The sequence below is a fragment of the Oryctolagus cuniculus genome, chromosome 1 (assembly GCF_051225735.1).
Source record: "Oryctolagus cuniculus isolate XC-2025 breed Fujian yellow rabbit chromosome 1, ASM5122573v1, whole genome shotgun sequence".
Taxonomy (NCBI): domain Eukaryota; kingdom Metazoa; phylum Chordata; class Mammalia; order Lagomorpha; family Leporidae; genus Oryctolagus; species Oryctolagus cuniculus.
Window position 1 is genome coordinate 21,462,501 of NC_142867.1, and position 116,979 is coordinate 21,579,479.

At 53.1% G+C, this 116,979-nt stretch overlaps 3 protein-coding genes across 26 annotated transcripts in view; all 3 read right to left on the reverse strand.

Moving 5' to 3' along the window:
* The window catches only part of EXT2 (exostosin glycosyltransferase 2), a 159,366-nt gene extending 144,841 nt beyond the window's left edge, over window positions 1-14,525 (reverse strand). For 4 of the 8 annotated variants that reach the window (XM_008270099.5, XM_089309425.1, XM_070071337.2 and 1 more), the window contains exons 1-3: window positions 14,330-14,525; window positions 1,288-1,853; window positions 1-53 (exon numbers count right to left, since the gene is read on the reverse strand). The exon at window positions 1-53 is cut by the window's left edge and continues 37 nt beyond it. In XM_008270099.5, coding sequence (XP_008268321.1) covers window positions 1-53; window positions 1,288-1,823 — 589 coding nt within the window. In that variant the 5' untranslated portion in view covers window positions 1,824-1,853; window positions 14,330-14,525. Of the gene's footprint in view, window positions 54-1,287; window positions 1,854-12,677; window positions 12,807-14,329 lie in introns of those variants that run through there. The other 4 variants (XM_070071335.1, XM_089309418.1, XM_089309410.1 and 1 more) reach the window with 1 other exon arrangement.
* Window positions 14,526-23,807: 9,282 nt separating this feature from the next.
* On the reverse strand, window positions 23,808-41,709 carry ACCS (1-aminocyclopropane-1-carboxylate synthase homolog (inactive)). The gene is made up of 15 exons (XM_008270084.4): window positions 40,987-41,709; window positions 39,718-40,008; window positions 37,624-37,683; window positions 34,637-34,707; window positions 33,568-33,637; window positions 32,767-32,833; window positions 31,767-31,864; window positions 30,831-30,908; window positions 29,983-30,083; window positions 29,398-29,487; window positions 27,775-27,820; window positions 27,550-27,691; window positions 24,647-24,789; window positions 24,368-24,521; window positions 23,808-24,271 (listed from the first exon to the last, which is right to left on the reverse strand). The coding sequence occupies exons 2-15, from the start codon at window positions 40,006-40,008 to the stop codon at window positions 24,219-24,221; spliced, it is 1,464 nt and encodes a 487-aa protein (XP_008268306.1). The 5' UTR covers window positions 40,987-41,709; the 3' UTR covers window positions 23,808-24,218.
* A 355-nt stretch (window positions 41,710-42,064) lies between these two features.
* Window positions 42,065-72,832, reverse strand: LOC100346860 (putative inactive 1-aminocyclopropane-1-carboxylate synthase-like protein 2). Of its 17 annotated transcripts, XM_089309190.1 has the most exons (19): window positions 72,726-72,813; window positions 71,826-71,947; window positions 62,806-63,359; window positions 61,152-61,211; window positions 60,309-60,379; window positions 59,836-59,905; window positions 59,485-59,551; window positions 58,414-58,511; window positions 58,091-58,165; window positions 57,318-57,418; window positions 56,257-56,346; window positions 54,915-54,960; window positions 54,682-54,823; window positions 52,629-52,771; window positions 52,389-52,542; window positions 51,447-51,617; window positions 46,541-51,302; window positions 46,045-46,178; window positions 42,065-42,560 (listed from the first exon to the last, which is right to left on the reverse strand). In XM_089309190.1, the coding sequence occupies exons 3-16, from the start codon at window positions 63,316-63,318 to the stop codon at window positions 51,454-51,456; spliced, it is 1,794 nt and encodes a 597-aa protein (XP_089165316.1). In that variant the 5' UTR covers window positions 63,319-63,359; window positions 71,826-71,947; window positions 72,726-72,813; the 3' UTR covers window positions 42,065-42,560; window positions 46,045-46,178; window positions 46,541-51,302; window positions 51,447-51,453. The 17 variants fall into 17 exon arrangements, with proteins under 17 accessions (XP_089165316.1, XP_089165308.1, XP_089165323.1 ...); XM_089309182.1 differs by lacking the exon at window positions 46,045-46,178; XM_089309197.1 differs by lacking the exons at window positions 46,045-46,178; window positions 71,826-71,947 and having other exon boundaries at window positions 72,726-72,832.
* Window positions 72,833-116,979: the final 44,147 nt, after the last annotated feature.

Genomic DNA, 116,979 nt, shown 5'->3' on the forward strand with positions numbered 1-116,979 from the left:
GGGGACCTCCAGGCAGCATGTTGAACAACAGGTGATTTGTGCCTCGGTCCCACCTGTGAAGAAATGAACCATGTAGGAGAATCCACGTGTCAACAAACAGGCGTCCCTTACTGCATAGGAAATAGCACGTATCCCCACAGATATCAAACTGGGCCACTTCACCGATTAACCAATTAACGCAAAGTTAATTACCATAATCCCAACAGTGCATCAGGCACAAGGCTGTCTCCTGGACAGACAAAAACAGAGGGTCGTATTCACAAACCTGTCTGCTATAGCACTGTTTCTAACAGTTCTGGAAACTGCCTAAATGTTTACCAATTGGTTATAGGGATAGACAAATAAATAAATTACAGAAGGTTGGCTAAACACATTATGAAACATCCACAAAGTGGAATACTATATAACCCTTAAAACTATATAGCAAAAAAGCATTACTTACTTGGAAATACATTCCTGCCATATTAAGAAGAAAACACAACCAAAGAGAAATGTACTACCTGATCTCACCCTTAATAACAAAAAGTCTACCCATGCACTTGTATATGAATATATTTTTTATACAAAAATGGCTGAAAAGTAACGTCACGACAGTAACAGTGGAGGCAGGCATTTGGCACAATGGTTCAGACAGCCCACACTGGGAGGCCTCAGTTTGATTCCCAACTCCGGCTCCCAATTCTAGGTTCTAGGTTCTAATGCAGAACCCGGGAGGCAGCAGAAATAGCACAACTGAGTTCCTGCCACCCACATGGGAGCCCGGGATTGAGGTCTCAGCTCCCAGTCCCAGCTGTTGCAGGCATTCGGGGAGTGAATCAGCAGAGGGAGGCTCTCTCTCCCTAACTCTCTGTCTCTCAAATAATAAAATGAAGTATGAATAACGGTACCTCTTAAGGGCAGGGTTATGGAAGTCCTCTCGTGGACCACGACATTTTCAGAGCTCTCACAGTGCACACGGATTATGCGAGCGGTGGGGGAGGCGCGTGTGGAAGTGTAACAGGCAAGCTGCGGGAAGCTGGGCCCTGCTTAGCTGTAGGCAGTAAGCAGCTGGGACCCCACCCCGCAGCAGCAGAACCGGAGTCAGGGACGGCTCCGCCCAGGGCCAGGCTCTCAGAGTACAGGCCGCCTGCTAGCAGCCCGCGGCTCACGCACACCCTCCCTTGACAAGTTGGACAGCATCTGGAAGCCGGTTCTTGGGGCAGAGCGTTTCTCTCCGTCCCCTTCCCTTTAGTGGCCTGAAGGACAATCAGAACGCCCCTGGGTCTCTGGCCTGCATGCGTTACGCACCTGGAGAGCTGGGCCAATGCCTGCGCCGTCTCCTTGATGCGCAGCGGGCTCTGGTTGAGCACATCGATGGAGGGAACAAACAGGCAGGCCCGGTTGATGTCGTCAGTGTAGTAGTCACTGTCCGAGATGGCGGTGAGCAGCTCATTGTACTCCCGGGAGATGGTGTCGCTCACCGGGACGCCAAAGTCGTCCACGTACTTCTTCAGGGAGTAGATGTACACCTTGATCTTGTTCTTCGGGTTGAAGCCACAGCGGTACACGTCGAAACACGTGTGCATCCTGCAGCTGAGGTCCCCCCGCTCCGGGATGGGGCTGTCGGCCGGCAGCCTGACCACCGGCACGTCCCGGATGCTGCGCTTCTCCACGCTCCAGTCGCTGGAGGACTCGATGGAGTGCGGCCAGAACTGAAACATGCCCGTGGCGATGAGGCCCAGGAGGACGATGGAGAAGAGGGTGATGTAGTAGATGCGGTGCTTGGTCTTCATTCTCGGGATGAGGGCCGGACCCCGGATGTTGTACTTGACTGACGCACACATAATGACACACACGGCCTCTTCCCCACACTCCTGGTCACCATGGGGAGAGGAAAGAAAGAGATCAGGGAGTCGGGGTGGCGAATGACATTCTAGCAGGGCGGTTCAACTTTTAATTTACCTACTTCCTTCCCTTAGCTTGGTTTGATGACAAAGTAGACAGGGATATTTGATTCTTCCAACAAATATATGTGTTTATGTATTTGTATAACCAAGTAATATGCTACAGGATAACATATACCATAGAAATATGTAATATAAACATAGATAGATACCATAAAACATAACTATATAGCATAAGCTGGTAGACACTGGGGGGCTGGGAAGCAGGGTGCTGACCAAGGAAGAAAATTCAAAAGCGGAATAGCTACAGCCAGTTACTTTGTTTCACTTTGAAGCACATGACTAAAATGAAAGGATGCCTTCTCTGGACAAGAAGCTGCCTGGCAATATAAAACGTTTCCATCCGTTACTGAGCACCTGGCAGGCACTGGAAGCACAGCCTCTGCTTGGAACTAACTAATCAGAGACAAAACTGAGCATGAAACACAGAACCCAGAAGCACCACTAGGGGGCAGGCGTAGGTCAGCAGTTACCAGGTCCTGCATAGGAATACCTGGGGTCAATGTCACCACTGGCTCCTGACTCCAGCTTCCTGCTAATTCAGAGCCTAGAAGGCAAATTCTTGGGTTCCTGCCACCCACAGGGAGACCTGGAATGAGTTCCCAGCTCTGGGCTTTGGCCAGGTCCAGTCCAGACATTGCAAGCATTTGAGTAAATAAGTGGCTGGGAGTGTGTTTCGTCTCTCCCCCTTTCTCTCACACTCTGTCTCTGCCTCTCAGACAGACATCACTAGGAAAGTATCAAGAAAGTACAAAGGGTTATCAGAGAGAAAAGATTAATCTTTAATCTCTAAATAAATACATACAGATGTTTTATGATGACAATAAGAGGAATGGGGCAGGACAAAGGGAGGGAGGCCGGGAAAGAGGAGGAGAGAAGGAGGCAGTGAGGAAAAGAAGGCAGTGGGGGCTCCATTTCCAAAGTTGGACACCAGTGGTTCTTCCACCTGTGCATGTGAGCAACACTTTTCCTATCAAAAAGGAGACTGCGTCTCTGCCCCCTGCTTCTGGGCCAGCTTGGCCATACGCTTTGACCAAGCAACATGGCAGAAATGACATCTAGGGCTTTTGAACCTGGGTGTGAACCTGCTTCTGAACTCCTGGAACTTCTCCCGGATGCCAGGAAGCTGAGTCCCTAGGGGAAGGCACCCTTAGGGAGGCCCCAGAAGAAACCACGTGGAGCAGAGAGGAGCCTTCCCCGCCAAGCTGTGCACACATTGCAATATCAGGAACGGGTGTCCCTGTTGTAAGCAACTAAGTTCTGGGGTGCTTTGCCACATAGCAGTCGGTAAATGAAACAGTCGATACATAAGCATCATTGACCGAGACACAGAGAAAAGGGTTAGTCTTCAGCTAAAAATGAAGAGTTCCCCTACAGACCACAAACTGACCGGTGCCCAGGTAGTATGTGTGGGGGCACAGCCTTCAGTGTGACTGCACCAACTGTCACAGCCCCGCCACGTGACCCCAAGCTACTGAGGCATTCCAGTGTCAAAGCCTCAGTCTACTGCTGATCTTTCAGAAATGCTATCCATAGAGAGGGAGGTAACTAAGAAGCTCAGAGACCATCTCGGGCTTTAACCACCAAGTTCACCTTGGATGAAAGGAGCCCCTCCATCCTACCCACACAATGCCGCTGCTTCTTGCCCAGCTGGCCGAGCATGGCCAAGGCTTGAATGTTGTCATTGCTCTCAGCTTTCTGAGTTAAATGCGCTGCACGGTCATGAGGGATTTCAACTCTCTAAGACCATGAACTGGAACACATCAGGGAGTTTGCTTGCCACAGACTAACGACTGGAAATTCATACAGTTCAAGCTTAGAGATGATATACCTTGGGATACGTACATCAGCCACTCAATATATGCTGATTCCATGACACAACATTCTAATGATCACCGCATGTTCCCGGTGTGTCCCCACGCCCTCTGTCCTCCCCGCCCCCCCCCACAGGCCCACCTTGTGGCATGGATGGCTTCCTTGCCACTCTGGGGGTACCCCTGGAGCTCACTGACAGATCTGGGGACAAATGCATGTAAAGAACTGTACACCACCAGCCCACGTTACAACTTCCCACCCAGGTCAACTCACAGACTGACATGTGACTCCCGAACACAGAAGGGTAATATATGTTTGTGACCATAGGGAGTCTGCTAAAATTCAGATTCCTGGGGCAGGCATTCAGAACAAGCACTCAAGATGATGTTTGGGACATCCCATCGCATACCAGAGTGCCTGGATTTGAGTCCCACTCAGCTTCCAATTCCAGCTTCCTGCTAATATATCCCCTGGGGAGCAGCAGTAATGGCTCAAATACTTGGTTCCTGCTACCCACATGGGAGACCCAGATGGAGTTCCTGGCTCTTGGCTTCAGCCTGGCCCAGCCCCAGGTGTTGTGGGAATTAAATCAGTGGATGAAAGATCTCTTTTTCTTTTCAAGATAATATTTTAAATTTACATTACAGTAAAAAAGCTTAATATTTTACCAAATAAGAAGTTTAAAGTAAAAAGCAATAAGATCCTCCTAGTTTAGTGGGAATATAGACAACAGCCATACACAATGATTGAATGAAAAAATGACCATTTCACCCATATACAGTACCTTTTAAAGTAATAACAGTTCATTAGAACTACAGTAGTATAACAATCTTAACCACTGGTTTCACAAAGGTATAAAACAAAGTTTTACAAAACTATATTTGCAGCAATATATCTTGTGCATCAGCACAAGATATTTCTTACTTTTTTCTCTTTTTTTTTTCTTTGTTTTTGAATTTTAGCTCCCACATATAAGGGAGAACATGCAGTATTAGTTCATCTGGGTTCAGCTTATCCCAAACATGATGAACTCCAGTTGTGTCTATTTTGCTGCAAATGGTAGAATTCTGTTCTTTCCTATAGCTGAATAATATTCCATTGTGTAGAACCTGGCATTTCTTTTTTTTTTTTTAAGACTTATTTATTTATTTGAAAGAGTTACACAGAAAGAGGAGAGGCAGAGAGAGAGAGGGAAAGAGAGAGAGAGAAAGAGGTCAACCATCCGCTGGTTCACTCCACAATTGGCCGCAACAGCCAGGGCTGCGCCGATCCAAAGCCAAGAGCCAGGAGCTTCCTCTGGGTCTCCCATGTGGGTGCAGGGACCCAAGGACTTGGGCTATCCTCCTCGGCCTTCCCAGGCCATAGCAGAGAGCCGGATCGGAAAAGGGGCAGCCATGTCTTGAACCGGTGCCCATTTGGGATGCTGGTGCTTTAGGCCAGGGCGTTAACCTGCTGCACCACAGCACCGGCCCCAAACTTAGCATTTCTTAAAAATAAAATTGACCATAGCACAGAGGGTTAACACCTGGTCTGCAGTGCCGGCATCCCATATGGGTGCCGGTTCAAGCCCTGGATGCTCCACTTCCAATCCAGCTCTCTGCTATGGCCTGGGAAAGCAGTAGAAGATGGCCCAAGTCCTTGGGCCCCTGCACCCTCCAGGGAGACCTGGAAGAAGCACCTGGCTCCTGGCATGGATCAGCATAGCTCTGGCTGTTGCAGCCATCTAGGGAGTGAACTAACGGATGGAAGACCAACTGACCTCTCTCTTTCTCTCTCTCTCTCTCTGCCTCTAACTCTGCCTTTCAAATAAATAAATAAATCTTTTGAAAAATAAAATAAATAAAATTGACATCTTGACATAATTCTGGTTGCCAGTCCTTATTGATTATATGTGCTATAAATGTTTTCTTTTGGTTACGGTTTGTGTTTTTTATGAAAAATTGTTAATTATTACAATGAATTTATCCTTAAGATACAAAACGTGGTGGAATGAGGAGGCCATGCCAAGATGGCCACTGGCAACAGAGTCTGCCTGGCAACAGGCTGTGATTGGATGGCTTCAGAAACCACATGACAACGGAGACTGAATGGCAACAGGCTGTGATTGGATGGCTTCAGAAACCACATGACAATGGAGACTGAATGGCAACAGGCTGTGATTGGATGGCTTCAGAAACCACATGGCAACGGAGCCTGCCTGGCAACAGGCTGTGATTGGATGGCCTTGGATACTGCCTGGCAACAGGCTATGATTGGATGGCCTTGGATACTGCCTGGCAACAGGCTGTCATTGGTTAGGGCACAGACCTCCCCTTGACTGGATTGGCTGCCTTGGCTATTTAAGCTGTTGTACCAACTGAAATAAATGAGTCTGCGTGCTGCTGGCCTCTGGCCTGCTTTTACCCGACTCCTGGGGTCTGCGTGCTGACTCTGCGCCTCTTGCCCCTACCACGCTCCTCCTTTCAGAACGAATCAACCTCAACATCTGGTGCGCCAATGTGATTGAGAAAGAGACAGCGTGTCAGACTTGGTGAGGTCCCCCCAGGCTCTCAGGGCAGCTGCTAGACCCCATCCCACCTGCACGTTTGCCGTTAATGTAGGAGCAGACGCAGAATTCAGGCCCTGGATTCCAGCGCCCGTAAATGACCTCACTATGCTAAAAAAGGCTTCTCAAGAGTCAGGCCCTGACTCTCCCTACTTTGAACAGGTGCTCACACAATGGGCAGCGGACCTTCAAACTCATTTTGACTGGGTTGCACTGCTCAAAGCATGTTTGTCGAGACCACAGTTCTCACAGTGGAAAGCCTCCTATCAGGAAGAGGCTGAAACCGTGGTGAGGAATAATGCTGCCTATGAATTGCAGTAACCTTTGATATGCTTACAGGCCGCGGCACCTACACATAGCCCCAGGAACAGGCCCGCATTGGAGTAGTTGCCTATTCTGATCAGGTCAGAGATTTGGCACTTAGAGCCGTAAAAAATATAAATCCTCCTACTTATAGTCAGCTCTTTAGAAGCCTAGTTCAAGGCCCGGGCGCATGGTTCCCCAATTTCCTTGCCAGAGTCTTGGAGGCAGTAGAGAAAAGATTGCCACTTGGCCCTGATCAAGACATCTGGTGAAACAATTAGCTTGGGAAGGTGCTACCAAAGAGGCAAAGCTGCAGTCGCCCCAGTCCGTAATGAAGACATTTCTACATGGATACTAGCTACAAGGGAGGTAAACCCTGCCGACACACCCATACAAGCCCTAACCGCAGCCATTAACAAACTGAACACAAGGAAGTCTAATGACCCTCCAGTTTCTTGGGGATGTCAGGAAACGGGACACCTACGGCGAAACTGCCCAAATGCTGACAGATGGGGCAAGCCCAAAACGCTGTGTCCCAGATGTGAAAAAGGCTTTCATTGGGCAAAAGATTGCAAGACTAAGATCAAATCCTCCACAGAAAAGGATAAGATCCATGTAGAACCCCACAGGGGATCAGTACAGTTGGGAGAAATAAGGGCAATAGTCAAGGTTCTACTCCTTAGCCAAGATGGGCCAGTAAATATATTTTCAGACAGCAAATACTCAGTACAGGTAGCAAAGACGATCCCTTTTGCAGTCTTTAACCCAATAAGCCAATTGACCAGATGTTCACAACACTTAAAAGGGCTAACTGAGAACAGAAAACACCCATGGTATATCTCACACATAAGATCACATACAGGGTTACCTGGCTTTATTAACCAAGGCAACAAAAAGGTCGATTGTCTTATCTCCTGCAACATGGCTTCCATCGGACACCTAGAACAAGCCCGTATTCTACACCAAAAATTTCATATGTCAGCAAGCAACATAAAATCGCTTTTCCCAAAGCTAACGAGTCAATGCAAACACCTAGTGCACTCTTGCAAGAATTGTGCACCCCTCGCCCTGTTAGGCCCACTGCAACAAGCAGGAGTGAACCCTCAAGGCCTTGCTCCTAATAAGCTCTGGTAAATGGACGTCACACACATTAACTCCTTTGGTAAACTTAAGTTTGTCCACGCGGTGGTAGATACTTATTCAAAGGCTGTATTTGCAACAGCCCAATCCAGAGAAAAGGCTAGTAATGTGATAAAGGCGGTTAAGTCAGCCATGCTGGTCCTTGGTGTCCCCTGGACCATAAAGACTGATAACGGGCCAGCATATACATCACAGGAATTTAATTCCTTCCTGAGGTCCTGGAACATACAATCTGCCACAGGTATCCCATACAACCCACAGGGACAGGCAATCATTGAAAGAACTCATAGGATAATTAAAGATCTCTTACAAAGATAGAAAAACAATCATATGCCCCCAGACCCACAACTTGCTTTGACTGAGGTCCTTTTCACTATCAATTTTCTTACTTTTGATTCCCAAGGGATCAGCCCAGCTTATAAACACTGGGGATCCTTCCCATCCCAGCCCCCAGCCCCTGTGGTTAGGTGGAAAGACCCCCTGGCAGGAGAATGGAAGGGACCACACCCTCTGCTAACCAAGGGCCCAGGATATGCTTGTGTCTTTCCAGAGAATGTGGGACAGCCCATTTGGGTACCAGCCAGAAACATCAAGCCTGCAACCGACAGCCAACCAGAAACAGCTGAACAAGACTGAGAGCCCGCCTTGTTAGCAGACGCACCTGCTCTATCATCCTACCCTGGGAAACTGCCCATAGCCACATCCGTTACTGTTTTATACCCCACTAGCTCTGGTCAGCCACTCGAATGGCCCACAGCCTGGGAGCGGTCACACCATTCCTGATTACCATTGTTCCTCATTCCTACCCTCATCTCAGCAAGCACTCCTGTGGTCCCCCATTTTGAGTGCTGGTTAGTCAATGATGGGTAAGATCCCCTGAGGGACAACCTAAGATAGGCACAGCCATGTACGGAGACCACATGGAAACAGGGTCAACAATGGAATGGCCAAAAATCATGCCTCCTGTTGCTCAAAAATAAACGAAAAGGGGGAAATGTGGTGGAATAAGGCCATGCCAAGATGGCCACTGGCAACAGAGACTGCCTGGCAACAGCCTGTGATTGGATGGCTTTGGAAACCACATGACAACCGAGCCTGACTGGCAATGGGCTGTGATTGGATGGCTTCAGAAACCACATGACAACAGAGCCTGCCTGGCAATGGCTGTGATTGGATGGCTTCAGAAACCACATGGCAACGGAGCCTGCCTGGCAACAGGCTGTGATTGGATGGCCTTGGATACTGCCTGGCAACAGGCTGTCATTGGTTAGGGCACAGACCTCCCCTTGACTGGATTGGCTGCCTTGGCTATTTAAGCTGCTGTACCAACTGAAATAAATGAGTCTGCGGGCTGCTCGCCTCTGGCCTGCTTTCACCCGGCTCCTGGGGTCTGTATGGTGACTCCGTGCCTCTTGCCCCCACCACGCTCCTCCTCTCAGAACAAATCCACCTCAACAACAGAGAAAAATTAATAAATATATATAATAAAAAGGGGAGCATAATTGTAAAGTTGCACATATCTAAAGTAAGATAATACCAATGAACTTATGCTAATACACTCAAAAATGTGGAAGAAATGGAAAAATCCTTTAAGAGTCTTGAGGAGAAAATAGCAAATGTGAATAGTTCTAGAATATTAAAGAAAATGAATAAAAAGTTTAAAAATCTCCCTATATAGAAAATTTTGCTAATCAAATATCCACCACATATTCCAATGTTACACAAGTTATTCTAGAACCCAGAGGAATAGAGGGAACACTCGCCAGTTCACCTGTACAGGTGGGGATATCTCAATACCAAAACATCACAACAGTGGTTCTCAGGGTATAGGCCAGGCATTCCATGAGGTACACCCAAGACCCTTCCAAAGGTTCTCCAGTATTTTCATAATAATACTGACATTGTTTGTTCTCTTAACTCTCATTTTTCAGAAGCTAGAGGCCACTGTTGCAGCCATGAAAATCCAAAAATGGTGAAAGATTTCCACTCACAGATTCAAGATGCTCAACTTCAAGCTAAGAAAACCCTGCCTGATTAGATCAAAGCAAGGCCTGTTTAAGTGCACCCACCACACCCCCCTCCAACAGGAAAAAAAGGAGACACAAAGATGAGGGTGCAAGCAGTTAACTTACTGGGGAGTAATCTGAGAGGGCAGGTTGAGAGGGCGAGGAAAGAGAAGGCCACAAGAGAAAGCCAGTAAACAGTGCACTACTCGGGGCAGGGGTCCAGCCTAATGGTTAAGATACTGGTTAGCCACCCGTGTGTTCAACTCCTGGCTCCAACTCCTGGCTCCAGCTTCCTGCTAATACAGACAGGAATGCTGGTGATGGCTCAAGCAGTTGGGGCCTATCACCCACATGGGGAACTGGCTTGGTCCTGCCCTGTGTGTTTCAGGCACCTGGGGAGTGAACCAGAGGACAGAAGTGCTCTCACTCTCAAGCTCTCTCTCTTTGCCTTTCAAATAAGTTTTAAAAATTATTTTTTTAAAAGATTTACTTATTTAGAGGCGGGGCGCTATTGTGCAGTGGGTCCAAGCCCTGGTCTGCAGCGTTGACATCCCATATAGGCATCGGTTCAAGTCTCGGCTGCTCCACTTCCCATCCAACTCCCCTGCCGAAGCACCTGGGAAAGCAGCAGAGGATGGCCCATGTCCTTGGGCTCCTGCACATGGAAAAAGCTCCTGGCTCCTGGCTGCATCCTGGCCCAGCGCTGGTTATTACGGCCATTTGGGAAGTGAACCAGCAAATGGAAGACCTCTCTGTCTCTACCTTTCTCTGTAAGTCTGCCTTTCAAAAAATAAAATAAATATTTAAAAAATATATTTATTTAGTTGAAATGCAGAGTTACATAGAGAAAGACAGAGACAGAGAGACAGAGTGAGATCTTCCATGCACTGGTTCATTCCCCAGTTGGCTGCCATGGCCACAGCTGGGAAGATCTGAAGCCAGGAGCCAAGAGTTTCCTCCAGGCCTCCCACATGGGTGCAGGGGCCCAAGCCTTCCTCCGTTGCCTTTCCAGGCACATTAGCAGGGAGCTGGATCAAAGTGAAGCAGCTGGGACTCAAACCGGTGCCCACATGGGATGCTAGCACTGAAGGCCAGCACCGAGGGTACAGCCTTACCTGCTACATCACAGTGCCAACCCCTAAAAATTATTTATAAAAAACAGTGGTTATTGAGCTCTTACTGTTTGCGCAACAGGGGCTGCCAGAGCTCCTGGGGTCCCTCTGCAGACCCATGGAGATGCCTTGTCCCTCAGAAGGGTGGGAGATGAGGACATTGGTCGGCAACTCCTTTCCCTACTACTGGTCGGGGGACTCCCAGTGTCAGCTCAGAGCCCACACTCCACCCTTGCCAGGTCAGCATTTTGTCTTCCTCAGCTGTCCAGCTTTTCTGATATGACACACATTGACCAGTGAACTAGCCACAAGTCCATCTCCTCCATTAGCTGTCACCTCTCTCACAGTCAAGAGTTTGCCTTCTGCTCGGTCTAGGACTTACGTAATAGCAATGTAAACATTTGTTGGATGAATGACTGCCTCCCCCCAGTTCCATCGGTGCAGCGTGCAGCCCCCGAGCTACTATTGAGTTATTACGTGGTGGTGACCCCTGTGTCCTCCTTCCCTGAGCTGGAATCAGCTAGGCCCTTCCACAGACCAGAAGTTTTCCCTTCCCACTCCCCAACACCTCCTGTCCCACCTCTGCCAAGCAGGAGCACATCCGGGGTGCTATTATTCTCCCCACCCCACCTGCAGAACCCTGCGCTAAACTGCACCACTTTTGTAAAGCTCCTGACTCGGGGTGCTCCAGCATTACTGTCAGACATAGAACCCGTCCGCCCAGAGCTTTGCATGGGGAAGCCGAGAAAGACGGACACCTCCGGAACCACCCTCCAGGGAAACAAGTCACAATCTCTCCATCCAAAGATGACACTCCGTACCCCTGAGGACGACAGACTGCAAGGACTCTTCTACTAAGGCCTTTATTCTATACATCACAGCCCGAAGAATTTCCAAACACAGCCCTACGAGCTTCGTCCTCCTGGAAACACATCAGCCCTGTCCTTGAAGAACACCACGTCACCCAGCAGGCACTGAGTCACTGGAAAAGTCTCTTAATCCCCATCTATTGTCAGGGTGAGCTGCACTTTCTGTTCCTGGAATTACTTATGCCCAGAACTTGTCCGCACAACCTCCGCTGGGTGCTTCAGGGTACATCCAATCCACTCAGTCCCCTGTATCAACCTTTCCAGAGACACCCTCACAGCTGAACTCCCAGGGCCACTGCCACACTGGGGCTTACCCCAACGCTCCTGAAAACAAAGGAGCCAAGTATTAGCAAAAGGAGGGAAATCCATAATTCACTGCTTCACCTGGTACAGTTTTTCTATGTATTTATTGACTTCTTTCTTTCTTTTTCTTTTCTTTTCTTTTCTTTTCTTCTTTCTTTCTTTCTTTCTCTCTCTCTCTCTCTTTTTTAAGATTTATTTCCTTGAAAGAGTCACACAGAGAGAGAAGGAGAAGCAGAGAGAGAGAGACAGAGATCTTCCATCCACTGGCTCACTCCCCAATTGGCCAAAACGGCTGGAGCTGCGCCAATCCAAAGCCAGGAGCTTCTTCCGGGTCTCTCAAGCAGGTACAGGGGACCCAGGACTTGGGCCATCTTCTACTGCTTTCCCAGGCCACAGCAGAGAGCTGGATTGGAAGTGGAGCAGCCAGGTCTTGAACTGGTGCCCATATGGGATGCAGGCACTGCAGGTGGTGGCTTTACCTGCTACGCCACAGTGTCAGCCTCCTACTTACTTCATTTGAGAGACAGACAGACATAGGGAAAGACAGACAGAAAAAGAGACCTCCCACCTGTTAGTACATCCCCGAATGCCAGTGACAGCCAGGGCTGGGTCAAGGTGGGAGCCAGGGGCAGGGAACGCACCTGGGTTTCCCGCGTAGGTGGCAGGGACTCGGTTACTGGAGCCCGCACCTCTTGCTCCAAGGTGTGCATCAGCACAAAGCTGGAGTCAGGAGGCAGACACTCCGATGCGGGCGTCGGGCATCTCACCTGCCAGGCTGAATACCAGATCCCTGATAAGATTCTGTATCGTTAAAGTTATATTACAGGGGCTGGCACTGTGGCCTAGCGGGTAAAGCCGCCGCCTCCAGTGCCGGCATTCCATATGGGCACCAATGTGAGTCCCAGCTGCTCCACTTCTGATCCAGCTCTCTGCTATGGCCTGGGAAAGCAGTGGAGGATGGCCCAAGTCCTTGGGCCCCTGCACCCACATGGGAGAGCCAGAAGAAGCTCCTGGCTCCTGGCTTCGGATCACCCCAGCTCCAGCCATTGCAGACATCTGGGGAGTGAACTAGTGGATGGAAGACCTCTCTCTGCCTCTGCCTCTGCCTCTCTGTAACTCTGCCTTTCAAACAAATAAATAAATCTTAAAAAAAAAAAAAAAAAGTTATACTACAGCTAACCACCCCTAAAAATAGTTTCCGTTTTTAAAAAAAGTTTCTTATTATTGTGGGAACCGTACTATAGTTTACACAATATAATAGCATGAAGTAACTAATAACAAGGGGCCAGCGCCAGGCGGCAGTAGGTTAATCTTCCACCTGCAACACGGCATCCCATATGGTTGCCGGTTCTAGTCCCGGCTGTTCCACTTCCGATCCAGCTCTCTGCTGTGGCCTGGGAAAGCAGGAGAAGATGGCCCACGTCCTTGGGCCCCTGCACCCGCATGGGAGACCCGGAAGAAGCTTGGGATCGGCACAGCTCCGGACATTGCGGCCATCTGGGGAGTGAACCAGCGGATGGAAGGCCTCTCTCTCTGGCTCTTTCTCTCACTGTCAATAAATAAAATCTTAAAAAAAAATAATAATAATAACCCTTACTGAGCACTGAGGACGTGCCAGGGTCCGTTTTTTGGCACAACGTCAGCGTTCAGGTACTCCGCGCTGCATGACAGGCTGTCATCCTTCTGATCGCACAGACGGGGTTAGAACAAGGGAACGGCTCACTACCCTGTCCCACACTGCACAACCAGAACACGGCCGCGCTGGCTTCACAGCGAGGGGACAGCGAGGGCCTGGAAACGGACTCACGGGTCTCCTCCCCCAAGCAGCCCGGAGCGCTGAGAGTCGCACACCGAGTCCCCAGGACAATGAGAGCGGTCACCTCTGGGCATCCACACAGCACCTGCTGATGAGCGAGTCAAGGGCGCCTCCAGACCAGCGCTCCCCAGGAAGTCACAGCAAGCAAGGATCTCTGACCCCGCTGTGGCTCCGAACGCCCACGCGCCCCCGGCCGGCACCGCACCAGGGGCCACGGCATCCCCGGGAGCTCGCGGGAAGGAGGTGGCAGCAGGAAGGGGCGGTCCTGCGGGGCAGGCCAGCTGCCGGGGCTGGGCACAGGAGCGGGTGAGGGGGACCCGGGGGACCCAGGGGCCGGCCCAGCCAGGGGGATGCGCAGGGCAACGCGCGAAATGGCTGGAGGAGGCCCCCGGCGGGGCGAGGCGGCCTGCCGCAGCCCACGGGCCTCCACGGAGCGTCCCCCGCCGCCCGCGCCCGGCCCTCGCGCGCCGCACTAACCTCAGCCACGGCTGCCTCCCGATCGGCCCCGTGCTCGGTCACCGGCTCATGCCGCGGGGCGCTGGCCACGGCTGCCCGGGTCGAACTGCGCCGAGGTTGGAGGAAGCCACGGCCAGGGTCAGGTCGACACGAACACGCCTGGAACAGGGCGCAGGCTCTCGGGCCCGGCGGCGTCTGACACGGAGCGCACTGCGCATGCGGGAGCGGGCGAGCCTTCGCCCCCTGCTGGACAGGAGGAGTCAGGACTGCGGGCGAGCGGGTTTCTCCTGGGCAGGTGCGCGGAGCAGAGGCAATGCAGCGAACCGCTCGCTTTAGCCTCTGTCCCAATGAAAGAAGCTGCAAACCCAAACAAGGAGACTCCACGCTCCACTTATAACACTCACGAAGTCGTAGACGTGTCATGACCAGAGCTGTGGAGCGTACAACCTTCCTGAAGGGCAGCTTGACACTATGCATTAAACTGTCAAATACCCACACTCTTCCTCCCAGCAGTCTACCCTGTGGATAGTCCAACCCCCTCCTGTCAAAGACATTCGTGACAGGACTATATTTCTAATAATAGTAAAATACTAGAAACAACCAAAGTAAATCATGGAACACGACTGGGAGGCAATTATGAATGAATGCGATATATGTCTGTAGGGAGATATACCCAAGATATGTTAACAAGAAAGCATGGTCCGAAACAATGGGCAGGTATGATCAGCCTTAGGTAAAATATGTGTGTGCAAAAACAGAAGAGAGAAAATGTATAAACAGATGATTATATATTCAGGCATTTTCCCCCCTGGCAGGAATCCAAAAAGCAATTAAAAGTTGAGTGTGGATTGATCGTGGGGCAGAAATGGAGAGATTTTCATTTTCTTTCTGTGATATTTGCATTATTTAGCTTTATACCTGCACAGCAAAATCCCTATCATAAGAAAACAGTGGGGTTAACAAATCAAATCAAAATATGGAGTGATGTTACTGAGAGATTAACGAAACGACCCCACTGGGGCTGTGCTTCCCTCTGGTGGAATTCTGGGTCCAGCTTGTGCTTTAGCGCCCTCTGCAGGAAGTCGTCACAGCTTAAATATTCCTAGGAATGACTGAGTCTGGAAACACAGAGGTGCCCCGCAGCCGCAGCCGTCCCGGGATTATTTTTGTGAGTTAACGCCTGCTTGTCACAGATTCAGGGGACTGGGACAAGAACACTCTGCTTCCCCACTCTCAAGTGAGCACTCTCCAAACCCATACCCCAGTGCTGAGAATCCAGCACCTCCTGCCCCATTGGAGACCCAGATGAGTGGAAAGCAGTGCCTATCCAGGAGTGGCACTGTACGCAAATTCCTCTTATCCCAGTATTTTTACTTTTTAAAAATAGGTCAACAGTAGTTATCTGGGCTGGAAGATTCTAGTCTCCTTTTGCTTTCCTCTTTATATTTGTCTGTCTTTAGAAGCTTACGTGTTTTGATTAATTAACTATATGACTATTCGTTCTTTCATTAAATGAGGACTCTCTGTGTTAAAGAATTGTGCTATGCACGGCCTTTGTGGAAGCCTTCCGATCTTACTCACTTTTTATAACCTTATATTTGCAGTATGCCTGACACATGGTTAGTGCTCAATGACTATTTCCTGACTTGATACAAGGAGCTCAGGGGCCAGCACTGTGGCGTAGTGAGTAAAGCCACTGCCTGCAGGGCTGGCATCCCATGTGGGTGCTGGTTCGTGTCCCGGCTGCTCCACTTCTGATCCAGCTCTCTGCTAATGGCCTGGGAAAAGCAGCAGAAGATGGCCTAAGTGCTTGGGCCCCTGCTACCCACATGGGAGACCCAGATAAAGCTCCTGGCTTCAGCCTGGCTCAGCCCTGGCTGTTGCTGCCACTTGGGGGAGTGAATCAGCAGACCAGATAGAAGATCTCTCTCTCTCTCTCTCTCCCACTCTCTCTCTCTCTCTCTCTCTGTCTTTCAAATAAATAAATAAATCTTTATTTCAAAAAAGGAACTCAGATCCTAGGGGAACCTACTAGGAATAAGACAGATGCACAGGTATGACTGCTGAGAGCAGAGTGTGAAGTGGCCTAGAAGAAAATAAGCAAGTGTTGGGGTTCAAAAGAGGAAGAGGTCATGTCCAGATGGAAAGATCTAGAATGACTTCTACCTGGAGTTGACACCTTCACTCGTCCTGGGGACCTAGGAGCCTAACGAGGTGAGGGGGGCATTCCAGGCAGAGAAACATCACAAGCAAAGCTGTGCATGAAATACAGAGAAGCTATTCTTAAAAATGGTTGCTTTTCCATCCAGTGTATTTAAAATGGCATGAACACATTTCTAGGGCCAGAAACCATGCAGGTAAGTGGAGGTGAGGAGGTACAGAAGCTCCAATTATTAGCAGCTGCATGGGCAGACTTATTCCCTGGCCATCATTATTGTCAACAAGCAATCCCTAAACATGACCCTCTGCAATACAGTGTAACAACCATGTACGTAGCACTTGTATTAGGTATTTTTTTTCAATTATTTATTTATTTGAAAGTCAGAGTTACACAGAGAGAGGAGAGGCAGAGAGAGAAAGTGAGAGAGAGGTCTTCCATCCAATAGTTCACTCCCCAATTGGCCACAATGGCTGGAGCTGTGCCGATCTGAAGCCAGGAGCCAGGAGCTTCTTCCAGGTCTCCTGCATGGGTGCAGGGGCCCAAGGACTTGGGCCATCTTCTACTGCTTTCCCAGGCCATAGCTGGATCAGAAGAGGAGCAGCCAGGACTCAAACCGGTGCCCATATGGGATGCTGGAGCTTCAGGCTAGGGCGTTAACCTGCTCGCCACAGCACTGGCCCCTATATTAAGTATTAAAAGCAATCTAGAGATGACAAAGTGTATGACGGTTCCAGCTTCCTGCCTGGGTACACCCTGGTAGGCAGCAGGTGATGGCTCAAACAGTTGGGTTTCTGCCATTCACATGGGACACCCTGATGGAGTTCCTGGCTTCTGGCTTCAAGCTGGCCGAGCCCTGGATGTCGTAGGCAGTTGGAGAGCGGCCCAGTAGATGAAAGAACTCTCTCCCCTTCCCGTCGGTCCTTTCTGCCTTTCAGATAGAATAGGTAGATAAAAACGTAAGTGTACCAGAGTGAGCGAGTAGGTTCTATGCAAATACCAGGCCACTTTATATAACGGACTGGAGCACGCACAGACTGTATCCACAAGGGGTCTGGGCCCAGCCCCCATGGATAACAGTGATGAGTGCATGTGCATCGTCAAATAGCTGTGCTTATGAGGTCTTAAACGTCAAAACAAGCTTGGCTAGCATCAGTCTCTGCCAGGTCTACAAACCCGGCAGAGAGCCCTTCTGTCCTTTGGGTTCGACTGAGGGAGGCAGGTGTAACTTGTCTGATAGCCCGGGCCCGGGACTAGTTACACGTTACTGCAGGCAGCCGGGGAGTCCTGCTCCAGCCAGCCCCTCTGCCTCTCAGAATCTAGTGCAGGTGGACAGAACAGAAGGTCCATTTTCCTGCTTCAAATCTGCTGACGGCTCCCACTTGTCGGCAGTAGAACCCTCCTGTCCGTGATGTCTACACCCGCAAGATGTCCTGTGGCTGCCTACAATCGCTGACAGCACCAAACCTCACACACACCATCTTCTTGTCTTACACATACATCCCTACCTGTGACAAAGCTTACCTTATAAATTAGGCCCGGTAAGAGATGAACAATTACAGATAATGAAGTAGAATAATTATAAGAATATATCATAATCAAAGTGACTTAGAACTTATGGATCAATTAGCTCTGAAGTTTTCCATTTGATATTTCCAAGCCCCAGTAGACTGTGGGTTACTGAAACCATGGAAAGTGAAACTGCGGATAAGCAGGACTTCTGTATAGAAAATTCCTTAACATTCCTCTGGACCCCAGCCCGGACCCCTTGGACAACCTTTCCCTGGCCTTGCCCCCCAGCCCCCTCCCACACACCCACACCCACACCTCCACTGCTCGTCCTCTCGCCACTGCACAAGCTACCCTTCCCTCCTGTGCACCCTTTGGAACTTTCCACCTCGATACCTGTTCTTGCAGGCAAACGGCAGTTCATAAACAGAATCCTGGCTCAGCACTTAGAAGGAGGGTGAACCTTGTCCTGGGCCGACTTAGCTAAGCTGGCAGTGCCTTTCCTGGACTGAGGTTGCTGGTGTGGTTCCGGTTAGGGCTAGCCACGCAAGGAACGTCTGTAAGACTTGGAAGGCAGAAGGGTGGGACGTAACTGTGGATGCCCTGGCTCCAGGGTTGAGGACCCACAGACCCAGCAGCTCCTGTCTGTCTCTTCCTCACCATCTCAGTCCCAGGTGAGACTCGTGCACAGCTCTAAGGCTGCAGCACCAGCTTCTCAGAACAGGTACCTGCTTGTCTGCCTGCACCCGCTGGACATCCGCCTTTCTCCCCGAGCTCCTGCCCGGCTGGCTGACAACAACCAGGCACAGGGGCCACGGTCTCCCACAGACCTCCTCCCCAGCTCCCTACGTTGGTCCCTGCCTGGTGACTTTTCTGTGACCCTCTACCGCCACGCCTCTCCAGGCTGTCATCCTCCCAGTGTCGCCTACAACTGGGCGAGGTGTCATCTCTAGCAAGTCCCTTGTTCATCTCGCTCGGAGAAAACCTGCCTCTCTCACAGAACTCCAACTGACCGAGCCAATAAGTTGTCAGCACAGAAAGTACTTAGCCCTTTCCTCCTTTCCAGTCGAACCACAAATGTGTTTGCCGTCCTCTAATTAAACTTGGCTTGCCAGGTGGTAAAATAGGATTGGGCTAGGCTAGGCCACCTGTGCTAATTCCATAGTCCTTTCCCAGGACTGGGTTTGTTTTCTTAAGAGTTATTATTTGAAAGGAAGAGTTAGAGAGAGGAAGAGAGAGAGAGATCAAGCTTTCCTCTATTGGCTCACCCCTCCCCCCCAAATGGTTGTAATGGCCAAGGCTGGGCCAGGCTGAAGCCAAGAGCCTGGAACTCGATCAGGGTGTCCCACATGAGTGGCAGGGGCCCAAGCACTTGGGCCAGCCTCTTCTGCTTGCCCAGGCATGTTAGCAGGGAGCTGGATTGGAAACAGAGCAGCCGGGGACTTGAACTGACACTCATATGGGATGCTGGCATCACAGGGAGCAGACTCAACTCTACCACAACACTGCCCCGCCCCCCCAAATCAGAGCGATTCTGGCCACATGGACATGCTTCTGGTGATGTCTTTCTCATCTTTAAAGCTCCCTCCTCCATAGGGTTAAGGGTTCAGAATGACTATGCTAAGGGATTTACTAGGATTTTTTATAAAGATTTATTTATTTATTTGAAAGTCAGAGTTACACAGAGAGAGAAGGAGAGGCAGAGAGAGAGAGAGAGAGGTCTTCCATCCACTGGTTCACTCACCAGATGACCGCAATGGCTGAAGCTGCACTGATCCAAAGCCAGGAGCCAGGAGCTTATTCCAGGTCTCCCACGCGGGTGCACTGGCCCAAGGGCTTGGGCCATCTTCTACTGCATTCCCAGCCCACAGCAGAGAGCTGGATCAAAAGTGGAGCAGCCAGGACTCGAACTGGCGCCCATTTGGGATGCCAGCAATGCAACTGGCAGCTTTACCTGCTATACCACAGCACCAGCCCTGGGATTTACTAGGATTTAGCAAATCAAGGCTACTTTCAACCAGATAACCATGGCTCCAATGCACTGCTCATGCAGAAGAAGCAAGCCCGGGAAGAACTCAGTGTCTCTTTCTCAAATAAATACAGTGAAAGAAAGAAAGGAATGAAGAAAAAGCCCTTCCTCAACCCATTTTTTTTTTTTAAAGAAACCCAACATGCAGGTCAGGGTATTTTTTTTTTTTTTTTAGAGATTTTTTTTTTTATCTGAGAGGCAAAGTTACAGAGAGAGGAGAAGGAGAAGGGGAGAGAGAGAGAGAGAGAGAGAGAGAGAGAGAGATCTTCCATCCTGTGGTACACTCCCCAAATGGCCATAATGGCTGGGGCTGGGCCAAGCTGAAGCCAGGAGCCAGGAGCTTCATCCAGCCTCCCGAGGCCCAAGCACTTGGACCACCCTCTGCTGCTTTCCTAGGTGCATTAGCAAGAAACTGGATCGGAAGTAGAGCAGCCAGGACTTGAACTGGTGCCCATCTGGAATGCTGGCATCGTGGGCAGAAGCTTAACCCATTATACCACATTGCTGGCCCCGGGTCAGGGTATGAAGAGGTGGAGCCTTTGAAAAGAGATTACATCATGAGGACTGGGCTCCTGGGGTGGGTGCCCTTACCAAAGAGGCCTGAAGGAGCTTCCTTGCTTAAGAATTCTCATTGAGGGGCTGGCACTGTGGTGTCACAAATAGGCTGCCTGCAATGCTGGCATCCCATATGGGCGCCAGTTCGAGTCCCAGCTGCTCCACTTCCGATCCAGCTCTCTGCTATGGCCTGGGAAAGCACTAGAAGATGGCCCAAGTCCTTGGGCCCCTGCACCTGCATGGGGGACCCAGAGGAAGCTCCTGGCTCCTGGCTCAGGATCTGCGGACCCTTCCTGCAAGGCCGCACCGTCGAGGAGAGCGGGGCGACGGTGTTCTTCCACAAGAAGCACCAGGGACAGGCTTCGGTGAACATGTCCGTCTTTATTCACAGCCACGTATACTTTTAAAGGGCAGGCAGAAGGGGTGTAACTAATTCAAGGCAACACTAATTCTATAGGACAGAACCGACACTGGTGCCAATATGCCTCTCCAATCAGCCTGAAGGTCAAGTACCTAGGGTAGCTTTCCAGGTGGGCCTGGGCCACACCTGGGAGCAGTATACCTGACTGGGAGGAGGCAGGGGTGGGGGAAATGTGCCTGGGGGTCCCGCTGCCTGCTAGCAGTCAGGCTAACTGCATGAGCTAGGCAGGCAGCTTCATGGGATAGCCCACATCGATCCATTTGGAGAGTGAACCAGTGGATGCAAGACCTCTCTCCCTCTCTGCCTCTGCCTCTCTCTACCTCTGATTTTCAAATAAATAAATCTTTAAAAAAATTCTCATTGAGAAAATAAAACTATTTCCCTAGAAATTTCCTGGTCATTTTTTAAAATATTGGCAATAGAGGATTCTTAACAAGAATTCACAGAAGCCATGAAATGTCCAAATGTTTGGGGGCACAGTGTAGGGGATGGGTGAGAATGGTGTGGACTTGGACCTGCGTCTCAGGGTCGCTGCGGGAAGCAGCTCGGGAGACAGAAAGAAAGGTCTTCCTTTGCCGTTGGTTCACCCTCCAATGGCCGCCGCGGCTGGCGCACTGCGGCCGGCGCACCGCACTGATCCGATGGCAGGAGCCAGGTACTTCTCCTGGTCTCCCATGGGGTGCAGGGCCCAAGGACCTGGGCCATCCTCCACTGCACTCCCTGGCCACAGCAGAGAGCTGGCCTGGAAGAGGGGCAACCGGGACAGAATCCGGTGCCCCGACCGGGACTAGAACCCGGTGTGCCGGCGCCGCAAGGCGGAGGATTAGCCTAGTGAGCTGCGACGCCGGCCCTATGCTTGGTCTTGCTTAGGTTCCCGGCAAGGCTTTCATGCAGGTAGTGAATCGAGGAAGTGATCTTAGGGAAGAGAATGGACAGACTGGAATGAGTTAGCCGGAGACAAGAGCAAGCCATCCCAAAGGTGCCTTATAGAGCTGGCCACTGCTGTGGGCACTCAGGCCTCAACCCGAGGGACCGTCCATCTGCGTGGAGAAAAGAAGTCTTTATCCACCAGCCCCTGCTTCGATGGCTCAAGGACCGGGCCAGAAGTGTTAACTCTCTCCTAGTTCCTGGTGTGCACGTGCCCCCAAGGAGTCCATAGGGGTGTGGAGAGAGCCCAGGACAGAAAGTAAGAGATACTGGTGCTGCTGAGAGACTATCGGGCTTCACGTGCACAAAGCTCACTGGCTGCAGTCACAAGCCAAGCAAAATTGTGAGAGGAGAAGACGCACAAGGAACACAGTCTGTCCCATCCACCCTCCGGGGCAGCACGCCCACAGACACACGTGCTCGGCAGAGCACAAGCCCGCTGGAGCTGCAGGCCTCCCTGCAAAGAGAGATAAGCTCGGCACAGGTCCAGATTCCTGGCCCAATCAGCCTGCACGAGGGAGCTCACGTGGATTTCCTCTGAAGAGGCATCCGGAGTCATCCTTCTGGAACATTCTAAAAGGGAAGCGTGGCAGGGAGAATCCTGACATGCAGTGGTAGAGTCGCAGCAGAAGTGCTTGGTGAGGTGCAGGGGGCTCTCTATGGTCACCTCTGAACCTGACCTTCCACAGGGGCTGACGTCTCCTGGGCAAAACAAACCCTGACCCCAGCAATCTCGGAATTGGGAGTGGAAAGGAGCTCTCCCTAGCCCATGGCATTTAAAAATAATTAAGGGTTGCAGGGCATTTGGTGCAGCGGTTAAGCTGTCACTCGGGACACCCACAACCCTATCAGGGTGCCTGGGTTCAGCCTGGCTCTGCTTTCGGTTCCAGCTTCCTGCTAACGTGCACCCTGGGAGACAGCAGATGACGGCTCAAGTCCTTGGGTCCCTGCCACTCGCATGGGAGACCTGGATTGAGCTCTAGGCTCCTGGTTCAACCTGGCCCAGCCCTGGCTGTGGTGGGCATTTGGGGGAGTGAACCAGCACATGGAAGATCTGTCTCCGTCTCTCTGCCTGTCAAACAAAATAACTAACTAACCAACTAAATAAATAAATCTTTAAGAGATTGAAGATGATGGTGGTGGTTGCACAGAGCTGGTTCTCAGGACTGGGGACAGTCGAGGGTGCTGCCGGGAACTGGCAGGAGAGCATGGCCCAGGCACAGGATTTTGGACCACACCCAGCTGACTTAGAATCCTGCCTCTGATGCACTTCTGCTATGTGACATCCATCCCATCATTCCACCTCTTCAAGACTCGGTTTCCCCTTCTGTAAATAGATGACCCAGCACAGTTTCTGGTACAGAGACAGTATTCGACAAAAAGATGGGGTAGAAAAATGAATGAATGAATGAATGAATGATGAATGACCTTAAACCGAAGAGCACGGTTTACAGGAGGAAAGCGTTGATTTCACTGACAGTTTCTTCAAGGAGGAACAAGGAAAGAGTCAGCTCTTCTAAGCAGGTGGTGGTCAGGCTCAGATGAAAACTCACTTAGGCTCAGAACTGAAGCACACCTGGAGACGCGGTGGGCAGCCCTTGGTCCACATACTCAGCATGGCCAGGCCAGCCCCGGTCAGCCAGGCCCCACAGCAGCCTCAGTTCCAGCCCCAAATTGTCCCCCTACAGCCATCGCTAGGTTGCTGTACTTTGGGGACACCAGGAGCCCCAAGGAGGAGAAGAGGAGCACACCAGAGACAGAGGGGCACTTCATTTCCCCCAGAGAAGCCGCTCGTGACTCATGCACGGGCCCTGTTCCCCTCATCCCAAACAGAGGCCTGTCCCAGGTTCCTGGTGTGCTGTGATGGGAACTAACACAATGCATTCCATCCTCCCTGTCATTGAGAGTTAGCACTTTTTTATTATGTTTTTGGCATGCTCGCTGGCAGACATGCTGTTCCCTGGGCTGGTTTCCCTGGCAACCAAGGAAGAGGTATAAAGGCGCAGTTAAAAACAAGGTCCAGGTTGTTTGTTTTTTTCTTTCCCAGGCCCCCCGGGGGGCTGAGGGCTGTGGCTGAGAACAGTCACGACTCCTCCATCCTGCAGATGACTCACGGCAGGTGCACCGAGTGAACAGGGAACAGGGGCGGCCCCGGTTGAACCTCAGCTACAGGGGTCTCCCACTGCCAGAGTTCTACAAGGGCAAAGCCAAGCTGAGCAACTTCCTAACAAGCCAGTCTTCTGCAGCCCCACGAGGCCCTGGGTCAGGTGCAGCGGCACTGAGCAGCTCGCCTGTGCTGGTCACCTGGCTCCTAGGTCCGGAAGTGGGGTCTCCCTTCAAGCACCTGCCGAAACCTCTGCATCCCTGTGTAGGGGAAGACAGGGACCGGTCAGCATGGATGGCTGAGGCTACTGGGGCCAGCAGGGCAGAGGAGCTGGGCGGGGAGGGTGGGCTGCTCACCCAGGCGGAGCCGGTGGGCCTTGTCGGTGAAGACGATGCGGAACCAGCCGGGCTCTTTACACTGGAACGCCTTGCCAGAGGACAGCAGCACCTTGCCGTCCAAAAACCGGCGCCACAGTAGCTCTTCCTCCTTGAAGGTGGCCTGCGGCAGGTACTGGGCGAGAAGCAGAGGCTCCGAGTACAGCCGAGACCTCGCCCCCAGCCCTGCCCTGCCCTGCCCCTCATCTGCTGCAGGGAGGCTTGGACCTCGCTCCGGGCCTGCATCTCCACCTCCATTACCTTCCTCAGGTTGACCCAGATGAAGAGGCCGGCCCCGCGGCTCAGGAAGGGGATCCCCAGGGCGCGCAGCTCCTCAGAGACGTAGGTGTGGGCAGCCTTGAGCCGGGCGTGGTTTTCCGGTAGGTACACCTGGCTGATCCAGTCTGTTGTGGGTGAAAGGGGAGTCAAAGATCAACGTCCCATCAACCCTCCACTCTACCCCGCTGGTCTAAAGGCTGGAAAGAAAAAGTCCACCAGGGCTGGCGCTATGGCATAGTGGGTAAAGCCGCTGCCTGCAGTGCCAGCATCCCATATGGGCACCAGTTCGAGTCCTGGCTGCTCCACTTCTGGTCCAGCTCTCTGTTGTGGCCTGGGAAAGCACTAGAAGATGGCCCAAGTCCTTGGGCCCCTGCACCTGCATGGGGGACCCCGAAGAAGCTCCTGGCTCCTGGCTTCGGATCAGCACAGCTCCGGCCGTTGCGGCCAACTGGGGAGTGAACCAGCAGATGGAAGACCTCTCTCTCTCTCTCTCTCTCTCTCTCTGCCTCTCCTTCTTTCTGTAACTCTTTCAAGTAAATAAATAAATCTGAAAAAGAAAGAAAAGAAAAAGGCCACCAGCCGCCCGTGCCAAGTGCCCCAAGTGACTGTGCCAAGTGCCCCTCCGTCTGGCCGTGGGGTAGGCGGGACACGGACTGCAAATCCAGACTCCGCCCTGACAGCGCCAGGTCCTGCACTCCATTCTGCAGCTGAGAATGACAAGTTTCTCAGGACGCAGAACCCAAGCCAGAGGTTCATCTGGTTAGAAAGTGGTGGTGCTGGCACACCGGGTTCTAGTCCCGGTCGGGGCGCTGGATTCTGTCCCGGTGGCTCCTCTTCCAGTCCAGCTCTCTGCTGTGGCCAGGGAGTGCAGTGGAGGATGGCCCAAGTCCTTGGGCCCTGCACCCACATGGGAGACCAGAAGTACCTCACTCCTGGCTTCGGATCAGCATGGTGCACCGGCTGTAGCATGCCGGCCGCAGTGGCCACTGGAGGGTGAACCAACAGTAAAGGAAGACCTTTCTCTCTGTCTCTCTCTCTCACTGTCCACTCTGCCTGTCAAAACAAAACAAAACAAAAGATGCCACTTGGGACGCCCACATCCCTTATCAAAGTGCCTGGGTTCACGTCCAGGCTCCATCTTGACTTCTGCTCACGAACACCCAGCAAGGGAGAAGGTGACGGCTCCAATACTTGGGTCTCTGCCACCTGTGGGCAACACCTGGATTTAGTCACTGGCTCCTGGCTTTAGCCTGGTCTAGCCCCAGCTGTTGTAGGCATTTGGGGAGTGAACCAGCAAACAGGAGACCCCTCTCTCCCTCTTTTTCTGTCTCTCCTCTGCCTTTCAAATAAATAAATAAATATTTTAAAATCATGCTTTCACATCACACAGCCCAAAGCTCAGGCCCATCAGTGGAGCCCAGGGTAACTGCACCTGGCTGATCCTCATTTGTATTTAAGCTTCATTGTGTGAAGTCCTATGAATTTAAATGCACGTATAGATTTGTGTAGCCCCCACCAGAGTCGGATTCAGAACAGTCCCATCTTCCCAAAGAGGACCCTCATGCTGTGTCGAGTCACCTCCGCTTCTTGGCCATGAATCACTCATCTGTTACATAGAACTTTCCAGAATGTCACAGAAGTAGAATCCTCCAGCACGCCATCTTCTGGGGCTAGCTTCTTTCCCTCAGCCCGATGCCTTTGAAGAGCGGCCTGTGTTGCCATGAGTTTTACTGTAGAACAGTGCTCCACTGTGTGGACGTGCCACAGCCCACGGCTCCAGCCATCTCTGCAGGGCATCTGGGTTGATTCCCACGATAGGCAGCTATGACTAGAGCAGCTACACATTCACGAGATGTGTGGGGCCGTCAGCGCTGAGGCACCTGTGTGTGGCCTAAAGATCAGGACACACCCTGAGAAATGCGTCACTGGGCGATTGGAGCGCTGTGTGAACGCTGCAGAGTGTCCTGCCACAACACTAGGATGGCTATGACGTCACCAGGGGATAACATCTCACGGGACTGCTGTCGTACGTGAGGTCCGTCACTGACCAACTTGTCGACGTGCAGAGCGTGGTATTAGGATAGCCGGGTCATTCCGTCAGGGTGGGTTTAGCTTTCTGAGACGTTGCCGACTTGTGTTCCAGAGTGGATGAACCACTGACACTTCCACCAGCCATGGGTGAGAGTCCGAGCCGCACCCGTGTCAATGCTGGGTGTCCCTGTGTCTTTAAATCTTAGCTGTTGACAGCAGGTGTGTGGTCTCTGAGACTCATTTCCATCATCTTATATAAGGGGAGTGATAGGGCAAACAGGGCTTCTTGCTGCCTGGGATTCCGGAGAGGGACAAGTGAGATGATACAGCACGGGTGTTTGCAGGGCTCAAGGCATGGAGGCAATTAACGGCAAGCTATCCACGCTCACTATGTGAACTTGGAAACAGAATAGATTTGGGGAGAGGGGGAGAGAGGGAGAGGGGGAGGGGGGAGAGGGAAAGGAAGAGGGGGGGGAGGGAGAGAGAGAGAGAGAGAGAGACTTCCATCGTAACAATCTTCTCTAAGCAGCTTCTGCTGTCTTTTAAGTGGTGTTCACGACTAATAACAGTGAGCTCACACCAATGAAGCCCCTGTTACAGGCCAGGTTCAGTGCTGAGTTACCAAGCACACCAACCCCACAGGGCAGGTCCCATTAGGACCCCTGCTGGGGCGTTGTACGGGAAGCAAGGTGATGCACGCTGGGAAGTGATAGGGTAGGCGAGGCTCAGTCCGGGCAGCCCAGCTGGCCCTCTCAATCCCTGCTCTCAGTTCCTCTCTGGGCTGAGCGTCCACGACCCCAGACTCACTGCCGCCCTCCCTCCCCATTCCCAGGTCACCAGGCCCAGGCAGTCACCGTGGTCTCGTAGCAGCTGTGCCATCTGGTGCTGGGCTATGCCACTAAGGCCATAATAGCGGCAGAGTGAAGCCACCGCAGTGGCCACGTCCTGGTTTTCTGTGTACAGCACGCCGAAGCGGAGCCCAGACATCCCGAAGTCCTGGAAGAACGGGCACTTTAGTCCACGGCCAGCCCTCTCCTCCCACCTCCCTGCCCGCCCCCCACGGCTAGCCAGGACCTCACCTTGCTGGTGGACCACATCACGTGGGTCCTCTGGGGGTCTGGCAGCCTGCAGAGAGCACAGCGTGGGAATAGGGCCCAGCAGAGCAGCAGGGCAGCCCACGCGTGTTTGCTTGCACAGATGAGGAGACGGAGGGACGGATCTGGCTCTGGGCCCCAGGCCAAGCCCTGGGGTCATCTCTTTGAACCACCAACTCCCAGGCATCCTTTGGAGCAGGGCTTGACAAAGCACAACCCATAGGCTCAAACCAGCCTGCGGCTTGTTTTTGTAAATAAAGTTTTATCAGAGCACAGTGATTATGCTCATCCCTTCACACAGTGACTATGCAGCAGGGGCGAGTGAAAGAGCAAACAGCAAATGGCCTAGGAGTCTAAAATACTTCCCACCTGGCCCTTTGTGGGAAAAGCTGGCTGTGTCCTGATTCGCAGCATAGCTCAAGTGTCACATCCTCAAAAGGCGCCCTTGACCTTGCCCACCAGCCAGGTGAGCTGGGTACCCTCTGCAGCACTCTCCCAGACTGCATTTCAACGCTCCTCATGGCCAGGAACAAATGACCAGCTGTGTAGTTAGCAGCTAAAAATTTTTTTTCTGGCTAGAATGGAGAGTTCCACCAGCCAGGGCCTATGTCTTTCTGGTTCATGGCTATTCGCCCAGCACCCAGCACACACCACACACCCAGGACCAAGATCATGGGCAAGTCGCTGCTTTCTCTGTGTCTCACTTTCCCAGTCCTTAAAAGGAAGGAATGAAAGCAACAACCCACGCTGGGTCTACTTTGCAGAGCTTGGGGTCGGGGGGACTCCACGAGGGGGCGGGCGGAGAAGCCTCGGCAGGGCTGAAGGGGCCGAGCGAAGCTCAGGGACTGTTGGGACCCCTGCAGCTCCCATTTATAGACTGCACAGGTGATCTGGCCCCAGTATTCCAGAGGTGCTGTGGCCACAGATTATTTGCTTACTGAAACAGAATGAAAAAAGTCTGATACTGCGCTGGGGTGGGGTAGGGGGTTGGCCCAGTGATCAACACGCTGGTTGGGACACCCGCATGCCACAGCGGAGTGCGTGGGTTTGAGCCCCAGCGGGGCTCCCTTTCCAGCTTCCTGCTAATACACACCCTGGGAGGCAGCAAGCCATGGCTCAGGTACTTGAGAGACCTGGATTGAGTTCCTGGCTCCTGGCTTGGGCCCAGGCCCAGCTTTTGTGGGCATTTGGGGAGTGAACCAGAACCTAGCCTCTCTCTCTCTCTCTCACTCTCTCTCTCAGTCAAATAAGTTTCTTTGGAGCCCAATATTTAAAGGGCTGGAAGCGACTGGCACGTGCGTGGGGCGCCAGCAGTATTTGCTGAAACGCATCAATGAGGGAACGAGAGTAAGACTGGGGCTGCCCTGGGGCTGAAGGGAGCAGAAGAGGAAGCCAGGGTCCACCCAGGCAGCCCCTCCTGCAGGGAGTCCCGAGGCCCCTTCCTTGGAGCTCCCAGAAACCCCAGAAACAGACTGAAAACCGCGACTCTAGAGCACTCCTACTCCCCAGGGATCTGAGAAGCAGTGGGGTCAGCCAGATGGAGGAGGGACCGAGCCAGGGAGAGGCCAGGGCGCTGGGAGAGCACAGGGCGCTGGCGGAGAGCCTCACCGTTCCAGGCTGAGGACGCTGCGGTACTCCAGCGCCTCATCAAACACGGACAGCATGTAGACCTCATCCATGACCACGTGCAGCTCGTGCCTGGTGGGGGGGGAGGAGAGAGAGCTCCATTTGGAGGCCCACCCTTCCCTGGGGGTGGCTGGCAGAGCAGCCCAACTCCAGGGGGAACCCAGGCTAGCCCGGGGCTACCAAGATGTCCCCTGAACACCCTCCTTTCTTCTGCTTTTTCAACGCAACAGGACACACACAAAGCCGCCGACAGTGGAGCCCATGACGCTCTATAGGAGAGAGGCGGAGCTACCAGGTACCTCCAGACGGGAGGGGCACCTGAGCGCGGCACCTGGTTCCTAGCGCGTGCACCAAGTGAAAGCTGTCGATATACAAAGAAATGGGGGCGGGGGAGCAGGGGAGAAATAACAGCCCACAAGCTCCCCTCCCCCACCCCACTGCCAGGGAGTGGTCCAAGCAGGAGGCTGGACACAGCAGGAGGAAGAGGACGTCAGGATCTTCCCCAGAGCCCACGTCAGAAGCTGGCTCTGCCCAGCTGCCTGGCGCCAGCAGTGTGGGCCACCTCACCTCTTGGCAAACTCCAGGTACTCCTGCAGCTCCCCTGGGGAGTAGATGTCACCCAGAGGGTTCTGGGGATTGATGAGGATGAGGCCTTTGACCGTCACACCCTGAAACCAGCCATGGGGCAGGAGACCCTCAGCACCTCCTCCAAGGCCAGAGAGACTCACAGCCCCACTGGGCCAGGCTGGTTGCTGGGCGGCTCCCTGGGAAAGTGGCGGGGAACGAGGGCACGAGCCACTGCAAAATGTACAACAAGGCACAGGGTTCCATCCGCAGCACCGCGACTGGGATGACAGCAGGGAACACAGCCCAGAAGGCAAGATGCCCACAGGCCAGCAGGCCAGTGGAGGGCACCGTTGCTGGGAGAACTTGGAGGAGTTCCCACAGTGAACATACACAGCTTTAACAATTGAGGAGGAAAAACAATGGAGGAGACAGATTGCTAACAAGTGGACGGGAGAGGAGCCCTGGAATACTTTCCAGTCTCTGCCCTTCTTGGGGAGACCTCAGGCCCCCTCAAGTCAGGATATCCCTCAAGTCACCAAGGAGACTGGAGGAGCTGCGGACAGACTCTGGCCCTCCACACCAGACCCACGGAGTCAGGATCAGATGGAGTGGGAAGGGACTATTTTGAATGAGGTCGATTGTCAATATACTGACATTTTGGGGTCTTTTCCTGATGGGAAGACCCCCATGAGCAGGTTCTACTGGATTCCCACCTTGGCTCTATGCCATCACCCTACCCACCTGTCCCCATCACGGACTGTTAACTCTACTCTCCCAGGCATGGTGGCCAGTACCCTGCTCAGACCTCCACCCAACCCCCAGCCTTGGATCGGATTGAACCTCCAGACCTCAGAAATAACTCCTTGCAGGGCCACCTCCAGCTTCTCCACTGTGAGCTGAAAGGGACGTGCGTCTGGTCCAGTGACCTGCAAAAACACCCATCAAAGCCACCATTCAAGTTCACTGACCCAGGGCTGGCACTGTGGCATAATGGGTTAAGCCACCGCCTGGGAAGCCGGCATCCCACATGTGTGCCAGTTCAAGATCAGGCTGCTCCACTTCCAATTCAGCTCCTTGCTAATGGCCTGGGAAAGGCAGCAGAAGATGGCCAAAGGGCTTGGGCCCCTGAATCAATGGGAGACCTAGAAGAAGCTCTTGGATCCTGGCTTCAGCTTAGCCCAGCCCTGGCCCTTGCAGCCAGCTGAGGAGTGAACCAGCAGATGGAAGATTGATATCTCTCTCTCTTTCTCTCTCTCTCTTTCTCTCTCTCTCTTTCTCTGTGTGTGCGTGTGTGTGTGTCTTCCTCTTTCTCTGTAACTCTTACTTTCAAATAAATAAATATCTTTTAAAAAATTTGTTGTCCCCCATGCCTGAGCCTTTGGGCCTCTCCTCCCCTGCATTTTCCAGCCTCTTTGGAACATTCTCAAAAGTAAATAAATAAATAAATAAAACACCCCCTACCCATGACATCAGGGGCACCCACCCCTGCACCCTCCCATTGCTGGCAGAGGCCCCAGGGGTCTCTGGCTGTTGTCCCAAGATCATCTCTGCCTGTTCCCGCTCCGCCATGTCTAAGACTGGCCTTCGGCTCTGACATGGCCTTCAGTGATCTCAGGGCTTGGAGCCTGGGCCCTCCGGGGAGCCCAAGCTTGGGGTAGTCATGTGGCCACAGAAGGCTCCATTCCTTCCTCCCTGGACTTCCTCCCCCATGCACCCTCGAATTCCGACACAGGAAGTGGCCTACAGGTGACCCGGGTCCCACCTGGGAGGCCAGGCGCTCTTACCTCACTGTCCAGATGGACGTAGGCCAGACGGACATGGCTGTTGAGATAGACGTGCTGTGTGATGGCTCCGTAGTAAGGGGTGGGGATCAGGAACACTTCTGGGGATGGAGTGGGCGGGGCCTGTGACCTTCTGGCTGGAACATCCCAGACTCCTGTCCAAGCCTTCAACATCCTTGGGGAACATTTGGTGCAGGCTCCACTTCCCAAAACCCTTTCTAAAGCCTGCATCCATGAGCCCAGTCCCTTCGCGATAACTGACAGCTAAGAATTGCAGAGCACCTCCCTTGTGCTGGGCACTTTGCTGCTCATTCCTTCCATTTTATCTCATTGGAGCCTCACCATCAAGCTCATTATCATTATCGGTGAAGCTATCACAAGCGGGCCTCTGTCCTCTGGATCCAATAACCCTGACCATGACCAGGTCCTGGTCACTTCCACTCAGCAGCCATTCTGAGTTTCTTCCTGCCAAGACAGCACCACTGGGGGACACATTGTCAGCTATGACTGACATTGTGTCCAAAGAAGGTGAGCACTCCCCCAGCCCTGGGGGAATCCAGCACGTGTGGCTTAAGCCAAGCCTGGCTCTCCGAGTCCTGTTTGCATGGACTGGGCTGGTGAGTAAGACGTAAGGAAACTGCGCTGGGACTTGGCAGAGAAACAGAATCTCCGTTTCCCTCTGCTGAGAAAAAAGGGGACAGCCACCACCTCCTCCCTTTCTTTCTGCTTTGAGACCTGTTGTCACACGCAGGTGTGACAGCCACCTGGGGAGCACTGGAGGAAAGGCCACAGTAGCCACGCAGAGAAGCTCCAGAACCCTGACACCACATCGGCCTCCCCTGGGTGTCTCTTCTCTCAGGGGAGCCATTCATTCCCCTGCTGTGGTCCAGGCGATTCTCTTTAGCCAGAGAGCACTGGGATTGCAGTCCCTGAGGCTGGGCAACAGGGGTCGCTGCAGGCACGGGGCTGCCCCGGCGCAGGGTGGGCCACGGGGTCCACTTACCCCCTGCTTCACACAGCACAGTGGCCAGGGCAGAGAAGACGGAGGCACAGCCATTCAGAACGACCACCTGAGGGTGACACACGCAGGGGACGGAGGTGATTCCAGGAGACAGCAAAGGACCCACAGCCTCTGTCGCAGGACAGCACAGGAGGAAAGACAGAGCCCTCCTCTGTGCCCTTCGGGGCTCAGTCCCAGCAAAGCCACAGGAGGGGGCCTGAAGGCCCCTCCTGACCAACAGCCAAGTTCACTGGTAGGACCTTGCTCCAGGTCACCTGGGCAAGAAGAGGGAGCTGCTCATGGCGATGGTGTCACCCAGAGGTGTGCAAAGAGGCCACAGCACAGCACGGGCAGAACTCACCCCCGAAGTCTGAAGATGGAGGACTTGGGGGGAGCAGGAGGAGGCACCCCTTACTCTGCTTTGAAACCGCTCAAGGCTGAAACCACTGAGTCGGCCGCAGCAGTTCAGACCCAAAGCGGGACGCCCACAGCCCATATCCGAGAGCCTGGGTTCGAGTTCCAGCTCCACTCCCAAGTCCCGCTTCCTGCTGATGCACACCCCAGGAGGCAGCAGGTGAGACTCCCGCATTGTGTCCCAGCTTCAGACGAGCCCAGCCCTGGTGGTTGTGGGCATTTGCAGAGCAAACCAGCAGGCAGAAGCTCTGTCTCTCTGCATCTCAAATAAATGGGAGTTTTTCAAGAAAAATTCCAAGGGAAGGGCAGACGCTAACCACACCTTACCCTTAGCCAGACAGAAGTTGGGGGTGGGGGCCCAAAAGCAGAAAGAGTGAGGGGGCTACTCACATTCTCCGGTCTGAGGGCAGTGCGGCTCTTGCAGTAGAGAGACAGGAACTTGGCCACTTCCTCCCGGAGGCTGGAGACCAGACAGACAGATAGGCCACCCCACAGCTCCTGCGGCCACTCCTTCGGCAGCCACCACCTCTCTCCCCTGGTCTGGACCCATCTCCACTCCTGGGCACCCACTTCCCCCCAGCAGGCACAGGTGCTGTCACGTCCATTCTCAGTCGGCCTAGGAACCCCAACCCCACCCCCTGGCAGACTTCAGGGGGTATCGAAGGAGTAGTGTGCGTGAAGACACAATCGTCGCCATCCTCATCACAGAAACTTCCCCTAGTTCCTATGTGGACACTTAGTGAACAGTCCCCTTATGCGTGCGGATGCGATTTGGAGAATAGCGTTTACTCTTCATAATACTATAAGGCACACCTACTGTTCCTATTTTACAAGGAGACTTGAGGTTTGATGGGATTACGCTACCTGCTGTAAAAATGGCACAGTCCGCACTCAAGCCCCCAGTGCCCACCCTCCTAACGAGTGCTGTCAGAATCAGGGCTGGGATTGATCCTCCTTGGCCACCGAACCCTTCGAAGCGTGCCTGGGCCTCAGGAAGTGCTCAGCAGGCACGGATATTAGCAGTGCTGTGTACCGCCTCCCATCCTACCCTCAGGAAAAGATTCCTTGCCTCGTGAGTCTTCATGCCCACGCCTCTGGCCCGGGTTCGTGAAACCCCCCTGGCAGCTCCTGAGCTGGGGAGGGGCTGGCAGGGACACCAGTTCCCTGCAGATGTCCCAGGAGGCCTGTGCCCACGGCTCTCCAGGATGAGGCTTTCTCGACCTGCCACTATGAACACTGGCGCTGGAATCATCTTGGCTGGGGGCAGGGAGGGAGGCCATCCTGGGCACTGTCAAAGCTTTAGCAACACCCCCTGGGCCCTACCTACTATATGCCAGCAGTGCACCCCTTGCCACTATGATGACCCCCAAATGTCTCCAGGCAGTGCCACAACCCAGCCACCCCCCTCCAAGGGAAGCAGAGCCGCCCTGTGTTGAGAACCACATGCACAGTCACTTACAACAGATGTCCCCTCCAGTCGGGGTACTGCAGCAGGGCCGGCTCCACCCGCAGCATGTCGCTCTGAGTCAGCTGGGGACAGGGAGGAAAGAGCAAGTCTGAGGGCCGGCACTGCCCCTGCAGCTGGCCAGCACCAGTGCCTTTCGAGTCACTAGGCTCACTAGGCTAATCCTCTGCCTGCGGTGCCAGCACCCCAGGGATTCTAGTCCCGGTTGGGGCACTGGATTCTATCCCAGTTGCTCCTCTTCCAGTCCAGCTCTCTGCTGTGGCCCAGGAAGGGCAGTGGAGGATGGCCCAAGTGCTTGGGCCCTGTACTCGCATGGGAGACCAGGAGGAAGCACCTGGCTCCTGGCTTCGGATCGGTGGAGCACACCAGCCGTAGCGGCCACTTGGGGAGTGAACCAACGGAAAAAGGAAGACCTTTCTCTCTGTCTCTGTCTCTCTCTCTAACTCTTCCTGGCAAAAAAAAAAAAAAAAAAAAAAAAAAAGTCAATGGCTTGTCCTGCTCGCTCGTCAGAGAAACCACTAGCAGAGTGGCACCCACGTGTGGCATTTTCATGCCCGTTTGGCAGATGACAAAACCAAGGCTCAAAAAAGTGAGATGGCTCAGCCAACATCACTGAGACCAAACCTAGATTTTCTGACTCCTAGTCCAGTGCTCTTTATACAATGTTGCTACCTAAAAAAAAATTTTTTTTTTTTAAATTTGAGAGGTCGATTTGCCGGGACAGGGATGGGAGACCATGCCACTGAGCTCTACAAGGGGTGACAGAAGAGACCCCCGACTTGGGTGCTACCTCCCTGGTCCTGGCTCCAACTCCTGGAGGGACATGGCCACCGGCCACCGCTGTCTGCAGGCTCAGCGCCACCTCCCACTTGAGACATTGTGGCAGCTTCTAGTCCACCCACCCCTGACCCGGTGCTGGGTCAGTCATTGCTAGGGCATCATGGGTAGGGTGTCCAGGACGGGCTAATGATATGGGGGCCTTGGGCCCTGGGACCAGAGGAAGAAGAGGAATCAGCCACTCCTGTACACCTGTGGAGAGCCTGTTCCCTCCCGTCCTTCCTGCTTTACCGCCGATCCAATATGGCAGCCATGGCCAACTGTGGCTACCGACCACACCAACGCTGGCTGGTCCAAACCGGGACACACTGGCTTCCGAAGACTCGGTATGAAAAGTGAATGTGAAATATACCATTCTTTTTTTTTTATCAATTACATGTTAAAAAGGTCACATTTGGAGGTAAATAAAATAAATTTTACCAAGTTTTTATTTTTACCTTTTTAGTAGAAAATTTAAAATTATATACGTGGCTCAGCTTTTGGATATTTCAGTGCTGAGCTGTTCTAGAAGGAAGAGCTGGCTTTGGGTAAAGCAGGCCTTTAAAACCTACTCCCGGCACAGGGGTTTGGCCTGGCAATTAAGATGCCTGTGGCCCACACCAGAGTCCCCGGGTTTGATGCCCTGGCTGTGCTCCTGATAATACAGACCCCGGAGCAGTGATGGCGCAAGTGGTTGGTTCCTGCCACCCATGTAGGAGACTGAGGTTGAGTGTCCAGCTCCCAGCTTTGGCCTGGCCCAGCCCCAGCTGTTGGGGTCATCTGGGCAGCACATCAGCACAGTGGGGAGTTCTCTAAATGCCTGCAACAGGAAACTCAGTCCGGGTCTCCCGTGTGGCTGTCAGAGACCCCATTACCTGAGCCGCACCTGCTGTCTCCCAGGGTGCGAATGAGCCAAGAGCTAATAGAGCCAGGACTGGAAGCAGGCAGGCACTGTGACACGGGACAAGGGTGTCCCAACGGTACCTCAGCTGCTGTGCCAAAGGCCCGGCCCTCACACATATTCTAGAAAAAGAGGAACACCTACTCCCTACAACCCCTGCTTCCCAGAGCTGAGACTTTTGCACCTTTAGAAACAGGTTCCTGGGACCAGTGCTGTGGCTTAGCAGGTTAAGCCTCAGCCTGTGGTGTTGGCATCCCATATGGGCGCTGGTTCAAGTCCTGGCTGCTTCACTTCCAATCCAGCTCCTTGCTAATGGTCTGGGAAAAGCAGCAGAAGGTGGCTTAAGTCCTTGGGCCCTTGCAACCGCGTGGGAGACCCGGAAGAAGCTCCTGGCTCCCGGCTTCAGATTGGCCACTGCAGCCATTTGGGGCGGGAACCAGCGGATGGACGATCTCTCTCGCACTGTGTGTCTCTGCCTCTCTCTGTGTCTGTAACTCGGCCTCTCAAATAAATAAATAAATCCTTAACAAAAAAAAAAAAGAGAGAGAGAAAGAAAGAAAGAAAAGAAAAAACCAGGTTCCTTTGGGTTAAGCACTGCGGTTTCTACAAACCCAGACCAACATTCCAGCCGTGGGAGACCCATTTAGCAGGTATCTCCAGTGGTTTGCTGGAGAGGCCTCTCACCAGCTCAAAAAATCTGACTATGAAATTTTTAGGAATTTTACAAACTGTGTTTAAAAAAAAAAACATTAAATTAACAAACTTGGAACTAAATGATTTCCCTTCCAAAGGCAGGAAGCACTCAAACATCCGTGCCTGGCGACTTGGTGCCCTGTCCAACCCACAGCTCTCCCGACATTAGCTCCGCCTCTGTGTCTGCATAGACACAGAGTGTGCTCTGCCGTGCCTGACCACAGAGGGCGCCCTTACACTATGAAACCAGCACAGCTACAGAGCGGGGCTTTATTTTGTGCCCTGCAGAGCCAGCTGCTACAAACCCACAACATAGCATTGAGCGCTTCCCCTCTAGGACCCAGCACCCAACACAGCAGGAGAGGCTGAGTCAGGGAGAGTCTGAGCAGAAACAGGGCAGAAGGGGGAAGTGACCGGCCCAAAATCACACAGACGCTTGTCCCCAAGGCAGAGCTGCAGCCGTGGGTCTCCTCACTCCCAGGCCACAGCTGCCGAGCCTCTCACAGGCTCCTGGGGAGGGAAGAAGTCCCTTGAGGGTGGCGATGTCACCCGTGGCACCCCCAGGACTTACCCGGCTTTGCAGCAGGTCGAAGCAGAGCTTGTTCTCACTGACGCCCAGGTTAATGATGCCCTGGAGATGAGAGGTGCAGAGACAGGGTAGGCACGGCAGAGGGTACCTGTGAAAGGCCCGAGAAGCCCACCAGGGCGGCACAAGGTGGGGGGGCTCTCTACAACCCACCCTTGCGACCGCCCTCTTTATCTTGTTCAAGCTGTGCCCTGACCCCTCAGCTCCCAGATCCCCTCTTCCCATTTCTAGAGAGTCGTCCAAATGCTGTCTCCTCCAGGAAGCCTTCCCCAAACATCCCCGGAAGCCATCTTTTCTTCTAGATCCCACAGCTCTTTTTTTGGTTTTTAGATTTATTTGAATGGCAGAGTTATAGAGTGAGGACACACACACACACACACACACACAGAGGGAGAGGGAGAGAGAGAGAGAGGGAGAGAGTGAGCTTCCATTCGCTGGTTCACTCCCCAGATGGCTGTAATGAACCAAGCTGAAGCCAGGAGCCAAGAGCTTCCTTAGAGCCTCCCACATGGGTGCAGGGACCCAAACACTCGGTCCATCTTCTGCTGCTCTTCCCAGGCCACCAGCAGGAAGCCGCATTGGAAGCAGAACAGCCGGACTCTACTGGTGCCCATCTGGGACGCTGGCGTCGCAGGTGGCGGCTTTACCTATTGTGCCACAGCGGGGGCCCCAGCCCTTTTTTTAAAAAATCATCTTTTTTAAAAAAAAAAGTTATTTATTTGATATGTAGGGAGACAGAGGGAAAGAAACGAGAGAGAGAAAGAGAGAGCTTCCATCCACTGGTTCTCTCCTCAAATAGCTGGGCTGCACTCCAATTGGCGACAGGAACTCAATTCGGGCCCCTCACTTGGGTGGCCAACGCCCAACTCGTTGAGCCATCACTGCCGTCCTCCAGGGTCTGCATTGGCAGGAAGCTGGGGATGAGAGCTAGAGCTGGGTGCTGAACCAAGTACTCCACTGTGGAACACGGACAGCCCGACAGGCTTCTTAAATGCTAAGTCAAACACCTGTCCATTAGAAATTTTAAACAAAATTTCTCTTTAATAGAGAGAGAGAGAGAGAGAGAGAGGGAGAGGGAGAGGGAGCCTCAACTCTTTATCTATCCCTTTCAAAGCTCTGGTCAGTTTTGGTCCAGGAATTGATGGACCTGCTGTCTCTCTCCGACTGATGGGAAGCTGTGGGATGGTCAGGTGTATGTCCAAGACACCACTGGGTCTCTCAAGGGGCTTAGCAAAACTCATTATATGTTTACAGGATGAAAGAATACAGTATGGAGGCTGGCGCTGTGGCACAGTGGGTTAAAGCCCTGGCCTGAAGCGCAAGCATCCCATATGGGTTCCAGTTCTAGTCCCGGCTGCTCCTCTTCCCATCAGCTCTCCACCACGGCCTGGGAAAGCAGTGGAAGACGGCCCAAGTGCTTGGGTCCCTGCACTCACATGGGAGACCCGGAAGAAGCTCCTGGCTCCTGACTTTGGATGGGCTCAGCTCCAGGAGTTGCAGCCATTTGGAGAGTGAACCAGTGCATGGAAGACCTCTCACTCTATCTCTGGATACTCTGGAACTCTGTATTTCAAATAAATAAAAATAAATCTTTTTTAAAAAATAGTAAATACAGTGAACTCGCACTCTGACCGGACAGAAACAGGCGGCAGAGGATCAATAAGAAAAGCCCATGTGTCAGCGTAAATGCTGCCCTTGGAGGCCCTGACTCCACCCCCTGCCAGGGCATTTATTTCCTAAGAGAGGGAGTTTGGAAGGCACAAGCCAAGCTCTCCCTTCCAGAATCCCCAGGCCTCCTGCACAGCCAGCTCCTGACCCCTGAGTTACAGGCAGCAGTGAAGGAAGAGGAAAAGGTGGAACTTGAAGGAGCTAAGATTGTAACCAAGAAAAATCCAAGTTCCTCCACGTACAACCCGTCCACCCACAACCCTCTGTAACTCTGCCTTCAAAATACATTCACCGCACCCACCCTGCCCCGCTTTTCACCTGACAAGAGCAAGTTGGCTTCTACCAGTCATGGGGAGGTAGCCCACCCTGCAGGCCCCTCCTGGGTGGCAGTGGGGAGGGGGCTTCACTCACACTGGGGTTCTGGTCCTCGTCATATATATCCATGCAGTAGGTCCTGTAGCCCTCCTCGGCCGAGTCCCAGAACCACTTAATGACTCTCCCTCTACAGGACAAGAAGGGGCTGTCACCGGAGAACGTGGCGGCCGGATCGCCCACGCCGTGGGTCCCCGGCAGCTTCTGGTCCGGTTCTCCGCAGCATTGTCTTTCCAAGTCATCTCCGCAGCCCCCACTCAGGTCTCGCGTGGAGGCTGGGCCCGGAGAGGCAGCAGGTGCCCCGGATTCCTTCTGAGAAACGGTGGACATCTGCAGGAGGCAAGAGCATTCAACACGTGGACATCTGGGGAGCAAACCAATGGACAGAAGAGCGCTCTCTCTCTCTCTCTCTCTCTCTCTCTCTCTCCACCTGACAAGTAAACGTGGCTCCGCCTGACAAGTAAACGTGGTGTGTGTTTTTTTGTGTGTTTGTTTTTTTTGTTTTTGTTTTTGTTTTTGTTTTTTTTACAGGCAGAGTGGATAGTGAGAGAGGGAGACAGAGAGAAAGGTCTTCCTTTTGCCGTTGGTTCACCCTCCAATGGCCGCCACGGCTGGCGCGGTGCGGCCGGCGCACTGCGCTGATCCGATGGCAGGAGCCAGGTGCTTCTCCTGGTCTCCCATGGGGTGCAGGGCCCAAGCACCTGGGCCATCCTCCACTGCACTCCAGGGCCACAGCAGAGAGCTGGCCTGGAAGAGGGGCAACCGGGACAGAATCCGGCGCCCCGACCGGGACTAGAACCCGGTGTGCCGGCGCCGCAAGGCGGAGGATTAGCCTAGTGAGCCACGGCGCCGGCGTAAACGTGTTTTTAAAACTGCTCCCAGCAGAGTGTAGCCTGGGAACCTGACGGTGGTGTAGGGTGTAGGGTAGGCTGAGATGACCGAGTGGTCTGGAGCAGACGATGGGTGCCAGGAGAGGGTAGGCCCGTCCTGTGCGTGGAAGTGAGCTCCCTCGCTCTGCTGAGCCCGTCTCCGTTCCCCCCACAGAGGGCAGAGCAGTAGCCGCCACCAGGTAGCAGGCAGGATTTAAACACTGCATAGGTTCCAGGCTGCGGGACACAGTTCAACCACACAGCAGTCACTGTATCATCACTGCCCGCTCCCGTCAAGTCAAGTCCCCGGTCCTGGTGTGCAAGCCTGCTCACATCAAATGACCCAGCGACCCAGGGAGCCCCCTTGGGGCTACATTCCACCCCACGAGGTCTTCTCTGGGATCCTCCCCTAACTGGCTGGGCTCTCCCCAGCGCTCACCTCCGTAGACAGCCCGGGGTCTCAGGACTGGGCAGCGGGGCAGGCAGAGGAGGCCGGCGTGGGTGCTCAGCCTGGGTCCTGGGTGTGGACGGTTCCCAGCTCCCCGTGTCCAGTGCGGTGACCGCGAGCCCACGGCCGCGCCTGGCTAGGCTTGGGAGATGGACTTCGGAATCCCGCTGACGGTCACTACACACCGAAAAAGGGGAGGTCCGGAGGCCGGAGGAAGCCTCGGGAGAGAGGGCTCCGGGATTCCGGGAGGAGGAAGTGTGTTCGGGGCCAGGGAAGGGCGGAGACTTCTGCAAAGCGGGCAGAGGGAAGCCCGGCGGTCGGGTGATCGCGCCTCCCCGGCGGCGCTGTGGGACACCGCGCGGGGGCCCGGCACGCGCGCCCGCAGAGTCCGTTTCCCACGCCCGGAAACGCCCTCCACCGCTGCACGCGCGACCGAGACAGGCGGGACCCGGGAGCCGGGGCCGGACTTGCGTTACCGCTCGCCCGCCACCTGGCGACCCGGGCCGGAGGGGCACACCAGGGAGGCCGGGCCTCCGCTGCCGATCCCTGCAGGGAAGAGGGGCAGGCGCAGGGGAGAGGGCGCCGCGAGGACCTCCTGGAGGAAGGAGACCGCCGGCTGGCTCCTCGGGAGCTTGGCGGGAGCTGGAGGGTCCTCCCCGGCTGGCATCCTGTCGCAGCGGGCCTTAGTCCTCTGGTTTTCAGATTTTGAAAGCCAGCCCCTGGGAACCCTAATGCCGCGGATGTCCGCTTTCTCTCAGTTTGCAGTTCCTGTCTTCCCTGTGAGGATCACGCGACGGCTCCTTGCTAAAGACAACTCCCGGGCGCTCAGTCTAGCGTTTGGGATGCCACTTGCCACACCCATGTGCCCTCTCAGAGTGCCTGGGTCAAGGTGGCTTCCTGCTAATGTACACCCTGGGAGGCAGGAAGTGCTTGGGTCTCCCTGCCTCTCAAATAAGTAAATTAAAAGGGAATTACCGTGTGCCACAGGCACCTGCAACAGGGAGAATTAACTCCACCCCACGAACACTGGCATTTGTCCTCCTTGGAAGCCCCACACACTCGACAGAACAAGGCGAGAAGGTCTTTTTATTCACCTTTATGAAGGTTCTTGGCAGGACAGTGCAATACATAAATAACATATAAACTGAAAAGGAAGGTGGGAGATGGTCTTTCTTCACAGACGACATGCTTACTTACGTTGGAAATTTGAAGAATAATAGGGCTGAATAACATGGCCTAATAACAGGGCTAATAATAGCAACGCTGGCTAAGAAGTGAGCTTAGCAGGGCTGCAGGATCCCGTTGAGGGATGATGCTTCGTGAATTTGTTAGAAGTGATGATGGGGTTCTGAAGAGAGCGTCTTCGCCAGCCGGAGGGCGAGGTGTGGGAAGCAGGAGGGAGACTTGGACAGACTTGAAGGTGAGAGACAGGGCCCGGCGCCGCTGCACAGTGGCAAGTCCAGTGTTGGTGCAGCGTCAGGGGCGTGGGAGGAAGTGTGTGGCTAGAAGCAGGAGCTGCATCAGGGGTCTTCAAAAATGAACTGATCAGGATTGTGGACTTCTCCCTGAGGACAACAGGAATTTTGATTAGTAATTATAAACCAACTTTTTTAGAAAACTTGTATTTATTGAATATAAATTTCAAAAGTACAACTTTTGGATTACAGCAGTTTTTCCCCCCATAACCACCCTCCACCCGCAAACCATCCCATCTCCTACTCCCTCTCCCATCTCATTCTTCATTAAGATTCATTTTTAATTATCTTTATATACAGAAGATCAACTTAGTATATACTAAATAAAGATTTCAACTGTTTACACCCACACAGACACACAAAGTATAAAGTACTGTTTGAAGACTATTTTTACCATTATTTCTCATAGTACGGGGCCAGCGCTATGGTACAGTGGGTTAACACCCTGACCTGAAGCGCCGGCATCCCATATGGGCATGGTTTCGAAACCCGGCAGCTCCACTTTCCATCCAGCTCTCTGCTATGGCCTGGGATAGCAGTAGAAGATGGCCCAAGTCCTTGGGCCCCTGCACCCATGTGAGAGACCCAGAGGAAGCTCCTGGCTCCTGACTTTGGATTGGCACAGCTCTGGCCATTGCAGCCAACTGGGGAGTGAACCATCGGATGAAGACCTTTCTCTCTCTCTGCCTCTCCTTCTCTCTGTGTAACTCTTTCAAATAAATAAATCTTTAAAAAAATTCCTCATAGTACAACACATTAAGGACAGAAATCCTACATGGAGAGTAAATGCACAGTGACTCCTGTTGTTGATTTAACAATTGACACTCTTATTTATGACGTCAGTAATCACCTGAGGCTCTTGTCATGAGCTGCCAAGGCTATGGAAGCCTCTTGAGTTCACAAACTCCGACCTTATTTAGACAAGGCCATAATCAAAGTGGAAGTTCTCTCCTCCCTTAAGAGAAAGATACCTCCTTCTTTGATGGCCCATTCTTTCCACTGGGATCTCACTCACAGAAATCTTTCATTTAGATCATTTTTTGCCACAGTATCTTGGCTTTCCATGCCTGAGAGACTCTCATGGGCTTTTTTAGCCAGATCCGAATGCCTTAAGGGATGATTCTGAGGCCAGAGTGCTGTTTAGGGCATCTGCCATTCTATGAGTCTGCTGTGTATCCTGCTTCCCATGTTGGATTGTTCTCTCCTTTTTAATTCTATCAGTTACTATTAGCAGACACTGGTCTTATTTATGTGATCCCTTTGACACTTAATCCTATCTTTGTGATCAATTATGAACTTAAACTGATCACTTTAACTAGTAAGATGGCATTCGTACCTGCCAACTTAATGGGATTTGGAGTCCATGGCATGTTTCTAGCTTCACCCTTAGGGGTAAGTCCGAGTGAGCTGTGCTGAACTGTATATCTCCTCCCTCTCAATTATAAAGCAATTTAACCTGAGATTTATAGAATACCACATAGAACAACTGCAGAATACACTTCTTTTCAAGTGCGCATGAAACATTGGCCAAGATAAATCATAAGCTATAACAAGTCTGCCTATAAACAAAGCTCAATACATTTCAAAGGACTGAAATCACATCATACATTCTCTAGTCACAGTGGAATTAAAGTGGAAATCATCAACAAAGAGATTTGAACAATCCCCCAATACTTGGAAACTAAAACACATATGCTAACTAAACCATAGATTTTTGAAAAGCAAAAGAAATCACAAAGAAAAGTAGAAAATACTTTTAGTGGAAGGATCATAAAATCCCAACATATCAAAATTTCTGGGATATAATTAAAGCAGTGCTTAGAAAGATGTGAGAAGTCTTAAATGCATGTATTAGAAAAGAACAGCTTAAAAGCAATGAGCTAAGCTTCCACATTAAGTAGCTAGGAAAAGACCAAATGAAGCCCAAGGCAAATAAAAGGAAATAAAGAGTAGAAATAAAACAGAGAAGAAATTCACTAACAGAAAAAAAAAAAAACAATAAAACTATAAATTGGTTCTTTGAAAAGATCCATACAATTGACGAACATTTTGATTGATCCAAAACATGCCCTGCAATACCTGGCGAGAAAAAGGAGATACAATCATGGATCCTACAGAGATCAAAGGATAACAACAGAGAAATCATAAGAAACTTTATATCAATGAGTAAACTCAGATGAAACGGCGATTTTCACTGACAGACATAAACTCCTAAAACTGAACAAGAAATAGAAAGCTTGAATATGCCTGTATGTGCTAAGGAAAGTCCCAAAGGCATTTATGTGGCTAGTATTATTGATATCAAAACAAACAATGCATTACCAAAAAAATTACAGAACAGTGTCCCTCATGAAAACAGATCCAGAATTTTTTTTTTTAGTTTTATTTATTTATTTTTATTTTGACAGGCAGAGTCAGAGAGAGAGAGAGAGAGAGAGAGAGAGAGAGAGAGAGAGAGAGAGAGAGAGAAAGGTAGGTTTTCCTTCCATTGGTTCACCCCCTAAACGGCTGCCACGGCCAGTGCTGTGCCAATCCGAAGCCAGGAGCCAGGTGCTTCTCCTGGTCTCCCATGTAGGTGCAGGATCCAAGCACTTGGGCCATCCTCTACTGCCCTCCCGAGCCACAGCAGAGAGCTGGCCTGGAAGAGGAGCAACCGGGACTAGAACCCAGTTCCCATATGGGATGCCGGTGCTGCAGGCGGAGGATTAACCAAGTGAGCCATGGTGCTGGCCCTGACAGATCCAGAATTCTTAATAAAATCCCAGGCCATAGCTGACGATATCTAAAAGGATGCTGCGTCACGATTGGATGTGGCTCACGGCAGGAACAGAAAGTTGGCTTCTCGATACCTTTACAAAAATCAATGCAGTTGACCTCATGGATAATCCAGAGAAAAACTGTATCATCTCTAGAGATGCAAATAAAAACCTCTGACAAAATTCGCCCCCAGTGATGGCAAAATTCTTGGCCAACTAAGAACAGAAGGAAACTCTTCTACCAGATAAAGGTAGCATGGAAACTACTTACAAGTAACATTATCCTTGAGTAAAAGACTGAACTCTATCCTGCTAAGTCTGAGAAGAAGGCCAGAGTGCCTCCTCTCTCTTTTATCCAACAGTATCCTAGAGATGCCAGGCAGTATCGTTACCATAAACGAATAGGCAGCATGGACATTGACAAAGAAGAAAATAGTTCTGTATTCACAGAAAACATGATTACTTAACATTGATATTTCTAAGAAATCCCCCCAAAACTACTAGGGCTGGAAAGTGAATTTAGCAAGCTTGCAGGGCACTGCTGGGGCTGTCTCAGGAGGCTCTCAAGCTTCTCCCTGCTCCCAAGCAGAGGGCAAAAGCATCCTCCTTTTGTTTAGACTGTCTTTTCAAGGATATATTATATACAGCAAACGGCCACAGATAACAGCCATAGTGTTTCCCTTGAGAGCTAAGGCCCCCTCAAGGCTTTCTGGGGGGTGGCAGGGGAGGGGTGGGGTGGGCTCCCTGCTGGTCAGGTGCCTTAAGCTCCCTCTGCTGCGTCGCGCCCACTGCCCAGCACCAGCAGGTGCAGGTGTCACCTGGCCCTCTTCACTTTGCCCCATAGGAGTCGGAGCTTGGAGAACTGCTGCAGAAGCTGCTACTGCGACTCCTGCCTGTGCTGGACTTTGTCTCGGACTCAAGGTTCTCAGGTTTCCGCCAGCTCTCCCGCGATCTGTAAGGTGAAAATCCCAGTCTTCCAAATCCTTGATACAGACAAGATGGGTCTAGGAAAGTTAATTGTTTCTACATTGTGTTCGAGTTCTCCAAAGAGGAGGACAAACTAACAGGCTAAAGATGCGGGTATGGAAGAGGAGGTCTATTGTGGGAATAGGCTTACGTTGTCATGGGGACCCGATACCTCATGAGCTATGGCCTAAGAGCTGGAGAGCAGGAAAGCCAGTGGTGTCCTTTGGTTCAAGTGCAGAGGCCCAAGAATCAGGGGACTCTCGGGCCAAGGCAGGAGGCTGGGGAAGGGCAGGGAGTGCAGGACAGAGCTTTGGAGACGGAAGGCCCTGGCAGCAGGAGCTGTGATACCTGAGGGAGGAGAGGATGGGTGTCCCCGCTCAAGAAGAGATCATTCACCTTCCTCGGCCCTTCTCTTCTATTGAGGCCCTTGGGAACCTGGGAGACGTGCATGCGCACTGCTGAGCATGGGGCTTCTTTGTTCAGTCCACTGGTTGACATGCTCCTCTCTTCCAGAAGCTTCCTCACAGACACACCCAGAGACTATGTTTCACCAGGCATCTGGGCATCCCTTAGCCCGGTCAGGTTCACCATCACGGATATATTAGCAATAGTCAGAAAATGAAATTAGTAAGAAACTTTAGCATAAAAAAGGCATAATATACTTAGTAACAAATTTAAGAAAATATGCATGACTTGTATAGTGAAAACTATAAAGTGCAGGAATTAAAGGATCTAAATAAATGAAGAGATTCCATGTGTGTGGATAGGAACATGTCAATTTTCCCCAACTTGATTTATTGATTCATTGCAATCTCTATAAAAATCCTAGCAGACTTTTGTGGAAATTGACAAGCTTGTTCTCAAGTTTATTTGGAGGGCCAGCGCTGTGGCGTGGCAGGTAGGGCCACTGCCTGAAGTGCCGGCATCCCATATGGAGCCAGTTCGAGTCCCGGCTGCTCGACTTCCGATCCAGTTCTCTGCTATTGCCTGGGTCCTTGGGCCCCTGCACCTGCGTGGGGGACCCAGGGGAAGTTCCTGGCTCCTGGCTTCAGATCAGCACAGCTGGCCATTGTGGTCATTTGGGGAGTGGGCCAATGGATAGAAGACCTCTCTCTCTCTGCCTCTCTATAATTCTCTCAAATAAATAAATCTAAAAAAAAAAAACTTGTTTGGAAATCCAAAGGGCCTAGCAAACAAAGCAATTCTGAAGACGACCAACAAGGCTGGAAGTCTCCCAGTGGATGACAAGATCTACTATAGAGCCAAGTAATCAGGACACTGCGTCATTGCATGAGAACAGGCTTACAGATCAACGAGACAGAACAGGTGGTCCAGAAACGGAATTGCACAGAGGAGGGGACTTCAAAAAGTTGGTGGAAAATGGAATTAAAGCTTATTTTGATGCAAAAAATATTGAAATAAAATGCATAGGGGCCAGCGTTGTGGCACAGTGGGTTAAAGCCCTGGCCTGAAGCGCTGGCATCCCATATGGGCGCTGGTTCTAGTCCAGGCTGCTCCACTTCTGATCCAGCTCTCTGCTATGGCCTGGGATAGCAGTGGAAGATGGCCCAAGTCCTTGGACCCCTGCACCCGCGTGGGATACCCGGAGGAAGCTCCTTGCTCCTAGCTTCAGGTCAATGAAGCTCTGGCTGTTGCAGCCATCTGGGGTGTGAACCAGTGGATGGAAGACCTCTCTGACTCTACCTCTTTCTGTAACACTTTCAAATAAATCTTATAAAAGAAATAGAATGCAGTTTTTTCATGTATGCATTTTCCATGAACTTTTGAAGAGTCCTCATTACCTGCCAGCTTGATTTTTGACAAGGAAAGGATCTTTTTTTGAATGATATTGTAACAACCAGATATCCACATGGGAGGAAGCCTTGATCTTTACATGACACCTGATGCAAAAATTAACTGAAAAATGGACAATAGACCTACATGTAAAAGCTGCAACGAGTACACTAGCACTTTTTTTTTAAAAAAGATTTGAAAGAGTTACACAGAGAGAGAAAGAGAGGCAGAGAGAGTGAGCGAGCGAGCAAGAGAGAGTGTGCTCTTCCGTCCGCTGGTTAACTTCTCAGTTGGCCACAAAATCCAGAGCTGCGTCAATCCAAAGCCAGGAGCCAGGATCTTCTACCGGGTCTCCCATGTGGGTACAGGGGCCCAAGGACTTGGGCCATCTTCGAGTGCTTTCCCAGGCCATAGCAGAGAGCTGGATTAGAAGTGGAGCAGCCGGGTCTTGAACCGGCGTCCATATGGGATGCCAGCACTGCAGGTGGAAGCTTTACCTGCTGTGCCACAGCACTGGTCCCTCCAGCTTCTTTTAATGCAGAACCTGGGAAGCAGATGTTATAGATTGCCACCACCCACATGGAAGACCTGGCTTGCATTTCTAGCCCAGCCCTGGAGCCCCAGTTATTAAGGGCATTTGGGGAGTGAACCAGTGAACAAGAGAATGTTTCTCCAAGAGTTTACAAGAAAAATTTTAGAAATAAACATTAAAACCAGAAAAATTGATCCTTGGGGGAGTGTGGGGACAAGAATTGGCTGGAAATGAGCAAGAAATTGTTTTCTTGAATGACTGAAATGTTCTTGATTAGGGTATGAGTTAACTGAGTGCAAGTTTTTTTTAAGATTTATTTGAAAGTCAGAGTTACACGGAGAGAGAGAGAGAGAGAGAGAGAGAGAGAGAGAGAGAGGGAGGGAGGGAGGGAGGGAGGGAGGGAGGTCTTCCATCCGGTGGTTCACTAACCAGTTGGCCACAACAGCCAGAGCTGTGCCAATCTGAAGCCATGAGCCTCCTCTGGGTCTCCAATGTGGGTGCAGGGGCCCAAGGACTTGGGTCATCTTCTACTGCTTTCCCAGGCCACAGCAGAGAGCTGGATTGGAAGTGGAGCAGCCGGGTCTCAAACCGGTGCCCATATGGGATGCCGGTGCCCCAGGTCAGGGCGTTAACCCACTATGCCACAGCACTGGTCCCTGACTATAAGTTTTGAAACTTGAATAGTACACTTATGATCTGTGCCATTACATGAGGCACAAATTATTTAAAGATTTGAAAGACAGAGTTACATAGAGAGGTAGAGACAGAGCGAGAGGTCTTCCACCTGCTGGTTCACTCCCCAAATGGCTGCAACTACTGGAGCTGAGCCAACGTGAAGCCAGGAGCCAGGAGCTTCTTCTGGGCCTTCCACATGGGCGTAGGGGCCCAAGGACTTGGGCCATGCTCCATTGATTTCCCAGGCACATTAGCAGGGAGCTGAACTTGAGCTGGGAATTGAACCGGCACCCATATGGGAGCATATACAAAGGGTCTCCTAAAAGTTCATGGGAAATGCATCTTAGGGAGAACTTATGCATGGATGTCAAAATTTCATTTGCACCAAGAAAACCTCCAAATTCCATTTTTGCATGAACTTCTTGAAGTACCCTCATGTATGTCAGTTCTGCTGCTAACTTCTCCACTCAAAGCATGCACGAATACCCCCACGTGGGAACACTTTGGGATCATCTCACCATCTTAAAGAATTCCCAAAACACCACACGTAAGCCTGAGGAGCATAGTCTTGTTTTTGTATACCCTTTTTTTTTTTTTCATATTACTTGAAGAGCAGAGAGACAAGAACACACAGATCTTTCATCTGCCAGTTCACTTCCCAGATGCCAGGGCCAGGTCAGGCTAACATCTGGAGCCCAGAACTCAATGTTGATCTCCCACGTGGGTGGCAGGGACCCGAGTACTCGAGCCAGCACCTGCTGCTCCCCAGGGTGTGCATCAGCAGGAAGGAGGAATTGGAAGCAGAACTGGGACTCGGACCCAAGCACTCAGAGAGGCGTGTGGGCCTCCCAGGTGATGTCTCAGCTGCTGGGCCAAACACTCGCATTCTGAGAGCTTTTCAGTCCTCTACAAAGGTAACCCTTGCTCTGCCCATCCCACAGCTTCAGAGTGAGGGCGCTGCAGAGATGCGCAGGGGTGGGTATGACTTGAACAGCTGAGAACACTCGAGATAGAAACGGAAGATCCCAGGTGCTCGGAACATAATGTTTACCTGGCCCCTAAAATTCAGGTATTGAAATCCTTACTCCTGAGGCGATGGTTTTAGGAAGGCAGGGCTTTGGGCAGGCGTGATTGGCTCCTGCAGGCAGAGGGAAGACTCCTCAGCCCTCCTGCCCTGGGAGGGGACAGAGAACACACAGGCCATCCCCACACGTTGAATCTGCCAGGGCCATGACCTTGGACTTGAGCCAAGTCGGTTGATTATGAGCTACCCAGTTTCTGGTATTGTCAGAGCAGCACGAACAGGCCAAGACACTAAGTTTGTCACTGCACAGTCATGTTCAGGCCTCGTGGAAATACAGAAGTGCAAAGAACTCTGCTTTGGAAAAAGTGCCTGCAATTACACATGTGCACACACACACACACACACACACACACACCCTGCCGCCGCCGCCACCGCCACGGTGGGTGTGACCCTGTGAGAATTCTCTGGAACCTGGCAGCCAACACCTGGAAATTGTGTCATCCACTAGGAACTGCTTCTTTCCATCTCTTCTCTACTGCCCTGACAGCAAACTTTATACATAACCTGCCTCAGAACTCAGAAGTCTCTCCCCCAAAGGCGTTCATGGAGAACGTAAGTAGGAAAACGTCCCGGAATTTGAGAGAATACAGAATTTATTAGATAGTCAATCTAAAAACTGAACCCATCTAAAATAGATACCCAGACAGCTCCCTTTGTCCATCCAGGTGCCTGCAGGCTTTCCCATCCCAACCCCAATAAAAACACCGTTTTTGTATATAAAATGGCTGCCAAGACTAAAAAGCCGCTAAGCTCCCAAAGCTGGCAGGTGCTCAGCTTGAGGAGGTTGATGGCGGGTCAGATGAGGCCGTTCCCGGAGGAGCCCACATCTGCTCAGTCACAGCCACAGTCCAGTACCCCAGCCTTCAGGACCAGAGGCCGCTCTCTGACCACGGGCCCCCGAGCAGGTGACCGGGGAGAGCCGTGGGCTGGGAAGCCGGCAGCCTACTCCCGCATGGCGTCCGCCAGCTGCTTCACTATCCATTCCTGCTTCTGCTCCTCTAGCACCTGACGGAACCGATGCATGGCTAGAGGGGGTCCGAATGGAGACAGAAATAAGGATTAGTGCATTTGCAGGTGGGCCCCTGGGGCTCACGGCTGCTCAGCAAGTCTTCCTTGGTATGCACCTCCAAGTCCTGCCATATCCCTGACGGGTTTGCTTTTGAACTTACTGTCATATCAGCAGCCTGCCAGATGCTTCAATGTCTCATAGCAAGTCCTGTGCCCTGGCTTTTGGCTTTGGCCTTGAGATTTGTTTGTCCCTAATGTCTTTCCATTCACCGTTTTCCATAACTGCTCGTGAGAATGAACGATGCACTGCTGCATTGCCAGAGGCCAGCATACTGTCAGACATGCAACAGGTAATTGTTACGCTGCATTGCCAGAGGCCAGCATACTGTCAGACATGCAACAGGTAATTGTTACGCGAGTGTCATACCCTCAGGGCAGAATCTGAGCTTTATAGTACGAAACTACAGGGACTTCTATGGCCATCTACCTCTCTCACCAGCTAGACAGTCAGTCCCCAAGGCAAAAGCTGTCTTTTTAAAATGTTTATTGAGAAGCAAAGAAACAGACCAGTCTCCTATTTACTGGTTCATTCCCCAAATGCATACCACAGTTGGGGCTAGGCCAGGCCAAAGCCAGGGGCCAGGAGCTCAATTTGGGCCTCCCCCATGGGTGGCAGAGACCCAAGTATTTGAGCCATCACCTGTGCCTCCCAGGGTGTGCATCAGGAGCCAGGACTCAAGTCCAGGCACTGAGATGTGGGTGTCACAAGTGGCATCTTAATGAGCCAAATGCCCACTCCTAGAAGAGTGCTTCTTTGTTAGCATATGGTCCCACTGCTTCACTCAATGGCAGGCACAGAACGGATACCCAAAAGGTATTGTGAATGAAAACGTAGGAACTTGAAGAATGTATCTGCTCCTGTTTCCAAAGCAGCATGGAGATGAAAACGGAAACCATATAGGAGGTCTGGCATCCGGGCTACACAAAGCTGGTGTGTGGGGCAGGAGAGGAGATGAAAGGAGAGAGAGACAGGAGGATTCAGGCATGCAGTGACAGAGCAGTGTCTGTAAGGAGGCCAGGGTTGGGGGGCCAGCACCACTCACCCACTTGCAGCTCGGAAGGTTTCTCTGCAAAGGTGAGGCGGAACCAGCCAGGCTCCTCACACCTGAAGCTTTTGCCACGTGATAGCACCAACTTGTTGTCTAGGAAGCGCCGATGGAGGGCCAGCTCTCCATCAAATGTGCATGGTTCCAGGTACTAGGGAGGGCACAGGAGTGGAGCTGAGCCCAGGACCGCCGCAGCAGGCCCACCCAGGAACGCCTGTCCTCACTGCCAGAACTCACCGATTTCAAGCTGACCCAGACAGAGAGCCCAGAGCCACCCTTGAGAAAGGGGACCTCCAATGCCTTCAGCTCGTCAGTGATGTACTTGTAAGCATCCTGGAGCCGGGAGCGATTAGTGGGCAGGTATACCTTGTCAATCCATTCTGGAGAGGTGGGAGGAGAGGGCCACCTCAGACCTCGTGCCAGAGCTTTCAGGGGTCCTTCCCCAGTGCTCCCCGACTAGACTTCCTGCAAGGAATTTCTATAACCGGCACAGACTCTGCCTGATACCCGAGCTAATGGCTTCCATCCAACACACTCACCCTCTTATCCATGGCTCTGGGGGAGACATCAGGCTTCTCTATGGTCTAGCAGGGCCATCGAGTTGATACCCCTGAGACAAGGAGTCGGGGTACCCCTGGAGGGCTTGCTGCTAATGTCATCAACTGCACATAGAACTCACTGCGCCTCTTGCCTCACACAGAGGACTTGGAGGCACCTGGACTTGCCTGGAGATGTGTGCAGCACTGGCAGTGTGATAGAACTTCTTGGAGGGATTCTGGAAGCTCTGGTGTCCAGGATATACCCCTCGATCTTCTAAATCGGGATCCTTGAGAATGGAGCCCACATATCGACATTTAAGCCTCCCAAGCGGTTAAGACACCACTTGGCGGGCCCACATCCCGTATCAGAGTGTCTGAGCGAGACCTATCTCCTCGTATCCAGCTTCCTGATAATGTGTTTCTCGGTAAGCAGAGGGGACGGCTCAAGCCGTCTCTGCCAGCCATGTGGGAAGCAGAGATTGGGTTCCAGGCTCCTGGCTCCGGCCTGGCCCAGCTTCAGCTGTTGTGTATATTGGGAATGAACCAGTAGATGGAAGATCTTTCTCTGTGTCTGTTTCTCTGCATCTTTTTAAAGGTTTGTTTACTTATTTAATTGAAAGAGAGAGAGAGAGACAGAGAGAGACAGGCAAAGAGAGAGGGATCTTTCATCTGCTGGGCTCACTCTCCAGATGGATACAATGGCAAGGGCTAGGCCAGGCCAAAGCCAGGAAGCTGGAACTCCATCTAGGTCTCCCTGGCAAGGGACACAAGTACTTAGGCCATCGTCTGCGACTTTCCCAGGCACGTTACCAGGGAAGTGGATTGGAAACAGAGCATCCAAGGCTCAAACTTGTGCTCCAGTATGGAATGTCAACATTGCAAATGGAGGCTTAACCTGTTATACCACAACCTGGCCCACCTCTGTCTTTCAGATAGTTTTTTTAACACTTAAGCTCCCCAAGCAATTCCAAGGTGCACCCAAGGTTGAGACCCAGAGATCCATGGGCTAGGATCTGACTTCTGACAAGTGTCGAGGAGCTTGGCACCACGTAGGGAAGCATCCTGTGGGCTTTACCTGATCTGTACTCTTTTCTACTCAAAGCCGAAAGCAAGTTGCTAATGATCACTCTTTCAGGACATCACAGCTATCATTTAACCTTCCAGCCTGGCTCGGTCCTAGCACAAGGAATTTTTAAAAGGGGGTTTCTTCCAGGCTTGGGCCATGGCATTAAAGGGGGCAGTTCCGTCCAAGGCCAGCATTCACGCGAGACCCAAGTGGGGAGGGGAAATCGAGATGCTATAGACCTTGGGACACTAACTCGTCTGAAGGACAGCTCTTCAGCCTCCTGGGAAGATGACATTAAATTCTATTAGAAGAATCAGGGCGTTCCTTTGTTGCCTTTGCCTGAAGTAAGCAGGGTATTGGGGAGCGAAAACAGACAGTCACGTCAAGGCCAGTTTCTGAAGTTCCCACTTGCAGGTCTTAGAGCAGGGCTGACTGTTTCCTGGTAGAGTTCGGCAATTTAAAGCCCATCCTGTGTCGTAGAACAAGACCTCCACTTTCTACCCATATTCCACTGCCCTATCTAAGCTGTGTCCTGCCCTCCTCCAGACTTCACATCCTGCCATGGTTAAATTTGTGGCGCAGGATAAACTCAGTTGAGGGCACATCAGAAGCCCAAGCCCATCTAATGACTCCTGCTGGCCCTGAGGTCCGTCCGAGACGCTGGCCTGGGGCTGGAGCTCAGTACCTCTGTCCTGGAGCAGTCGGTACAGCTTGTACTGGGTGACGCCAGAGGTACCATGGAGGCAGCCAAAGGAGCACACAGCAGAGGCCACGCCCTTGCTGTGGGTGTATAGAGCCCCCAAGCGAAGGCCAGAGATGCCAAAATCCTAGAGGAAGAGGGGTAGAGGAGGCCACATGTGACTTGTCTGCCTTCTGGTCCCTTCTCCCTTTCCTTCAAGGATGCTAACTGGGGCTCACCTTACTAGTTCCCCAGATCACATGAGTCCTGTTGGGGTCCGGCAAACTAGAGAATAAATGCAAAAGCCAAAGTTAGGGAGAAATAGCTGAAGGATGGAAACTCGGGTGGGGTCTTTGAGCAGAAATGGGAAGATGGAATTGTGCTACTTCCTAGACCTTGCTCTCTAAGGGTCCCAATGTTCAAGAAATGGCTGCTCCAGTTAGGCCAGGAAGTCAACACAAGTCACCCCCGAAGAACTCATCGAATGACAGCCTGGACCCTCAGTCTGACTTGTGGTTCTCCTGCACCTGGTCCAAAGCTACCTTCTTGGCAGTTGGCTCTTCAGATAAGGGCTACAAACCCTTTCTAATATTTATTTTTTCATTTGAGAGGCAGACATGGTGAGCACCCATCCCTAAAGGCCCACAATGGCTAGGACAGGGCCAGGCCACAGTCAGGAGCTAGGAATGCAATGCAGGTCTCCCACTTGGGTGGCAGGAACCCAATTATTTGAAGCTTCACTTGGCAACTCTCAGGATCTGTATTGTCAGGAAGCTGGAGCCAGGAGGGCAGCTGGGGATTAAACCCTGGTACTGCGATGTGGAACACGGGTGTTTTAACCACGAGGCCAAATGCTCACCCCCAACCACCATTTAAAAAGAATATGTGAGCATTTCCTAGAGAATTTTAATTTCATTGTATTTGAAAGAGAAAAAGAGACACAGATCTCCTATTTGCTGGTTCAGTCCTCAAATGTGCACACGCAGCTAGGACTAAGCCAAGGCCATGCCAGGAGTCCAGAATTCAATCCAGGTAGCCCAGGTGGGTGACAGGGACCCATGTGCCTGAGCCATCGTGTGCCCCCTCCCGGGGTATGCATTAGCTGAACGCTGAATTGGAAGGGCAGGAGCTGGGACAGGAACCAGGCATTCCAATCCGGGAGGCAGTTGTCCCAAGCAGTGTCGTAACCACGGTGTCAAATGTTCCCCTCTCACCTATTTCTTCATGTTCACCTTTGTGAAGCTGTTCCTTCTGCCAAGATGCCCTTCCCTGGCCTTGCTGGACTCTCACCCCTGGAGCCAAATACTGAGCTTTCGAAATCTGCCCTGCTCTGTGCTCTTCCGGTGCTCTGCAGGAACACCCTGACTGGCTTTGGGACTGTATCTTAACCTTTGATGGTCCACTTTCTAGCTTGCCCTCAAGTAATCTTGTATACAAAATGGCATTTGGGGGACAGTTGGGAGGGAGACGATGCTCTGCTTGTATCCACCCCCACCTAACTCAGTTACTAGCAGACAGCAACATCCTACAAAGCGGGGATCGCGTGGTTCTCATTCCCAACTCTAGCTAAGCCCAGCTCACCTGGTTAGGCTCAGGACACTGTGGAATGTGGCAGATCCATCAAACACAGAGAGCATGTAGCTCTCATCCACAATCACATGGAGGCGGTTCCTGTATTGGGTGGAAGAGAGAGAGAGAGAGAGCGAGCGAGCGAGCGAGCAGGATCTAGCTTGTCCTCCCAATCTTCATTCACTTTATGGTCTTCTCTGGATAGAGATCAGATACGCTGACTTCCCCAGCAGCCATGCAGCCCTTGCAAGGTTGAGATGATAGGCCACCAGGGACCCTGGAGCCTGGCTTGGGGGTAACACAGACATACACGATAACTTATTTAACCTTTCAACCACCAAGAGGAGACCAATGGGAGGCGGCTGGGTGCCCAAGACGGTTTCAGTCTGGCACCAAGTGTGCATGTACACATCATCTCACCGATTCTCCCAACAGTCCTCTCCACAGTTGTCTCCCTTTCACGGATGAAAAACAAAAGAAACAAAAAACCCGTAAGACTCCAAGATGTGAAGGGAATCCCTTCCGTGAGCAGATGCTGGAGCTGGGCCCTCCTCCCGGCCATGTTGAAGTCTTGCTCAGTGAGCTCTGCATCCTTCCTCCCGTCCCCGTGTTCTGCCACTAGGAATCTGGGCGAGTCAGGAGGCTGAGACACGGCTGTTTCTTCTGGAAGACGGAAGTTTGCCTGCCCCGACAGGGCTGCCTGAGGATTCCAGTGGCTGACTGAACGTTAGCGATCAGCATTCTATAGGAGCACGCCGTCACCCCTCAAGACCTCAGGGCCTGTCTTCCTCGGCACCTCAGCCCGAGGGCCTTGGGAAATGGAGGCCCGAGGACAGCCACAGAAGTATCACTTGTGGTTCTCACTCTACATGGGCAAAAGCTAGCAAGGAAAGGACAAAACAAAACAAACCACATGGACTGAAGTGGTAAACACGTGGGTACCTTCCCTTTCAGTTCGTTGTATGACGCTCTATAGTGTATGGTAAGGATATTTAGCTCTGGTTCTGCGGCAACCAGAAGTGATGGGAACCCTTTTAGGGGTCCCGTATAGTCTCAAGCGGTGAAACTCTTACCTCTTTGCAAATTCCAGGTATTCCTGCAGCGAGTCCCGGGAGCAGACGTCACCCAGACAGTTCCGGGGGTTGACGAGCATGAGGCCTTTGACCTTTTTCCGCTAAAAAGAACCCAAATGCCACTGAGCGAATGCAAGCCCTTTCTATCGACTCCCCAGCCAGCCAAGCAGCCTTACGGGACAGGACATCTGGTAGGTGACACCAAGAAGGCTTGGCAGGATCTCTAAGCAGCAAATAGCATCATGTCCCCAGAGGCAGAACAATGGGGTCTGTGTGGCTACGGAGACATGCCCCTGTATCCATCAGTCTCTCCCGACTCGAGAGAGCCCACCATGTCTTGGTGAGCTTTTTTTTTTTTTTTTTTTTTTTTTTAAGATTTATTTACTTGAAAGTCAGAGTTACACACACACACACACACACACACACACAGTGGAGGGGGGTGTCCTCCATCTGCTGGTACACTCCCCAGTTGGCTGCAATGGCTGGAGCTGGGCTGATCTGAAGCCAGGAGCCTGGAGCTTCTGCCAGGTCTCCCACATGGGTGCAGGGGCCCATCTTCTACTGCTTTCCTGGGCCATAGCAGAGAGCTGGATCGGAAGCGGAGCAGCCGGGACTAGAACCGGCACCCATATGGGATGCCGGCACCACAGGCAGCGGCTTTCCCCGCTACTCCACAGCGTCCGCCCCGGTGAACAACTTGTATCAGAGATTTGATATGCAACATCGTCCACCACCAGTAGTAGCCACCCTGAAAACAGTATTTCTCCCCTTACCTTCAGTCTGGCTTCCACCAGGGCTTGCTCCAACTTGTTCACAGTGAGCTGAAAAGGATGGGTGTTCTCAGAGACCTGGAAGAGAAACACAGCTGAGGAATGCCTACATGGAGAGTGGCCTCGATCCCCCACTCCCACTAGTCCAGACAAGCCTTCGCCTTCACCCCGGGCTGCCGGCACCACAAGCCTCGTGCACTCTTGTTTCCTCACCCCTCCCCCACCGTCACTCACAGATGGAGAGGAAAGGTCCCACGCCCCTTCTAAATGGCCCTAGATCCCCTCGTTGCCCAGGTGGGCCGAGCAGGGAAGAGCCCCCTTCTGACCTCACTCTCTAGGTGGACGGGAATCAGCTCAACTCTCGCGTACAGGTTGGAGCTAAAGATGAAGCCACCGAAGAAGGGGGTGGGGACCAGGAAGGCTTCTGGAAGCACAGGGAGACAGAGGTGTCAGGTCAGGTCCCCTCCAGCAGGAGGCGCTGGTCGTCAGACCAGCAGCAAAGCTACCAACAGGGATGGTCAGCCTGGCAGTCCCTTCTCCCCAGGGGCTCATGCTGCTGCGCTCAGCCATTCTTACAGACATCAGGGAACAGAACTCTAGTTTCCTCTTCGGGGGGACACTACTAGAGAAGAAAGGGGAAGAATAGTGCTGTAAATGGCTCAGCACCCTAGGCCCGAGTCCGGCTAGAGAGAGGTCTTCCATCTGCTGGTTCACTCCCCAGATGGTTGCAATAGCCAGAGATGAGTTGATCCACAGCCAGGAGCCAGGAGCTTCCTCTGGGTCTCCCACGTGGGTGCAGGGGCCCAAGGACCTGGTCCATCTTCCACCGCTTCCCCAGGCCACAGCAGAGAGCTGGATCAGAAGTAGAGCAGCCCAGGACTCAAACCAGCGCCCATATGGGATGCCAGTGCTGTAGGTCGGGGCTTTGACCTGCTGTGCCACAGCACCAGCCTCTTGGGCATTGTTAAGAGGGAGATAGAGAACAGGCCTTTCAGCCTTAGTTGGTCCAAAACTCACTATAATTAGCCTTAATTTTTTTTTTTTTTTTTTGAGGAGGTAAGAAGTCTATATAGTCTAAACCATTTACTAGGGCTTCCTGCATTGCCATTGGCCCCAAAGCCCAACTATCACTATGAGGGGATGGCCTCCATTGCCATGGCTCCTGGAGTACACATCCTTGAAGACTGTTCTATGCTTCCCTTCTACAGTGAGTGTAGAATCTAAGTCCATTGCTCCCCTAGAAATAACACGAAGTCGTCCTAAGTATAGGAGATGTCCTAGCACTTGGGGTAAAGGACTTGTGTCAGGATACTCTTCCCCCCAAAGCCTGGTGCCTGTGTACTCCTGCCCAGATGCCAGTACTGTGCCGAGACGGAAAGCAGAGCCCATCTACTTACCCCCTGGATCACACAGAACCATGGCCAATGCAGAGAAGATGGAGTAGCAGCCATTAAGAATAACCACCTAACAACAATGCACAAGAAGCAGAAGTCACAAAACAGTACCTGTGGAAGGTGTAGCCATGCTGCCTCCCTGGCCCAGAAGGGACAGCCACCAACAGCCTTCCAGCTGGGACCCACTGGCTTTCACTCTACCTTGGCCCTCAAAATCTCCACGGGTTCTCCCTAGATCCCCTAGAAAACACAGTCTCCCAAGAACGCAGCCCACCACCAGGGTGGCAGGAAGGCTGCAACCTGGGAAAGCACAGCCCACCAGCAGGGTGGCAGGAGGCCGAGAAACCGACTCACGTTTTCGGGATCAAGGGGAGACGGAGCCTGGCAGTAGTCGGTCAGGAAACAAGCCACTTCTTTCCGCAGGCTGTGGACAGACCCAAAGACCCTGTGGTTCCCAGGCCTCCACCCTCCTTCAGGGTCTGCACTCCCATCTTCTTCAAAGGACAGAGTGTCCACATGAAAGGGATCTTTGCCACCCAGTCCTGCTTCTTTTTACAAGACTATCAACTGAGGCTATCAATTACCCAAGACCACACAGACAATAGAGAGCCGGGACAAGAACATGGGCCTTTTACATTAGAGGACAGTGCTATTCCTACCATAGAGTAAGCTGCCTCTTGACAAGCTTTAGCTCTAGGTATTTCCTAGAAGTTGTTACCCAAGGAAATCAGGAGGCAACCAACCAAGAATTTGGCACTGCGAGTCCTCCCCTGGACAAGGATAGGTGCCCATGGATGCGGAGACCCTCGGTCTCAGAGGTCACTTACAAGGGTTGCCCTCTCCAATCCGGATATTGCAGTAGGATGTTCTCCATGCGGTTCATGTCACTCCGGCACAGCTGTGACAAACAGAGCATGAAGACAGCCAGCCCAAGAGGTCTACCTACTCCTGACTTACGCAAGAATGTTTGTCTACATGTACTTGGCCTCCTAGAAGAGGAACAGGTGTACTTGTTACCTGCTCCTTAATGCATGGAGGCTCTTTTTTTTTTTTTTTTGGACAGGCAGAGTGGACAGTGAGAGAGAGAGACAGAAAGAAAGGTCTTCCTTTGCCGTTGGTTCACCCTCCAATGGCCACCGCGGCCGGTGCACCACGCTGATCCGATGGCAGGAGCCGGGTACTTATCCTGGTCTCCCATGGGGTGCAGGGCCCAAGAACCTGGGCCATCCTCCACTGCACTCCCTGGCCACAGCAGAGAGCTGGCCTGGAAGAGGGGCAACCGGGACAGAATCTGGCACCCCGACTGGGACTAGAACCTGGTGTGCCAGCGCTGCAAGGCGGAGGATTAGCCTAGTGAACCGCGGCGCCAGCCGGCTCTTTTCTTCTCGACATACATTACACAAGTGCCATAGGCACATCACTGGGAAGTATTTGATAACCGCCCCAGTGTAGACACTCCACAGGCAGCCTATCTACCTTTACTTAACCAGAGAATACCCTTAGACACACTCAGCATGGCCGGGAAGTTAGATGTACTGTTCTACAAGTATCTCTTCCCCTCCTTTCCCAAACTCCTGTGTCCCACTCTTCCATCTACCACATGCCAAGAGACATTCTAGGGGGACAGGGCTTGGTGGGCGAGGCTCAGCACAGCCCAGTACACAACTCACCCTTTCAGTCAGCAGATAGGTGCAGAGTTTGTTCTCACTGGTGCCAAGGTTAATGAAGCCCTGGAGATGGAAGGAACTGAGATTAGCCCTCTTGCCCCACCCTTTATGGACGCCTTCAAACATATCAGTAAGTACTCAGCTTGGCTTGCTTCAGAGATCTCACTCCCCCACGAGGCTTTTTCAACCTGCGTTTCACAACTTGAAGTGTTAGCAAACTTTCCATGAATCCAGTCTTAAAGCTTGCAAATTCCTCCCATTTAGAGTCTCCATAGATAATTAAAGGTTACATTATGTTTATCTACCAGTCATTGAGTTCTTACTATGCGCAAGACATTAGACAAGTCTTTACATGAACTGTCTCAACTCCTGGGAAGAAGGTTCTGCGTGATCCTGAGTAGGAAATTTGCAAGAGTTCAGTACCGTTCTAGCTGTGTGACCTTTGGTGATGGGCAGAGATTCACCTGCTAGACCCCAGAATCCAGACCCCTTGACCACCACAGGCCCTACCTAGTACTCATCTCTGCCATTTCTCCTTACACATGGGGACCTCCAGGTTACTGAAGGAGATTCAGTATGGAGACAACTGACTCAGCTCCCAGAAAAGCAGATGGTCACTGGCCACACCTCACTTGGAGGATGGGAACAGGAGGGAAGGCATGGCTTGTGCCATCCTCTGCCCTCTGGCTAGAGACCTGCTGTGGGCCTCCTTCACTGGGAACCATGTCACCATCATGCATGCCCCATCACCATCACGCATCCCTCCGTGGCTATCCTTGGTTTTGCTATTGCACTCATGTCCCTCTCGTCGTGGGCCTTCCTTCCCAATCACATCAAACCCTCGCCAGCTGAAAACTTCTATGTATGCTGCTCCCCCTTCCTGGGGGACTATCACCTCCCAGGATTGGCTGGTTCAGTTTTTTTTTTTTTTTTTTTTTTTTTTTTTTTTTTGACAGGCAGAGTGGACAGTGAGAGAGAGACAGAGAGAAAGGTCTTCCTTTGCCGTTGGTTCACCCTCCAATGGCCGCTGCGGCTGGCGCCCTGCAGCCGGCGCACCGTGCTGATCCAAAGGCAGAAGCCAAGTGCTTCTCCTGGTCTCCCATGGGGTGCAGGACCCAAGCACTTGGGCCATCCTCCACTGCACTCCCGGGCCATAGCAGAGAGCTGGCCTGGAAGAGAGGCAACCGGATAGAATCCGGCGCCCCGACCGGGACTAGAACCCGGTGTGCCGGCGCTGCAAGGCGGAGGCTTGTTGAGCTACGGCGCCGGCTCTGGTTCAGTCTTTAAGACACCTGCTCAGACACCCAAAGTAGGCATCCTTTCAGTACACCTGGACACATTCTTAATGCTCATTTCCCCACTAGTTGGCCACATTCACCATTATGCCACGTTCCATAAGGAACTCACGTACCACTGTGACCAGAGTGACTAGCTCCTAGTGGCCAAGAGCTGGGATTTCGGTAGCACTTGTGGGGGTGAAGCGAATCAGCCTTCAGCTCGCCAACTTTCTGGCACACGTCACCCGATTTCTGCGACTGTTCCCTTACCTTCAAGGAGGCACCATAGGACGTGAAGAGTGAAAGGAACAGTACTGGGCACAGAAGTCAGCGACTCTTAGTGACTGGGGCCCTCGGGTACTCCCTGCCCCAGTCCTTACCAAGGTGTTCTTGACTTTATGGTATTTGTCTCTCTGGTAGGCTTCGTAGTCCTGGAAGTCCAGGTGGTAAGAGACAGAGATTTCGATTCCACGGCTGGAGAGGTCATGGCTGACAAGTGTGGCTTCTGAGTCCCTCTGCTGGGGAACCGGCTGGTCGGCCTGCTGAGGTGATGATACCCTCCGCACACCCCTGTTAGCAGCCTGAGAATCCAGGACAGGGAGAGGCGGGCGGAGCCCCAGGCCACTCACGGCCTCAGACCCCAGCAGGTTGACCATCTTGCACATCAGGTCATCGAGGAGGTCTTCCTGCTTACAGATGGCTCCAGAGTGCCTCTGTTCCAACGACAACAGCCCCTGCATTTGCCAGGTTGTCAGCTGCGTAAAGTGCTCCTTCAGGGACTGCTGTAAGTGCCGGATCATCTCCAGAAGGTCGGTACAGACCCTCTGCTCTCTCAGGAACTGGCTCCTTGTCTGGCCACGGGGGACAGTGGGGGTGTCTGGCCGGTGACTCATCCTCCAGGTATTTGTATTAGCCTCAGCAGGCCAGCTGGAACCTGCAGAGAGAGAGAGAGAGCGCGCGAGCATGTTCTACACCAGAGGGGACTCTCCCTGACCCTAAGGTCCAGGCTCGACCAGGGACAGGTGTGATCACAGCCTGGTCTACTCGCTCCTGCCAGCCCATCCTTTGGTTAGCAGCTCAGGGGGGTTCAGGAATCATTCACGCAAGGGCAGTGCTTAAGTGGACCCAAGCCCAGACTCTAGACCCCTCTACTTTAGAGGCATTAGAATAGGTGCTGAAGAAGAGCCTTGGGGACCCCCTTAAGGAAAGGGAGAACTGAACAGGCAGACCCTGGGCTACTCCTCTTGTGCCCCAGTGGAGGGGCCCCTGCTTTGTTGGGTCCCGAATTCAAAAAGGGATTCTGCTCCTTCAAAACAATAACCAGAACACTGAGTAAATTTTTTTTGACAGGTAAGAGTGGACAGTGAGAGAGAGAGAGACAGAGAGAAAGGTCTTCCTTCTGTTGGTTCACCCCCGAAATGGCTGCACCAATCCAAAGCCAGGAGCCAGGCGCCTCCTCCTGGTTCACCCTCCAATGGCCACCGTGGCCGGTGCGCTGCGGCCGGTGCACCGCGCTGATCCAATGGCAGGAGTCAGGTACTTCTCCTGGTCTCCCATGGGGTGCAGGACCCAAGCACCTGGGCTCATCCTCCACTGCACTCCCGGGCCACAGCAGAGAGCTGGCCTGGAAGAGGGGCAACCGGGATAGAATCCGGCGCCCCGACCGGGACTAGAACCCAGTGTGCCGGCGCCGTAAGGGGGAGGATTAGCCTAGTGAGCCGTGGTGCCAGCAGAATCATTTTTCTTAAAAAAAAAAAAAAATAAATTATTGCTTGAAGGCCAAAGCATCCAGCTTGTCCCCCTGTTTTGTAGCTAAAGTTTTACTGGGAACATAGCAGTGTCCTTTATGTATGTGTTGATTGTGGCTGCTTTTACCATACAGTGCAGAGCTGAAGAGCTGGGAGAGACGATATGGCCCACGCTGCCCACCTGCTCTCCCATCTTTGACAGGCGAAGTTTGCCGAGCCTGCCCGAGAACAGCAGCCCTTCTTCACACCTGGTTACCTTCACCTTGGCCCTACAGGTACTCGGCCTCTCCAGCCTCTCTCCTACCTCACACGGCTTTCTGTAGATGCCTTCACACTACTAGCTGTCACAGCGGCCTTGGGCCTTACTGGTAACTCACCAGTAACCCTGGCCATCACCAGCAGCCAGGATCACCTGGAGGGCTTGTCAGGCCACAGATGGCAAAGCCTCCCCCCTGGATTGGATTCTGGGGTGAAAACCTGAGAATCTTCATTTCTAGCAAGTTCCCAGGACAATACTTGGAGAACTTGAGATGATTCAGATAACTTCTTTCTGGAAAGAAGTCAAAATAGCAAGAAACAGCTTTTTAAAACCTCAAAGAATCAACTACAAAAATTAGATAGCAAGAACCCAGGAGGTAAGGAAAGTGGAGGCAAACAGCTGCTTTTAATTCTTTAAGACAATCCTCACATCACCAGCTACCAAGACCCCTATCTTTTCTATAGAAATCTAGACTTACACCCCTTCCACCAATGCTAACATCCTCCCACATGTATAGAACCCTGTTGCTTGACAGGTTTATGACACCTGCACTGCAAAGCAGCAAAACACTCTGCCCAGCCATTCCAAGCTATTTTCAGTCTGCCTGAGATGTTCCCACAGCGACCTATACATTTCCTGAATGACTTTTAATATCGTTACTTGTCCAGTATCTTCCCAGGTCAACCCTTAGCACAGTGCCCAGCACATAGGTAAGCAACATAGTTGATGTGTAAGACAGGCACACCCCCAGGGATATTACCAAATCAGTGAAGAAGAAATGAACTATGAATGAGGTTTGGGCCAGGGAAGATGGAGGAATGGTAAATGGAAGCCATAGGACACAGCTGTGCCAAGTCTTGACTTAGGATCCCACATTTTCATCAACAGTGATACAAAGAAGTTCACTCGCCAGTGTTAGAACATATTGAGATGGAAATTGAACCAAAATAAGCATTTATGTCTAGACTAATCCTTTGTTTCACAAGCAAAAGCTTTGATCTGGCTCCAACTCCCTCTCCTAGAAGTTACAGGTCTACCTAATGGGGCTCCGAACTCTGGAGCTAGGTAGGTCACACTGTCTGTCAAAAATACTTGAGTACTATGCGGAGCTGGTCAGGGGGCCAAGTGGGATTCCTTTGACTTGGCTTTCCAAAAGATGGTCGTCACCCAGGTCAAGATGGCCGTGCTAAGCTTCCTCTAATAGGCACAAAGCTGCAGTCACCAGGGGGTTCCTTCCCGGGCTGGACTCACATAATGAGTGTCTTTGTCCTGGTCACCATAACAACAAAGGAAATCAAAGGTGTGACAGCTCTTCCGTGTCAGTCAGCCCATCCCAGGAGCCCAGAATTTAAGCAGCAATTCTAGTTACAGCTGGATTACAGGCTCTCCGACGTCTGGCCCTGGATGTTCTTGCTGTTAACAAGGTCCCGCTAGGTATCCCACATAACCAAGCCCTCGGCCAGGGACTCCAGCTACACAGGAAACAGGATGGGGTGGGGAACCTGGAGGTCAGCGTTAGAGGAGGGAGGCAGTTGTAATGACAGCCTCCCCAGGCAGGTCAGCGGCAGAAGATGAGGGCCAGGGCAAGTAAGGGGAAGAAATATATTGTCCTGGTAAACGTGGTTTTTGAGAAGTGAGCCCGCAGCAATGCCAGGAGGGGACCTAGAAGCTGGACCTTCACCAAGACCTGCCTTTCATCTGGGGAAGGGGGAGTCCACTGAAAGTGACCCTCACCCACAGAGGCCACGATGCCCCTGCACCTCAGCTCAAAGCCATATGGCGTTGGAGTGTAAACAATCTGTTCTGCAAATCTTCTTGGACATAACCTTGGTTTCAGTAGTCGTCAGTCTTCTGCCACCTACCTCCCAGTACGCACTCAGGGGTTCTCTGGCAGCTAGAAGTAGTGTTGTAGAGGAAATACGGCCACAACCATTGACAAAGAAAGAGAAGCAGACCCCTCCTCCCAACACAGACCTTGAAAAGTGGCTGTTTGCAATGAACTAGTGAAGCAGCTGCCCACTGGGATCTTGTCTATGGAGGGAAGAAGTCCTAAGTTCTGCTTCTGAAAACAAATCTGTCCTAACAACTCTGCCCCTGGAATCTCTTCTACAAATATACCAGGCCATTGGGAGTGTGGTCCTAAGTCACATAGGCCGCAATCTAAACCCACCAATGCTGGAACAGCTAAGGTGTGATGCTGATGAACCTATCAATATAAAAAACTTGGGATTGTCGCTCAGTGTGGGGAGCAACTCGGACTAGACTAAGTTACTGGAATTAAGACTTATTCTATGCATCTGCTCTCCCACAATATGGCGCTGGGAGAGGAGGAAACAGCTTCTACACAGCTGCCTCCAGTTCAACCAATAAACTGTAGGACCTGCTCCTGATTGGAGGAGAGCAGCGTACTCGGCATGTGGGTAGCAGAGTTGGGATTGGTGGAAGAGGACTATAAAGGAGGAGAGAGACAACATGCACCAGGAACATCTATCCAAATAACACCTGTGCAGCCCCCGAGAGAGCCGGCCGGCGGTGTGCCGCTCCCCCGCAGAAGTGGGGAAAGTGGCCAGGGGGAATCGCCCTTCCACGGAGGTGGAAGGGACAGTAGCCAACCCGGGAAGAACCAGCAGCAAACCCGGGGAGGGCCGAGCAGACAAAAGAACAGCACAGGGTCTTGTGTCGTTCCTCCACGAAGAGGGGGAGCGACATAATGGTGCCGTGACTCGGATATGAAGCCTAGGCAGGGTTTAGTGTCGTTCCTCCACGAAGAGGGGGAGCGACAGCTCAGTTCTTGGGAAATGATTCCAGCTGAGCCCACTGGCGTAATAAACTACTTCAATCCTCCACTGTCTCTGATGCCTATTTGAACAAAGGGAGTCTTCCGCCTCAGATTTCTGTAACAGTATCTCAAGATCAACCGAGTTGGTGCCAACCGCCCCTATGATGAGGCCATGGGGTAGACCTTGAAGAGCAGAAGGTGAGGAAGGGCAGTGGAGGAGAGACAGGCCATCCAGCTGTTCAACTGCCATGCCAGCTCACGGGTATGTCACTCACACTGGGACACTCCTAATGTCACTTTCCCAGTTCCCCACCATCCCTTAGAACTCTGCCTTCCTCTTCCAACCTTCCTTCCAGACACCAACCTCCTCTTGCGTCTCAATACTCTAACCCTACTCAAATTCTTTCTTGATATGGCAAGCATAATGATAGAATCTCCTTTATATGCCCATGGAAGAAAGTCAAGTGTTGGGGGAAAATAGGTCCTTAAATATAAGTGCCAAAATTGAAGCTCTGGTAGGACAAGGATCTATCACATAGCTGCTGCTCATCAATTTAGGACATTTGAGGAATTATCTCCGTGGTCTGACCATTAGTTTCTCCATCTGTAAGACGAGAAGACTTATTTTAATTAGATGTGATAAAACTGAAGCACAAAGAAAACAAGTAACTTCCAGGGCTCCACAGAAGAGCCAGGATTGAGACCAAGACCTCCCACATTAGCCCTGGGATGAAGCAGAAAGTCAGTCCCGGCATGCACTGCAGTCTGGCTTCACGTCACATAATGCCACAGAGTCTCACGTTCTGAAACTGGATGAAAAGCACCCTGTACTGTGGTGGCACAAAGTCCCTGGCAGAAGCCAGTGGATATTCTAGAAGCCGTTGCTTCAGGACTAAGCTTCTCAAAGAGTCATTTTTCAGGAGCAGGCATGTGACATGGTGGTTAAGTTGTTGTTTGGAAAGCCCACATGCCACACGGGAGCGCCTGGGATGGAGTCCTGCCTCCACTTCCAATTCCGGCTTCCTGCTGATGCACACCTTGGGAGGCAGCCAGGAAGGGCCCAGTCACTTGGGTCTCTGCCATACATGTGGGAGACCAAGATTCGGTTCCTGGCTCCTGGCTTTGACTTGGCCCAGCCTTGGTTGATGCAGACATTGGGTGAAAGAACTAGTAGGTGGAACATCTCTCCCTCAGTTTTCTCTTCCTTCTCCCTCCCTTCCAAATAAAATGCAAAATAAAAAGAATCATTTTCAAATATAGCGTTCAGCACACAGACTATCCAGGTACATGAGTAACCAGAATAAGAAAACCAGCACAGACACTGGAAGCCTAGCTTTGGGAACAGACTGTAAAAGACTGCTTTTCTGTTGAAGGAGTTGAAAGGTACAAGCTATTAAAATCAGATGTGAAAGAAAATGAGAGATTCTGTAAGTTAAAAGGCAATAACCAAAACTGGAAAACCTCGATGGAAGGGTTTAGTGGGAATTAGCAGCAGCTAAAGAGAAAACTGGAAGAGGAAACTCTAGAATGAAGCATGAAGTCAAGAGAAAGCAGGAGACAGGATATGAGATGGTCTAAAGCATGTACACACTTATTTCAAGTCCAGAAATAAAAATGGGGGGGGGGGGCAGAAACAGTGAACACACTATACTATCAAGGCTGGATAATCCGACACCAAAGCACAGATTCTAGAAGACCAAATGCAAGTTGGAATAAAGAAATCTACCCTTATGTGATTGTGAAGCTACGGAATTCAAGACAAAGAGAATACCTACAAAGCAAGCTAGGCAAAAGGTTATCTTTATAAAAAAAAAAAAAAAAAAAAAAAAAAAAAAAAAAAAAAAAAAAAACAGAACAGGGGCTGGGGCGCAGCGGGTTAAAAGCCTGGCTTGAGGCGCCGGTTCGAGACCCAGCTGCTTCACTTCCGATCCAGCTCTCTGCTAGGGCCTAGGAGAGCAGTGGAGGATGGCCCAAGTCCTTGGGCCCCTGCACCCACGTTGGAGACCTAGAGGAAGCTCCTGGCACCTGACTTTGGTTCGGCGCAGCTCCAGCCATTGCAGCCAATTGGGGAATGAACCATCGGATGGAAGACTTCTCTGTCTCTGCCTCTCCTCACTGTGTAACTCTTTCAAATAAATACATAAATAAATCTTAATAAAACAGAACAAAACCTGACTTCAGCAAGAGTGGAAACCTGAACACAGTGTACTGAAAGATAAAACTCCCAACCTGGAGCCCTGTGACCAACATGGGACCAATGTTTCAACAAGTAGTACCTATTCCTCCCCCTGGAGAGCTAGATTTACTGCAGAAGACTAACTATTGGAGCGAGTAGTTTGCTGTGACAGCCAAGGCCAACAGAGGGAAGGATACTGGAAATATTAGAGCCTGTAAACTCCACTTACAGAGACAAGCAAACCAAAGTAATCGGCAGTGATGGAGATGAGAGCAGTGGCTGTCTGGGGTCGGAGGTTAGAAAATCCCTACAGCAACATGTAGTGATCAGATCGGGGTAGCAGGCACTTCCACCTCCTCAAACGTCAATCACTTCCCTGTGTTAGCATCCTACATGCTCTTCCATTTATTTCAGAATAGATCACCAGTTATTGTAGACTAGTTACCCGACCAGACTGTAGAGTACCAGAAGTAATGCCTCCTGTCAGTATCTCAGTGGCAGAGAGACAGGGAAAGGGAGAGAGCCAGAGAGGGAGATGCATACGGAGAGCGAGCTCCCATCCCTGGTTCACTCCCCAGATGCCTGCAACGGCTCGGGCTGGGCCTGCAGCTGAGCAGGGAACTCTAAGTCCCCATGTGGTTGGCAGGGACCCAATCACTCGCACCATCACCACCGCTTCCCAGGGTCTGCATTAGCAGGAAGCTACAGGTAGAAGTGGAGCTGGGAGTCAAACTCAGGCCCTCAAATCCAGCAGGAGTCCCAGTTGGCGCCTCAACCGCTAGTCCAAACGTCTGTCCCTAACTGTGTTTGAGTGTCCCTTACATAACCTCTGTTTCTCTTCCCTGCACTGTCTGCAGATGACTACTATATGCCTGGAATACACAGAAGAATTAAAGACGACTTACAAGAGACGGCAAGAGATTAATGATCACAGATAAAGTAGAACAGCTATGACAGTGTACGTAATAAAAGCTTTTATCACACCACTCAGAATGGCGCACAACTGAAAACTTATCAGTTGCGTACTTCTGCAGTTTCTCATTTAATGTTCTCAGACTGCAGATGGCCCCGGGTAACAGAAACCATGGAAGCAAAGCTGTGCTGGAGGGCAGGGATACTGTATGAGGGACTCGCCAAGGTTTGTGGAAAACAGAATGAAAAGTGAAGTCTTGCCGGCGCTGCGGCTCAGTAGGCTAATCCTCCGCCTTGCGGCGCCGGCACACTGGGTTCTAGTTCCGGTCGGGGCGCCGGATTCTGTCCTGGTCACTCCTCTTCCAGGCCAGCTCTCTGCTGTGGCCAGGGAGTGCAGTGGAGGATGGCCCAAGTGCTTGGGCCCTGCACCCCATGGGAGACCAGGAGAAGTACCCGACTCCTGCCATCAGATCAGCGCGGTGTGCCGGCCGCGGTGGCCATTGGAGGGTGAACCAACGGCAAAGGAAGACCTTTCTCTCTGTCTCTTTCTCTCACTGTCCACTCTGCCTGTCAAAAAAAAAAAAAAAAAAAGTGAAGTCTTGCTTTGGTGTCCAAGGCATCTGAAACCCATGCCTATGAGGGGGTCTTTTAAAAGTTTATGAAAATTTTGCATGTGATGAAAAAAATCATCCATGGATTTCAAAACCACTTTTTGCACCACAATAAACGTATCTTTTAACTCCATTTCCCCCCCGAACTTCCTGAAGTCCCCTAGAACCATCAACAGCTAAATCTGGATCCATGGGGCCTGCGCTGTGGCATAGTAAACTAAGCCTCCACCTGCAGTGCCGGCATCCCATATGGGTGCTGGTTTGAGCCCTGGCTGCTGCTCCTCCCATCCAGCTCTCCACTATGGCCTAGGAAAGCAGTGGAGGATGGCCCAAGTGCTTGGGTCCCTGCATCTGTGTGGGAGACCCGGAAGAAGCTCCTGGCGCCTGGCTTTGGTGGCCACTGTGGCATGAACCATCAGATGGAAGACCTTTCTCTCCGTCTCTCCATCTCTGTGTCTGTAACTCTCTCTCTCAAATAAAGTCTTTAAAAATAAATAAATAAATTTGGATCAGCACTGCCTCCAGCCAGGCTCGGGTCCGGGTTCCTCATAGGTACCACCTGACTTAATTCTCAAACTGGCTCTCCTGGGACAGCACCACCATTAAGCCTCACTGTAGAGAGACGCCAAGGAACAAAATGAATGGCACAAACTGGATCTGTGTGGGAAATGCTTAAACCCCAGGCAGCTAAGCCCAGACCCCACTGCCCCTTACCACCCCTCCTTGAGACCCCTTGCTGGAATGATGCATATACCCTCAAAACCTGGCACTCACTACTGGGGATCCACAAACCTCCTAAACCCACCAGGACCCTCACCCTCCCGGGGCCCAGAGCCCCAGGCAGTGTTTGGCCCAAACTCCTGTCTCACTGCACGTGCCCCAGCTAGCGGTGCCACCCTGCCACCCCGTACTCACCCTTGTCTCTTTAGTCTAAAATCCGTGGCCCAGTAAACTGTCCTTGGCCGCCAGGGCTCAGAGACCTGCTCCACAGCTCCCCTCCTCTCGCTAAGCTCACTCGCCGCCTTGGCCTGCACGTTCTACTTTTAAGGACAGGTGGTTTGAGGGATAATTAATTAACAGGATCCACCTTTTCCCTTCCAGCGGGACTCTCCCCAGGAGCTCCCCATGCCCTCAAATAGCCTCTCCTTGCACCTTTCCAGAGAAGGGCTTAGCAACGCCTGCCCGGGGAGAGCCGTGCAGTGGAGCCAGGTATTGGCATCACCTGGGGCCTCAGAGATGTGAGGGACCCAGGCCCTTTGCAGCAGGTGGGGGGCCGGACCTGCGCACTTTACCAGGATCACCAGGTGATTCCAGTTCCTACCCACTACTGAGAACTACTAGGGAAAGGAGATCCCAACTAACGCAGATGGGAGACTCATTTATTCTTGTGTCTGGGGAGGCCATGATTGGAGAGCAGGCTGAAGCAGATGAGCCTTGGGCAGGAAGCACAACTTGACAAGGAGACCTCCAGCCCCCCGTGCACTCCCGATCCCAGCATATCCTGGGAGGCAGCGGGTGAGGGCTCAAGTACTTCGGTCCCAGCCACTCACGTGGGAGGCCCAGACCAAGTTCCTGACTCCTGGTTGCAGCCTGGCCCAGCCCCAGCAGTTGCAAGCATTTGGGGAGTGAACCAACAGAGGGAGATCTCTCTCCCTCTGCCTTTCAAAAGAAAATGTTATCTCCCCTCTCCGGAGCTACGACGACCACCGGTTTCACAGCCTGCTCCCCACCGGGGCGGCAGTGCCGTCCTCCTCCCATTGCACCTGTCATTCGCAGAGCACGAGTCTCCTCCACCACGGCACGTGATTCACTCACTTCTTAGGTGTGTTGTGCACTTTCAGTCTCCTTCTCCAAAACCTACACTCCAAGTGGGCAGGGGCCATTGTTTTATTTACTAATGACGCTCACCTGCAAAAAAAAAAAAGGGGGGGGGTTCTCTGATCCACAGAGGAGCTCAATGATGTTTGCAAATGAATGAGTTAAGTGGGTAGGTGAGTGGGGATTGGTGGGTGGATGGATGGGTGGATGGATGGATGGATGAAAAGCATAACGCGATTGGCCTGTAGGCTTCTTGGTGCCTGCCATGCTCCAAGGCATACAGGGGGGACACGCCTTCGTACGCATCAGTGAGTGACTGAAAACAACCATGGAATCGATCCGGGTGGGCCCGTGCTGACTACCGACCGTGGGATGGAGGCCTCCTGTCTCCACCATCCCTCCTCCTCCGCGACTAGCTGCCGCGGGAAGCCCCTCTCCCGTGGCGCGCCCCCAACCCAGCAGCTGTAACAGGGGTTTGCCAAGAGGGGTCGCTAAACCCTTATTTTGCTGCCTGGCGCGCAAAACTCCGGGCGGCCCACGCCGCAGCCGCTGAGAAGCCGCAGATGCGAGGCGGGAGCGCAAGGCCTCACGGTGGCCAGGTCGCCCTCGAGGACCGAGCAGCCAGCAGCCGCGTCCGCGCTGCGCCACAGCGGGAGGGCGGGGTCCCCTGCGCCCCTGCATCGCGCCGGGGCAGGCTCCTGCAACTCCCTTGGGACTCACGGCCACCCTGGTGGCTCTTGGGTTGGGCTCTTTTGGCGGCAGCGTCTCCCAGAGAGGACTCTGGAGGGGCTGGGTGCCTGGGCCAACCTCTCCCTCCCACGGGGCCACATCCGAGCCAGGGGTAGAATCCGGATCTGGCTAACACGGCGCCCTTAGGCTCTCATGGCAAACAAGACTCCAGGTGCAGGGTCCGGCTAGGGTTCTGAGGTGACGGAAAGGTGGAGGTGGGCAGGGAGGCGGGGAGAGGTGGGGATGCCCTCAAGGGAGGACCCGATCCTGCTGCCCTGAGCGGTGCTCCCGTCATTTCAGCAACTTGCGATTGGCAAGGCCATGGCCACACACAAGTTGGCTTCAGTGAAGGGAGCCTGGCAGGCAGAGGTGAGGGCAGGGGGGAGGAGAGGCAAACTCCCCTCTCCACTCCTACCCATCTCAGATAGCAACAGCTTGGAAACTGAGGCTGGGAAAGGGGTGGCCTGAGAGGAGCCCCCAGGCCTGACAACACTTGGGGCCAAAACCTGGAGTCTTTAATGATGGGGTTGTCTCTGCTGGCATGAGCCGGAAGTTCCACATAAGTAACGGGCCTCCCAGCTGTTCAGTGAGGAAAGTGCCTTGGCCCCATTTCACAGACGGCAAAACAAAGGCTCCAAGGAGGTTCCTCCACCTGGTCCAACTTCATGCTACTTGCTTTGACGGCAGGCACTTCTGCAGCCAGGCCTGGCAAGTTCTCTTCCCAGATTCTGGGGTCCCAGTGGCAGCCCCCTCACCGTCCTATTAGGGGCCTGAGGAGAAAGCACGCCACGGTGTCAGGACCCCAGTGGCTCTGGGCCACTTCCATCCAGCATGGGCTGAGGGCCAGTGCCAGGTGGTTGCTACCTGATTACCTGTGGGGAAGCCTTCCCACACCGTCTACCCTGCAGGGCATGTTCAGGGGGTCCTCATGGTGTCCCCCTCCCCAGCAAACCTCCCTGGCTACTCCCAGCCTGGGAGTTCCCAGTCCGCTTCCCACTCCCCGGCCACTGCTCCCCTGACTGCTCTCCGGCCTCAGAGCTCAGACCCGACGGGGTACGAACGCCTCAAGGACAGGGATTTCTCCTGTGCTTGCCTCGTTCTCCCCGTTGGCCGGTGGGTTCTCAAGTAGCTTCTCTTTGTTTACTCGCTGACCGCTTGCTTGGGAAAACAGCCCTGTCTTTCCAGGGAATGTTTAACCAAGTTTGAAAACAGCATCTGCACCCTGATGGACCACGGAGAGGAATGGAGTAGCATCACTCATTCATTCATTCAACAAGCATTTATGGAAGAGCTGCCTCGTGCTAGACGCTATCCTGGGTGTGGACAGCGCGGGCACAGCCCTCTTGCCGTGGAGGTGATGAACAGTGTGCAATAAATAAATGTAACTGGGCAAAGGCTAGGGAGAAAACTCAGGTTGGGCAGAAGATTGAGAGTGGGACGGGGAGCTACTCAGATCAGGCAGTTAGGCAAAGACCCAGAGGAAGGGGAGGAGCAACCCCCGGGGATCTCAGGGGCCATAGTGGTCCCAGCAGAGGCAGCCGCAGGTCCCGGGGCTCTGAGCTGGGCGCATTTTCTGGATTTGAGGAGTGCGTGGTGTAAGGTTTGGTCAACCTTGGTAAAGACTCCAGCTTTTATTCTGGGTGCAAGGGGCTGGCAGGACAGATCTACTAACAGTGTGCTACGAACTGCCTTGGGGGCCCCCCAAACCAGCCCGTGGGCCTAGGGCTGTGTGGGCTGCCATCGCCGGCTTGGAGTCACGTGTTCGCGCTCCTAGAGTAGAGCACCTTTGCTCCAAGGTCTTCCACGTTCTCACCCAGGCGCCATGTTGGAGTCCCTGGAAAGCCATTTCCAGAAACAGAGGCTGAGTCTGGGTTGGGCCACGGGACAAACATCATTTGTTCACCATGACCACCATCCTAGAGGGGCTGAGGGTGGCCCCAGGGCCCTCCTCGTCACAGCCTAAATTATACCTGCGTCTACATTTGATGTCAGAGGCATGACAAAGGCCATAGCTTTCAGCAGGTGCCGCCAAGGTCAAGGATCCCATCCCAAAGCAAATGCATGAGACCCCAAAAGTTCAACTGCAGCCCAAGGCCCCAGTGCCCCCCTTCCCTCTCCTATTCCTTCCCTCCCCTCCGCCCCCACCCCTGCCAATGCCTTTTTTTTGCCTCCGGCTCCTCCAGCTCATTCCTTTGCAAGGATTTATTTTGACGGCAGCCTCTCCCTTCTTTGCAGCACTTAGCATGCTGCCAGCATCTGATACCCCTTCAAATATGAATAAGCTGTCCTCGCCAGAGCTGCGGCTTGGCTAAGTCAGTCTTCACTGGACGCGTTCTGTTTGCTTTCTCCCAAAGTCTTCCTTGGTTCAAAGAAAAGGGTTTTCTTTCATTTCCCACTGACACTACTTATGATTGTCAGCCACACATCAAAGCCGAGGGGCCCCTTCGAGAGCCCTGGTGCTGGGAGGGAGCCCCAGTGACCTCAGCCCTGGGTGTGCTGGGGCAGGCTGGGGAGGAGGCAGGAGCCAGCAGTACTGGGTGACTTGGTGCCCTGGTTCCTGGGTCGGCGGGGGTGGAAGGCCTGTGTGGCCTGGGCAGGCACTGAATTCATCTGCTCCTTTCTGGGCCTGTCTGCCAGGATTCCCTGAGAAGTTCCTTTCTCTGTAGGGGAGTGGTGTGGTGTATTGGAGTCTGATAGGGAGTTGTCCTCAAGGGTCCAGGGTGCAAGCCACAGGTTCACGTTCTTGCTCCACTACTTCCAAACTCTGTGTCCGCGGGTGAGTTCCTGAGCACCTCTAAGGCTTCAGTTTCTCATCTGTAAAGGGGGCTGGGGAGGAGGGGTTAACAGGATTGCGGGAAATCACGAGTACAACTTGGGCTTCCTCCTCCCAGTCTGTCTTGCCTTCCACCAAATCATTCTTCACCTGCTCATTGAAACGTCATTCTTTCACTAGCTTTTGATTGAGCCCTCTCAACTGTGCACCCGCCAGTCTCCTGACACTGAAGCCAGTATGAGGAATATTCCAGGGGCCAGCAATGTGTAGTGGGTAAAGCCACTGTCTGTAGCGTCGGCATCCCATATGGGTGCCAGTTTCAGTCCCAGCTTCTCCTCTTCCAATCCGGCTCCATGCTGATGGCCTGGGAAAGCAGTGCAAGATGGTCCAAGTGCTTGGGCCCCTATACCTGCGTGGGAGACCCAGAAGAAGCTCCTGGAACCCAGCTTTGGATTGGCCCAGCTCCGGCCAGAGCTGCCATTTGAGGAGATCTCTCTGTCTTTCCCTCTTGTCTGTAATTCTGCCTCTCAAATAAATAGTAAATACATCAGGGAAGGTAGGAAGGAAGGAAGGGAGGGAGGGAGGGAGGGGACTATTCCAGAGTGCACCGTGGCTGATCTCTCACTGTCACCCGGGAGGCCCAAGCTCTGTAAAGTCTCCATCGGCATCTCCCTCGGGGGAAGATTCTAGGAGACAGGAATTCAAAGTGGGACTTTTCTCTGGGTCACGCCACATTAGCGAGCTGCTGCCCACTGGGAAACTTCTTGTCAGGAGGTCTTCTTGTCCCGTGAGAAGCCGACTCTGGCATCTTGGGCTTCTGTTGACCCGGGCCTTCCCCTACACCCAGACTCCGTGAAGTTGGTCTCCACCATGCCCCTTCTTCCCAGGAATTCTTGGGCAGCAACAAGGCCCACAGATCCCTTGGGACACCCCTCCCCCTACTCCAGCCCACTGTGCTGTGGCTCCCTAGAGCCCTAGAATCTTACAGAGAGCAACCTCATGGTGCCCCAGCCACTGTTTAATGCACACATTTATTGAGGCAAGCATTTAGCAACGTTACCATTTTTCACCCACGTACACCCCAGGGGCAAAGTGTGAGGGTGGTCACTCACCACTAGCGATGCTTTCTGGAATTTGTGCCCTTGAGCACTGACTTTGGGCTTGGCCAGGTGACTTGCTTTGGTCACTAGGACATTAGTAAGCAGGACACAAGTGGGGCTTGATGAGTGCAGTGGAGCTGTCCTCTGGTGATGTTTGCCCTGAGTAGCCAGCAGCCATCATGTAAAGGAGCTCAGATGGGACCACGGAGTGAAAAGAGACTCCCCAGGGTGATGACAGGCATCTTGCACATTCTAGCCCCAGCTGAGCAGCCATCTGATTCCAGCTGTGTGAGAAACCGTAGCAAAAGAGCCACCCAGCTGAGCCCTGTTAACTCATAGAATTGTAAGAAATAATAAATCACTGTAGCCTGATCCAGTAGGTTTGGGGATAGCTTTTCCTATAGCAACTTAGAAAACCAAACATCTGAAATCCCCTAACCCAGATCCTATTGTTACCTTCCCTATTTTACAGATGTTGAATCTGAGGTTTAGAGAGCTTGAGCAAATTTCCCGGGTTGTCTCGTGAGTAGCGGACATCATGGCTATGAACACACACACCGCTTGGATCTCCTGCTGGAGGGAACCTAATTGACTGACAGCCCCAGCTCCTGTCTACCTGCATCCACCATTGTATTCTCACTGAGACCACACCTCCCCGGGGTACCCCTGGGATTGAGCACCAGCCTCACTGAGCCAGGGTTCCTGCTCCCACGTCACACCTGGTTCTTCCTGCCTCCTCCTGCCCTCTCCCGCTTATCCTTCACAGGTGTTTCCTCCAATAAATCTATTGCATTTCCACCCCCACATAGTGGAGGAGCCGAGATTAGAACCCATGGAGCCTCTGCCCAGTGCTTTCCTTTGTGTCTCCCCTGACATTTTTCCTCCCCAGAAAAAAAGGCATCTTGAAAACATCACAACCATCCAGACCTTGGAAGAAGCAGGCCGCAGGAAAGGAAAACTCCTAGGATAAGACACACAAGGGGCAGGAACCTCCTCAGCTGTGGCCAGGAGAGCCAGCCAGACACCTGTGGCTTCAGGAGCAGGTGCCAATCAGGAGCCTGCCTGGGAGGAGCTGCGGGGGGGTGGGGGGGAGACCAGCGTTGCCTTTCCCTTCTGTCTCCAGCCCAGTATACACGTGATCTCATCGAATCCTCCCAAACACTTGTAGGACAAGGATTATGGTTCCCCTGTTACAGGCAAGAACAGGAGTCTTAGAGAGGCAGAGCAGCTTGCCCGGAGCCACACAGCTTCCACGTGGCCCCCGCTGTCTTAAACCCAGGCAGAGGGAATTAGCAGTCGGGTGACTTCTGAGCCCTGTCCTTGTCCATGTTCCTGGGAGACCCCGGGCAATTGCTTAGACTCTCTGAGTCTCAGCGCCACCACACTTCAAAAGTTTATGGAGAATGGAATTGAAAGAAGTTCATTTTGGTGCAAAACAACTGTTTGAATCCACAGGGTTTTGGTTTTTTTTTTTTTCATATTACCCATGTTCCACAAACTTTTTAAAGTCCCATCGTCTGAAACAGGAGCACTCGCCCACCAAGCACGGCCTCCGTGTGAGTGGGTGTTCCCCACACGTGAGTTCTGACCCCCACTCCCGCCTCGCCCCAGGCCGGCCAGTTTCCATTACACTGGGGTGTTTCCATCCCACTATCAACAAAAACAAGATAAGGATTTTTTTTTCTCTTAAAGTCAAACCCCAGGCCCATCACCAGTTGCACTGGGGCCACTGCCCAGGCCTGATTCATGGTCCCATCTTGCCTTGATTCCTATTTTTAAAAAACCACACACATCAACATCTAAAATCCTGATAAATTAGCGCAGATCACACAAAAATTGAAGGCTCTAAGCCAGGACCAAAAAATAAAAAATTTAAAAAAAAAAATCCCCCGGATTCTTTCCCTATGAGGGGAGGTTTTCCATAGGGACTCAGCCCTGGGTGTGCCTTGGCTCAGGGACTGTCCCTGCTTCTCCTTGAGAAAGCTAAAAATAGGCGAGCAGCAGGCGGCCCCTGGAGGGGAGGAGCCTGGGCTCCCAGATGTCCCTGAGAGACAGGAGGGGGAGCAGAGCTCTCTGCCCTGGCTCTGAGGGTCGGGGGTGGGGGTGACCAGGACTCCTGGTAAGGGGGAGAGAGAGATGGTTTGGGACAGGGCTCCTCAGATTCGCTGAGCCAGAGAATCCTTAGGAAATAGTGCTGTTGTCCTCAGATTTCCTGGAGAGAGAGAGCGAGCAGGAGGGAGGGAGGGCAGGTCACCACTGTCACAGAGCAAGCAAGACCAGGAGGGGGACATTTTAATAATTAAACCAACCAAACAAAGCCAGCCCCATGGAAGTCAGGTCTGGCTGAAACGAAGCCGGGCCAATGGAGTCACTTCCGCCCCTGCTCCTTGGCCCGGGGACCTTGGGCATTGCTTGGCCAGGCCAAACCACACTGCAGCTCTGGGAGGCCAGCTCTCCAAGCCGCCCGCTGGCATTCAGGCGGGACTGGGGGCTCTGAGCAACGTGGCGTCACGGACTCTTGGGTACCAGAAGGAATCTGCGATTCTCTTTCAGTCCCTGGTTTAGGCCTCAAAGTGCAGGGGGAGCTTGTCCAAGCCACACGGGAAGTCTCCTGGCTCCCAAGCCAGAGCTGCTTCATGTCAGTGATTATGTCTGACCGGGAGTTCGTTGATTCATTTGACAACCATGATTAAGTGTGATTGTGCCCCGGGCCCCATTACAGGTTTGTGGATGGGTGAAGCTGGGAGGCAGCTGTTTTGTGTTAGGTATACAAAGAAAGTGTCTGATGAAGTGACGCTAGAGACCCACAAGCAGTAAAGGGTAAGCCCCAAGGTCATCTGGAAGAACTTTCCCAACAAGGGGAACAGTAAGTGCAAAGGGCCTGGGGCTCACATGTTCAAGGGATATGAAGAGTGGAGTTTTGGAAATGAGTTCAGAGCCAGAACAGGAGGGTCTAGTTGGCCCCAGAAAGATCTTGGCTTCCTTTTGGATAAACTTTTGCAGGGCTTTAGCCAAGGCTTGATCGGACACAGCACTGAAAAGACTCCCTCTGGTAACGTCCAGCAAGGAAGGGGTGCTGTGCAGGGGGCCAGGGGTGGACCAGCGGGGTGGACACTGCCATACCCCGAGGTGGCCCCTTAAGGGTGGTGAGATGTGACTGGATGGAGGTCAAGTCCACAGGATTTGATGTGTGCTGAGATGTGGGGACGGGAGGGGAAGACGGGCTCCAGGAATGAGTGCTGGGACTTGGCCTGAGCGAGTTCAGTGGACTTTGAGCGAAGTGGGAAACCGTGGGAGCAGAGCTGGGCAGGGAAACTGAGGGCTGAGTGCACAACACTAGCCTTGGGTCAGAACCGGGAGCTGGGGGGGGGCCTCAGGTCAGAGCCAGGAACCGGGGGACCTTGGGTCAGGACCGGGAGCCAGGGGGCCTCGGGTCAGAACCTGGAGCTGGGGGACCTTGTGGCAGGCCATTGGGTGCATTCAGTCTACAACAGCCCACATCCAAGTTCATCCTCAGGTTTTGCAGTTACAAGAAGCAGCCTGCATCAAGGCTATGTCACAGGTCAGATTCCATCGCCCCAAATTCTATCACACCCCCTCTCCACACCCTAGCCCAGCCTGTTCCCAGGGGGTCATTCATTCAGAGAATATTGTTTAAACAAACGCTTTCATTTCTCTACTACTTTATGGCTTACAATACATTCTTTCCTGTGTTGTTCTACGCTGTCCTCATCACGAGCCTAGAGATATGTCAGGAAAGCATCGCTCTTCCTATGTTACACAGAGGCCCAGAGGCCAAGTCTCCTGGGCAAGGCTTCCTGGCCACACAGTGCAGGAGCCGGGTGCACAGCCTTGTCTGCGGGGCCCTGAGTAAATGTCCTCACACCATGGACTCTGCTCACCCAAGGTGGGCTCCAGAATGGCCACAGAGGGCTGGCCGCCTTGGGAGCAGTTGTAATGAAACTGGCCTACAGCTGAGCGGTCCCACACAGCAGCCCCAGGTAATGGGAAGCTATTAAAATGAAATGCATTTAAAAATTAATCCTCCAGTCCTATGAGCCACAGTTCAGTTCAGTGTGACTGCTGGCTACCCTATTGAACAGCATAGAAACAATTCCACTATGGCCAAAATTCTACCACATGGTGCTGATACAGGTAAACCCTCCGCAACTCTCCGTACCAAAATTGAGAGCTTACGGTAGAATGCTGTGACCCACCGACTTCCACCCTTCTCAACTTTTGCCTAGAGAATGTTCCACGTGTACCATATCCTAGTGGTTAGTTTTATACTGTCTCACTTTTCAAGATTAAATACCCAAATATGGCTGGTCCTTAATACAGAGTTTAGTTTACAAATATAAATACACAATGATGTAGTTAAAGTTGTTGTGTGGTTGTCTATGTATTACCTTAAATTGTTTCCTGCTGGGAAAATTGGAACGGAAGACAGGCCTGGGCTTTGGAATCAGGAAAGCCCTACATCATCTGACTAGCTACGGCCCGTGAGGGTGTGGCTTTACCTCTCTGAACCTCAGCTTTCTTTCTTTTTTTTTTTTTTTCAAAGATTTATTTTTTATTTATTTGAAAGACGGAGTTAGAGTGAGAGGGAGAGGGAGAGAGAGAGAGCGAGCTTCCATCCACTGGGTCATTCCCCAGTTGGCTGCAATGGCTGGAGCTGTACCCATCTGAAGTCAGGAGTCAGGAGCTTACTCCGGGTCTCCCATGTGGGTGCAGGGGCCCAAGGGCTTGGACCATCTTCTACTGCTTTCCCAGGCCACAGCAGAGAGCTGGATCGGAAGTGGAGCAGCCGGGATTTGAACCGGTTCCCATATGGGATGCCGGCACTGCAGGTGCTGACTTTACCCGCTACACCACAGCTCTGGCCTCAGCTTTCTCATTTGTAAAGAAAATGTCAGGAAAGGACCAACTGAGTCCTCGTGGGAATGAGGTAAAGAGCTTCATGGTGGGCCAGCCTGGGCCTGGCGCGCAGTCCGTGCTCAGTAAACGACAGTTCCTTCCCCTCCTTCTTTCCCTTCCTCAACCTCTCTGAGGACCAAAGACTTAAACAGTAGAAACAGAGGCCGGTGCTGCGGCTCACTAGGCTAATCCTCCGCCTGTGGCACCGGCACCCCAGGTTCTAGTCCCGGTCGGGGCGCCGGATTCTGTCCCGGTTGCCCCTCTTCCAGGCCAGCTCTCAGCTGTGGCGCGGGAGTGCAGTGGAGGATGGCCCAAGTGCTTGGGCCCTGCACCCCATGGGAGACCAGGAGAAGCACCTGGCTCCTGCCTTCGGATCAGCACAGCGCCGGCCATAGCGGCCATTTGTGGGAGGGAGGGGTGAACCAATGGAAAAGGAAGACCTTTCTCTCTGTCTCTCTCACTGTCCATTATGCCATCAAAAAAAAAAAAAAAAAAAAAAAAGTAGAAGCAGAATTGGGCTGTTGCAGAGAGAGCAGTGGCCCAACACACTCCTAAGAATCTAGATGTCCCCTTGCGTGTGTAGGGCCATGCGCATGCCTATGGAAGGTCTAAGATGCCCTGTCTCTCTCCTCTGGCTTGCTCTGAGCCTTTGCATAAGGAAGAAATGAAAGCTAAGACAGAGTCATACTGTTTCCCAGAGCCCTGGAGGGGTGCCCCAACACAGACAAACCACCTCCTGGAGCAAGCTAGAGCCATTGAAGAAAATCCCTGCTCACCAGCTGGTCAGTAAGCCAGCAAGCTAAACAAGTCACTACACAAGCAAACAGCAGGATTGATAAGCCCTAGGGAGGGGACAGCATCCGATACCCAGAGTTGCTACATTATACTACTTTAAATGTCCATATTTCAACAAAAAAGGTATAAGACACACTAAGAAACAGGAACGTGTAACCTATACACAGGAACCAAAAAGCATCGAGCAGCTAGTAGAAACTGTCCCAGAGGTTGCCTAGAGGTTGGAATTATTAGACAAAGACTTTAAATCATCTACTATAAATATTATCAAAGAACTAAAAGAAAATAGAATGCTTGCTGGTCAGCCCCCAGTAGCTGACTTTCATCGCAAACTATGGAGGGCATGGCATATTCAAGGTACTGAAAGATTTTTGAACATGAATTCTGTATTATTCTGTATCCAAACTATCTGGCAGAAATGGAGAAATGATTTAAAAAAATACTGAGAAAGGGCCAGCATTGAGGTGCGGGGGGTTAAGCTGAAACACAGGCATCCCAAATGGGTGCCAGTTCAAGTCCTGGCTGCTCCACTTCCAATCCTGCTCCTTGCTAATGGCCTGAGAAAAGCAGAGGAAGATGGCCCAAGTGTTTGGGCTCCTGCAGGTGCTTGTGGGAAAAGTGCAATCCGAGATGTCAGGTTTGGCTGTTCCCCCCAGGGCTGCGAGGAATCCAGGCCGCTGACACCACCTCTCAGTTTCCTCCTGGAAGGTGGGTGTTGGAGGAGTTCCTGCCCCACTGGCTTGTGAGCAGCTGGAAGGGGCCAGCCCTGCATGGTACATGCACTGACCTTGGGAGACCGAGGGAAAGGATGGGCGGGCTGCTCCGGGAAGCTAATGGGTGCTGGGGCTGTTGCAGGCGTTTGGAGGGATGATCCAGTGCACAAGAGTTCTCGCTGTCTCTCTGCCTCTCAAGAACAAGCCCACCATTTGGTGACCCCTGAATTTGACTGTTCCAGGCATTGCACATAAATGAAATCATACAGCGGTCTTTCCTGATCCGTGTATTTCACCAGCACAATGTTGTCAGGGGTTATCCATGTTGTAGCATGGATCAGTACTTCATTCCTTTTTGTTATTGCATAATACTCCCTTGTATAGATGCTCATTTTTCTTATCTCCCATCAGGTGCTGGGCTGGGTTTTTCCACTTTGGGGCTACTATAAAAAATGTTGTTATGAACATTTTTCCATTAGTTTTTGTCATGTATCTATTTCCAGTTCTCTTGGGGATATAGCAAGAGTGGAATTGTTGGGCCATATGATAGGTCTGTTTAACTTTTTTTAAAGATTTTACTTATTTATTTGAGAGCCAGAATTATAGACAGATAGAGGGAGAGACAGAGATAAAGGTCTTCCATCGGCTGGTTTACTCCCCCAAATGACTGCAATGGCTAGAACTGGGCCTATCTGAAGCCAAGAGCCTGGAACTTCTTCCAGGTCTCCCCCACGTGGGTGCAGGGGCCCAAGCCATCTTCTACTGCTTTCCCAGGCCATAGCAGGGAGCTGGATCAGAAGTGGAGCAGCTGGAACATAAACCAGTGTCCACATGGGATGCCAGCATTGCAGGCAGAGGGTTAGCCTACTATGCCACCAAGCCAGCCCCATTTAACTTTTTAGAACTGCCAATCTGTCTTCTGCACCATGTTACAACCCAACCGGCAATGTATAAAAGTTTCCATTTCTGGCCGGCGCCACGGCTCACCAGGCTAATCCTCCGCCTTGCGGTGCCGGCACACCGGGTTCTAGTCCTGGTCAGGGCACCGGATTCTGTCCCGGTTGCCCCTCTTTCAGGCCAGCTCTCTGCTGTGGCCTGGGAAGGCAGTGGAGGATGGCCCAAGTACTTGGGCCCTGCACCCCATGGGAGACCAGGATAAGTACCTGGCTCCTGCCATCGGATCAGCGGCGGCCATTGGAGGGTGAACCAACGGCAAAGGAAGACCTTTCTCTCTTTCTCTCTCTCTCACTGTCCACTCTGCCTGTCAAAAATAAAAATAAATTAAATTAAAAAAAAGTTTCCATTTCTCCATAGCCTGCCAACACTTGTTGTTGTCTGTCTGTTTTAGTCTAGCCATTCCAGTGAGTCTGAAGCAGTATCTCATTGTGGTTTTGATTTGCATTTTCCTCTTTCTTTCTTTCTTTCTTTCTTTCTTTCTTTCTTTCTTTCTTTCTTTCTTTCTTTCTTTCTTTCTTTCTTTCTTTCTTTTTGACAGGCAGAGTGGACAGTGAGAGAGAGAGAGAGAGAGAGAGAGAAAGGTCTTCCTTTACCATTGGTTTACCCTCCAATGGCCTTTGCGGCTGGTGCGCTGCGGCCGGCGCACCATGCTGATCCGATGGCAGGAGCCAGGAGCTTCTCCTGGTCTCCCACGCGGGTGCAGGGCCCAAGCACTTGGGCCATCCTCCATTGGCTTCCTGGGCCACAGCAGAGAGCTGGCCTGGAAGAGGGGCAACCGGGACAGAATCCGGCGCCCTGACTGGGACTAGAACCCGGGGTGCCGGCGCTGCAGGTGGAGGATTAGCCTAGTGAGCCTCAGTGCCAGCCTGATTTGCATTTTCTTAACAGCTAACAATGTTGAGCATATTCCATTTGCTTATTGGCAAATTTATATGCACTTTTTGGAGAAATGTCTATTCAATCAATTGCTTGTTTTAAAAACATTAGTTATTTATTTGAGGGGTGGGGAGAAAGAGAGCGAGAGCAAGAGCGAGAGTGAGAGTGAGAGTGAGAGTGAGAGTGAGAGTGAGAGTGAGAGTGAGAGTGAGAGTGGGCTCTCATCTGCTTGTTCACTCCCCAGATGTCTGCAATGGCCAGTGCTGAGTCAGGCCAAAGCCAGGACCCGGACCTCAGTGCAGATCTCCCACATGGGTGGCAGGGGCCCAGTGGACTTGCACCATCACCACGGCCTCCCAGGTCTGCACTGCAGGAAGCTGGAGTCAGGAGCTGACCTGGGCGTGTAACTCACGTATTTCAGTGTGGAACACGGGTATCCTAACTGAAATATTAACCCTAGGCTAAGTGCCTGCCCTGTTTGTGTATTTTAAAAATTGTATCTCTGGGGCCGGCGCCGGGGCTCACTTGGTTAATCCTCTGCCTGCGGTGCCGGCATCCCATATGGGCGCTGGTTCTAGTCCCGGTTGCTCCTCTTCCAGTCCAGCTCTCTGCTGTGGCTCGGGAGGGCAACGGAGGATGGCCCAAGTGCTTGGGCCCTGCACCCCATGGGAGACCAGGAAGAAGCACCTGGCTCCTTGCTTTCAGATTGGCCATTTGGCCGGCCATTTGGGGAGTGAACCAATGGAAGGAAGACCTTTCTCTCTGTCTCTCTCTCTCTCTCACTGTCTATAACTCTACCTGTCCAATAAATAATAAAAAAAAATTGTATCTCTGGCTTCTGGTTTGGCCTGGCCCAGCACATTTGGGAAGTGAACCAGTGGATGAGAGATTTCTTTCTCTGCCTTTCAAATAAATTATCCAAATATATAATCTTTTAAAAATTGAATTATTTGTCATTTTATTGTCAGGTAGTAGGAGTTCTTCATTTATTCTAAATACCAGATCTTTTTCAGATACAGAAAGATACAGAAGAGCAGAGCGGATGCTCAAAGACAGAAGGGGATCCTCTCCCAGGCCCAGGGCGCACGGCTGCCCCGCGGCTACTCCCGAGGCCTCAGCAGACATCACTTAGCTGCCCCAGAACGTCTCCCGGCACTTTTGCCTAAGGCCCTGACGGGTGTACACAGGCTGTGGAGTGTTAGGGAACACGATGTGAATGGTGCCCCCTGGAGTTGTGCAGTGCACACCCTGCACAGCTGTTATGTGTGAGCCCTGGCTTTTCACCAGGCCTTGCATGAGACACCCTGGCTCCCTTCTCCTAACCTAGTGAATTCTGCCCATTATGAAGGGCCTCCTCCAGGAAGCCTTCCTGGACCAGTCCAGACCCCCTCAATCACCCATCCTCTGGACTCCCTAGGGAAGGACTTCTGTCCCTGTGTGTACCTGAGCATCCTAGCTGAGCTCCACATGGGTGGGGGCTGGCCGTGAAGTCACTTGTGTTTCCCACCTCACCTGACAAGACGCCAAGGGCTCTAGAAATACTTGTTCCCTGGCAGACCTCCTCTTGCGAATCAGAGATGGTCAGAGCTGGAGGCCGTCTCTAAGAGCAGCTCTAGGGAAACTGAGGCTGGGGGAGGGAGTGGTTTGCTGGGAGTCTCCGGTCAGCTGGAGCTCCGACACCCTGTCCAGTGCCCTTGTCATTGACTGCTCTGGCCTTGGCTCTCGGCACCTTTGCTGCTGGAGCCCAGGCTTGTCTGCTTCATCGCTAGGAAAGTCCCAAATGCTGGAGTCCAGTAATTTTGGGGAACAGAGAGGGCCTTCAAGTCCTGGCCCCGCCGCTCTTCAGTTCCTGGGGACCCCTCACCCCTGGCCCTGAGTTGCCCTCCCCACCCCCACAGATGTGTTCCTTTTCACGTCCCATTAAACCAATTCCTTTCTGAGCCAACCAAACACCCGGGTCTGATTCCCCCCCAAATTCAGGCCAGAGCAGCTGGGAGAGGATTCGGGCCCCACCCCACCCTGTGGTAGATATGCGGCGAGTCTTGCCCATGTCTGGTCTCCCAGTGTCCCTCTGTCCTTCTGTCCCTGAGACAGAAGCGGCAGCTTCCCCAGGGACATCCACTGCTGGACTCTGAACAAGGCGACTAAGCCGGCCGTGCTGCAGCAGCCACCACCCCCACGAGCTGGGGTTTTTCCACTCCAGGACTACTAGAGGCTCTGTCCCTGGCCTGGCCCGCCACAAGTCACAGCTGCAATTAAGCCAACTGCATCAAGTCCCTTTTCCCCCAGGGGCTTCAGGTCTGGCTTTATCAAGGTGTAGAAAAAAGAAAGCACGCATTGAGGCTGAGTTTCTGTATCACACACGCTCGGTTTCCTTTCTGACACGAGAATGCTGCTTCAGAGTGTCCTTTGCTCTGTTCACCTCCTCTCGACAACAACAAAGAATGAGCTGGCCCTGAATCCCAGCGGTGCTGAGGCTGAGAACCCTGGGCCAGCACAGTGTCTGGAGAAGGGCACACGCTCATGCTGTGTCTGGCACAGGAACAGGGCCTGGCACCCAGCAGGTGCTCAACAAGTGACTGTGCATGGTCCGAAGGAAAGAGAATGAGCTGGCTCCACCTGCACCAAGAAGAGGCCCAAAATACACAGTGAAGAAGCCAGGCGCAACACGGTGTGGATGTTCTTGTTACTTCCGGGTTAAAACGGATATAAACACCTGCAGTTGCTTGTCCACACGCAGGACGCTTATGTAAAAGAACATACAGCTCTCCCTGGGAGTGGGACAAAATTTGAAGTGGAGAATAAGGAGAGGTACTTGTGATTTAGTAGACTGGGGGCTCTTTTAATATTATATCACAAGCACAAAATGATTCTAGAATAATCACCGCCTCCACTACCACTAAACCCAAATCAATTAAAACAAAAATAAAGAGGAAACAACAGGATTGGCAGGTCCTCCTCAATGACAACGAGACTTGTGTCGCTCCCCCTCTTCGTGGAGGAACGACACTAAGCCCTGCCTAGGCTTCATATCCGAGTCACGGCACCATTATGTCGCTCCCCGTCTTCGTGGAGGAACGACACAGGACCCTGCGCTGTTCTTATGTCTGCTCGGCCCTTCCCGGGTTTGCTGCTGGTTCTTCCCGGGTTGGCTACCGTCCCTTCCACCTCCGTGGAAGGGCGGTTCCCCCTGCCACATTCCCCACTTCCGCGGGGGAGCGGCACACTGCCGGCCGGCTCTCTCGGGGGCTGCACAGGTGTTCCTTCAGATAGATGTTCCCCTTAGATGTTCCTGGTGCATGTTGTCTCTCTCCTCCTTTATAGTCCTCTTCCGCCAATCCCAACTCGGCTGCCCACACGCCGAGTACGCTGCTCTCCAATCAGGAGCAGGATCAGCTCCTGGAGGTCAGCACTCAAGTTGGCAAGAGGCAGCTGCGTAGAAGCTGTTTTCTCCTCTCCCAGCGCCATATTGTGGGAGAGCAGATGCATAGAATAAGTCTTAATTCCAGTAACTCAGTCCAGTCCGGGTTGCTCCCCACAACTTGGAAGCCGGCAGTGGTGTTTGGGGTGGACGTTTAGCCTGGTGGTTAACCCACCCATGTCCCACCTTGGAGTGCCTGGATGTGAGGTCCAGCTCTAGCTCCTGACTCTAGCTTCCTGCTAACGCAATGATGGCTCAAATAACTGAGCCCCTGTCACCCACGTGCAAGACCTGGATTGAGAAGGAGGCAAGTGTCACGGTCTCTAGTAACCTCATCTCAGCAGTGGCACGGCATCCATTTTTCTTTCTTTTTTTTTTTTTTAGACCATTTATTTATTTATTTGAAAGTTACACAGAGAGAGAAGGAGAGGCAGAGAGAAAGAGAGGTCATCCATCTGCTGGTTTACTCCCTAATTGTCCACAATGGCCAGAGCTGCACTGATCTGAAGCTGGGAGCCAGGAGCTTCCTCCGGGTCTCCCACATGGGTGCAGGGGCCCAAGGACTTGGGTCATCTTCCACTGCTTCTGCAGGCCATAGCAGAGAGCTGGATCAGAAGTGGAGCTTCGAACCGGTTCCCATATGGGATGCTAGCACTGTAGGTGGCGGCTTTACCTGCTACACCACAGCACCGGCCCCTGCCATCCTCTTTTGCCATATCCCATTGGTCTCATAAACACAGCCTGGTTCAGTCTAAGGAGGACTGCATGAACACAGGATGTGACTACCAGGAGTGGGATCATTGGACGCTGGGCAGTGCTTGGGCCCCTGTATCCACATGGGAGACTCAGATGGAGTTACAGTCTTCTGGCTTCAGCCTGATCCAGCCCTAGACTCTGTGCCCATTTGGGGAGTAAACTAGCATATGAAAGATCTCTCTCTCTCTCTATATATATATATATATATGTACACACACACACACATACACACACACATATATCCCTCTCTCTGTTGCTCTGCCTTTCAAATAAACACATAAACCTTTTTTAAAAGCACACATGCCTTTACAGTTTTGATGGCTATTGCTGAACTGCCTTATAAGAAGTTGAATGTGAGCTCCAAACAGAATCTGCAAGACCATTGGCTTCTCCGCCCCTGGTCGGCACCAGGTTTCTAGGGAAGACACAGCGCGAAGTGGACATAAAGGCGAGCCTGTGCTGCGAGCCAAACACTAGCTCCACTCCCCACAGCACGCCATGTCCTGGGCCATCTCCTCTTGGAAGAGGCCCCCAGGCTCATCTAGGAGGAGCCACTGGCTGAACAGGCAGAGGGAGGGCTGCGAGGGAGGCAGCCGTGTCCTGTCCCGGCACCAGCACTAAGGTAACAATTCCCTCCCATTTGCACTCAGCACACAAATAATTAGCAGTAGTTGCCAAGTGCTTATTGCACAAACACCCAGAATAAGGCTCCGGGGAGGGAGTGTTTGCACACTCAGAGGTGCACCCGGGAGACTACCCTGTGTCCAGTGCTGTTATCTTTCTAGGGAACTCAGTTAACTCTTCAACCACACACACGCACACACCGCCCCCAGGGCTTTCAGCTCTACCACCTACACGTGAATGCCTAACAGACCAACTCCTTGGAAGACTTATTCAGCATTCGCTTGGTAGCCGAGAAGAAAAATGTATAGAAATCACTTATCTCAGGGCTGGCGCTGTGGCGCAGCAGGTTAAGCGCCGCGGGCGATGCCAGCAGCCCATATTAGAGAACCAGCTCAAGCCCCAGCTGCTCCACTTCCGATCCAGCTCCCTGCTAGTGTGCCCCGGGGCAGCAGCGGAAGGTGGCCCCCGCCACCCATGTGCAGGATCTGGATTAATTCCAGCCCAGCTCTGCCATTGCAGCCATTTGAGGAATGAGCCAGTAGATGGAGGATATGTCTCGCTCACTCACTCTCTGTCTCTTCCTCTCTCTCTCTGTCACTCTGCCTTCCCAATAAAATAAAATATTTCTAAAGGTACTGATCTCTTCTTTTTATACTTAAAACTCCTTTATTCCTTGATCCATTCATGGCACCATTGGTCACTTTGCACTGATCAGGATGGGGAGAGACAGGGCAAGCGCCGGGATGGAGCTAACGTCTGTGGGTGTGTTTACAAAGCATCAGTCATAACAGGTTCCAAACCCTCCTTGCTGGCTTTGTGCTAAGCGCAGGGGACAGAGCGATGAGCAAAACCAGAGGCAGGCCCTGCCCTGCAGGACACCGTAATGAAGTGGGGAGGCAGCCGCCGCTTAAGCAAGCGCCCTAATAAATCCAGACCAGCACTGCGATAAGCACTCCAGGAAGCGCCAGCGTCTGCCCCAGGGGGCAGCCGGGGGTGGCCTGCTTGGCTGGGGGCTGGCAGTTGGAGGGCAGGCAGGATGTGCCCGCCGGGTAGATGGCAAGGCAGGAGGTGAAGGCAGCAGAACGGAAGCGGAGGCCGGGGATAGGAGAAGACATGCGCCAAGGTGAGAGCCGCTGGGAAAGCGAGGTCACCGCGGGCAGGAGAGGGAGAGCTGTGGGCGGCTCTTGGGCTTCTGGTTCAGGGCGGGGCCTTTTCCAAAGAGTGCAAATGTTGGCAGAGGCCCAGGGTCCGGCCGTGAACGCAGCACCATATTTTAGCTTATTTGGGCTTTGACATCCCAGGCTCTCCATCACGCAATTTGCCTAACCTGAGTCAGCCTCGCTGGCTGAGCACAGAGGTAGCTCACGTGGCTGTGTTTACAGATTCTTGTGAAAACAGGGTGCAAAGCCCTCGGCCGGCCGCGCCTCTGCAGGCAGCGGCCCCTCCCTCAGCCGTCCGTACTCATCGTCCCCTCTTCTGTTTCTCCGCTTTCCTTGGCTGTTTTCCAGACCGGCCAAGCTCGCCGGAGGCCCAGGACGGAGTCTGAGTTTTAATCACCAGGCGAGCGGGCTGCTCCCCGCCCCCCACCCCACCCATTAGGCCACGCTGTGTGTGAGTCCACATCCCAGCTTGACTATCTGCAAATGGTGACTTCAGGGCGCAGGCCCTGGCTACCCACAAACATAGCAAAACCACCAAGCAGAGAGAGCTCACGGGCCAAGGGAGAGTTGTCTTCCAAGTCACGTTATCCACTTGGGCACTGACGTCATACACAGGTACCCTCTGAAGACCTGAGCTACCTTGGGCCTTACGCCCACTCTCCATCAGGGATGCGCCTCTTCTTTTCTCCAGGCTCTGGAGCCGTGTCTCACATGGGATGTATTCAGTAGATGTTTGTTGAATGAATGAATGAATGAATCAATGAATGAATGAGAGGGCCATATTCTCTCCCGCTGATACATCAGTCCCGTTCATCTAGTTCTTCCATCACCAAGTGGTTGTTGAGAGCAGGAAGCTCTGGTCTCATAGTTAGCGTCACCCAACAATAGCAGAGACCTTCCCGGGCAGGGAGGGCAGAGAGAAGACCGAGCCGAGGGCTGGTGGTGGCACCTGTCCCTCCACAGTGACAAGGGTGACCTGTCTGTGCACAGCCAGAGTCTCCTGACTGCTGGCATGCACAGGTGCTCACGTCATAATAGTCTGGATATTTGCAAGGGCCTTGCAACCTGCATACACGTTTAAAAGGCAGTGCTGTCTATTCTTCCAAACAGCTAGAATAAGGCCAATGGCTCGTTGTGTAACTTTGGCAGAACAGAGAGTAGGCTCATTAGAAAAGCACCAGTCCATCTCTCTGCCCATTTCACTGCATCACTCCTAAAGACAGCTTGGCCCTCCACTGGAGGTGCAGGTGTGGGGGCTCTCCTGGGTGGGCCATGTTGTCTGCTCCTTTGACTGCTCAGGCGTCCTGCACCTGCCCAGTGGCTCTTGTCTTTAATAATCTCCATTTGGCTGCGCCAGAGTGTTAAGAACAAGGGCTCGGGTGATGGCTCAAGTAATTGGGTTCCTGCCGCCCATGTGGGAGACTTGGATGGAGTTCCTGGCTCCTGGCTTTAGCCTGGACCAGTCCCTGCTGTTACAGCCATTTGGGGAGTGAACCCAAGGATGGGAGCACTCTCTTCCTCTCTCTGTCTCTCTCTGTCTTTGTCTCTCCTCCCCACTCTCTATCTCAGAGATGATGGAAGGAAGGGAAAGGGAGAGGTGGGGGGGGGGGATGCTCTGAGGCCTTTGACAGACACTGATGGGTCATCACTTCTCCCAGAAGCCCTAGCCTCCAACCCTCACTGCCTAGCATGGTTGCTTGGAGAAGGGCTTTGCTTCAGAAACCACTGGGGTACAGCTGAGACCCCTTGGTATGGACCATCCCCTGGAGGAGCCCGAGTCCTCTCTAGACCTCAGGAGGCCGGAGAACATGGGAGGTGGGGTGGGGGTTCAGTCTCACTAACAGGGAAGGCACGTGTGAGATGCAGCAAGCCTCAAGTGTGCCCGCCCCTCCCTTGGCTTCCCGGAGGCCGCCGTGTCTCCCTGGAGGCCTGGGAGCGCCTGCCTCTCCCTTCCCTTTCCCGGAAAAGGGCAGCTGTGGAGGGCAGCATGGCGGCTGGGAAGGTGGCTTCGGGATCAGGCAGTCCTGAGCATGTGACCTGCGCTGGCGAATGTCACCTTCCTGACTGCCCATAAAAGGAGGTCTCCCTGCAGTCCAGCGCCAGCCCCCCCCACCCCCCGCTCCTCGCAGGTGAATCACGTGACTCACCCCCTGCCCTCGGGCTGCCTCCCAGAGAGGAAGCATCTCCTTCTCTGAGCACCCGCAGGTGGCCCATCGTGTGGGGACTGAAACGTGGGCATGTCCAGAGGGAGGGGCAGGGACACATGAGTGTGGGAGCTGGGCAGCTCAGCCTGGCAGGACCATTTTGCCCATACAAGGCCAGAGTCGGTGCCACCTGGCAGCCCCTTGGGGTGCGGAGCTGTGGGTCAGCCCCTGCCTCAGCCTGGCTCTGGGTTTCGCCAGATCAGTGCAGGCGGCCCCAGGAATGTCGCCGGCTCCTTCCTGCCCAGATTGATGACCCTCTCGGGGCTGGATTTTGTTCGAGATCAATTTGAGAGAGAAGTGGCAGCCGGCTCCAGGCCCGCCGTCCAGCCAGCAGAATGGGCAGCGTGTTGCCCCTGAAGGCTAGGCTGGTGCCTGCATCCACCTGCACCAGTGCAGACCACCTGCTGCAGGAAGCCCGGCCCACCACGAGGGAGAGCTGCACCCTGAGCGCTGTCACTCAGAGTCTACACAGAGCTCTGTGGGCCATCCACCCTCCCACTGCACTCCCTGTACACGCATGCGCGCGCACGCACACACACACACACACACACACACACTGTCTTAGGAACCAGGGAATACAGATGAGCATGTACAGAACGCCTACTGTGTGCAGTCCTGGGCTTAGGCATTTCATCCTTCCATTGTCTCACTTAATCCCCACCACAAACCAGCGAAGCCCACATTATCATCCCCATTTCCCAGGGAATGAGCCTGAGGCTCAGAGAGGGTGAGTGCCCAGCTTGAGATGACACAGCAGAGGCAAGGATCAAGTGCAACGTTTCCAAGCACATTGGGTGCCTTTCCCGGACTGACCCAAGGCCTTGCCTCTGTGAGGCAACAGGGACTTGGTTTGAGGGTCTGGCTTCACTCGGGGACAGCAAGAGGGGACCTGCCTAGGCAGCCCAGCCCAGCACTGCACAGCCTCTTAGAGGCCTGTTTCCAGGGAGGGAGCCTGAAGCGCCTGGCTTGTGTGCAGACACGCCCCCAGAAACAGTGGCTCCAGGTTTCACGTCCAAGAGGGACATCTGGGAAATCTCTGGCCTCGGGGCCTCTTTCTTGTCCGGGTCTGGCATGTCTGGCTGGACGGCGGGCCTGGAGCCGGCTGCCACTTCTCTCTCAAATTGATCTCGAACAAAATCCAGCCCCGAGAGGGTCATCAATCTGGGCAGGAAGGAGCCGGCGACATTCCTGGGGCCGCCTGCACTGATCTGGCAAAACCCAGAGCCAGGCTGAGGCAGGGGCTGACCCACAGCTCCGCACCCCAAGGGGCTGCCAGGTGGCACCGACTCTGGCCTTGTATGGGCAAAATGGTCCTGCCAGGCTGGGCTGCGCAGCCGGTTTTAGCCCTATTTTAGGTCCCAGGGGTAGTGGCGGTCTCTCCCTTTGGTTCTCATTGGTTCCAACATGAGCTCGGCCTGCCAGGACCCTTGCTGCAGCCGTGGCGGGGGGGGGGGGTTTAAGGGGGAAGGAGGTTGGTTAGCTTCAGTCCCCAAACCCAGGCAGGAGGAGACTGCTAAAAATACTAACAACAATAATAGCAACAACTAGCCATTATTTCCTGTCAGGCTTCAGGCTATCGGCTTTCCACAAATAATTTCTTGAAGACCTTAAAGAGGTAGGCGACATCTTCGTCCGCCCCCTTTAGCCAGCATCTTCTAGGGGCTGGGTAACTTGCCCAAGGTCACAGCCATCAGCATGCGACTGCGAGGCCAGGCACGCTGGCTCTCAGCCACCGGATGAGCTGCCAGGGGCTCAGCCGGCATCCAGGCCAATCCCACCATCCCCTGAAGCAGCCTGGGCCTCCTGGGCCCCACTTGGAATTCCATCACCCAGACTCCAAGGCCAGAGCTCTGCCCCTTCCACTGGGCCGTGGGCCCCTAAGGCTCCGGCCAAGCCCTGGCTGCTGGAGGAGGTCTACACAGCCCACTGCAGCTGAGGCGGGTCCAGGGCTGGAATCCAGGAGACAGTCTGTCTGACAAAGTTTGGAGCCCTGTGAGCAGGTGGGGACCAGGCAGCGGTGAGGGGCCTTGGACTTCAGCCAGAGAAAAGATGGGGTGTAGGGACATACCGCAGACTTAGGCCTACACTTAGGCACTGGGACAGACTCCCTGCATTATGGATATTCGGACATAATAAATCTGGGTCCAAACCCAGCTTCTGCCATTTAGCAGCTGAAATCTTAAACTAGGGTCTGTGCTGTGGTGTAGCGGGTTCAAGTTCCGGCTGCTCCACTTCCTATCCAGCTCACTGCTAATGAGCCTGGGAAAGCATGAGATGATGGTCCAAGTGCTTGGACCCCTGCACCCACATGGGAGACCTGGAGGAAGCTCCTGGCTCCAGGCTTCTGTCTGGCCCAGCCACCCCTGGCTGTTGCAGCCATCTGGGGAATGAACCAGCAGATGGAAGCTCGCTCTCTCTCTCTCTCTTTCTCTGTGTCTGTGTGTGTTGCCCTCTCTCTGTAACTCTGCCTTTCAAATAAATAAATCTTAAAAAAAAAATCCTAACCCTACTAAACCTTAGTTTTTTTGGAAAATGGGGATCTACCGCCTCTTCCAGCTGCTGAGAGAAGTAGATGTCCTGTGACCCCCATACGCTGTCCAGGTTTGCCTGGGACTGGCCCCAGGAAACCGGGACAAGCGGGTCGCCCAGCGAGAGGGCTTGTATGCAGAGCACGGAGCACCGTGCCTGGCGGAAAACACAGCGCCTACACACACCATCAGCCCTGCCGCCCTGTACCCAGGGCCGGCTGGCCCAGGCGCCCAACAAAGCCGGGTCTGCCCTCCGGGCCCCCTCCCGCAGTGGAACCCCTTTGTCCTCAGAGCCGCCCCTCCCCCGCCTAGCGGGCTGGGCGCCAGCGCCAATTACAAAATCGCTTTATTCACAGAAGCCTGCACGTGCAGTGCGCCTCAGCACTAATTAGGCAGCTAAACGTGGCTCGAGAGCCCACCCAGCCCATCCGGGGAGGGGGCGCTGAATGACACAATCAGCCTCGCCAGGTGGGGGCCTGGGGGAAGGGAAACATTGGGGCTCATTGGGGGCAGCCATAGACGCAGCTCCCACGCCCCCTCTACAGCTGTAAGGGTCCGGGTGCGCTTGCTGCGGAGGGAAAAGCTGGGGCGGACTGGCGCAGTGGGAGACGCCGTGGGGGGTGGGCAGGGACTGTGCATCAAAGTCTCCCAGCCGGCTCAGGCCTCTTGCCAGCAACCCTTCCCCTACCTCCTGAGTGAGCGCCCTGGGTACCGGCCACCCTGTCCTCCCAGGACCAAGTCTTAGGGGGAAAGAGAGGGGTCCGACCTTGTGCTGGACCCCCGGGACAACCTGGGCCTCCTGGGTCAGGGTTACAAACAGACGCCAAGGACAGATGCTTGCCCAACTGCCAGAGAGACCCCCACGGCATAGCCTTTCCCTAGAGACCATGTGCGGGCTTCTTCCATAAACTTCTCCCAAAGAGGAGGGCATTCTTGGAGGGTCTGGATTCACTGTGCTTGGGTGCAAGCAGACCGGCTGGGGTGTGGCCAGGGAGGGGTCTGCAAGGCCAGGCTCAAAGCCCAGAGCAGCTGGGGAGGTTCAGTCCCATACCTACCCCTTCTCCTCCTGCCCCGGAGAATGTGCCCCGGGCCTGTGCCACCCAGAAGCAGTCACAAAGGAGCAAGCGCACTCTGCACTTCCTTGTCTGCAGCTGAAATTGAAAAAAAAAAAAGAAAAGAAAAGAAAAGAAAAGAAAAGACAAAAGCAAGAGTATAATTTCTGATCCCTTCTCCCTGTTGGGCTGCAGTCAAGGCCCTCAGCCTGAGCCATGAGGTTGGCAAGCAGCCCGGCTGGCACTGAGAGAGAGGGCTGTCACCAGGGTGCAGAGGGTGAGGCCATGTGGGGGAGGGGCTCTCCTCCCAGCCCCTTCCATCTTCTGGGGGGTGGGGGAAGGAGCCAGCCCAGGAGGAGGCCTGGGCTCTACCTTCCGCACACCTACCCTACTTCAGCATAATCCAACACACAACTACACACACACAACCAACTATAAACACACATATACACAAAACACAGCCAGAGTCATGCACACGATCACAATTCACACAAACGCACAACCACATAAACACACGCTCATGTCCACCCCTGCTCCTCCACTCCCGCATGCTGCCACCCCTGAGGTCACACCTCCTTGTCCAGAATTGCTCCTGCCCAGGTCTGGCTTGGAGTTATAGTTCCACTCAGGTAGGGAGTGGGCGGGAGCTTGCGGTTGGCTTGAATGAACACAGGAGTGTGTGAATGAATCTCCATTCATCAGATGGACAAACTAAGTCTACCCAGGGCCACCGGCACAGGAGGAGCCCGACAGCCATGCTTTCTATGCAGTCTTACCCCAGAAGCTGATAACACTGCCCAATTTTAATAACTTAGGGGCTGGCGTCGCGGCTCACTAGGCTAATCCTCTGCCTGCGGCGCTGGCACCCCAGGGGTTCTAGTCCCGGTCGGGGCGCCAGATTCTGTCCCGGTTGCTCCTCTTCCAGGCCAGCTCTCTGCTATGGCCAGGGGGTGCAGTGGAGGATGGCCCAAGCGCTTGGGCCCTGCACCTGCATGGGAGACCAGGAAGAGGCGCCTGGCTCCTGCCTTCGGATCGGTGCAGCCATTTCGGGGGTGAACCAACAGAAGGAAGACCTTTCTCTCTGTCTCTCTCTCTCTCACTGTCTAACTCTGCCTGTCAAAAAAAATATAATAATTTAGGTATTGCTCCACCCAGTTTTTTTTTTTTTTTTTTAAAGCTTGGATGACTGTTGCTGTTGTCTGCTGACAAAAGGCTGAACAGAAACAGCCAGAATGACTTGTGGGCAAACTTGGAAAGAAGCCACCACCCAGAGCCTGCAGCTTGCTCTGCTTCTGATGCAAGCACGGATCTTGGTGGTGAGGTCACGTGCGTACAAACAACGAGCACTGTTCACCAAATCTTCTGGGGGCAAAAAATTGTCCCCGGTTCCCACGTGGCCCAGGATTGGGGGTCTCTTTGAATTTCCATCTCCTGGAGGGGACGGACTCTGCCTTACACATCCGTGACCCTATGTCCTGAGACAGGGCCTGACACAAAAATGCATCGGGAAATGTCCGCATAACAATAATAACGGCAGCATCTGGCGAGGAGGCAACCTACCGTGAAAGACACAAGCATGAGCCCCAGGATCACACTGCCCAAGTTAGACTCGAGGCTCAATTTTCCTTACTGCTCTGTGCCTCACCCTTCTCATCTGTAAAATGGGCTAATAGCACTTACTTCCCAGGGTCAAGTCAAGGACTAGGACTGTGGTTGCCAGCTCCAGCTTGGCCTCCGATTAGCCCCACCGCCTGGTGTTCATGCCCTTGTAGGACCTTCTTCCTTGGGGCGGAGAGTGGACAAAGTGACTTGCTTTTTCTGACTCACGGAAGGCAGTAAAGATGTCAGCAGGTCACATCTGTGATGAGGTGACTCCATAGCTGGCTGCCTCCTTGCTGGCTTGGGAGAAGCAAGGAGCCACGCTGGAGAAGCCCAAGTGGCAAGCGGTCCAGCCAGCGAGCACTGGACGTCCTCAGTCGGACAGTCCTCAGGAACGGGCCTCTGCCAACACCAGAGCCTGGGAGCAGCTCCTTCCTAGTTTTGCCTTCGGATGAGAGCCCGGCTGCAATCCTTGCTCTCCCAGACCCTGAAGGGATCCTAGGGCCCCGCTGAGCCGTGTCGGTTTTCCCAACCACAGGGACTGAGCTCACTGTATTGTTTCTAGCCAACAGGTGTGTGGTCACTTGCTACAGAGCGATCCGTAACTAGTGCAATGTCTCAGGTGCATGATATGCTTAGAGGGCTCAGCACCCTGTAAAGGCTCAGCCAGGTCGGGCTCTCCTTACTGAGCGTGGGCTACGGGCCGGCACTGGGTCTTACCTACGGCACATACAGGATGTCATCAGGTTCTCTCAACCACGCCCTCTCTGAGCTAGGTTATCGTGGGCTGCACTGAGAAGATGAAGACATTGAGCCATGGAGAGGTTAAGGACCTCCCCAAGACTCCACAGCTAGGCCAGGATTTAAATCCAGACCTGCAGGATTCCAAAGCTCTATGTGCTGGTTCCTTCCAGGAATGGGAAGGAGAGGGGGAGGGGAACAGGCAAAAACCAAAGTGGCCCAGGGAAAGGAGAGGGGCAGGACAGGTCTGTAGTTCAGGAAAGAGCCTGAGCCACGTCAGCCGAATCCTGCGGATGCACCTGACCCTGGGAGTTCCGGAAACGTCACGCATGGCCCTGAAGCTGTGGTGGAGCACCTGCATCCATTCAGTCCCCAGCAGGTGCCACTCCCCGGCAAACCGTTCCGACCCTCGTCTCATTCAACCAGCACCAGCACCCCGTTGAGGGCAGCCTCTGCCATCCTCCTCTCACTGCTGCAGAATTTGAGGCCCAACACTCTTAAGAAAGTATCCCAAAGACACTCAGCCAGAAAGTGGCAGAGCTGAGCTTTGGACCAAGGCTTGTCTGACGCCAAAATGCCAAGCTTTCAAACCAGCTCTCTGTGCTGATGGCGATTGAGGGAGACAACGATGGGTGGCTAACCTGGCACCCATTCCTGAGCCGTGTCTGTTATGAAATGTTTCAGATGAAATGAAAGGTTTCCTGGCTGGCATTGTGGTGTAGCGGGTTAAGCTGCCGCCTGCAATGCCAGCAGCCCATATGGGTGCCGGTTTGTGTCCTGGCTGCTCCACTTCTGATCCAGCTCCCTGCTACTGTGCCTGGGAAAGCAGCAGAAGATGGCCCAAGTGCTTGGGCCCCTACACCTGCATGGGAGACCTGGAAGATGTCCTGGCTTTTGGCTTTGGTCTGGCATAGCCCCAGCTGTTGTGATCATTTGGGGAGTGAACCAGCAGACAGAAGATCGGTCTCTCTCTCTATAACTCTGCCTTTCAAATAAATAAGTAAATAAAGAGAGAGAAGGAGAGAGAGAGGGCTTCCATCTGCTGGCTCATTCCCCTAAGAGGCTGCAACAGCCAGGACTAGGCCAGGATGAAGCCAGGGGCCAGGGGCTTCTTCTGGGATTCCCATGCGGGTACAGGCTCCCAAGCACTTGGCAATCTTCTGCTGCTTTCCTAGGCACACTAGCAGGGAGCTGGATCAGAAGTGGAGCAGCCGGGACTCAAATCAGTGCCCATATGGGATACCAGCATTGCAGGTGGAGGCTTAACCTCCAAAGCACCCCCCCCCAAATAAATAATTTTTTAAAAAAAGAAATAGAGCTCTCATCTGCATCCCCTGACCCAGGGTTACAGGGACTCTTCTGTGTTTCTCACATAGAAGATGCAGAAAGACGTTCCCTTTTCACAGGGCAAGGCCAAGGCCTGTGACTACAGAGCTCCTCTCACCAGCTTTAGCAGTTTGATTCTAGCCTCTTGTTTTAAAGGCTTTATTTATTGTATTTGAAAAGCAGAGTAACACAGAGAGGAAGAAGACAGGGAGAGGGAAGTATCTTTTTATCCACTGGGTTAATCCCCAAATGCCCACAACAGCCAGGGCTGGTCCAGGCTGAAGCCAGGAGCCTAGAACTGAGGCCAGGTGTCACAGGTGGGTGGCAGGAACTCAAGTTCTGGGGCTGTCATCTGCCGTTTCCCCAGGCTTATTAGCGGGCAGCTGAATTGGAGGTAGGGTAGCCAGGACCCGAACCAGTATGGGATACGGGTGTCCCAAGCAGTGGCTTAACCAGCTGCACCACAGCACCTGCCCCAGATTCCAGCCTCTTGAGTGGGATCAACAAAGTCACACTTGTAGTCACGGTTGGCTGGGGCCTCTGTTACCCGTAGCCAGAAGCCTCCCCAATGAGACGATGGAAAGCGCGAATCTGTTTTCCAAGGTGTTTCACGCACATTTCTTGGCTGGGGGAAGCTGCAATCTACTATAGATTCTTCCCCAAACCTCTCTGAAGCAATGGCCTAGGAATGTTCTCTTTGAGGCATAAAAATCACAAGAAAGAGAGATGGGAGAGGGGGGAAATAAAAGCACGAAAATTTCCACAACTTGTAAGCAGTTGAACAGGTTGCTGTGGACTGGGCAGACCCCGGGATGTTGACTCCGACTGAGAATGAACCCAATTCATGCTCCAGAATTTCGCTGGGGGATCAGGAAATGCCAGCTCCCAGGACATCTGGGAGTGAGAGTTAGTGAGGGGTGAGAGCACAGGCAAAGTAAGACGAGAGCCTTGTCGGGAGATTTGAGAGAAGGGTCCAATTCCCAGGTTCCTTGCAGCTGGGCACCTGCCCTTGATGCCGTGGCCTGAGATGGGGACTGCAGAGGCCCAGGTGAGTGGATGCTGGGAGGCTGTGCGAGGATGCCTGCAGCTGTGAGGATGCTGAAGCTGGTTCCCGGGTACCAGGGATGCTGTCCTACTGTGAGGACACCTGCAGCTGGTTCCCGGGCACCAGGGGTGCTATCCCACTGTGAGGACGCCTGCAGCTGGTTCCCGGGCACCAGGGATGCTGTCCCACTGTGAGCACACTTGTAGCTGGTTCCTGGGGACCAGGGATGCTGTCCCACTGTGAGGATGCCTGCAGCTCATTCCCGGGGACCAGGGATGCTGTCCTACTGTGAGGATGCCTACAGCTGGTTCCCAGGGACCAGAGATGCTGTCCCACTGTGAGGATGCCTACAGCTGGTTCCCAGGGACCAGAGATGCTGTCCCACTGTGAGGATGCCTACAGCTGGTTCCCGGGGACCAGGGATGCTGTCCTACTGTGAGGATGCCTACAGCTGGTTCCCGGGGACCAGGGATGCTGTCCCACTGTGAGCACACTTGTAGCTGGTTCCCGGGTACCAGGGATGCTGTCCCACTGTGAGGATGCCTACAGCTGGTTCCCGGGGACCAGGGATACTGTCCCACTGTGAGGACGCCTGCAGCTGGCTCCCGGGGACCAGGGGTGCTGTCCCACTGTGAGGATGCCTGCAGCTCGTTCCCAGGTACCAGGGGTGCTGTCCTACTGTGAGGATGCCTGCAGCTGGTTCCCGAGGACCAGGGGTGCTATCCCACTGTGAGGATGCCTGCAGCTGGTTCCTGGGGACCAGGAATGCTGTCCTACTGTGAGGACGCCTGCAGCTGGTTCCCGGGTACCAGGGATGCTGTCCCACTGTGTGCACACCCTCAGCTGGTTTCCGGGGATCAGGGATGCTGTCCCACTGTGAGGACGCCTGCAGCTGGCTCCCGGGGACCAGGGCCTTCCAACAGACTTTAGCTCTGACCAACATCAAATAAACAAACATTAGCCACGTCAAGGAAGCATCCACTCTGCGTGAGCCTCACGTCTGAAGGCCACTGTAGGAGTGATTAAGGACCCCACTGTTTGCCTCTCCCTGCGGATCCGCAGTGTGGGACCCAGTGTGGGAGTGTGGAGCACCTCCGTAGTCAAGAGTCAGCTAGAACCAGGTATTCTTCCGTCGTCAATGAAGTATGTGATGGATAACCACACAGAACCTGTATTGTTTAAACCTGACTCATTGCATGTACGCACCCTGTAAGAAAAGGATAAAACCAGTATTCACACTCAGGCTAACGGAACAGCCAGCTCAGGCAATTGACTCGTTGTCTCCGGGTTGAACGCCTCGGTCTGACTCACTGAATTAGCTTCAGCTTTGACTTTTCAAGCAGACTCTCATCCTTTCTGTGAGCAAGACCCTCACTTCCTGCTCAAGCCCACTCTGGCAGAAGACAGGAAGAAGCTGGGAGAACTTCTCAGTAATTCTGAGTGCCGGGGAGAGGTGTCTGATGCAAGGATTAAGATGTTGCTGAGGGGACGGCGCTGTGGTGTAGCAAGTAAAGCTGCCGCCTGCAGTGCCGGCATCCCATTATGGGCACCGGTTCGAGTCCTGGCTGTTCCACTTCTGATCCAGCTCTCTGTTATGGCCTGGGAAAGCAGTAGAAGATGGCCCGAGTCCTTGGGGGCATGCACCCACCTAGGAGACCCAGAAGAAGCTCCTGGCTCCTGGCTTCGGATTGGCATAGTTCCGGCCATTGCAGCCATCTGGGGAGTGAACCAGCGGATGGAAGACCTCCCTCTATCTCTGCCTCTGCTTCTCTAACTCTGCCTTTCAAATAAATCATAAAAAAAAGATGCTGCTTGGGACACCTGCATCTCATGCTGGAGTGGTGGCTTTCAGTCCTGGCTCCACTTTTTTTTCCCAAACTGAAGCTAGGAGCCAGGAGCTTCTTCCAGTTTTCCCACGTGGGTGCAAGGGCCCAGGGACTTCCGCCATCTTCTGCTGCTTTTCCCAGGTGCATTAGCAAGGAGCTGGATCAGAAGTCAGGCAGCTGGGACTTGAACCGGTGCCCATATGGGATGCTGGCACTGCAGGTGGCAGCTGTACATGCTACGCCACAACACCGGCCCCCTGGCTCCAGCAGTTGGGTCCCCACCACCCACATGGGAGACCCGGATTGAGTTCTTGACTCCCAGCTTTGGCCTGAGTGGGGAGTGAACCAGCTGGAAGATCTCTGCCTCTCTCTTGTCTCTCTGCCTTTCAAATAAAGAAAATGAATAGTAAACATTTTTTAAAAGAAGAAACCGATGTCAGGGTTTTTTGGGAAAAAAAAATATTCCCACAAGACCACCCCACAGCAAAGCAGCAACGGGGTGGCTTCTGCTTAGCACCGAAATAGATTCAACCACGTGCTACATGATGCCATTTCGATCAGCCTCTGACAGCGTCCCATGAGGTTATGTCCCCTAGTGCCATGGCAGCTGCCTTAGTTTGTGTAAACACACGCTCGCCTAATACCACCTTTCTCAGACCACCTCCCCGTCGCTGAACAACCCGACTGTGAGTGGAGACACACAGGCGGCTGGCCTGCCACGGCTGTAGACTCTTCCACACTCTCACATTCAACCAACGGGGGATTGAATGTATTTGGAAAAAAAAAATCCAGAAAGTTCCAGAAAGCAGATGCTGACTTTGCCATGTACCGAGCGCCTTGCTGAATGGAGCAGAACGACGCAGTGGCTGGGCACACCCTCCTGCCACCTCCCAGCACTCATCGTTTGAGCCCTGTTTGTGTCCTGTGTGGTTGGGCCTATGGTGGCTGTGTCTGAACTGAAACTTTGCAGGCTTTTTCCTCTCCTCCTTACTGCCTGAATGATCTGGAACAGCTTTGCATACAACCTTCGCATCACACCAGATATTATCAGGAATGTAGAGACCAGGCAATGCATGGGCAGATGAGAGGGTGTGTGCAGAACAGATGCGATTTTATGTAAGGGCCCTGAGCTTCAGTGGCTTTTGCTATCTTTGGGACACGAGGGAAGGTCCTGGAACCACCCCCATGGGCACTGGAGTCTTCACATTCATACGTCTTTCCTAGCTCACCCCTCGGGGATCGCAATGTAACCAGCCTTGGGTGCGGCCTGGACATTGGGGTTCTTTTTTTTTTATTTAGTAAATATAAATTTCCAAGGTACAGTTAATGGATTACAATGGCTCCCCCCCCATAACTTCCCTCCCACCCACACCCCTCCCATCTCTCGCTCCCTCTCCCATTCCATTCACATCAAGATTCATTTTCAATTATCTTTATATACAGATCAATTTAGTATATATTAAGTAAAGATTTCATCAGTTTGCACCCACACAGAAACACAAAGTGCAAAATACTGTTTCAGTACTAGTTATAGCATTACTTCACATTGGACAACAGACGTTGGGATTTTTTTTTTTTTTTTTGACAGGCAGAGTGGACAGTGAGAGAGACAGAGAGAAAGGTCTTCCTTTGCCGTTGGTTCACCCTCCAATGGCCGCCACGGCTGGTGCGCTGCAGCCGGCGCACCGCGCTGATCCGATGGCAGGAGCCAGGTACTTATCCTGGTCTCCCATGGGGTGCAGGGCCCAAGTACTTGGGCCATCCTCCACTGCACTCCCTGGCCACAGCAGAGAGCTGGCCTGGAAGAGGGGCAACCGGGACAGAATCCGGCGCCCCGACCAGGACTAGAACCCGGGATTCTAAAAAGTGTAAGTGCGATGTGGAGCCAAGCCTGAGAAGGAAATGTCATCAAAGCTGCGCCAGCTGAGTCCCCAAGGCACAGGTTTCCAGAAACATCTAGAAGGAGGGTCCAAACATGCTCTCCACTCCAAACCATCCGCTGGGAGACAGAACTACAAACTCCCTGGATGCCTAAGAGTAGCGCAAATTCAGACACAAACTCAAGATCTTTACCCTCGGTCCCGACCTGCTGGCCCCACATCAGGGTCTGGCATTGGTGTCTGTCCTTGGCAGAAGCTAGAGCCCCAGGACTCGCCCCTGACGCACCTGTGGATGCGGCGTTGTGATGACCGCCTGCATCTGCCCCGTCCTCACCTCGTCTCCCCCTCACGGGTCTCCCACGGCCTTCCAGACTCTTCCCCCACGTCATATCAGCAAGGCCCTCTGGGAATACACAGCTGGCTCCCAGGGCTGCTAACACAAGCACACCGGTAGGGTGCCTCACAGCAGACATTCTGGAGGCTGAGTCTGAGGCCAGTGTTGCAGGGCTGGTCCCCAGGGTGGGCCGGGAGAGAGGCTATCTCGTGACTGCTGGCTTCTGGCACCGTCAGCATTCCTTGTTGCTGGCTTTCTCCCCGTGTCTCCCCGTGGCTTCCCCTCTATCTGTGTCTGGCTCTGCGCCAAGGTCCCCCTTTTGCATCGGACCCCAGTCACACCAGATTAGGGCTCATTCTAATGATTTCATTGGAACTGGACTGCCCACCAGGACTCTGTCTCCAATTAAAGACACAGCCACAGGTTCTCAAGTTAGCATGCCAACATCTTCTGGGAGACCCAACCCAACCCTGATGGGTGGCTTCCTGTTGGTTTCAGGAGAAGGCCCAGATGCTCCCTGTGGCCATCTCAGCCCCATCACCTCTCCTGCTCCCCCTCTCCCTCTCTCTCTGGGCACCATGCTTGCTGGGCTCCTTCCAGCTCACCTTCTACATCTCCTTGGGCACAGAACCCTGCCCCCAGCCCCCCCACGCACCAACTCCTACATGTTTTGAAAACGATTTGCGTGTGTGCCCCATGGCTCATGTGTTGACATTTAATCCTCACAATGAGATACCAAGAGGGTGGAAAGGCAACTGGGCTTGGTGTGTTGGGGCCTGGGAGGGGATCAGGATTAGGTAAACTCATCAGAATACAGTCCCATGGTTAGATCCCAGCAGCTTTAAGAGAAGAGGGGCAGAGGCCAGAGGACTCAGCACACGTGTCCCCCTGTCTCTCACCATGTGACACCTGCCCAGCCCCAGGGCTCTGCCAGCAGGAGGGCCATCACCTTGAACCTCCAGAACTGTAAGCCACACTTAAACTCCTTTCTTTAAAACTCTACCCAACCCTGGATATTCCACTGTAGCAATAGGAAATGTACAAGACAAACTCCAAATCCCTTCATACCCTCCCTCTCCCCGTCCTCGCCTTCCTGCTCTCCACCCCAGGGCAGACCAGGTTCCCCTGGACACACTCTCCTGAGCTCTACCCCTGGGTATAATACCTGCGTTGCAATTAACCACTGAGACTTCTGCACTAGAATGGCAGCTCCATGAGGACTGGTCAAGGCTGTTGACTGCTGTCTCCCTAGACTTTCACATCCGTCCTCACCGTGTGTTCACTGTCAGTCACTCGGGGCAAACGGCAGTCACTGAAGGTATCCTCCTTCAAGGTGGAGGCAGGGGTCTTGGGTTGGATCCCAGTGTCACAACTCAACATCTGTGTGTCTACTGGGCTGGTCACCCAGGTCCTAAGCACAAAGTTATCACTACAAACTGGGCTTAAGCAGCCCCTCCTTCCGCCTGCAACACCCAGCACAGTGTCCAGCATGCCTCAGGACCTCAGGAGAGGTTAGTTCTCCTCTGCCTAGCTAGAAAGAGAACTGGGATAGGAGTCAGGCACTGGCCAGGCACTTCACATCCACTTTGCACAAGTCACTCTGCCTGTCTGGGGGTGTGTCTTACTCTGCAGTGTGGGGCTGGGCTAGATTAGTGGGCTCAACCCTCACAGATGTAATGCCCCACCCTTTTTTTTGGCAGGTAGAGTTATAGACAGTGAAGAGAGACAGAGAGAAAGGTCTTCCTTCTATTGGTTCACTCCCCAGATGGCCACTATGGCCGGCGCTGCACCAATCGGAAGCCAGGAGCTTCTTCCTGGTCTCCCATGCAGGTGCAGGGGCCCAAGGACTTGAGCCATCCTCCACTGCCCTTCCGGGCCACAGCAGAGAGCTGAACTGGAAGAGGAGCAACCGGTACTAGAACCTGGAGCCCATATGGGATGCCGGCGCTGCAGGAGGATTAACCAAGTGAACCACAGCGCTGGCCCTATAATGCCCCTTTTTGAAAAGTAAATATTTAGGGGCTGGTGTTGTGGTATAACGGGTTAAGCTGCTGCCTGCAATGCTGGCATCCCATATGGCACCAGTGTCTCAGCTGCTCTGCTTCCAATCCAGCTGCCTGCTAATGCATTTGGGAAAGCAGCAGAAGATGGCCCAAGTGCTTGGACCCCTGCACCCACGTGGGAGACCTGGATGAAGCTCCTGGCTCCTGGCTTTGGCTGGCCCAGCCCTGGATATTGTGGCAATTTGTGGCCATTTGGAGGTGAACCAGCAAATGGAAGATTCTCTCTCTCTCTCTCTCTCTCTCTATCTATCTCTCTATCTCTATTTCTCTCTCTCCCCTCCATACTCTACCTTTCAAATAAATAAATCTTTTAAAATAAATATTTAGTAACACTTCCTTTACATCTCCAAATGAAATTCTTAGAAACAAGAAACTACCTGTTCACAAAACTTAAATACAGACACACACACACACACACACACACACACCTGTAACATAAAGGAGAAATACAAGCATAATTTATACCAAAGTCATGGGCATTTCAATACTCTGAGCACACTGCAGCCGTGTTGAGGTAGTCAGAGGGCGGTGAACCTTCCAGGAACCTCTGAGAACATGGCAGGGCCAAAAGCAGACTCCACACAGCACTGACTGCCAGCGAGGACTGCAAACAGCTCCTGGGAGGGTTCTGAATAGAACCAAAGAGACTGATCCACACAGCAGGTGCAATCTTGTGAAATTAAGTGAATATACAAACACAAAGCATACTTGGCATCTCCCCCTGCTCCCTCCTGGCCCAGGCAATAGTGGTTTCCAAAGTGGAGTCCCCAGCGCAGCAGTGTCCAAGTGCACAGTCTTTGGCCCCCTGCAGATACGGTGGATCATGAAGGCTGGGGCAGAGCCCAGTTCAAGTCCGAGAGGCACCATCCTACAGAAATATCCACCTGGACCTATGCTGTGTAGCAGGCAGGCCAGTGCTTCTTTCACATCCCAGAATCTGAAATGTCCTTGGCCCAGTTCATTTTCCAAGCACTGTAGCATCCCCAAATGCCCCTATGCGTGCCACACATCCCCACTGAGAACCACGGGACGAGACAGCAAGGATCCCGCGTGCTCGGGTTTCCTGAGAGTCTCAGCCCTGACGTGGAGCAGGCAGTGGAGTGGGCAGGAAGCCAGGGACCATCCAGGGTGCTCGTCATCTGGCCGAGCGAGCTGCTCACCCCCCAAGGGTTGGCCAGCGGCCGCCTTCTGCTTCCGATGGCTGGGAGTACTGGGGAAAATGGAGGCTCAGCTTTCAAAGAGCCCTTTCAGACTGCAGCTGAGGGCACTTGACCGTGGAAATGGGCGTGGTTACGGCTCACTTGATGGTGCCTGGGCCGCAGATATTTCTACTCCAAGCAGCTGTGCCCATCTGAGAGGCCACGATTTTACTCGGGACACAGCTCAGCCTGCTTTGGGCAAAGGAAAAGGGACTGCAGCCTGCCTGGCTCTGCACACCTGAGGCTGCAGAACCGTGGCCCGGAATCCCAAGAGAACCCTCATGCCCCAGCCTCATGGGATGCACAGAGCTAATCCACCTGGCCCTGCCCAGTGGCCAACCTCCCTTGCTCTCTATCTGTCCAGCAGAGCGGGAGGGGCCACAGCCCAGGCATGGTCTGGAGAGGGGCCCCCAGGCTAGCAGCTCAGCCCCCTTCCCTGTGGCCCAGGGGTCTGCTTTCCAGTCTCTGCCCACTGGATCGGCAGAGATGGTCAGCGTTCACCCCCCTCCACACCGTCCCCTTTTCCAGGACACCCAGCTAGGCTGTCTCCCTGCCCTTGCTCTTGGGCGTGGCCCTGTGACCAAGCTGTAGCCAACAGCCTGGGAGCAGAAGCCACGTGAGCTCTTCCAGAGCCAAGCTCTTAGCGGCAGCTGCACCTCCTCCACGTTCTCACTTTCCCTTTCTGCCAGCTGGCTGCAGATGACGACCAGGGCCCAAGTCACTGCCGAGCCACAGGTTGGAGAGGGCCAGGATCTCTCAGTCCCCGCGGGCAGGAGAGCCACGCGCACACCAGGAATGGTCAGTCTAGACGCACAGGTGCGGCCCCTAGACCAGTGGTATCGGATGAAATACTGGAAGAACTCAGCTTCCATCGTGAACACCCAGTGAGGTTCCAGCTTCGACTGTGTTTGAGCCATTTTACACTCCGGGCTCTTTTCGCTAACTAGCGCTTTCCATGACACTGGCACTCAGGGACTCTCGGGTCCCGTCTGTGGCTGCGAGCACTGGGGATGGCATTTGCCAAGGCTGCTGCTCTCCGGGGCAGCATGAGGCTGACACTGCCCACACCTTTCCCTTGGGTAAGCCGAGGTTGGTCATTCAGGGGTCCCTCAGCGTACATGCAGCACACGGGTTGAGAGGGTTTAGTGACCCTTGTCAAAGACGCTGAAGGGAGTGTCCCAGTCCCTTTTCCTTTCTGTCCCACAAGCCATGGAGGACGCAGCGACTGACCCCTCCAGAGGGCCTGGCTGCGAGGAGACAGCTTGGAAGCCGAGAACAAGCACTCGCCACCTTGACCGTGGATGTCCCAGCCCCGAGACCTGTGGGAAATCAATGTCTCCTATTTATAAATTACCCAGCCGGTCACTTGGCTACAGGTGCAGCAGCAGACTACGCAAGCCAGGTGCTGTCCTAAGCATTTCACCCGCATTAGCACAATATTGCCTCCCCGCAGGCCCAAAAGCAGGTGCATTCTCTCTTTATGTCCATTTGACAAATGAGTAGACTGAGGCGCAGACAGGTGAAAGGTCATGGATCTTGTAAGTGATGGGGAGGAGGAAGGGAAAGAGAAGAGCCGTGGCTGGCTCCCAGGACTCTGCGTGGTGACGGAGGACACGTGGGGCCTGGGACTCAGACAGCCAGGCTGCAAGCCAGGCGACGGCCTGACCCCTTGGCCAGGCCAGCGTCCTGGGTGGCCAAGCCTCTCTGCCGGAGCCCCGAGATGGCTCTGAAAGGCGCTATGCATGGGATGCAGATGGCTCCACCTACTCCATCCCCTCCGGGGTGACTGCTGCCTGGAGACTGGGGACAGCAGGGGGCCCCCCAGAAGAGCCGCCTGGTGGGCAGGGGCTCAGGCCAGGGCAGCCAGGGGCCTGTGCCAGTTCCCCATTGTCTCCACACTGCACGGCAGTGACCCTGGGGGAGCCACACCTCCACCCCGTGGAGTGGCGGCTGTAGGTCCTGGGCAAAGGGGCAGGATGTGGGGGCTCCCAGGGCCCGGGCTGCGAGGAAGGGAAGGGCTGGGAGTGAGGGGCAGAGGAAGGACACACTGGGCTCTCTGAGCCCATCCCGTGAGCAGAGACCCGCAGCCACCACATGGCCCCAGGCAGGAAAGGAAACAGGAGGCTTCTCAAAATAGACCAGGAGCGTGCAGCTCGGCTGTGTTTCCCAGCTCCCGCCATCTGGTCCAGCCTGGGCCGGAAGAGAGGTGGGGGAGGGGGAGAGCCACGAGTGGATGGGCTCCCCTGTCCATCCAAGCCCGAGCTGGGCAGGCTGCCCACCAGGCACCCAGCGCCTTCCCCTGCCTGCCTTCGTCTTCATCCTCCCGGGATTCTTCCGCGTGGTTGCAAGGCAAGCATCACAAGGATCGGACATGAGGAAACGGAGACTCAGAGAGGGAAAGTGACTCACCCCAGGCCACACAGTAGGTAAGGGGCAGTGCCGAGTGGTCTGAGCTCTCTGCACAAGCCCCCGCCCACACATTCCCTGGAGCTCACTTTTCCTGCCTTTGAACTCAAGCTAACCTTAGCTCAGTTTCCCTGGGGGGGAAAAAAACCATTTTGTGATGCAACAAGTAGAATCCAGGGAGGGCGAGTCTTTGGCAGGGGCACACCTGCCTGTGGCTGCCTGGGAGGGCCACAGCCTAGGCAGTCTGGGCAGTGAAAAGGGATGGGACTGGTAACTGGGGTGCCCCAGGCACGCCCCGCCTAGGTTCCATGTGGGGGAAAGGCAGAGCCCCTAACACAAACCCAGCAGAACCGACAGACAGATCTTCCATTCCCAAAGCCGGGTTCCAGCTTGGCCCCTGCTCCCTCCATCACCCATGCACCCACCAGCAACGCCAGGTGCACGGCCACCCGGGCCGTGCCACCACAAGACACTTTCACAACTGTGCATTCAAAAGCTGCCATCAGAGGAAGCGCACGGCTGGGAGATTCCACCCCAGGTTGTCCCAGGGGACCCTGAAAGGCTGCACCTGAGGCGGCCCAGCTGGGAGAGCAGTCTGTGTCATTCATTCACTCACCCAGCGAGTCCTTGCTGGGCACCTGCTGTGCCAGGGGACAGAGCTGCTGGAGGCTGTACATGCAGGACCCCAGACCTTGCGCGCCGTGTCCAGTCTTTCCTAAGCGCCAGGCTCCCTCCATGCCAGCGCCCAGGGTGAGCGCCTTCATCCGTGCCAGGTACCCTTGGCTCCAGTGCTGGGCCTGGCCAGGGTGAGGGGTGGAGGCAGGGGTTCCGGGGTCGGCTTTTGCCCCCAGCAACACCGCCGTCAGATGTTCAGTTGGCTCAGTTTGGGGGAAGTACCTTGAAGCTACAGTTGCCCTTGGCATTGTTGTCAGCGGATGCCAGCAGCCAGTGAGGGCACCTGGTGGCCTGGAGGTTTTGCTGGGAGGTAACAATGGCCTCAAAGCCTTCAGGGAACAAGGCGGGCAGATGTGGAACTCACTGTCTGGTGGAGGACAGGGGCCCAGGGAAGACGCGAAGGGACACTGCGGGCTGGGGAATCCAGAGGGAAACCCTGAGCCTCAGAATAAAGGAGAAATGGAGAGACCTCTGTACCATGGGGGCAGACAGCAAACCCAAGCGAGGCTCCCAGTCCTGTGAAGCTCGTAGGACCCGCCACGAAGCTGGGCGAGCCAGGGGCTCCCGCAGTTCCAGCAATTAGGTGAGAAAGGGTAGGGGGGCAGAGGGGTGGGCTGACCACTTCGCAGTCCTCTGCCTGTGCACGCAGTGTGGCTGGGACCTCCTGGGAGGAAACCCATGAACATGCCTAAAAGCCAGCAGGAGGGACACCTTTTGGGGGTGTTCTCTTAGAACAGAGGAGTTTTAGAGAGAGCCCAGTTAATCTAGTAAACTCAACCTTCTCTCGCTCGCTGTGGAAGAGCACACATTTTGGAGTCACACTGCCTTGGTTTGAGGACTGGCTGCACCCCTGCCAGATTCTGGAGAAGTTACCCCCACGAGCTTCAGGGTCCTCCTCTACAGAAATGGGATGGAGAGTTTCCCTCAGCACGTGGGGTGAGGATGAGATGAGGGGAAGCGGCAGGGGCCTTCAAAAAGCTTGTGGAAAATATGTATGATGAAAAAGCCAGGCTAGGCATGGATTTCAATTTTCTTTTTTTTTTTTGCACCAAAATAAATGCCTCTTTCCACTCCATTTCCCATGAGCTTTTTGAAGTATCCTTGCATGCAAAGCCTTTACTAGAGCATGTGGTGTGTAGTAAAGACTAGGTAGACATTGACTGTTATTAGCATTGCTATTGCTAACATTATGCTATTATCCATACAACATGAACTTTGTCCCAGGCCCTGTGCTTGGCAATGAAACTATAAAGAAGAGGAAAACAGGGTCCCGGTGCCTCCCAGGAGGTCACAGTCAAATGCTAGGAGCAGGCAGAAGCCAGCGGAGAGAACTTCACTCTTTAGGATGAATTCATTTTCCAAACTACTGTCCTTAAAAATAAGGAAGATACTTCCTAGGGAGAGGACCAAGCCCATATGAGAAAGGATCCCACCTCATGGAAAACTCTGATCTGAGGCCAGGTCATCAGGGGAATTCGTGCATCCTGTTTTGTTTGGTTGGGTGGGAGTGGAGATCAGATCTGACCTCTGGGACAGAAACCAGGGAAAACAGACTCCGGGTCTGCTGGTCCTTGGCCCAAGGAAATACCCTGCAGGAGGTGGGGGAAGAAGCGTCTGTGTAAAGTGCCTGGAAGGAAGGCTCTCCTCTGCTTGCCAAGCGCACATGACTGTTCCCACCACGTCCAGCCCCAGACCAGCCTCTGCGGGACTGCAGCCTGCCTTGGCCTTGAACCCCAGAGCCCTGAATTATCTTGATTCAGTTCACTCAGGAAGAGATTCAGGCCAGTTTTGGGAAGTCAGCCAGGTCTCTGGCCCTGTGTTGTCTCCTCCTCTCTGGGATTGGAACACTTACTGGACCTGGCCTGGGTGATCTCTGTGGCTCAGAGGGAGGGAGAGTGAGCCGCAGGGAGGGAGAGGGGGAAGGAGGAGGGGAAAGAGGAGGCTTAGTGGGCCCATGACCCAGATTCCACTTCCTGTCCCACTTCCCTCTTCCCAAACATCAGATGCAGCTGGACACTGACCACAGGCAGCAGGAAACCCACTGTCACCTCCCCACTGGGAGCAGTGACTTGGGTTTTGGGTCAGCCTCAGGAGGGACACCCTGAGGCCCCCTCCCACCTCCACACCATCCCACCTGAGCCACAGAACCCAGCATTTTAATGTAGTCTGGAGATTAGTCCATTTAGTTTAGCCCTCACTCCCATTTTACACAGGAACAGAGTTCCAGAACAGGGCAGAAGCCTCCCCAAAGTGGATGGCAGAGGTCACACCTTGACCTGGGTCTTCTGACTCCAAATTCTCAAAGGTATCTTTTAAATAAAAGGATGGATGGGTAGACGGATGGTTGAATGGCTGGGTAGGTGGGTGGATGGATGGACGGATGGATGGTTGGGTGGATACATGGATGGACAGATGGGTGGACTGTTGGATAGATGGTGCATGGTTGAGTGGATGGATAAGGATTGGAAATCCTGACACACATGCCCCTGCATAAGTGACAAGAGGAAATAAGACTCCATTAAACCAGCTCTTTTAAAAAAAGAATCTACAGACCCAGGACTCTAGGGAAAGGTGCCAGGGTTCCAGCCCTGTGGGGCTCACACCATGCCAGTCGCTGGAGTTGGAGAGCCACTGGTGCTTGCCCTCCAGAGTCCTGGGACCACAGTTCCTCTGGCTCCCCTGCAGTAGGGGAATGCATTCCGCTAGGACACACCAAGTTGACAAAAGCTTACTGGGGTGTAGCGTGCTGAATGTGAAATTTGCCTTGCAAATCTTACAGACCAGGTGCTGGCACGTGTGAGGAGACAACAGGAGTGTGTGATGACCAAGTGAGACACGCAAGTGATGGCGGCAGGCAGGATGGAGATGCTCGTTTGTGGACAGGGGGGCTGAGGAGTGGACTTCACTGCCTCTCCAAGACTGACATTTAGGCTGAGCCCAGAAAATGACAAGGAATCAGGCCAGGGAAGCTCACAGGGGTGGGGAATGTCCAGCTTATGGGCCATATAAGGCCTGCAAAATCATTTGGTCCAGCCCTGCCGAGGCACTCACAGGTAGGACTCAAAATTCAATATATTGAGCCTGCACCACGGCTCACTTGGCTAATCTTCCGCCTGCAGCACCGGCACCCCGGGTTCTAGTCCCGGTTGGGGCGCCGGATTCTGTCCTGGTTGCTCCTCTTCCAGTCCAGCTCTCTGCTGTGGCCCGGGAAGGCAGTGGAGGATGGCCCAAGTGCTTGGGCCCTGCACCCCATTGGAGACCAGGAGGAAGCACCTGGCTCCTGGCTTCGGGTCGGAGCAGTGCTGGCCATGGTGGCCATTTGGGGGGTGAACCAATGGAAGGAAGACCTTTCTCTCTGTCTCTGTCTCTAACTCTGCCTGTCAAAAAAAAAAAAAAAATCCAATATATCTATAGCAGGCTGATTTTTAAGTGGATTGTTTTGTGTGGCCTGTGAACGTGTTATAAACATCCACACGGCCCTTGGCAGAAGAAAGGTGCCCCAACCCTGCAAGGAAAAGGCTTTTCCTGGCAGAGAATGTAGCAGGTGCAAGAACTCAAAATGGTCATCAAAGACAGGTAGCAGGTGGAGGCCCCAGGAGAGATCCGTGAGGCTGGCCAGGGTGTGGAGCTTGGGGCCCTCTCTGAAAGCCCTGCAAAGCCGCAGAAGGTCTGTAGGCAAGAGGGTTGATGGGATTTGGTTGATGTTTTAAGATCACATTTCACTCTGAGTACAGGGCGGATGGGGCGGGATGGGAGGGAGAGGCAGCCAAGAGAGTGGTCCGAAGGCCGAGAAGCCGATGGTTAGGAAGAGAGATGACATCGCTGTTGCTCAAGAGGTGGCAGTGTGGACAGCAAAAGGATGGAGCTCTTAAGAGACAGCTTCAGGGAGAGACACGGCCAGGCTGAAGGAGCCGAGCACCCAGAGAAGGAAGGCACAAGCATGGTGGCCGGTCTCCGGCGAGAGTGACTCTCTGGACGCCATCTGACAAAAGCAAGGCAGGGAGAAAAGGGAGAAATGAAGGCTCAGCTTTGGACAACGGACGTCTGCAATGTCTTCAGATTGCCAAGGGGACATGGTAAGGAGGCAGTGGGATATTAATAGCGCTGACAATGATCGTGATAATCATATATTATTTGTGTTTCTATTTTCCCCTTCGCCACGTGCCTCCCCACCAACTGTGCCCTTGGCGCAAGGGCTGAGCCTGATTCTGCTCATAACCCTCCGTGCTGCATCCAGCGCTGTGCTGGCACTGAGTGGGTGCGGTGTGGAAGACTCAATTAATTCTCATCAAATAAACCCCTGGAGGGCGGGGCATGTGGGGCTTAGCGGTTGAGACACCTGCCCCTCCTGTATTGGAGTGCTTGGGTTTGTGTTCTGGCTCCATTCCCAGTTCCAGCTGCCTGCTAATGGCACACTCTGGGAGGCAGCAGGTGATGGCTCAAGGACTTGGGTCCTGGCCACTCACTTGGGGGACCCGGATCGAGTTCCTGACTCCTGACTTTGGCTTCGCCCAGCCCCAGCTGTTGCGGGCATTTGCAGAATGAACCAACA

What these genes read in the sequence shown, in the direction of transcription:
- ACCS (XM_008270084.4), bottom strand. Translation starts at nt 40,008, where the DNA reads ATGTCCACCGTTTCTCAGAAGGAATCCGGGGCACCTGCTGCCTCTCCG. An exon ending in TGTGCTGTGTGAAGCAGGGG is followed by an intron (nt 31,865 to 32,766) that starts GTAAGTGGACCC and finishes CTCCATCCCCAG; the next exon opens with AAGTGTTCCTGATCCCCACC. An exon ending in TCTGGGTCAACCTGAGGAAG is followed by an intron (nt 24,522 to 24,646) that starts GTAATGGAGGTG and finishes CTTCTCGCCCAG; the next exon opens with TACCTGCCGCAGGCCACCTT.
- LOC100346860 (XM_089309197.1), bottom strand. Translation starts at nt 63,318, where the DNA reads ATGAGTCACCGGCCAGACACCCCCACTGTCCCCCGTGGCCAGACAAGG. An exon ending in CTCCCCTTGATCCCGAAAAC is followed by an intron (nt 59,552 to 59,835) that starts GTGAGTCGGTTT and finishes CATTGTTGTTAG; the next exon opens with GTGGTTATTCTTAATGGCTG. An exon ending in TACCTGGAATTTGCAAAGAG is followed by an intron (nt 56,347 to 57,317) that starts GTAAGAGTTTCA and finishes CACCCAATACAG; the next exon opens with GAACCGCCTCCATGTGATTG.